This window comes from Antedon mediterranea, chromosome 3 (genome assembly GCF_964355755.1).
Source record: "Antedon mediterranea chromosome 3, ecAntMedi1.1, whole genome shotgun sequence".
NCBI classification, from domain to species: domain Eukaryota; kingdom Metazoa; phylum Echinodermata; class Crinoidea; order Comatulida; family Antedonidae; genus Antedon; species Antedon mediterranea.
Genome location: NC_092672.1, coordinates 27,131,492 through 27,232,989, shown reverse-complemented (window position 1 = coordinate 27,232,989; position 101,498 = coordinate 27,131,492). Strand labels below are relative to the sequence as shown.

The following is a 101,498-nucleotide window of genomic DNA, read 5'->3' as shown; positions in this document are numbered from 1 at the left end:
CATTACATCACCTGATAGATTACAATCATGCACGTCAAGTGTAAGCTGCACATCATCAGAATAACCTTGATCAATCATCATACCCAATAAAGAACCCAGTAAAGCACCATCAAGGTCACTAAGATTATTACCACTTATATTGAAGTGATCTAAATCCAACTGAACTCCTTTATTATAAACCTCTCTGCTCATAGTATTCATTACAACACCTGATAGATTACAATTATGCATGTCAAGTGTACCCCAAGTTATATTTCTCAATAAAGAACCCAGTAAAGTACCATCTATATCACTTAGATTATTACCACTGACGTTGAAGTGATTTAATTTCAACTGATGTCCTCTATTAGAAAACTCTCTACTCATATTATTTATTACAGCACCTGATAGATTACAATTATGCATATCAAGTGTGTGCCACTCCCAAGTCTTCGTACTTACAAAAGAGCCCAGTAAAGTACCATCAATGTCACTAAGGTTATTACCACTGATATTAAAGGAAGTTAATTTCAACTTATCACCTTTATTAGAAATCTCAATCATCATAGTATTTATTGCAGCACCTGATAGATTACAATCATGCATGTCAAATGTACCTTGCCTATCCATTATACTCAATAAAGAACCCAGTAAAGCACCATCAATGTCACTAAGATTATTACCACTGACATCGAATCGGATTAAGTTTAACATAACTCCATTATTAGAACACTCTCTACTCATAGCATTCATTACAGCACCTGATAGATTACAATCATGCACGTCAATGCTACGCAGTCTGGTCATCATACACAATAAAGAACCCAGTAAAGTACCATCAATGTCATTAAGATTATTGCCACTGATATTGAAGTAATTAAATATCAACTGAACTCCATTATTAGAACACTCTCTACTCATAGCATTCATTGCAGCACCTGATAGATTACAATCATGCATGTCAAGTTCAACGTCACCTTGATGAAACGTTGAAATACATAATATGTGTGTAAGAGCCATTCTTTTAAAATCAGGTGATATTGCATTTAAATAACTCCGTAAATCTACAGTAAAACGGTAGGAACAATTATTTTTATGAAATTTTCTCAAAATATCTATAAAATGTTCATCAACTTTGTCATCTTTGCTTATATGTTTAATAAACATTCCTAATGAATTTGAAATTTCTTTCAGATGTTCTTTTATTTCTAAGGTTGTATTAGCTATGTGATTAATCAATGTTTTTTCAACATTATCCAGATGATGTTGTTTCACCAATCCCAAGTAATTATCAAGAGATCGATATGCTGCCAAATCATTTGTAATCCAATGATTTAAGAATTTACCAGCATCAGCTCCAAGGAACCCAATTGCAAACTCTCTTGTATTTTTTAAATACTCACTTTCTCGAATTTCTTTCCATTCTTTTTCATCCAATTGCGCAAGTAATGGATTTACGTGGCTGCATTTTTTTTCCATACCTTCACTCTCACACAGTTTGTATAAATAAAATCCCACCAATGACTCAACTATTAACTTGTGTGGAGACATATAATTCTCCTCAAAGCTAGACATTGAAATTGGTGCATCTTCATAAACAAAACCAAGTTTCAAGGCCATATCAATCATACTTTTGTCACCTGGAATATTTATTTTGTTTATTGAAAGTTGATTTTGTTTTAAGCTATGGTACATGCATTTCCCTAAACAAATCATAGCATTTACATACTCCATTGGAGCGTCATTCAATTTAGAAATAAAATTGTGTTGTTGTTGTTTTTTAATGAACTGATTTAAAATACCACGAAACATTTCTTTAAAAAGATCAGATTTATCCAGAGGAAGATTTTGGTTGTCTTGCCACATAACACAAATTGTGAGAAGTAACATTGGATTTTTGCACATTGAACGCAATTCTTTATGTTTATGAAACCAATTAGGCATAATATACGTAGGCCGTACCGCCATGTTATCATATATTATACCAAGCTCTTTTCTAAGCGATTTTCCCAGGTCAGGTTTTTCAAAATGCACAAAGTGATTGTCAATATACTTTCCAATGTTACATTCTTGGAATCCATTTACTCTTACATGTACATCACAAGCATTTATGAATTCATCTATGTTTTCTGTTCGCGAGGTCAGTATCACTACACTATTTTTTAATTTTTCCCTTTTGAAAAGACGAATAAAATCTTTATTCTCAAATCTTAATTCATCTAATCCATCTAACAACAACACAATTTTGTTAGTATGTTTTAATATGAATTTTTTTATTACTTTTGAATCTTCTCCAAGATCTGTTTCTAAGTCAAATTCTTCCATATTGAGTTGATCTACCATAAGATCTAAGATTCCCTTCCCTTTCTCTAAATCTCTTAGTTTTAACAAAAAGACAATTTTACCTTCAAACACATCAAATAATTTATCTGTAGCCGCATTGTATGCTATGTACCTTAATAGTGTCGTTTTACCTATACCACCTTCACCATCTATAATGACTTTGCACGCAGGTGTGGATTTGATGGTTGTTAACACATCTTTTAATGTCATTGTATCACTCTCCTTCGTTTTTGTATTTCCTTTGAGTAGGTCCAACTCTGTGAATAGTTCAGAAATATCGATTTGGTATGATTTATGCCATGTTGCTGGTGTAAAAGTTTTTGCATTCTGCAGAAATGTTTCTTGTTTACTTAGCAGATATACCTCTATTTTTTCTGTAAGATAAAAGAAAAAGTAAATGAAATACAGGACACAACAAATTACATAAATAATAATTTAAAAAACATTATTATGCAATATTATGAAAAATGCAATTACGTATGTTTTTCTTAAATTAACATAGGTTTTTGCAGTCCATGATAACGCAAAAAATAGACAAAATGAAACTAAGGGTGTTATTGTTAAAACTAAATTGATTGCAGTGGGAAGTTTGTTGTTTCTTGATTTTAAATTTACATGAAGAAGCAAAAACAATACCAATTGAAAACAAATTATCAGTCTTTGACAAGTTACTGTACATTAAAATGACTTATGTGTCAAAATGCGAGATCTAATATCTCTAAAACTATTACAGAATCCAAATGTAACCGAGACAAGAGGTTGCTGTGTTTCGGCATTTGACAACAAGCATCAAAATTTAAGTCAAAGGGGTCATAAGAAGTATACATACTATGGTTTTCATCTCGAAGTGTTACAGGAAAATGTGTACAGAAACCAAATAAGTGAACAATATATAGGAATGTAATAGATTGAATACGTTTTAATAGTTATACAGAATTATTTTAGGTTAAGCTGCTAAAATGTTCTACATAATAGGTTAAGATTCTATAAGATCCTATAAAAATAATATAAATATTTTAATGTTTAATACGTTTTAATAATTATACAGCCATACAAAAATATTCTACTGTAGGTTAAACCTAGTAAAAATGTTTTTTTTAGGATTGTTTGGATTCTATAGTCAGTCAATTGGTTTCTATGAGATCCTATAGGATCCCATAGATCCTATATAATACTGTGCTAATATATAGGTTAATATTTGACTTCTTGGATTACTGTCAATTAAAATTAGTATTCAGATTATTAAATGGTTAGTAGTGTTTCTTTTTTTACCTTCTCTTAGACGTTTGGAACTATCATCACGCTTGCTATTTCCTAACAAAACAAAACCGTAATATTATTAATTGCGATGGTCTGAAGATTAAAATTTAATAATATGACTAGTTTTATATGCATACACTGCAGGTTGGTTTATTTTTATCAATGTAAAACTGGCTGTAAAAGCCGGGTGGTAAAATACATCTTTTTTTTTGCTTCAGTATTCTGATAAACTTTGAAAATTAATTATTGATAAATGAACAATTTTAAAAAGATTCGTTAACATCAATTCATATTTACCTCCTGGTCGTCGATTACAGCATGATTCTTTACCATCGTTAAGTTCATACCCACCTCGTTCTATAAACATTAAAAAAATATTAATATCCCAAGAAAAATAATAATATGATTAAAATATAAAATAAAAACAATCTTGTGTAATAATAAATTTAGTTGAAGGGTTTTAAATAATTTTATGAAAAAGACAAGTTTTAATAGTTGAAATAACTTTACCACTATGATGTACAATTTGTCGAAGAAGATCATGAAATACATCTTTCTTGTCTGGTTCTTTCGACAAACGTTGGCCAGTTTCCAATCTGAATGTTACATCCCAAATGTTGGTGTAATCGTACATTGCCAGATTATAATAAGAGATAACCCGCTTTAACGCATCCGGTCCAACATTTCGCAAATCTTTAAACATTTGTTTTCTCTCTGAGGATATTTTGTCTTTATCGGTATTTTCAGTATTATTGTCTCTAATATACTGGACTACACAATCTTCAGCTTTCTTTAATTTACATAATTTGGAAATCTCTAATAAAAGGTTAACATTATTAGGTGCGATAACACCAATGTCTTCGAGATGATTAAATAGATCATTTCCAATGGCATTTGGTTCTGTAAGGTCTCCGATAGGTATGTGGTCGAATAAGATAAACTTCAACCAAAGCAACCTGTTACCGCCAAAGTATCTGCTGACATCAGACTTCAATTTGGTGAACTCTGGATTAGTTTCAGACGCTGCCATTTAAGCACTTTCTGTTTCCTGCAAACATAAGAAGAGTGAGTTTTTAAAATAACATTACATAAGTAATTGTCATCCTCATTATTTAGTTTGAATTTAATTAAAAATAAAACAAAATTATCAACAATTTGTAGCTATTTTAATTTAATATGCCAATTCAATATTAAAATATTGAATCGGCATAATAATTTCCAAACATCTTATTTTCCCAATCATTGATTGAAAAATCAAACTGCTAATGTATCTGTATGTCCTGCCATTGATACTTAAAAGTAAGAAATTATATCTGTTAGAAGAATTAACCAAAAACTAATATTGCATGAAAAAAAATTCACTGTTACAAAGAGGGCAAAATGAATAATAATGAATCGGGGGAAGAAAATAGAAAATGGAGATGGCACCCTTCTGTAGTAGGGGCATTAAAAGCTTGTCAAGAACGTATTCATTGTTACTGTAAAACATGTTTAATAGTGGAAATTGTAAATTGTGAAGGCAATAAAAATATTACAGATGTTGAATCGGTAAATTTAGTTGCACTGAATTACGAATCTTTACTACACAACAATGATAGTAATACAATAAAAGAAATATAAAATAAAGATGTGGACTGAAATAATTTCTTAGCCTATGTTGGTAACAATAGTTCAGTAATACGTTTACCAAAGTTATTTGTTGTTCCAATTAATGTTAACCAGTGGAAGAAGATTGACGAACGATCGTTTAAAAGTACTTTTTAAACATGTTTGTCTACTGATGTGGGGTTAGGCTCTTAGAGTTCCATGGCGTTTCTCTCTATCTGCTCCCCCAAACATTCCAACAATTTTCTGTTTTTGAAAAAGAAAACAAATCATTCGTTTACCAATCTAACAAAATAATATGTGGCCTAGGCCTAGCCTATTCCGAATTTATAGCAATTACAAACGAATTACAGTAACTGTACTTAATTTAGGATTTTTGGGATTTTGTACCCTGGATAGACCATTCAGTATACCAGCACTTTTGAACTTTCGTTCATACGTTATTATAAGAAATTTATAGAGATTATATTTGCTAAGAAAATGGCAGATTTTATGAATACGACATACGTTTTTGTTTCATACCCTGCTGCTATACATTAAATTTAGAGCAATTGTCGAAATTATTATTTAAAGAAATTGCATTATTTTGGTACAAAATAATTCGATTTTGAATGCTCTTATATTCTCATTACGTCATCAAATTCAGAATCTATTTTGTGAAGCAGACATATCCAAGACAATCTACAAGTTGCTTTGATAATCTATGCAGTCATGAATATACAAAAATAAATCGGGAAAATTAACCACTGTGATAAAGTAAAAGATTACACAGTTTATGTTTTTAGTATACATATAAGTCTACTTCTAATTTTTGCACAACTTTTCCATTACATTTATAAACATTTTTTTCCAGGATTTCCAAAGTTCAATTTTAGTCATCGCAATACACAATATTTTTTACATTGACATTTATAGGCCATTTGAGTTTCATACCATGTTAGAGCCGAGTTGATCGATTAGTTTGTGACCGAGTTGACGCATGGCTGAGCTAACTTGGGCGTAATTACAAAAATTGGGTATTAATTTCAAAAATAAGCAAAAAAGGAACAAGAAAACATGTAAAATGAAAAAAAGATCAAATCTGCCATTCCATTACGCGCACATAGAAATAGACAGATAGAAAAAAACAAAAATGCCATCACAGTTCAATTATTTTAGAGATCAGGACCCCAACCCCTTCCCTGTACCCTCGAGACATTAGTGGCTTGAGCTATCCGTCATTGAAGGAAAGGAGAGTTACTAGCCATCGTTTCGCCATCGTCGTCCTGATGAACTTTGGTGGTACAAAATTGTTCTGCTTTTAGCACAGATATGAACATTTTAGCGGGGAATAATTAGTATAGTTCGTTATCATATTTACATTCGACCCGCGCCTATGTAACAGAATAAGATTATTGACTACGTAAACTTAACGCAATATAAATTATACATACCTGGTGAAATTGTCAGACTTGTTGATTGTGTTGAAAAGATAGAAAGCAATCAAACATTTTAAAAGCAGAGGTCAGGTTAACCTATGTGGCAAAGTCCAGTGATTTTCTATAAATTTGCTTATCTGTAGATTTGTAAAATATATGCCTAGGACCCAAATGGCTGTTGTTTTTGTCTTATTAAAATTAGCATCTGTATTATTACACAATATATATACACGTAATTGTCATACGTTTCGTTATATTATTACAGCACACCGGCATAGACTCTTGTCATTTGATTGCAGGATTGTGGGTTGATATCCAATAGTCATACTATTGAACTATTACGTCAGAGTTTTACTATTATTTGTATATTATTGTATACGTTGTGTATTAATTATTATGTCAAAACGGAGAGAATGGTACGAGTAAACAAATATGACACATTGGGCGCAACCACCGATAAAATCCATGTAGGGATAGGGGAGGGGCGGAGGGAGTGGGAGGTTTCTCAAACAGTGATCGAGAATATGCCTTTAAAAGGATTAGCTTATTCCAATCAATCGGCGCGCACATATGACAATGATAATGCATAAAAAACTGCCATGAACGCTTGGTTTGAATTTGTTTTCTCAATATTTCAGATTTCCCTAATATTATTGGCTTGAGCTATCAGTCATTGACGAAGGTGAGTAACTTTCGTCGTCTTCGACAGTCCTGTAGTACAAATTTTAGGGCAGTGTGCATCAAAGTCAGTGCTGTTGCTTGCTATTTCACCCACAACAAACTATGCTATCGAGAGTTCACTGGGTCTCTTCACCAACTTATGTTATCACGAGTTCACTGTGTACTCACAACAAAGATTTCACAGATAACAATACGATTATTCACTCAATAAACACACTGATTGACTCTAATTGACAAATAGCGTGACAACTAAATATACAATAGCAAAACAAATCAAAACATAAATGTCACTTCGATAGGCACAAATTAATATCTAATTCATAATAATAAGTTATAAATTAACCTATAACATTAACATCGGTTCTGATGAAATGCTTTGAACATATAGTCCTTAATTACCTAAAGGCCAAGTGTCCTCGAGATCTTGACCAATATCAGTTCGCCTATAGACCAAACCGGTCTACCGAAGATGCTGTATCGATCACTTTGCATAGGATCTTAGAGCATCTCGAACGTGATAAAAGATATGCAAGGATTTTATATATAGATTTTAGTTCAGCATTTAATACGATTGTACCGTATAAGTTACACACTAAGATGGTTGAAATCGGTTTCGATATTTCTATATGTAACTGGGTGTTAAACTTTTTAACTGATCGACCCCAACGTACTAAAGTGGGTACCATTATATCAGATAAGCGTATTATAAATACAGGTGTACCACAGGGCTGTGTACTGTCGCCCTTTCTTTTTACTTTATTTACCTATGACTGTGCTACCTACTACAGTAACTGTCATATCGCTAAATTTGCAGATGATACTACCATTGTAGGTCTAATCAATGATGACAGTGATGAGTATATTTATCGCAACCAAGTTAAACGAGTTGTAGACTGGTGTAACGAAAACAATCTGTTCTTGAATGTATCTAAGACTAAAGAAATGGTTGTAGACTTCCGTAAATCACTTAATGTCAAATATCCAATATTTATTAATGGTATATCAGTTGAGTTTGTAGAAGAATTTAAATTCTTGGGTATTTATATTTCAAATGATCTGAAGTGGCATATTAACACACGTAACATTATTAGAAAGGCCCAAAGAAGAATCTACTTCCTACGTAGACTTAAATCATTTGGTATAAACTCTGAAATAATGTCGTCCTTCTATAGGTCAGTTATAGAGAGTGTAATAACGTATTCTTTAACGGTATGGTTCGGTAGCGCTACCGAAAATGAAAAGCGTGACCTAAATAGAATAGTCAAGACCGCATCGCGTATAATTGGATCTGCACAACTGCCTTTGGAGAACATATTTTCGGATCGTCTTCTGAAAAAGGCAGTGGCTATCAAAGATGATCAATTTCATCCGGCCTCTAGTATGTTCCAGTTGATGCGCAGCGGTCGGCGATTTCGTTCTATTAAGGCCAATAAGGCACGATTTACAAATAGTTTCTTTCCAGGATCTATTAGAGCCTTAAATATGATGTAGACACTTTTTTTTTTTGTAATGTTTTTGTTTTTGAGTTCGTGTTGTGTCCGTTGGATATTGTGCTCCGCCAACAGAGCAAACAGAATTTCTATGTTTTTCTTAAAACAAATGATAATAAATGATACTTGATACTTGATAAACATGGAAGTCACCTTTAATTTTGAAGAGCTGTAAGATATTTAATATTATGTAGGTGAAATTACCCGACCACGTTATTTAAATTTGCAGACGTGGTAACCCATAAAAGATAATATTTTGAGCAAGAACATCTATAAATAAATTTACGTAAGGGCAAAATTCGGTAAATCGCGCGTTATTTCTAGAATGTTTACTCGATGGTATATAAAGTTGGTTAGAATCTCGGTACTGATTTTAACCACCTGATTATTAACTTTAGTTAGATAATTAGTTATTGACAATTAAAACGAATTCAACGATTTGCCACAAATAGGGGTGTTTTCCGATCGTGATATACACCGTCTAATGGATGTCCTCTTGAAAAATACCTGCACACAATAATACGACGATGCTTCGCATTTTCCTATCTCCTCCAACGATAATTGTTTTTAATAGCTGAAAACCGGTTGAACAGCTCGAGTACAGTATCATAATGTTGAAGACCGATTTTCTTTAAAAAATTCTATTTTGATAGATTTAATATTCGTTTATACACATGTATTGATTTGCGGTGAATGAAACATTCCAACCTCTCAAACTCCCATTTTTTTATAGGTAAATTTATGAGCCCTTGGTTTAACACAAGTAGGTAAATGTATGGGCCCTTGAAGAATAAACTAAACTAAGATAAAGTGTGCAATACTTTGATAATATTGTAAATACTGTACGTATTAACCATTTTTGGTCGCCATTTGAATCAAAATTGTCTTACTGTGAATGTGGTTACTGTTTATATAAACACATATACAAAGAACATTTATTAATGTGACTGTGGGTAGGCTCTACTGCTGGATATATAAACACATAATATACAAATAAAAACTGTATTACTGACAGTTGCTGCGCTTCTCAACGTTTGTATTAATTAATAATTAATCGTACTTTACTATTTCAATCGACTATAACAGGGACAGTTTTAAAAAGGTATTAAATGGTAAATATTTTACTGTGTTTAGTGGTATATTATAGATAGGCATATAAAACATTTAAAACAATATTTCGTTACGGAGTGGATACAGAATATATTTAAAAATTGTTCTTCCCATCCCCCTTCCCCATCCCTCAACTCTTATGTTATATACAAAACACAAATTGGGTTTGTTTAAATGAGTTCAAATAAAAAAATTGGACTCATTTTTAAGACAAGTTTCTACTTCGGAAGTAGGCCTTTACATTAATCATCTTGTCTATTTATTCGTTTCTGAAAACGACAATGTATTTATTGTCCTGCGGTATGTACATTTGAAATCGCCAGTTTTTTGACGTTGAAATTACTGTGTATTCGAGAACCATCTGTGTACACGACCTAGATGGTACGCGAGCGAAGCGAGCGTACCATCTAGTATTACAAATTGAGAGAAAATCGGGCACAAAACAAGGGACAAGCGCTCTGATGATGACCTTTGACGGAATGGAAAAATGATATTTTGTTTAATTCATGTGGCCAAATGATGACGTCATTCTGTACGTTAAACATTGCATGGATTCATATATAGAACTCATTGACTTCCATAATAACTTCAAAAAATTGGAGGTCACTGTTCATTCTGATGAGCTATATGTTTTTTATACAAATTTGCATTAAATTGCCTATTGGAGAGCTCACGATGTGCACGTGTTGACATTTATAGTTCATAGAAATGAAGGCAATTTATCACATACCGGTTATGTATAAACAGACTTTTTGCATTACTTGCGTGTTGTGCGCAATACAAAATTATTATTTTTTTATTTGCAATCATTCCACACACGTGACACTGATAAACGCATTTAGGCCTATCAAAATGCCATACACGTTTAATTAATTTTTTTTACAAACATTTTAAGATGTGGGGTAAAAACTTTCCCTTGCGTTCGTCGTGGACATTAGTTGCTTGATTAAGTATTAAGGGGTAGTAAGGGGTTATAGCCGTCGTCGTCGAGAGGGCAGTAGGAGGTAAGTTGGCATGGTTATCGAGTCACTGTCACCAACAACAAGTCATGTTATCGGGAGTCACTGTGTACAGTTTACATAATGAACGATTTGCATTAAACAATGATTGGCTCTAATCGACATAGGCCAGCGTTTGGGTGATAATAAATAAATGATAGCAAAAATAACAAAACGTCATATAAAGATAGATAAATAATATATTGCTCAAGGTACAGTAACCTATCTGTACCAGTATGTTCCACATCATAACATAGACAGCGCTAATTGGTTAAACGTAAGCGGCCCAGAGCATGAGCAGCCCCAATGCAACTACTAAGGAGTAATAAACAACCAAGCCACCCCACGCCCCCCACAACCCGCATTAACGCCACTGTTAGTTCATCTTGGTTCCCACAGGACGCAACGCAAAGACGAACCGTATTGACGGAAAGTGCATAATGCTTTAGTTCTCACCAGAGACGCAATGCAATGACGTATACGCCAACGTTGATCAATGACAATAAACACGTTGCTTGTGTGATTGGTGAAATCATTACGTTGCGGTTACGTTCTTGCGTTGCTTCTCTATACTAGTGGGAACCAAACACACCAACATAACATAGAATATCATATCTGACCCAATCCTTCAATCAGCTATGGATATATACAATAACACGAATGGCAGTGATACCATAACATAATAACAATAAGCCTACAATCATGTTTTATTTATTTGATTTTGTAAACAAGTGTATACAGACTATAATATGATATACAGATAAAAAAACAAGTTGAGCCGAGTACTTGGACAACATTATTTATTAGTTTTCTTTCGTTTAAAACTATAATAAACTGTTACTTTAAGTACAATTTTAATTAGAATTCACAGAGTTGACCAATGACAAACAAATGTCCCGATAATCCATCGATTGTGATTAGTGAAAAGCCTATTTTCCATTTGCGAATCGGTCATTCCTGAGTTCTGATTGGTTCTTCACGTCACAAGTTGATGAAAATATTAATACGCATGCGCATTCGTTAACACTTTAGATTTGCGCCAATAAATTCGATTAGTGGAAAACCAGCCTTACTTGTATTGCGCTTACGTTCTAACGTTGATTCCTAGTGGGAACCAAGCTTTACACCAACCGTTGTAGAATATTGTTAGACTTACTTTAGTGTTTAACATATAAAACTATTATTTAGTAAGCCTGTTCTGTTTCACTGAATCTGCGTTGTGAAACTACGCCAGATTAGGCCACCGAACATAGACACGCGCGCACATCCACAGTCAATTACTTAGTATATACAAATTATTCGTTATTAATAAAAATAAACAGCGTCCCTATGTAATGCAGGACTTTTCTGTTTCATTGTGAAACTACGCCAAATTCGCCCACCGAACATAGACATCCACAGTAGGCCTAACAGTCAATTACTTCGTGGTATATCCAAACTATTCGCTATTAATATAACAACAAAACAGCGTCCCTATGTAAATAAGCATGTGCATAAACCAACTCATCGATTCACGTGAATTTTTCCTTGTAGTAAACAGGCCTTTAATGACATTATTAAAAAAAATATAATATAGGCTAATATAAGTTATCATTAATTATCTAAGAATAATAATTATTACAGTACAAGGTCTTGTATTGCCACTTTACAACTGTTTCAATATTAAAACTCATATGAAAATATAAAGTAAAACATCATATAAAATCGTGATCTGCTATTATCTACTAATTGCTGATTATTTTTAATTGCAATAAATTAACAACTGCAGTTTATGGTTATGTTAACAATAATATTAACAATTTCTAGACGGTGATTCGAAAAAAGAAAACAGAATTTTTGCAAACATGACGTGTCATACCTTTGAGCTAAAAATAAAAAAAATTAAAACGCCCGCTGGTGGCGCTTGTAATGTAAACTACTGTAGTAGAAACTTGGTGGCAGTATCATCGAATAATAACATTACAATAACTTTATCTATTTTAAAGATACTAATTTATTTTTGTATACGATTAAATTTAAGATAAATAATTTTGATGTTTAACATTAGTTAAATAATTTTGATGTTCAACATTAGTTTTGTAAGCTTCATTTTTAAAAACAGTAATGTTTATTACAGGCCCTACACTAATTTTGAAGGAATGTCATTTATAAAATAAATTAAGAAATAATATAATAATAATTTTTAAGATATAAAACTGACATTAGTTTTGTAGCATTGATTTTAAACACAGTAATTGTTTACACTACTTTTGAAGGATATTAATGGTGAATACAGTAATTAATTCAATTGTCATACAATAACTCTTGAAGGAATGCTGTTTAAAATGTAATACCTCAGCTTATACATTCAAAATTTCAATTATAAAATGTATTCAAATGTACTGTACAGATATTAATATCATACACATATCAAAAGCACCATTATACTTATTAAGATTTTTAAAAGGTTCAAATCAACCAAGCGTTACTTGTTTATTTAACACTTAAAACACTATTTTCTGTATTTAAATTTTCAGTACATAATTTATGGACCTATCATTTCATAATTGTCACTTTTATTTTACATTTTTAACATGATTTAATAGCAATAATAGTACTTTTATATAGAAAACAATATAAACTAAATTTAATCAACTAACTTATATATGTATTATTTAATATAATTATAAAGCCTGCTTTCCACTAAGCAAATTTGTTCGCAGAGGAGAAAAAAAAGAGTGAATAGTCTGTGAATTTCTTGTCTGTTGAGCTTGCGTTTGCATAAGTGCTCATAAACCAGCTCAGCTACACTGATTAAGTTCAGTTAGGTTGACCCTGGTCTCCCCAATTTCAGTTTTTTTTGTTATGTATATACTGAAATAGACCGAATAAATAATGAAATGAAAAATGAAATTTCATTGTTTGCGATGTTTTGCTTTGCAAAAGTAGAAACAATTTGAACTAGGCTCTACTAAATTTATTAAAGCGAAAAACTCAAGGAACTATAATTTTTCGCAGACATAGGGGTTTGAAAGATACAAACATGAATATGCAAGCATATAACTTCATTATTTGATTCTTTTGATTTGCATGAACAAATATTGCCTAGTGGAAAACAGGCTTTAAGCTACTGTGACTATGTTACAGCAACAGCAACCAAATTATTTATTTGTAATTTTGTTGCTCTTGCTGTAACATTGGTGGGAACACACTCTAATGAAAACTCAATATATTTTGAGACCATCCCAATACATGGACATTCTATTATTAAAACTCTACAGAACAACTATATAATAAGATCACTCTATTCATGGACCACTCTAATATGAACAACACTTTGAAGTCAATCATGAACAACTCTATTATGGGAGCACATAACGCTATACAGCTCTACAGTACCTTAGGACCAGTCAAACACGGATACAGTACTCCATCAAGAACAACTCTATCACGGAACAAGCCAATTAAAAACAAGTTATCATGGGACTCTTCCATTATGGAACAACTCTATCATGGAACAAGCCAATTAAAAACAAGTTATCATGGGACTCTTCCATTATGGACCAACTCTATCATGGAACAAGCCAATTACAAACAATTTATCATGGGAATTTCCATTATGGAACAACTCTATAATGGAACAAGCCAATTACAAACAATTTATCATGGGACTCTTCCATTATGGAACAACTCTATCATGGAACAAGCCAATTACAAACAATTTATCATGGAACTCTTCCATTATGAACCACTCTATCATGAATTATCCTATATGGGGCAATTTTAATTTAAACAATGATAATATTTATCATGAGACTTTGTATTAATATAGACAATTCTTGTTATACTAACCTTGCTGGTTTAATATTATTGATTGTATATTTGTTTTATAGCAAGCCCACCACTACAGTCAAACGCACTCAAAAGTCATAAAATCAACAATAAGGGTCGCTATGTGTTGACTTGTAACACTAGATTTTCTAGAGCGAATTCCACTAATTTGACCCTTTTTGGTCAAACTAACAAGTGACTTTATTGGTCTTATTAAGTATAAAATTATTTGTGTTCTTCAATTCTATTAACCCATTTTTTCAATAAAATAATGTATGATTTACTTAGAGATAAATTCTTACAATGAATTGTACTGTAAATTGTTGTGGAAATTAAAAATAAGAAACAAAGATATATAAATATTAAATCAAATTTCCAATCAAATGTCCAAAAATAAAATGTCCAAATTGTAACAATGGAATGTGTTTTGTTTACAAGATAAATGCTCTAGTTCATATAATTTGTAATCAACTGACTCAACTAGCAGATCAAACAGTTTAATTAAATGCCCAATTTGTAATCATGGAATGAGTTTTGTTTACCAGATAAAATATGCCTAAGTACCAGCTGTAAGCAACTGACAGATCAATCAACCAAGAAACATAGAAAAGAATAAAAAAAGTCATTAAAATCTTCAATTTCAGAATTTTATAAAAAGCACTTTACACACTGCACTAAAACAATCACAAGAATTACAATTAACAACAATAACGGGTGATTAATAAAACTATGTTTAAATCATTGCACTTAAACTATATACACAATATTGAGTAGATTTGGGGAATTACTTTGGTGAGGTCACGATGAATACTTTGGCGATTTTCTGGAGGAATTCTGGGAAGAGCTGGGACGAAGAATATGAATACATCTTCAATGTTCTTGCTTAGCTTCTTGGTATGGTGCAAATACATCAATCTACAAAGTAATTTATATAAGTAAAACTAAAGAAAATCTACAAAGGGCGTGTGGATGTTGGAATACTGATCGAATTTAACGCTCATCGCATTGCTTGTATCCTTAGGCAAGTAACCTTACTTATGTTGCCTCTCTTCACCCAGGTGTATAAATGGGTACCTGGTAAGGTCAAAACAAAACTTTGTGCTGATTACTAGCTGCAATATGGGAGTATGTTTCCATATGTGTTTGATTTAAAATTACTGGGGTAATAATGTGCAGTGCTTAGAGGTTTCACAACATCAGGCGCTATATAAATCCATGATATTATTATTATTAAGTCTTCCGATAATTGTCAAAATTTCCAGATATTAGTGATCTCCCTTCTCTCGCTAAATATGTAATTTCCCCTGATTGTACTACAGTATATTGGATAGAGAAAAAAAAATCAGTTTATTTGAACATTGTTTAATACAGTATATATGCTGATGCGCAAGATTTTTTTAATAGCACCATTTTTGCCTGGATGTATTTAAAAAATATATACAGTACAGTGCCCTCTGTGGTTTGGCTAGTTTTACCAAAATTTAACTGTAAGAAAAACTATGATAGAACCACATGGCAAAGGTCATGAACTCCTACAGTCACACATTCGAATTGGACTCTTTAGCCAAATTGGTTAGTTTTACAGAGACTATGAAAAGTTCTACTGGGAAGTCAGTGGTCGGAAATTTAATAAGTGATCAAACTGACAAATTTAGCCAGCAACTCAATAAATTTGACCAAACTAAATCAAGTGTGATCAAGGCTTAAGTAGTTGAATCAGTCAGAGGTTTCAGATTCAGTAGGTCAGCAGACCAATAAATAGGTCACTGACTCAATAAACTTCATACCTTATTCTTAAGTTCTTGGCATGTTTGCAGGGCAACTGTGAAATACATCAACGTCTCACTTAGCCATGGAACGACACTCTCTACCAAGTATTGAGAAGTCACTTCAAATCGACTTGAACCAACTTCACTAGAAAAAGAAGCAATTGAATAAAGAAAAAACTTTATAAAATATTTACATTTCTTCTATTATATTGCACACAGTTACGAACATTTTCTTAAATATTGACACGAAGGAAATAAAAATTAATACTTGTAATAAACAATCAGGGTAAAGATTTGAACCAGGACTTCATGGTTTAGAAGGTAAGTACCTAACAATCAAGAATTGTGTGTGTGTTGTGATAAACAATCAGGGTAAAGATTTGAACCAGGACTTCATGGTTTAGAGGGTAAATACATAACAACCAAGAGTTGTGTGTGTGTTGTGATAAACAATCAGGGTAAAGATTTGAACCAGGACTTCATGGTTTAGAGGGTAAGTACATAACAACCAAGAGTTGTGTGTGTGTGTTGTGATAAACAATCAGGGTAAAGATTTGAACCAGGACTTCATGGTTTAGAAGGTAAGTACATAACAACAAAGAGTTGTGTGTGTGTTGTGATAAACAATCAGGGTAAAGATTTGAACCAGGACTTCATGGTTTAGAAGGTAAGTACCTAACAATCAAGAATTGTGTGTGTGTTGTGATAAACAATCAGGGTAAAGATTTGAACCAGGACTTCATGGTTTAGAGGGTAAGTACATAACAACCAAGAGTTGTGTGTGTGTTGTGATAAACAATCAGGGTAAAGATTTGAACCAGGACTTCATGGTTTAGAGGGTAAGTACATAACAACCAAGAGTTGTGTGTGTGTTGTGATAAACAATCAGGGTAAAGATTTGAACCAGGACTTCATGGTTTAGAAGGTAAGTACATAACAACCAAGAGTTGTGTGTGTGTTGTGATAAACAATCAGGGTAAAGATTTGAACCAGGACTTCATGGTTTAGAGGGTAAGTACATAACAACCAAGAGTTGTGTGTGTTGTGATAAACAATCAGGGTAAAGATTTGAACCAGGTCTTCATGGTTTAGAAGGTAAGTACATAACAACCAAGAATTGTGTGTGTGTGATAAACAATCAGGGTAAAGATTTGAACCAGGACTTCATGGTTTAGAAGGTAAGTACATAACAACCAAGAATTGTGTGTGTTGTGATAAACAATCAGGGTAAAGATTTGAACCAGGTCTTCATGGTTTAGAAGAATCATCTAAGCACCAAGAGTTGTATATGCTGTGATTGGGGTACAGATTTGAAAGACTTGACATGGTTTAGAAGGTAAGCACAACCAGCCAGAGTTGTGTGTTTTGATAAACAATCGGGGTCAAGATTTGAACTAGTATGCCTACTCCATGGTTAGAATGTAAACACCTAACCACTTAGACTTGTGTTTAAAAAACACCTAACCACTTAGAACTTATTTATCTAAATTCAAATTATTTAGTTTTTTCAAGATATAAAATTTACAATAATCAATACTGTTACTGATACCCATTAAGGAAACATAAACGGACTTAATTACAAATTCTTGCTGTTAATAGCAGTTAAGTGATTTTTGTTTAGTTATGAAGCGTTTTAATATTGTATGTGTAAACACTGCCAATTGGTCAATGATTGGTATACAGGTTGGAGATCTTAATTGCAGCACTTATTTTATACAGAAATGTCACTTACAATGTACTGACTTGCTTGTGATGTGTGCCTAAAGGCTGAGGTCTCTATAAGATATAAGCATTAAAAAAATCATTAGTTTTTTTATGTATTATTATATAATTTATTGTATTATTTATGTATCATATGAGATATTTGAATGGGTTTCTCAAATATAATATAATACAGTCACCTCTTCGAATACTGGACTCTCAAAAAACAGACTTTTCGTCAGATCCAAAAGGTCCAAAATTCATTTTTACCATTAAAAACACCCGAATTTTTGGAAAACCAGACATATTAAGCCAGCCCAAAGGTGTTCAGTATTTGGGAGAGTAGACTGTGAGTAAAGCTAGCTCGGTAACAGAGAAACCTACTAACCGGAATGGTACAGAAAAATAAAACTGTTGAACACTACATAACATACATAGCTTCGTGAATTGCATATTTTTCTCTGTATATTTTTGTTTTTTAAATGTAAAGCGCATTAGGTCTTTTTGCATAATGCGCTCTATCAAGCCTCATTTATTGATTTATTAATCACATTTTTACATTACTATGTTGCCCCTTTCAAAAGCTTGAATATTATAAACACTGAAGACACAGAAACAACAAAAAAATGGTCTGGGAACAATGGAGTAGAGGTAAGCAATTATCCAGACATTAGTGGTACCGTTTATTCTATATGGTCAAAACACTATTTAAGCTACCATGTGTAAGTGTTTCCAATGATTATTTATGAAAATAAAGGCGCTAAAACTCTTTTCAATTTCTAATTAAAAATAGATGCATGCCTATGAGAGTTATTAGTGTTATACTACCCAGGCCCAAATTAATTAAATAAAAAGAAAAGAGGAAAGAACATGCATCTAAAGCTCTGAGCAGCAGTAACCTGCACCATCACCACTATTAGTATGATTATTAAGTCTAAAGGCAAATTACTGAAAAATTACAATGCTGGACCTCAATGGAGATACAAAATAAAATAAGCTTGAAATCAACGATAAAGTAAAACAGCCAGAACAATTAGCAGAGTTTTCGGGCAATACTAGCCCTTCATCAGTGCAAGTAATTATAAAATCTAATATTTTTTGGTGATAAGCATAGTTATTCAGTTAGTTAATGTCAAGTACTGATTTAATCAAGAAATATTCAATTTAGAAAATTAATCTATTTTGTTAAAACATTAAAATTTTCTCTATAGTGATGCTAATACAAATAATGAATAAAAAACAGAAAAATGTCTTATTGTTAAATGACAATTTTGCTTATCTTTAGTATAGCATGAGAATAAAGAAATCAAAGTGCAACATAGTGTAGTAGGACTTTCTTTTTTAGCAACATTAGTATTTCAGAAAAAAAGTGCTGTTTTGTAGTTTGTGAATAAAAAGAATTTGATATTTAGGTAAAATAATTATTTTTTCATTATGGATGAGTACACCTAAAGCAAAAAGTTAATATATCTAAAATCTAGAGGGTACAAAAAAATAGTGTCATCTTGTTTTTTGTTGGTTTCCTGCATGCAGACCATATACTGGAGTGAACACCTTTTTATTACGTCACATATTCAAGTTGCTTTGTCACAATGCATACTTTGTCGCAACTTAACACATTCCACAAAATTTGTCCGCTTTTGTCAATGCATCTTATGCAAATTTGCCAATGTGTAGCGCTGATGCAGCTTGTGTCTACAATGTATAGCCCCCAACAAAATTGATTAAATGCATAGCTCTTGTTGAAATTTGTCAATGATAGAACCAATTGTGGATGCATAAAGCTTTTACACAAATTGGTTAAAACTTGCAAACTTTTATCGTTTTGGTATGCTTAATACCTATTAGTACTTGTTGGCACAATTAAAAACTTAAAGCAAGCTCTGAAATTGACGTTTTTGCTCACTCTAGATTTTATATACTGAACTCTATGATCCAAGTATTACCCATACCTGTATACTGGAATGCCAATATGCATCCTGACCAATGGTTGATGCCATTAAAGGCATCATCCTTAAAGACGATTGCTGATTCTCTATATTCACTCTTCTCTGGGTAATGGAATGAAAAGAATGACAAATAATGAACAAAGGAAGGACACAGTACAAAACTGAATCATGGATAAAAAACATTAAACATATAAAACAAGCAATTCAATTGTGATACATGAAAATAAAATAAATGTAAAAAACAATGAAAGGGAAAAAAAATGTTGGGTAGACCTATTTCCTTAGAAAAATAAAATTGGATCAGATTTGGAGTTAGGCTAACATAAAAGGAATCACATTTTGGTAATAGGCTTATATCTGAGGATGTGCTTATACCCAATGGTGGGTTTTTAACTGAGGGTGGGCTTATACCCAACGGTGGGCTTATATCTGATTCAGCATGGTAGAACAGGTTATGAGTATATTCAATTGTATTATCCAGACATAAAATTTATATTGAATGATGCTGTTGACAATGACAATGACAACACCTGTGATGACCATTACTACTCCTAGAATCTTGAATAATTCTATTATTATGTTTAGTGTTAAAAAGGAGAAACACATTGATGCTTTAGGTAGTAAACACTGTGATGATGTTCATGTGTCCTAACAGATTAGATTTGAATCCAGATCCACAAATGTACATTCAGATCAGATTAAAGGAGACTAAAGAAGATTAAAGGAAAACTTGACCGAGGACAATATTTTAACAACATATTAGGGATGTATATGATTTCAGAACAATCGCGAGATAAAGGATATCGCTGCACGCAATTGACGGCAAGGGCTGTACAGCGATCGTGTGGAGATATCCTTAATCTCGCGATTGTTCTGAAATCATATGTACATCCTAATACGTTGTTAAAATATGTTCCTCGGTCAAGTTGTCCTTTAAATGATAGCTCAGCCTCTGATAATTACATAAGCAAATTTTTAGCTTGAATCTGGGGTATATATGTAGGAAACAATTATGATTAAGAAACAATGATAATAATGTGGATGTAAATGATTTTTAGGATTAAAGAAGTTTAACATGATCCAAACTTAACTTGGATTAGAAGGGATCAGAAGGGATTCAGAATGATTAACAGCTCAGAAACTTACACAAGCAAATGGTGTAGCTTCAATTTGATGTAACTTTATATTAGGCAACAGTTATAATTAAGTATACTAAAGATGATAATTTTCTGGGATTAAAACATTATACAATTGGATTAGAAGGGATTAAGGGAGATTAATGACAGATACTTACATGATGAGCTGACTTCGAAGCTGGAATCTGGTGTATATAGTAAGCAATCATTACTAATTTATTACAATGAATAAAAAAGTTTAACATTGCTTCAGGTGGAAGAGGAGGATTTAACAAATGCTGCAATGAGAACAAACAAGTTTAGATGGTTCTGGAGCTTGGTAGTTTACTGGCCTTGTAATTATGGAGTTCTTGGTTCGATACTACTTCTGTCGAACTCCAAACCTTTTTATAACGTAAACGTACCTCCAACCTACCTATCTCAAGTTTCAGCAGTACATCTGCTGAAATTGAAGTGCTTTCAGTTCTAGGTAGATTTAAGCTCAGAATTTATTTAGGTATAACATGTTAAATAGCAAACAAAATGTACTTTACTGCAGTAACTGCAGTAAAGCCTTTTCACATGGTTTCTTATATAGTAATTGTTTAATGGCTTTGTAACTGCCAATTAATATGGAATGCCTCGCATGGTTTTCCTAATATGAAATTATACACATAGTGTTTCTAAAGACAATTCCACAAAATAAAAAACATAAAAATAAAGAACACATTCATTGCACTAAAAAAAAATCATAATTATTACTTAGGAAAAATATCAGTCTCATTTTCTGCAATTCAAAAAATAAAACTATATAACACCAAATTTCCTTAATGACAAACCATCAAAATTCAATCAATCAGTTACAGAGAGACAGAGATATTGCACACAGGAATCGTAAACTGCTAGCTACGTAGGTATCAGAGATAACTTGATATAGAGTAAAAGGACCATGTCAACATTATTCTCTTGCTGTTAATGCATATTTATTTTTTGCTAAATCCAGAGAAATTGTCTGCGAAGCATTAGCCTGTCAAAGTGCTTACGAAACATAAAATGTATTTGATAATTGCAATCCAAGAATATACAAAAATGTAACAGATGTATTTATAGTGTGTCATCTGTGTTAGATGGGAAATTTGCCAAGAAGATCTTTTCCCAACAATAAGCAGAGAAATAAGCTGCTTTGCTTCAATCACACTAACCATTTCAAAATGCTTACTTACGGTAGATTTATTGCGATAGATATCTGGAAGTGATTCTTTGGATGGGTTTAGTAGACACTGTCGACCATGATGTAAACTACACATAACCTCATCCATTAGCTGAAAAGAAAAGCGAAAAACATTCTTTAAAGATGTATTGTCCCCCAAAAACATGAAAAATTAAGATTAATTAAATTCAGACTTTGAATATGTTATTTTTCACATATAAAATGACAAAATTAATGGTTAAATTCAACCAAAAATCCATTGGCTGGCAGCCATTTTTTGCTTTAAATTACATTTTTTTCAGGTAAATACATTTTTTTTAACCCAATTTTTGGTCAAAGTGGATAACTATCATGTTACACTAAAATGGAATACTCAAAAAAAAATATGTTAAGAATTATTTTTTCAGGGGGAGGAGGAGGGAAGTGAGTCCCGTGTTCTCTGAACGTAGGGGAATGAGCTGTTAGGAGCTCATTGTACTAAGCCTCGGCATTATGTGGTAGGGTGGCCAGTTCCTTTCCACGCCGCCTTTTTTCTCCCTAGTATTTTCAACCAGGTACTCATTTTACAGCTGAGTGAACTGGGAGTTGTCGGGCATTGAACCCGGGTCTATCTGTACGACAGTCAAGTGTCCTAACCACTCGGCTATCCAACCCCTTTCAGGGGGAACAATACATTTTTAAAGGAAAATTCTATTGAAGATTTGAATCAAAAATATATATATTATAATACTGTACTTGTATGAAAAACTTTTAAAATAAATACTTTTAACAAAATAAATACCAGAAATTTGCAAAAGTAAAAAAAGCCAACAAGATTAGAACTTTTCTTCCAACTCTTTATACTGTAAACCTCAACATGGTTCTGTGGAAACACCAGTTTACCACAGCATTTAAGTAACAGTTTCAGTAGTAATGCTATGAAGGTAAATAAATCAGCCATAATCATATGGCATTGATAAAAGCAACGTAAACCTATAATATCCTAATATATAGGTTGTTGCGAATCAAAATTTTCCTCATAATAGGGACTTTACGAAACATGACGGTTAGAGGGAGGACGCTAGAGCGTACTAGGGTGTCTCTTCGGGATCCAGTCAAGTCGCCCCATCGCAAAGTCGCCCCATACAAAGTCGCCCAATACAAAGTCGCCCCATCGCAAAGTCGCCCCAAAACAAAGTCGCCCCGGCACAGTCGCCCCATTACAAAGTCGCCCCATCGCAAAGTCGCCCCAACGCAAAGTCGCCCCATCGCAAAGTCGCCCCAACGCAAAGTCGCCCCATCGCAAAGTCGCCCACGGTTTTATTTCGGAAGTACCGCCGCTAGTAGTAGTACGCTGTTTTAATCATATAGCGGTTGCGTTTGATATCGATTGCGTTGTTACTTTGGTCGCGCTAAATGTCGTATACATTATAATGTTTACCCTATTATATACATAATTTGTGTTTTAATTTTTATTTTACAGGTTATAATGGAGTGATGTGCTTTTTAAAAATCATTAAAAAATAGTCCCTTGTTTGAAAGTTCTAAAAAGATTTCGAAAAGATTATCCCTGATTTATAGTTTCGAAAATGTTAATTTAATATGATTTTAAAATTAGTTACCAGAGCCACAATTACGAATCTTTCTTCAACCTACGCGTGGATACCAGCTCATTTTTTAGGATAATATAATAAGTGTATAAATAGTAGGCCTTCGTATATTTACAGTAGTTAAAACAATAACAGCGTTGTAAGACAATAAATGTTATATAGGCTACTTATTGATCATTTTGCATTTATTGACAAGTTATGTGTCTATAGTTATTTAATTTTAATTATGACTTTTCAAAATGAAGAAATAAAAAAAAGGGGATTTCTACGCCGATATGATCGTTTTACACATGCAGGTATTTTAGTAAAATTAAAACGCTACATTTTGACCATGGAAAAACCATCGTACAGTATGATTATCGTGTGCGTGTTTTTTAAAAAGGGGAATCCCCGACGGGCAGCAGAAAGACGTAGCAGCTGTGAGAAGGAAACAGATACCAGAAAGAGCAGCTCCGATTGGTTTCAGAGAATGTTTCAGATTGCGAGTCGCTTTTTATTCAACAGCAGAATGATCATTTTACTGAAGAAATTCTTTTCAACCCTTTTGGTTATAGAACATTCTAATTATCATGCCTAATAAATATCCTCATATCGAGTGTTTATTTAATTTTAATAAACAAGACAGTGAAGAGGCACGGAATAATACGTACACGGACGTACGACGAATACACACATGCACGTCATCATTTACGACATAATATAGTGGCGATATGATGCAATTTTATAATGGATATAATGATGGGATTGCATTTCCAGGCTTATAATCAATGTTCATTGTAATACTATGTATATAATAGTAAACTGAATGTTTATAAATAAATTGTTTTACCTAATTTGTTGCATATAAAAAATAAAAGACACAGACGTAGCCTACGTTCCCTATAAAATATTTCACATTTAAATTTATGTACTGTTAAATGACATTATGCTGAATAATAGGCTTAGTATAATCTTAAACTATGTTTACAAATTGTCATTTTTAAGGCACACATCTTTCTCTCATCAGAGACCTCAGTGTAAAATAAAAACAAAAATCAATTATTAATATAGGCCTAATAATAATAAATATTCATCGACCAAAGTAAAAATAATCTAGATCGTATAACATCATTTTATCGCGACCAAAATTAAACGCCACCGATTTCGAACGCGACTGATATCATCGTAAAACTCCGACGGGGTTTCCCCATCTTCAGATGGTGCGTTGTAGTGCGACAACGGCGGAGTAATTACGGGGGTTTCCCTCTGGTGAAAGCTAGCACGTTAGAGCGACCGCGGAGTGATTAGTTGGGGGCTTCCTCTCTGATGATTGGGGAGCGTGCCGATCGAGTGACGTACCTGAGACTAAATGGAGGGGCTTCCCCTTTTATGCCTACACGTTCCGTGTTATTTTGTGTATCATTGCGACATTTTACGCACTTTTAAACTATTTTTTAACGTTTGGGGCGACTTTGCGATGGGGCGACTTTGTGTTGGGGCGACTTTGCGATGGGGCGACTTTGCGTTGGGGCGACTTTGCGATGGGGCGACTTTGCAATGGGGCGACTGTGTCAGGGCGACTTTGTTTTGGGGCGACTTTGCGATGGGGCGACTGTGTATGGGGCGACTTGTATGGGGCGACTTTGCGATGGGGCGACTTGACTAGCATCCGTCTCTTCATGCGTTAGGGCGAAATTTCTATTAATCAACAACATTTACACGGAGGGAAATTGTAAAGGATAAAAAAAATGATCTCAATCAGCTGAAAAGTTAAACCCATGAAATCAAATAAATCATATACAGTCAACATAGCCCTTTTGAATTGCTAGGCTCTGGTGATACAGCATAGGTCAAGCCTTCCTAGCTAGGGCCTCGCATTTAAACGCCGCTTTTAACACAGCCAATACAAATGTTATTTCATTAAACAATTAAAATAGGATGTCAAATATGATTTAGAGATTTGAAAATTCCACATTTAAGTGTAATTTGAACTGTATATTTAAGGTTATATATACATTACTTCTTATCGTTCTCAAAAAGTTAAGACGACAGAATTTCACGCTAATCTCCGCCCACTGTTAAATCTCATGCATAAATTATTCATGAGCACCGTCCTATGGCTTCCCGTCGTGTTTCGTAAAGTCCCTATTACCACCGTCTATGAAAACATGAATATACCTTTTGGGGGATATGTGCATCTTTTATTGAAAGAATAATGTAGATTTAAATGAAGCCTTTTGTATTGTTAACATTGATCTTTTTGTACCTGTGAGACTTCTTCACCTGATTGAAATTCATAATCTATATCTTTTATGGAAACTTGCTCTACTGCTGTTTGTAAATGGTTACCGGCGTCTTGCACCTGCACAAATAAAAACAAAATCTACTAAATCAGTCTTAATCAATAATTTAAAAATAATACATACACAAATAAGGTAAACAGATGCTGCAATAACATTTCATTTGAGCAGCGGCTGGTGACTTGTTTTCATTTTGTTTCATAACATTACAGACTAAATAATGATATACTGTAAGGTCAGAGGTCAGGAAAGATGAAGAAAAACATCTTGTGTTGGGCAAGCCTTAAACAAGCACGAATGTGCGATACTCAGGATACAGCAAAAGAAGCTGTAATTACGTCATAAGACGGGATGTAACGTCACATACACATCAATGAGTCGCTACCAAATACTGCAGCTATACGGTACCATCTTCGAGACGTCATATGGCTGTATCCGGTTTGAAATTAAAATAGCTTTGAAGACATGTCCCTGTAGTATATTCATGCCAAATCTCAGCTCAATACTACAACGAATAAGGGAGGAGTAGTACTTTATAAATCGCACTTTTTACTCAATTGTGTCCAAATGAAGGAGAAGAAAATGAGTAAACTATATAAGTTTCCTTCAACACATACAATGTTTTTTATTAGTTATTATCACAAGTGTTTATATAATTACTGTATTATTTTATGTATTTTTAATATATGTGTGGAGAACATTTATTGAATATGAATATTGAATAAACAAATCAAATCACTTATGATTTTAATTTGTTTCAATGCAGAAGTTAATGAGGCAGTCAGTCAATGCAGTAAACAGTGTGTCCATAATAATTGCATACAGATTTAGAAATAGTAAATCAAATATAGTTTTAGTAATTACAGTATTATGATTTTAATATGGCCCATAAATGATGTGTACATTAGTGTGTAATAAAATGTAAATCTTATATTGCCGTTAATTTTACCTGTTGTAACCTCCATGGTATATCTTCTCGTATAGATGTTTTTAAAACTGAACCAGCGTTCCTATGTAATCTTAATGTTAAATCCTACAAGAAATATTTTTTTAAACAAAAGTTATGAATAAATTGTAATGGATGGATGATGATAATATTTACTTTTTTTTATTCACTCATCTCACTAAAAATTACACTCAAGTTTACCAAATTAATTTTGTATTTATTTTTTATTTTATGTTTTTAAGCACATGGCCAAGTATTAATTATCAATAGCTAATTCTGTCTATCAGATAGGTGGTAAACCCTCTGACTGGGGTAAGCTTTACTTGTCTAGAATGATGAACTGGGTTCTTTAAACTATGTATGAACAAAGGCAAACTAAGTACACTGGACCTACGGTTCATAGTTTGTATCCTAGAAGACTTGTTCCACCACCAGAACTAGGAGCAAGCAGGGCTCGAACCCATGCCAATATTGTTGGCTCACTCTTTAGGTACAGTAAACTGTGCCCTGCCTTAACCCCTTGGCCATTTTCACTCAGTAACAATTTCAGATGAAGACAATGATGTAAGTATGATGATTAACGTGACAGAGTCTAATTCTACTGTAGAACAATGACAATTATGATGTAGGCCAAGATTACGACAATAGGGAGCTTTGATTTGCACGGAATGACTTAGATCAGGTCGATCGGTGTTGTTTTACGTCGGTTGACGCCCATACATAGTTACCATCAAACTTGTGTCAAGGTGACGATTGAGGATACACGACTATCCCAGCATGTGCACAATGAATTAACATTACTTAGTTTGGTCGTCTTAAATCAAAAGCTCTCTACAGATCACAAGGTTGATAGTATTATCAGTATACTGATTTGATACTTACTGCCTTACTTATTCTATCCCCCTGTAATGTGATAATGCCTCTAACTTGATCAGACCCACTACAAACAAAATCATTCAATTATTCTCTTTATAAAAGTGAAAATCAACACTAATACAATTGCAAGGGTACACAATTCTCATCGGTGTATCTCCACATACTACAGTACAGTATTTTCCCAGTATCATGGGAATATTTACCAAATATTCCCATGATACCGGAGGAATCTAGATACAGTACTGAGAAAATGATGGGAGGGACCATTGTCAACATTATTTGTATACTGTAGACAGATTTTGTTTTATGGTATCCTTGTATCTGCTGTGAGAATAGAATTTGGTTTGGGATTCAAGTATGTTTAACTATCATCATGTTCAGCCAATCTAAAAACACATGTAAAAAAATCAGGGTACTAACCCAAGGGTGTTCAATTTTAGGTGTGAATGCACTGTTTATCAAATTGAATAGACCATGACTTATTTTTATACAGAAATGTATACTTACTTTGCACTTTGTAAAACAAATTTCTCTGCTTTTATTGCATCAATATTATTTTCTGTGAAAACCAAAAAAAATTAAATAAAATGAGCATTATTTTTCTCATAAATAAAATATATCATGAGAAAGTTTTTAGTATATTCTGACTCAACTTGCATATGAAAGGTTTGGTGGATGGAAATGCCATAGAAACAAATTGTATCACTTGGCCAAATAATACTACATTTGAGTTCCCCCAGAGAAGGGTTGGAGGGAATGGGGTACAGTATATTAACATAACTGCTGTGCATATTGAAAACCACCTCCGAGTGGGAGAGGGGTATTCACTCTGATGCAGATATCTTTGCTAAATAATTCATATTTTAATTTAATTTAATATGTACAGTAGTAAAGTAATCAATCTAAAATAATGTTAATCAGAATGGTATTTATAAATGCTCTGTATCAATCATCACAGTACTATAATATTTTAGCTGTGTTCATGTTTATTACTATATCAATAACTTAGATTGCTGGTGTATACTATAATTATATCATGCTTAATTAAAAAATGATGACATTATTCTAAATACTGTTAATGAAATATATAAAATAATATAACATTACTACAAGAAAAATAGTGAAGATAAATTTAATTAGCATTGAATAAATTGAATTAAAGTACATTTTTTTAAATACGCAATCAAGATTGAGTAACTCGTTGGAGTTGGAATTTAAAGAGTCGTGAGTTATTGTTATTACAGTATTATATATTTATATATCAATATAAAATAAATTTTAAAATATTTAAATAAAATAATTTAATGAAACCATTATGATAATAATGTATGAAAATAAGTATGTTGCCTCAAAGATACAATGAGAAAGAAAATAAACAACCGAAAACAGTGCAAAACCAAATTTTAAAAATTATTTATAAGAAATGAAATTATGTATGAAAATTAGAAGAAATAACAGTAAAGCTATATTACTTTTGTGATAACATGGACAGCAATATACTGTAGTTAAATCAGCAAACCTTTTAGCAAGTCAATTGAGACCAAAAACGTAAATAATTAAACACACAAATTATTGATAATCATAGCTATATGTTGATAGTGTATTCCAAATGAGTCACTTGGTATCATTCTCTGTGTATAGTATATTAACAAGTGGTTTAGTTAGAGCATCTCTTATTCACATCTTTGAAACGGGTAGGTTTTCCTTTCCATCCTATTGATTTGCATTAAGATATTTGTATTGCTGAGATAGACTAGAAGTGTAATCAAATATTAGTAATCTATAACCAACATATTCAATGTGTGTAGAGTGCATTGGAGTAATAATTGATATGTGTGCATTTGCAGTGTTTTATTTTTTAAAAAGGTCAATACATAATAGACATTTTATGAAAAAAAAAATTGAAAATAGAGACATTAAAAAAAAATTAATTGTATGGCTGTTCGTTACTTAGAAAAGTACACTTAAAAAGTAACATCGTTTCAACTCCATCATGGCGTATTTCTCAAGCTTAATTAACTTTAAAGGATGAGCTTTGACCATTGAAACACTGTCATTCCTTTTTTTAATCCTTTATCTTTTATTTCAACGTACTCAGACAGTTAATAAATATTTTATCATTAAAATAATAAAACACAGGTACAGTACCTGTAATGTATGTAATTTTAGTAATTTTTATTTAGAATAAGGTTAAACTACTTTATAATTTATCATGGTCTCAGGTAGGCTTAGGGAGTGGGGTAGAGTAGATTAGAATTGTAATTGTCCAGTTTAGAGGTTTTCACATTACAACTGACCAAAATCAACCAAAAGCCTTGTCGACACTATCAAACTTTATGCGACAAAAACATGTGATGTGCCCATATGGACACGATGATGTTATATCACTACCATATTTGGCATATCACTACACCATATGTGCACATCACACAAACTAGTTTAATAGTGTAGACAGGGTTTAAAAAATGAATGAATCCTAATTAATAATGTTAGTTTCAGACTATAATGCAATTCAGCATTCATCAGGCCATTAAACCTGAACAATCAATTTTCCAGTAAACTCGGACAGCCACAGCAGCAGTCTGATTTTGGAAATAATGACATCGATATCTATTACATCATCAAATTTACATCCTGATGATATTTGATAAGATAAGTATCTGATGCTGGCATATAAATTTGATTAATGGAAATTGGTTTTCGGTAATAAAATACTTTGAACCAAACCAAGAAAAACATTATACAATACAAATCTGTACATATTCTGGAAAAGGTCTTTCAAGAGGTTCAGATTTAAAATAGAAATAGACAATAAAAGTTTAAAAAAAACTCTCCATGTTGTAATGGAGTATTAGGAATCAGAATTTAAAAAGAAATGGAAGCGAAATATTTTGACTTTATGAATTGTAATTCAAAGTAATGTATGCAAGTATTAATCTGGACAATTACAGTAATTAGCCTTTTTTTTTTTAACAGCATACACTTTCACAATATATTGCGTCATTTTTAGTTTATTTATTAATTAATTTGCATTGTTATTGCTTGCTTAACCATTTTTATTATTTAAGTTGTTTTGAGATTCTTTTTTGTTTGCCTTTGGAAATGAAAAAAAAAAATAAAATAAAATTTACAGGAGATTTGAAGAAGTAATAAAATAGTTAATTCAACTAGAATATTTGTTTCATAATTTGTGCGTATGTATAAGAAGATTATTCCACTAATAATAATCGATTCATAACCCTGTGAATAAATTAACCTTATTTTCTAGGCAGCAGAAACAAACAGGACACAGTTTATAAAGAACCGGTTAAATGGCAGCATAAAAATAGCGGTTAAAAACACACTCATATGAGGCTTAGTGCCATTCAACTGGTTATCGCTACGTTTTTATTATTATTATGCAACTTATAGCTACAACGCAAAAATAACACATTGTGACTGAAAGGAGACAACCATAACCACTGCTTAAGGACACAAACAAGACAGCATAGATATTTCTCAATCTCACATGATTTTGTCTATTTTATTACAGTGTTTCTAAATCAAAGGACAATGAATAATAAAATTAAATGTTCAGTTTGTTAAGTTTAATGGCAGGGCATATTTTCAATAAACTCTTTTTACGATCCTTTGTTTTCACTTAGATCTCAAGTTAAGAATTTAAAATATTGATTTGTGACGTCGTTCACAAATGGGTTAGTGATAATGTCAAATCAATAACGTGTCTCTTTACACGTCGGCCAATCCAATCAAGCAGATTGTAACATAACATTGTTAATCAATTACACCCTCTATGAGTACTTATAATTTTGTTGTTCTAAATAATATGGACTATTTTAAAACTATTCAACTGCAGTTACTGCAGTAAACTAAAGAACATTTTGGTTACTATCTATTACCAGTTTATGATATTAAAATATTAAGCAAGCTTTTCTGGGGGTTATTACAAACATTTTGTTGAAATCTACACATCGAAACAAAAATTTTTTTTTTAAATGTAGTAACTTCAGAACATGAAAAATAAAAAGAAAAAAAAATATTGCTATTCGATTTAGTTTCTTTAATGTAGCATTTAATACAGTAAAATATAAATGATACTTAAAAATTGCTAAAATTATATCATATTGAACAGCTTTATATAATAATAATATTGTTTTTGGCTATGAAAATATATCCAAAGTTAGTTCAATGGAAAAATAATTACGGCAATCAATAAAATACCATATGCATGCATAAAAAATAAAACTATTCTAAATATTAAATTGCAGTAACATTTGGTTGTAAAAAGTAGTATGATTTTGATATGAAACGAAAATGTTTCTGCAATATATTGCTGATATAAAATTGCCTATATGATACTATAGCATTAAATAAAGAAAATAATAGTGTTTATTTCTGTATCAGAGGTTTACTCTCATAAGCCTACAAGCATTTTAAGGTTGGATTTTTTAAATTACATTAGTTTACTCTTTGGTACTGTACTGTGTTCTGTATTCTGTATCAAATATTAACTTAAAATAAGAAAATGGAATTTTAGTCAGTGTTATTTTTATATAATGCTGCAACACTTATAAAATACAGTCGCGTAACACAGGGGGCAAAGGCCCCTGTTTAGCACCCAAATGGAACCAACATTGGATACAGTTAGTTGTATTGGGGCTGCTTATGCCCTGGGGCTGCTTATGCCCTGGGGCTGCTCATAGTCTGGGACCTTGGGTTTATCCAGTGAGCGCTCAGCCGTTATACCACTGGTTAAACATATTAATATTACATAGAGATTGGATTAGATATGAAATTTTTATATTATTACCATTTAGATAATCTCTCACTGATAAATACTTTGTTATTGTATATACTGTATATGTAAGAATTTTTATAGTCCAACAGTCTGAAATTAAATCAAAACTATAATTTTAATTTCATAAGATTACAAAAACAATCCTTTTTTAAATTAATGAATGAATAAAAGAATGGTCCTGGCAGTTAGGCTACAGTATGCATGGCTGTAGAGAGAGGTTAAAAACAGACGAGGTAAATAAGATGCTTTAAATATAATTATTAATATAAAATATGACAATCTCTGCTGCGAAATTGAGGTGGGTAGTGAAAATTGAAGATTTCAGAAAGTGCCTCATGCCAGCTACGGTCATGCATGGTGTTCAATAGTAGGCCTATTGGTCTGTGACCATTTTACCAATCACACTTAGGCCTAGGCTAAGGGAAACATCATCTATTATTAATTTAAAAACCAAATCTCCTATCAAAGTGAATACCATTATCATTTTTATTTTTTTGGTCTTAAATTAAAATTGAAACCCTCATATTTAGATTAATACAGACAATAAAAAAATAAGAGAATAGTCCAGAAGTCTACGCTTACCCTTAAAAGGGAGAGAATGCCTGTATTTTTCTGAAATCATGTATTACAATTTAAACCGTAACTTAACATTTAAATTGGCAATCCACAAGCAACTATAAACTATAATAACACCAATTTTCAGTCAAAATAACAGAAAGAGAAATATCTATTTTATCATAATAATATATTGTTGTCAACTTTGACCTCTTAGCATTTATATGGTAAATAAAAATGGACAATAGCATTGTAAATGTTTATAATAGATGGATTTGTAAAATTCAGAATCACATGATAAATTGTGACTCAACCAATGTGTGCATGGTGTTCACATGCAATATTTGCCTTTATTAAAATGTGGTACCTTTTAGTACTCAAGACTTTAGTTTGTGTTATATTATTATTAAAGAAGATTTCACTGTTTTTAAATTTATTTTAAATTGAAATGAAAATGAACAACCAAACTGGTTGGGGAGGGAGAAAGCCCATACTATATTATAATTTTCATTTAATATTCATTTTAAAATATAGATTAATAAAAATAATAAATATATAATAATATAATAATAATAATAATATAATATATATTCTTTTAATGTTAATACATAAATTAAACAGTTACAGTAGTTTTTACTGGACACGTACTCAAATGTCTGGTGTTTTCAACATTTTCAAAATGCATTTTGGATAGAGATTCTGGCTTCAGTTGTGTTTCTCGTTATCTAAAAGTGATATTGCAGCATATAGTATTCACATGGGACCAATAAGCATTGATTTGGATCTACTCTGTATTCAGCACTGCTGTATGTAATGATGATTGTAATGTATGGAAGCCAGTACCTTTTATTGAACTGCGTAATGTATGAATGGTTTGACTACCTTTCACACAGCGTATTATGAATGAATTTCAAACTAGGCCTACTGTATGCATGTACAGTATGTCTCCAGTGCCTTTTATAACTAATGTAATAAGTGTACAGCCAGTCTTTAGTAGGCCTACATTTATTATTTGTATTTCTAACAACTTTAATAAATCACCCCAACATTTGGAGTAAATTTATACTATGAATGATTTGACTATTAGAGCCTTAAAGATGTATTGTCCCCTGAAAAAATAATTTAAAAAACAATTTTTTTTTAATATTCCATTTTAATGTAACATAATAGTTAAACACTTTGACAAAAAATTGGATCGAAAAAAAATGTATTTACCTGAAAAAAATGTAATTTAAAGCAAAAATGGTCAAATTGGCTGCTTGGTTGAATTTTACCATTTATTTTGTCATTTTATAAGTGAAACAATGATTTTTTTCATTTTTTTTTTCTATTGAAGTGATTAACTTGATTAAAAATACAAAATAACATATTCAAAGTCCGATTTAATTAATCATCATTTTTCATGTTTTTGAGGGACAATACATCATGTAGACACTTTTTGTAATGTTTTTGTTCTGAGTATGTGTGTGTTGTGTCCGTTGGATATTGTGCTCCGCCAACAGAATTTCTATGTTTTTTTCTTCAAATAAATGACAATAAATGATACTTCACTTGACTTGACTACTTTTTACATTGTGCAACATTTGTTTAGACTACCTTTCACACTGTGTAATTTTATAAAGGGCTTGATGATCAGTCTATAGTACCTTTCACACTGCTAAATTAAATTTGTCTTAGTTTACAGTACTTCACACTGTCTTAGCTACCTTTCAGACAGTGTAAAGGTATCAGGGCTTGTCCTGACTATCACATTGTGTATATGAATTGCTTGACTTGACTACCTTTCACACTGAAATGCATATGGTAGATCGTTTGCATTGACTACCTTTCACAGTGTGATACCATAGAGTTGAGCTCTTAGCAGACATAATGTCTTATATAATCATAAACATTTTTTAAATTAAACCAAACAATATTTATAAAAAGGATGCAATTTCTACTTTGCATTTAAAATTAATGATGAATTAAAATGGAAGAGTCCATGCAATGGATAATATAGAAAGCGAAAAAGACACACCAACAAAAGGTAAATGAAATGAACAAATGAAGTGAAATGTCACCAGTGCAGGGCTGCAAATTAAGGGGTATTTGGTCGCATTTGCGACCTAATTTTTCTGTTTGCGACTAAAGCAACAGAATAGGTCGCGCATAGCGCGACAAGATCGTCTGCTTGTGCGAGTTGTTTCAAATTGAAGTCAGGTGTGTTTTCCCTATTTAACTGTGTTGTAATTTAATCTCTCTCTACTCTACGGAAGGCTCAGGAGTTTCCACTAGTCACCGCCGCCGCAAAGGAGTCAGGTTCATTCAAGCGTACAAAGCCCCTAAACATTTTACACTCGTTATGATTGGAAGTTCGTCCATTTATTGTATGCTGCCTTACCCAATCACACAAAAGGACACCAAATACACAGCACAGTGTGACGCGCGGACGACACAAACCTCGTGGAAAATCACCTACGTTTTAAAGAAGGAATATAAAAAAACAATTGTACCGCCGTACACAGAAGTTAGCCAGGGCGGGCGCGGCAGATACTAAGGATTGTCGCCGCGCAGCCATCAGCATTTTTTAGGCAGTATAATGGTTATATCATGATTACTAAATAATGTAATTAATGATATATATAATAATATCTATTCATTATAATATAGATTAAACAGCAGTATTGTTTATCAGTAGATTTAATACTTTATTCCAGATTCTGATTATCGAAAATTATATATCAGAGAAAATACCGCAGCTTTTCCTACGAAGTAGCTTCGTAGATAAAACAGGCTACGTTGTTGGCTTTGTAGGTTACATTGTTTGGCTTCGTTAGTAACCTAACCTCACGATGTTCTATAGTAAGTAACAAGGTGTGAAAATTATTATTTAATGTGTTAATTTTGACTGGCGGAGGAGGACCAATTTGTACATTACTAAGAAATATATAATATAATATTTTTTATTCGAAAATCTTTCATTCGTGTGTGTTTTTTTACTCTCAACAACGGTGAATATAAATTTCCTACAATGTAAACGTATACGAGACACGATCCAACACAATGAACTATGCCAACTAATAAAAATAATATAGCGAACGTCCAGTCGATCCAAAAACATGCAAACAAAAAGATCGTAAACAATTCATTCTAAATATAGTATCAAAACGTTCAATCGGTCGCTCAAAAAGACTGCCGACAGAAGACCGTAATTAATACAGACCTAGTTTTTTGGTCACATGTCATGAAATGAAACGCGATAGTCTGTTTTACCACGTGGCTACAAAACAGAGTACTTGTACCTGAATTTTGCGTCACATGAAACGTAATACAGCTCTATAAACTGTTCCCACGATTCGCACGTTTTTTCCCTCCAAATTCTGGTCGGGCCTTTTATCGTAATAATAATTTACAAAGGCCTGTTAAATCTTAACATGGAATATATATTTATTTTGCATATATTTTGTTTGCGTCCTAGCCAAGGTGTTGTTGTTTTTATAATTCGCTAAACCAAGGTAGGATTGAATGGCCGGATTGAATCATGTAGGCCGCCGAAACTCTCTCTGCGTGAGTTGAGGGCCTCGGGCCCGATGTCGTCTCGTCGGCGGATGTCCTGCCAAATTAGGACAACCGATGTGTAGGGCGGCTACAAAAATTAACGTCTTCTACTAGGATTTTAATTAGCCAACAAATACATGTTTGTTTCCATTGTTCATGCTCCTAAAGGCGATGACATTGGTGTATCGACGCGTAGATATTATCATAAACAATACATCGTAGGCAACGAACAATACTTTGTAAATTGCAGGATACGTTTAGAGAACAATGACCTACGGTCTATTTACGCGTAGGCTACGAAAGGTTACGCGTATATACAAAGCAGTAATTTCTTTCCGTACCGTAAAAAGAATAAATCTTGCGCGAATATAAGTGGCGCATCAGGACCAGTGCCTAAAATGTGCATAACCCAATTTATGTGCTCAGAAATCGATTGAAACAACCTATAATTACTTAAAAATCCCGCGCTGGGGGGGGGGGGGGATTTTATTTTTATACCCCCCCCCCCCCCAACTAAACTAAAAACGGATCTGCGCGGATGGGGTTTGAGGGAAGGGGGTTGTTGTCGATGAAAAGGTGCTACAAAAAAAATTGGTGGTGCTACCAAAAATTATTATGAGCCATCATACAAATTTGATAGTGCTACCAAGTAAAAAAGTTAATTTGCAGCCCTGCAGTGAGAGACTATTTTGTGCCAACTAATACTTGGATAAACAGACATTGGCCATTAGTTCCTCCCATGGCAAGCCAACTACTCATTGATTCACCTGAGGTTAGAAGTATAGCCCATGATGTTGGTTTATCATTGTAAAGTGGACACTCAATAGATTTGACCTAAAAGAAAGTATTGTTGCCCGACTAACTTAAATTATTTTGTGAAAAATTATTTTTATTTTTTTGAGCCAATCAATTCAAAATTTGACGAAAATTTCTATAAATTTGTTTAAATATTAAAATTGCTTTTAATGCCAAAATTATAATGAACCAGTTCTGAAGAAAAAAAACATGGCCAACCAATCCCTGTTTGTCCCTCTGTTTGGGCAACAACTTTTGTTTAGGCCCGATCATACAGTGTTGATGCAAAAAGCAGGGAGTACTATACCATAACTAACAAAATCTGGACGAGCAGGTTGGCCTAAAGAATAAGACACAGTAAAAACAAAAAACAATGATAACAATGGTATTATTCAAAATAATGATAATGTGTAAAAACAAAAAAAACAAAATCATAAATGTGCGCAACACCACACACTGACAAGTAAATGTACTGTACACTTTATCCATACTCAAACAATAATATTAATTTGAGAATTAATTTGCGATGACCGACACTTCAATTCATTTTGTGTAGGCAGGGCAGTTGACGACGCATCGATTGACCAGACCTGGATTGTTTCTAAGTTTTCGCAAATCGAAAGCTCCTTATTAAAAAGTGGTGACGCTTTAAATTTATTGGGTCAAAGAATGCAATCTATACATAGAATTCCGTGGGACCTGTATTTTAGGGAATACTTTTTGTGAAATGATCAAGGGACAATACATTTGTAATACTAAAGGGTCCCAAAGGTGTGTACTAAATAGAAGTTCTAATATATATAGTTTAAGTAGTAAGAAAAAATGTTATTAAATTTAGTTTTGGTAAAAATTTCAGTTTATGGAATCTGGTTTCAGGTTGGATGTACTTCAACTAAATCAATAACACAATGGTGATAATAAAGGTTGCATAAGGTACAAAGTGCATACAGTAACTTATTTACTAACAATTTATTCAAACAATACAATAGGCTAAATACTATATGCAACACTAAAAAGTCACCAGATTAAGTTTATATAGGATGTTCTATCCTATTGGGCATAATATAATGCTTTCACAGAGCACTTAATAGTAGACACCATCTGCTAGATAATACATTAATAACATGGAATTTTTGTTAGTATCTTACAATGTTCATGGGTAATTTAAAAATGGAACAAGTAGTTAATTACTAACTATCTTGTCCAGTAGAGAGATGTGGTTTGATGCCCACCCATTTTAAATAATTTGTTCATGTTGATTTATAGACTAAGATATACCACTTTCAAAAATATTATTTGCTTATTATAACACAAATTACTTGAATCATATCTCATAGCAAATAGCTAGATATTTTCACCAAAAAAAAGCCAATTATTGTATTCATAGGTTTGTTTTTCAGTGTACACTGTATGCCATGTACAGAATCTTTTCAAAGAAAATAAATTGATTCTAAATTTTACCTGTTGCTTGTGTCCTAAATCTTTTTCCACATTCCTATATAAATAAATAATAATTTGAATAATGCTATTATAATCAATAATAATCATTATAATTATTTAAATTAAGTATATACAAAACACTTGTGTTCACTTTAAAGAACGTAGTCTTCCAAGATGAGTATCACACACATGCTGCTGCACTTACACATGTCGTGACCCTTTTAGGTTGCAACACGCTAGGACGATGACGATCGACAATAACACTAGACAGACATACATTTTTCTTAGAAAAACAAAAATAAATTAGAAAAGTTTTCATTCTAGAACTACAGTAACTATAAGATACCCATTTTAAGCTGTCTAATATTTTTTTTAATCCAATCAAATGACATGATCAAGAATGGTAATGAATAGAATAAAAATATTGACAGACTTTAATGTTCTACTCTAATCTGCATAATTTTATTATTTCTTTAAAAAACAAAGGTGATTCTTTTTTTTTCCAGGGCCGAATTTTGCACGCAGGTTAGCAACAACAAACAATATCTACTTCTGGAGGACAATCAACTTACATGAAGCATTTCTTTGAGTTCCTTTAACACATTGTGAACTTCTTCTTGTAATAGCCACTGGTATTCACTTTCCTACAAATATATAAACTTGTATTAAAATTAGAGCCCGTTTTCCAGTCGACAATGAGTTACATTGAGTTGTGTTGAGCTTTCAAATCGTGAAACTTAAGAATAAATAAAACGGGAATGAGAATGCTACTGAAACGCAGACATGAAGTGTTTCACAACCAAGGTCAGCCACATGCAGTCGAGCTAAAATATAAATTGAAAAAAGGCCCAGCTCAGCGTTCTTGAAGATGTTAATGCTGATGTTAATCAAAATGAATTACAGTAGTTTGACCTAGGCCTATTGTCATTCCGCACATTGATGATTTAGCTAGCATATTTTCAAACTGTCACTTTCTTTGCAAATTCTAATTATTACATATTTATAAAGCATTGTAATGAGTTGGCAAAAATAGACACAGAATCATTTTCCAACTTGAAGGTTTTGTATTTGCTTTTTTAGTGTGTCATGAAAACGATCTGAGCTGATCAGACCATCTGTTTAATTTACGACACGTACTGTACATTAAACTATGTAACAGACCTAGCCCTAGAGTAGTCTGGGCAAGTCAGGTCTGCAAAAGTCCGCCCCCCCCTCCCCCTATCTCCTAGCTAGCTAATGAATGGTCAGGCCTACTAGGCCCTAGTACTACCCTCTCTTGCTCATGCCAAGAAGTGGCATCTGGCATGCCATAGCCTACTAGGCCTACTAGCCTAATAATAAGGTAAGCTAGGGCCTACTGTAGGCCTACTAGCTAGCCTTTATTATAGCTAGGCTCAAGCCCTACTACTAGGCCTAGCCACCTACCTAGCTAGGCCTACTTAGGCTAGGAGGCTAGCTAGGCCCTTCTCTAGCCTACCTAGCTAGGCTAGAGGGCTAGGGCTACAATACAAAGGAATATAATATGTCATGTGATTTTCATCAAATATAAATACATACCATACTGGAAATTTCTTCAATCTCATCATTACTAGTCATTTTTCAGGGTGAAAAGTAAGAAAACTCGCTGGGTATATTCTGCTTCTTGCTGCTGCTAGACTGTGGTAGCGGCCGCCGGTGGTGAGTGGTGTGTGGTATGATGTTTACGTACGTAACGTCGTGTTATTGGGCTTCGGGAAAATGATGGCGCTATCATGTCTTCGTCTAGCAAAGAATAATGGTCTAGCTGACTTTCACCAAGCGCATCAGGACATCATCTTTTTAGGAAAGACGTTTGCGTGATGACCCTATCTGACTTTTTTTTTCGTATTGGTAGTGAACAATTGAAATATAGCAATTATTGTCAATAGATTAAATCTTTAAACAAAAATCAGATATCTAAACGAAATATCTCACTTAAGTAAATGCTTAATACACTAATTATAATTTATTGTAAAAAAAAATTATTATTATGAGTTTATTAAGCCACAAATGAAAATCGTAGAATATTACGAATAGTGGAGGGTCACCAGACAGGCATTACTTTACTACTACCAGACATGTTCCGAAGTCCAATGTCTCGCTCTTATTGTATACAATTTATTTTCATAGGCTTTTATTGTGTGTATCTGTGTGAATCTAAAGTAAACTTCGATATAAAATGCCGCCTAACTAACGGGAGCTGATAATAATAATGTAGGCCTTCTATAGGTACACCATGCGCATTAGTCGATCGCAAAAACAAATAAAATCCAACAAAAGTAAAACTAAATAAAACAGAAAAGGTAAAAAAAACCTTTGTGTTGTGGCGAAAATCACAAATCATATAAGTTAAATGTTTCACTTAAACGGTCAATGGATATCCTTTTATATTCACTTTTTAGAAATAAGATCGAATTATTGTCCAATTCATAATAGAGGGTTCCTTTCGATTTTTCACAAACACAAATGTTTTTTTGTCGTCTACGGCGCGCGATAGGAGATAACATCCATGGTCTGCAAAGAAGTTCTTTAATTATTTATCATGATATTTTATGATAAAACAAATATTTTCTTCTGTTTTTTTTTACAACTAGAGCTTTTCTAAATCCATACAGATTGCACAATACTGGAACCAACAGCTTCACGTCACATCCGAAAACAATAACATAAATATACCCTATCCTCCATAAACCACAAATGTCGATGCATAGGCTATATTGATCTTCTGTGTTACTCGAATAAACAGTAGATTAAATTATCTAGAATCAGAGGCGGACGCCTTCAACCACACGTTCCCACTTTATCCTGACATTGTTTTTAACTAACTTCGATGAACTTTACATATAATTTATTAAAATCTGAATGTTGAATGTTCCTAATGGTATTCTATTATATATATTTATAGTATTAGTGTATTAAATTTATTCCGCCTTATATTGACATTTTTGATCGACCACTGATCTAAAAGTAAACTTGAACTACGGTATTTGATCAGTTTGTCATGGAATTATTGTTCTTTTATTATATACAAATACATTTTTTTTCTTTTCGATTATGGGTCTTTGAAGATCCTCTATTAATAGTATTGTTTCATTATTATAATTATTATATTACCATTTTCTTTATTGTATTGTTTACCATTGATAGAAATTAATAAATGTTGACATTATACCGGTAGTTATAATATGTTCAGTTTTACAACAAAATAAACGATGTCATTTGACTCGACAATACCTCTTAAATTAATCGGAAATCGACTATTACTTCCTATTTTGTGGTCACAGAAAATTCTCTATTAATAAAAACATCAACTGCCAAGGACCACTCCGCATGTGTGCTTTCCTATGTACGATTCACTTACAGGTCTATTGACAAAATAATGGAACATTTTTTTTGAAGATAGATCTACAAAAGCACGATTAAATTAACAACGTAAGTTTGCAATGTATTACTCTATGTTTTAAATGTAAAAACTTCAAAGCTAAGCCAGTGACATTTTCCAATTTTGTTGTGGGAAGCTTAATATAGTCCTAACTCATCACCGGCTAGATGCTTTTTGTCACCTTGGCCTAAACAGCAACGTTTAGCTTATTTCCATTCTGACGTTATGAGTTGTGAGTCGATATCAATTCATTTTATTTTCACTTTTGAATTGTTACATTGTAATTTTAGTGTTGATGTGGCACGCCATTAATGGTAATCGTTTCCTTGTTGTAAATGCTGCCAAAATAAATGAAATAATAAAAACAAAAGTTCTTTATCATCAATTTTATTGTTTTCACAATTGTTTTGTTACCAGTCTTATTTATGTGTCGGTCTGTCAGTGGGTCGGATCCTGTTATCGCATGTTAGGATCATAAAAGAATGATGTTTTTTACATGAGTTGACGTAATAGTTTTGAGCAAAAAAAGTCAACAAAGTCGATGCGTTTCAGTTTACAGGTAGTTTATCTCTTACAGAACAACATTTAGAATAACAAAATGTAAGATAAAAGAAACAGTTTAGTAGGCCTACACGTTTTCTTTTAAAATGTAATATAGGGGCTTACATCGTTAAACTATAAATGATATGTAAATATTTTTGCACAATTTTCTGAATCTGATATCAATTATTATATTATGAATTATATACTGATAAAGGGATTGTGTTGTCCGAGAGCTTTGCTGATATTTCTAGCTATTTTACTTTATCGTTTTGATTTAGCTTTCTGCTTATTTTAATTTGTATCTCTATTGAGATCCAGTCACTCACAGCATTGTCATTTGCCTTTAGGTTTATATTATTAACTACTGTACGAAACAAACACACGCGCACCCACCACCCACCCAAACCATGTCCTGTGTGTGTGCGCGTAAACTTTATGCAGTCTTGTGACATCGCTGTTTTATGTTGTTTAAAAAGGATATTGCGTTATCAAAATGTTTACATTATGATATCATAATATGCTATTGTTAATGTGTAGACTGAATGTGTCGTCATGCATGACAAGAAGTATTCGTAAATATCCGAACTAATCGATTCTTTATGCCTATCTAATTCAAATCGGTAATAACCCACCCGATTCTGCAGCTGTCACTAAGTAGATCTTAACTGACTATCGAAAGTCATCTGGATACAAGTCTATGTACATTATTAGCACTTTCAATACAAGTTACCCCTGTCACTAGGTTCGTATGTCGAGGCAGTGTAAATAATGTGAATAGTGATACCAAATGCACCAACGGTAACCAGCAGATGTTGGTAATCCGACTTTTGGACAATTCGAATAATTTAATACTAACATAGATCAATTGACCTAAAAGTTCGTATGTTTTAAGACTTTAGGCCTATACCGGCCATCATTTCAGTGTTCGTTATAATTTGTGTTTCGTTTTCCATTTTGTCGTTCTTTAATTCATCCTGTAGGTTTGAACTTTCTGATGACGTCAGTGATGAAGTTTTATTCCGCTTGCCTTTTCGCACTTTGTAGCCCTTTCCTAATTTCTTAACATGTTGTTTAGAAAGACTCATCGCTAGACGGACCTGGTGGAGCCACGGTTTTTCCGTGAACGTCGACGCGATCGTCAATGATTCAATCGCTCGTTCCCATGTCGTTGTTCCCGTCGTATCTTCGTACAAGTCAACGGTAAGACGGGGAATATTATCGTCTTGTGAGCGACAGAAATAGAACGGTCTTTCTGGGGCGGCATCCGTACTTGAAACCGGTAAAGGAATAGCGCTTTCTATGTTTGCGTCCTTCTTCCTCGTTCTTCTCTGCTTTTCCCGTTCGTGAAAGGATTTTGAAAACGTCGGGGGATTAAACGATCGCTGTAATTTCAAATTATCATCAATTTGTGGTCGTTTTTTATCCGACGGTGTACGTATATATGCCCGTGATGATGTACCACCTTTTGTTGTTAGGAGATTTTGTGTCGACCTTCTTTCAATAATCTTAGGTAATGCAATGTTTTTGTCAAATCTATTTAGGTTCACGGTATGTTTACGTGTTGTCTTATTCTCCTGAACTTTCCGTCGATATATTGCAACCAAAGATGGAGTTTTAACTGTCTCTATTCTAGGAAGTTTTGCTTCTGAAACAGCCTCTGTCTGAGGTTCGTAAGGAGTTATATATTTTCGTACAAGAGCAAGACTTTTGGATTTAACTTGTTCGTTGTTTCGTCCTTTTGAATTTGAATTCAGTGCGCTTTCTGTAAAACCGTCAACGTGGACTCCTTGTCCACACAGAGCACCAGTTTGTTTGGCTCTTCTGTAGCGCATGCTCGATCTACCCGGGCCGTGTATAAGTTGGACACGATCTTTTGCCCGGTCGCACCACTTTCTAATCTGTGAATAAATGGTTAATGGAAGAGTCATTGCACTAAACTGGACATTCGACCATTGCTTGGTTAGGAGGTACAAAGCGACTTCGCGTTTTTGTCGTCTGAGAGCAACATTTAATGGCGTTAACCCATTCCCATCCTTACAAGTCACACAGCATATATTGTGATAAACAAAAATACGCAGAATACTAATTTGTCCGGTAATTACAGCTTCGTGAACGGGCGTGCGGTAGGTGTCCACGTGACTGCTAGGACACCATTCTCTTGACGGATGATCGCCGACTGGTTCATCGGATCGCACGCCATTCCGTAACATCGCAGTCGCTAGATCCATGTGCCCGTAATGCGCGGCGATGAATAACGCCACTCGACTCTGAAACCTAGCGATAGTTTCTTCTTGTGACATGTGATGGATAACCTGTGCTGTATGTCCAATCATGGATGCTTTAAGGAACTCATTCCATCCATCCCACGTTTCTAGCGTCACTCGACTTGCCAATTCAATGCCATAATTATCGAGTTTTATAGGGTCAAACATCTCCTTTCCACCAATAGTTATTAGTCTAAATGTTGTAACTGGTAAACCTGTTTTAAAGGCGATAATCGAGCGCAGATCACCTACAGTATCCGTGTGGAACTTAATATGGTCCGCAATTTCTACGGTCTCGTCATTATACGACGTGTTAACATACAGCTTTGGAGTGACTTCCTCTTTGAGGCTGCATCGCAATGTTGCACCTGCCATGATGCCGATGTCACCGAATTCCCAATCATCTTGAAGCTCTGAACCATGGTACGTCAAAACAATAAACTTTTTCTCGCCGCTGCTTCGTGTGTCGATCTCAAACACATCCTGCACTTTGGCTTTCACTTTACCAACATTGTCAGTGGTTGCAACGTCAAGGGAACAGCGGTTACCTTCGTTAGCAACAAAAATACGAAGCATTTTGATTTAGTAAAACAAGTCTACCTCTGATACATAGAAACATGTTTGTCAGCTTAATTTATTCATAATGATGTCAGCATAAGAACATCTTATGAACTTGGCTTATTTAAGCGTTCTATCTCCATGGTTACGGGTAGCAGGTGGCAGCTATGTGGTTGTTAATGGCAAAATAATGCGCTCAAGTATTTCCAATTAAATTTCAATCTGCAAAATAAAGAATAAGAAGGTCAATTATTAGAAAGATATTTTTTTAATGGTTGCCAATAATTCAAGTGAAATTATTGAAAGTCAATTAGATAAAGAAAATGGATTATGTTATAAGCCTAAGATTTTATTTTAACTATTCGTGTATTCTGGAACTTCTCCCAAAATACATTTTACTGTTAGCCTATTTAAACAATAACCATATAATTGAGACGTCCCATATGAACTGCTTGGGTATTATCGCTTTTATTGGGGTTGTTCGATTTCGAATGCTAATATTGACTTAATATTTGATTTCAGTAGGCCTATAGTGAGTGGAATCAAGTAGTTTAGTGAAATTATCATGTGAAAACGTATATACGTTGTCCATTTCCCGTAGAATTAATTTTATAGAACAGGTGTTTAGTAGCAAAGCTTAAGAAATAAACTTGTCATCTTTTGGTTAGTTTTGAATGAGTTTTTTTTACATTTTTTTAATATTCCATTTTAAACACAAATTTATTAACCCAAAAAAATGTAATTTGATAATGCAGTTCGTAAAATTGTCTCTCAGACAATTGTTGTTTGACCAAATTTGACCCTTTATTTAGTCATTTTTGAAAATGAAATAATAATTTTTTTTTCTACTGAAGTGATTTTGTTCATGTTTTAATTCCTTTACAGCGGGCATACTTTCGTCTACCAAGTGTATGTATCTATGTCTTGATGATTGATTTTTTTTTCTCAATTTGTACCCTGATATTTATAGCCGAGTATAATGAATTTTTGGTTTTTTTTTCTCGGATACTACATTTTATTGTATTATTCTTAAAAAACTAAATTCAGCATTCCATGTTTGAATGTAAAAGAAATAAATTAAATAAATTTCCAAAAAAATATTGGTGAAATTGCTAATGAAATTTGAGGTGTTCAAACAAAATTGGTTATTATACAAGCACAAGCATACATTACATTACATTAAAAGACTGAACTGTACTAATTATGTCATTTATTATCTCCTTACTTCATATAATCTACATCAACAAAAAGAAAAGATTAATTGCGTCTTTTGAATTCAGTATTCATTCTGCTACTACTTGCATCGGTTTGCTGACATTCGGATCTATTCATCAATACTTTAGATTATTAATGGTGGGATCTTCAAGATTTGTCAAACACATATAACAATATATATAAATCATATAATTATAATATGAGCAATTTTAGTGGAACTGTTTTTTTTTAAATTAATTTATTAACCCAGGGTCAATGGTTCAAATCTTGTCTTGGTTCAAGAATTTGAATGTGCATACAAATTCTTGTGATGTAAATTGCGTAGGCCTATTGCATTTTAGCCAATCAATGACTACCATTTTCATTTGTTTTTATAAGAGGTTGTTTAGCCGCATCGACTGAGAATCACCGACGCAGATTTCCTATCAATTTCCTGACATTTTTTTTAAATTTCCTCCGTTTTTTTTAGCATATTGCTGTTCTAACGTGGTATTTAGATACAGAATAAAGTCGATAATACAGTATGTGTTCTATTCAACAGGTTTATTAATAGAAGAATACCACGCTACGGAAATGCCATTATCTGTTTTAATATTATGATTTTGTTTTCTAAATTTAAATTTAATCAGAGCATGCAAGGTATATTTACAGACAATTTTGACAAATTGAAAGACCTTTTTTTTTGTCTAGGCTGACATCTTTATTTATGAAGACATTCTGAATACTGTATGGCATAACTTAACTTTTTTTCCACAGCAATGAGTAATAGCCGTATTTATTACATTTAACAAAGTAAACAACTTGGACAATAATATAAAAGGGGTAAAGTAAAACAAAGATAAAGATAAGAAAACGGATTTGGATATAAACAACCTTGTTGGTAAACCCTGGTTCAAAACACATCAATGTCATTTTTAGCGAGTAAAATACAAGACAAAGAATATAAAATGGGTTGGTTTGTTTGCATGGTTAAGCTACAGAATACTCAACTTTGCTGTTGGTGGGCTACATCCTGGTCCCAGACACATAAATGCCGATTAAAGTAAACAAAATTGAGTAAAATACAAGATAAAGATAAGAAAACGGATTGGTTTGTTTGAATGTTTAGGCATAGAATGCTCAACTTGTTATTTTTTTGTTGGCAGATAGAGATGTATTATGGAGGTATAGGCTAGGTTGTATCCATTAGAAAGTAATAAGGTAAAGTACCTCGCGATTCTTCTTTACACATAAAATCAAAATTATTTAATGGTAATGTGGAAATCGAAGAAAGTTGAGCGGTCTACAGTATAAACATGACCATTAGCAGCACGGCCAACTGTACATTTTAATTTGTTGACAATGATCAACAATATTCAATACAGATAATGCAGCAGAGGAAAATAAGTCACTCAGTAGATGAATATATTTGACAATTAATGTCTTAAATATTGTTACTTTTATTAAATTCCCAAAACATTACAGTTATGTTAGAATTTAGTATTTTTGTTTACACAGCCTTAGAAGAAAACTATTCTAACGGAAATTAGTTTTGCCCTATAAGTTTGTAATTGTGTCGTTAACTGAATCTGCCAAAACTTTATCTACCGTTTTCAAGTTTCCAATGATTGGTAGGACTCGTGTAAATCCAAAATAAACCCCAACAAAAACTTACCGATTCGATCGTCTGTAGCCCTTACACAATTAGTTATCCTGGGTCATATAGTAGGCCTATCTATCCTATAATCCAATATTTCCTATTATTAAAAATGGGCTGTGTCGTCGCTTTTATTTACGTCCTACACTGTATTAGGCCTCTTTAAAGTATCAAAAACATCATAATTATTTAACTTAGCCTTCTTACCAATGTTGTGTTACATGCTCTTGACTTTTCTAGAATACCGATCTTGAAGTATTTGCGGTAAATAAATCATTGGCTGGGTCTTTTCAACGCATTCAAAGGAATAGATCGATCGGCCTAGAACACACTTGGTTTATGACATTGTTTCTAGCGTAGCAACCGGTTACGGTAAACACAATGGATACGGTTAATAATACATACATTCTACCATCAAGTTTACTCACGGTTCTATTATCTACTGTATATATAATAATAGTATGATCCAAAGGTTATGGAAATTTGTAATGGGAGATACCATTTTTTAGGATGTTCCATTAATTTTGTTTGACGGTGATTGACATAAATTGTCATTGTAAATTATCTTTCAAATAAAGTAAAATCCAATAGAATTATCACAGTTAGGCCTACTATTACATTTATAGCCGCCGGGTATGAAATAGGGCTATTAATATAAACAAAAATAAACGCAAAAATAGTATCTTTTATAGCGCAGCTGAACGAACATGTTCTTTTTTTTGAGCGGTTGAACAACGAGCGAGTATATTTTGAAGATTTCTGTTATAAGTGGTGGATTTTGACCGGCTCTTCTGACGAACGAAGGACTCCTGTGATCAAATTCAACTATAATTGTTGTGGTCATTTTTATATTGATTAGACTTTGTAAACTGAACATTTTTATAAGATACAAGCTAATTTTGTTATAGTAAATCTGCAAATATCTGTGGAATGGGTATTGACAGGCACACTATTCTCTGTCTACATTAAAATATTCCAAAAGTCTAAAAATCATTATATCCTCCATTAGAATAATACAAACACTTTAGGCCTAAAGGCATGGATCACACCAAACCCGAGTTGTCGGTTTGGAAAGATTTGTCGACCTTACGAATGATAATACTATGCTTAGCAAAATTTATTTACAATATAAAAATTCCCCTGCAAGAATGTTTCATCTGGTTCGCATAAACATAATAGGTCGATTGTGACGATTAACACGATGACTATCATTGCTATTGTGTCTTTAATTATAAAGCTGTAAAGGATTTAAATCTTTATAATTCGTTTGATATGTAAACGTATTTTTATTGAAGCATGAAACCTCCACCGGGTGATTAGTTAGCTACAAAAGAAGGAAGTACTGAAGAGATTTTATGAATCTGTTGATCACACACGGTGATTGTCGGGCAGCTGGTACTGTCTGTGCTTCTCATTGACAATGACAATACATTTAGTATCCGTAGGATAAATTTCTTCTAATATTTCACCTGGATTTAGTTAATGTTTAAGATATTGTATTTGATACCAATTATGTAGTTATAAGTTAGGAGGCGGAGCCAAGGTTTATGTACACAAAGGTAAGACCATTTCGAAGTTTATTGCACCAAGAGCGATCCACTATTACCTTATTGCAAACACAACAGGCAATTTGTTTATTTTTTTTTTTCGGTAACTTATGCACAAGTTAAATCCACGGATACTTGAGTGAAAACTTGTGCTGAAATGATCACGTTATTTTATAATTGTATGTCGAATTTCATTACAAATGTACTAGTTTGCGTTTGAAAGAAGAAGAAAGCAAAGAATATTTTTAATGACTCCTTTTCGATGATTTACTTTAAATAAGGAAAAACTCGTTCTTGAATGAATTTTTGTCATGATTACGGGAAGTGCTTAATGTAAAAAAAAAAACACATTCGAATGAAGTTCGAGTCCTAAAATGTAGGCCTACATGTGGTAGGCCTATATAGTCAAGACTATGTAAACATGTTTTTATTGGCAGTACCCGTACTTTCGTTTCGACAATGATAATAATAGATTGCATTGTAATGTATACTGGCAGTGCTTGAATAACCTGTAGAAAAAATTGAATAACTTACATTCTTTCTATTATATTATATTTCTATTTACAGGTTTTGTAAAACCCACAGTGTGTTTAAGTTGGTGTGAAAGAATGTAAAGAGACAGGGATCGCTGTAACTACACCACCTTTTGCCATTATTGGGAGTTTATGATGTCACATTCCTGTACCTCAACTCAAGATAGTGTACTGTAGAGAACGGCTCATTATATAACTTTATCCGGACTGAGGAAGTTGTATTGTAGTGGAGCTGTTGCAAGTTTTCTGAAGAAAACATGGAGGTATATAAATATGCAGGTTCATATATATGCATAGGGTCGTGTCGAAGCCTGTTTTGGTTTTTGGTGTGCCTTACCCCACAGGTATGCCTAATGAATACGGTAAGACAATATTATTGTTGTACCCACCACAGTTTTGGTCCTTATTCAAACATTAGGACCTTACCTATACCTGACGTAGTGGCAATTTCAATACTTTATTGTACTAGCTTGTATATCTAGGCAACGTCATAATCTTATCATAAACAGATTCCATGTCATAGGCCTATGTGTTTTTAACATAACCTAAACTTAAAAATAAGTTCTATGCAGTTGTTATAATCTGGCAAATATCTGTATGGCAGAGCTTTTCTAATATAATATACAAAAGACACAGTAATAAACATAATCTGTTATCATAGATAAATAAATTATGTGTTTTAACAGAACCTAACCTTTAAAATAATTCCCATACAGTTATTATAATGTAGCAAACATCTTTATCACAGAGCTTTTGTAACAAAAGACGCAGTAAACGCATAAATCTCATATCTTAAACCATTGGAATGTTCAATGGATTATAGGCCTTACTCTAAACCAAATGAATGATCACAAGGGTTTGAGCACTCACGTTTCACTAATTTCAAGTAGATAGGAGGTACTGCACGCGTAATTCAGGCCAGATGAAGATTAGTGTCTGTAGGCTTGTTATGATAGGTCTGAACAGTGTCTAGGAAGACGGAAACTTAAACCTGAACAGTGGACAGCTTGAACAACGACGGAAACTATAAACATGACCAAACATTATAGACATGACATAAATAATCTGTAATGGGACATAACACTTTACGACTACTCGTTACAATCGAATTAAAAGATCCATCAATATCCATACAGAAAAACACAAATAAATGAAATTTACAGTTACAATATCAAAAGGTTAAAAAAATAATGAATATCATTGTTGCTTAAAACTATAGAATTGATATATTGTTTAACAAATTATTGAACTTTAATTATAGCTATTTCATTGTAATCATCTTCTATTTTTCTACACTATTTTTACTTAATATAATGCATCTTCTCTATCAACAGGTATCAGCTGCTGATGACTCGGTTGCATCTTTAGGTTAGTACTTTCGAATTTCTTCGAATTCGACTGTTTAAAGAATTAAGTACCCTAAAATTAGAAACGATTACTTGATATAAAAACACAGAAAAAAGATTGTGAACATTGCCTAATATTTCATTAATTCAAATCAATATGGAAAGTTGTCTCAAACTTAATTAATGAGCAAATATAGTTCAATCCTGTTTCTTAATTGTAGGGGATCTGTAGCGTTGTGTTTAACGTTCTCGTCTCCAATCTTCGGGTCTAGGATCCATGGTTTAATCCTGACCTACTCACGGCTCTTTAAACACCACTCCCTCAGCTTAAAATGAGACTTAGTTGATAAGAACAATGAATTCTAATACTAGTTTTTCCATCCTGTAATTGGCGAGTTGCTCGCTGTTAAATGCATATGAAAAAAATGTACCATATATCGTCCATCAACCATTGTGTGTATTAGTTTCCTAATGGTAAAGGTAGAGGTAAGGTATAAACTTGTGATGGCAACATTTGAAACAAATACCGAAGTTATCGTATTTATTTCAGAAACATCATCAGATATTGAGCGCGAGTGGTTCTTATACGGCAGTCTGATATCACTGGCAGCAGCCTTCATTTTCCTGATTTGTTTTTTGTGTGTTTGCTTTCCTCCCTGTCAATCATCGTCAGAAGAGGTGAACCAATCCAGGTAGGCCTAATGTTATAATAAATTTAAAAATGTGTCTCAGGTCTAGTCTTAATTAATAATTAAGATCAGTATTTGGTTTTTTTTAAAATAATTATTAATCTGACAATAAGACACTGAGCTCGCCTTTTCCGGATAAGAACTCCTTGATCTTATGTCTGGCTGCCAACAAATACCAACAGAGTACGGTACTGTACTATAATGTACGTAATATTCTCCGCAGCACGCCTTGTCTTAAATGGCGTGGAACTGATCGTGTCGCAGCCACAGATAAACCCTTTGATCTCCGGAGCTCAGCACCATAATTTTCAATTACCTTGATATTACACAGACATTGTTGTTATTATTGTATACAGAGTTGATACAGAAAATGATCTATATCGGGGAAGCGTGTATAACATGTATCCCGGAGTAGAAGAGCCAGAGAAAGACAAATCAACATATGAACTTGCAAAAATAGAATCACAGAATGCAAGGTAATATTATGAATATGATTTCATCTTCATTATAATAACGTCATCATTCTCCTCCTCCTTCTCATCACCATCGTCTTCGTCATCACCATCGTCTTCGTCATCATCATCATCATCGCCATCATTATCATCCTCATCAGTTTCATCATGATAACATTTATAATCATCATCGTCTTCATTATAGTCTTCATAAACATCGCGTTCGTTTCGTTGACGTCATCATCGTTATTTATTTTATATCATCTTAGTTGTTAACATTGGGATCACAATATATCATATAAGGATCTTCATTATCATCTCATTATCTAATTTATATCATCATCATCGTCGTCGTTATTATTGTCCCAGTTGTCAACAATTTCATTGCAGACGTCATGGAATTATTATTATTTTACTTACTTTTAATAAACTGAATGTTAATTCCGTTGAAGACATGTATTACGTCACCTACGCCAAGGAGGTTATGTTTTCACCCCTGTATGTTTGTGTATACTGTGCCAGGCTGAAAACATAACCATTACACCAAATTCACATTAACAAGGTTTTAGTGAATTAGCCTAATCAGCCCGTACCGTACTACGGGACACACAATTAAAAAAGGAATATTTCTTACTTTCTTTCAAAAAACGCCGCTCGCTTGTTGACGTAACAGTTTTAAAGATATATTGAACATTTGGTTTTATTATTTTAATGTCACATAATAGTTATTCGCTTTAACCAAAAAAAATAGATCGAAAACAATTATTTACCTGGAGAAATGCCGTTTCTATTTTAACATTTTATAATATTATTTGCAGCAATGGCGTCAACGGCAACAACATTAAAAGCGGATCAACTTTCTTGATGGGAGTAAAGTATGTTCATCTTTACGTTATGAATTTTTGTCTTTCGTGGGCTCACTCCACTTTAATTGTAAACATTTATACCATCTTCCTATATTCACTGAATATTCTTTTTTTATCAAAGGAAATTGTCCAATCCATCTGACCAAATTACAACAAGTGAAGACAAAACAGTGATTGAATCTGAAATACATGGCACAATACGTCATTTAAGTAGTTCTAATGAGGCTAATGGTGACACGTGTGACGTAAAGGAATAAGCTGAAACGTGACGAAAGATTTCACAAAAGAACTACACATTTGAAATTGTACACAGAACATAGACAAAGCAATGGAAACATTGTTCATGTTCAAGGAGAGAAAAAAAATCCAGATGATATATTGCGGATAACGTAGAAAATGAATGGCTTGAAAAATGATGGAACTGAATTCATATGACGGTTATGGAAACACAATTTACGTAATTACAGAAAATGATTATCGACCATTTAACATAGAACACTGGCGTAGGGTCTGCCGATCAAGAATTCTCTTGTGTGTCTACTCGTCCGATGATAATGAACAAAACGCATACAGGTCCGTCAAGTCGTGGCAGATACTTGTTATGCATATACACCAAGCGTTTGTATAAGTTTTCTATTGTAGTGCAATATAGTTATACATTTTTTTCAATGACAATAAGTTGGTACGCTTCAATAATATGGAGGTCTTGTCGTTGAGGTTCATAATATTGTGTTGCTGGACATACACACCAACATATCTTCTGCAGTCAAATGATACCTGAATAAACTTGTTATTAAATAAAAAGATGTTTAAACCTGACACTTGGCGGTCTGCTCTGTTTCTAACAATTGTCATGATGATGTTCGTCTGTTTTTAATTCTCTAATCAAGCATTCGGCCATCGTGTAATGATGACGATAATAAGTGATGTTTTAAAAGTATCGGACCCAAAAACATTTATATTGTTTTAAAACTTGTAAAATCAAATTAATGATAATTTATCTTTTTTAATTAAATGTTCATCTTTATATTTTAACATGAATAAATAGAATCGGATAATAAAAGTGTTTGAGATCATTTAGAGTGGGGTTTTGGTAAACTTTGGATACGAACATGTTCATTTGGACCATATCAACCAGACAAAACAAAAAGAAATTCTGGTACAATTTGTTCTAGGTTCAATCATACTTTTACTGGAGTCTAAAACAGCAATGGCAAGTTAACCCTTTTCGAAAACCTCATCAATTGAATTTAACTGAAGAAATGCGGTAGATTTTATATGTACTGTATTATAATTTTTCGAATGAAAGCCAAATTTTGTTCGCGAAGCGAGGTAGTAGTTCGATCATGGCGTTCAAGTAGGCATACTTCAGAAAAGAATCTGTAGTACTGAAATAGGACGGTAATTGCTGGAATCAGATTTGTTACCAGTTTTGAAAACATAGCAAATGAAATAGGCCTAATGCATCGGGCAAGATCTCAAAATCAACGGAGAAAACTCTGCAGACAGTGCAGATCAGCCCGTGATTTACTAAATCTGAAAGGAACGAATAATACAGTACGCAAAAATATACTTGTCTCCAGCCTTTTAAAGATAAAGTTAATCATTTAAGTGAAATATGACTATCATCTATTATAGCCATTTAGTCTCTTTAATAACGTTTGCGTTCCATAACGCTGGTCCCCTATTAAAGCTTGGTTCCCACTAGAACGTAACGAAGGACGTAAACGCAACGCAAGCATTTTAACCAATGACAAGCGAAGTTATAGACAGTTAGCAATCACAAGCGAATAAGCCATCACTTGTGATTGGTCAATTCACTTGCGTTGCGTTACGTCCTTGTGGTGCGTCGCTAGTGGGAACCACGCCTAAGTAACGTTTGCATTCCAAATCGTTCCCTGTTAAGTTTGGTAGTCAATTGAATTCAATAACAGCAATATTAATTCATTTCTAAAAATGGAATATATTACAATCAATGGTCCAATGCGAATAAAATAGCCATTCAGCTATTTTCTGTCAAATTTCAGAAATTTGATTAATCGGGTGCACTTCCGTAAAAAAATATGCGCATGAGCATTAATTGGAGAATTGATTTAAATGGAGTTATTCGACCTATCAGGTAGCGCCAATGCCTACTGTAATGCGTGGTTCCACTAGAGACATAGCACAAGGGCGTAACGCAACGTAAGCGATGAATTATTCGAACTGTCGCTTGCCATTGGTCAACTCGCTTACGTTGCGTCCTTGTGTTGAGTCGTAGTGGGATCCAACTTAAGGGTTGAAACGTCAACGGAACGTCAAGACAGACAGCGGCGCCGTTTGTTAATGAAACAAAATTAATTGAAAGACGCCGTCTTCTTCACAAGTGTGAATGCAGGCTTAATGTGCACAATACACAATTGAACGAGAAATGAATCATAATAATCTATTTTTACATACAATCAAAACGTCCACAAATAAGACAATATTATTTAAAACATAGAATTTATTTAAATACAATTTTATGTTACTTTAAAAAATCGTCAGACAGACGGCGGCGCCGTTTGTTAATGAAAAAAATAAATAAATTGAAAGGCGCCGTCTTCCGTTTTATGAAACGGAACAAGTGTGAATGTAGGCTTAATGTGCACAATGCACAATTGAATGAGAAATAAATCATAATAATCTATTTATACATACAATCAAAACGTCCACAAATAAGGCAATATTATTTAAAACATAGAATTTATTTAAATACAATATTATGTTACTTTAAAAAATCTGTTTTGTTTATTACGAAATTTACCCATACAAAAATATATTCATACAATATGTATGAACTGAAGGTAACTTTTATATATAATACTGTAAATTAGTACATAACTACATTAGCCACTCCCTCCACCACCACCCTCCCCAAATAATCACATTTTTATTTGAAATAAAGCTTTAAAAATATTTATAAATTTATAATAGTTACTATTACTATATAATACATTTACTATTGAATACTAGTGTATACAATTTTTACACTAATCTTTTATTTTTGTAATAAAATTATCAAACATAGTATTTAAATAAATATTTTAAATCATCAAATGTTAAAAGTATAGACTATTAATAAAACTATTCAAAATTATAGATTTGTATTGCCTGTGAGTTATACTAATATAATAATTATTAAATCAACCTTTAGAACATTTTGGAATAAAAATAACTTTAAACTATGATTTTAGATGACCTTTGTTTGACCTACGCATATACATTGTAGTAACAAAACTATTATCATATGAATATTAATAGTACATCCTTATTCCCTGAGAGTTATAGTTACAATACTATTAATAAGTACAACTTTCTTAACGTATATTGACCTTTGAACTATGACATAAACATTTTCACAAAAAAAAACATAAGTTAAAATTAGAAAAAAAAAACCTACAAATAAACAGACACTATGAAATCTATTACAATCTAAAGCAGACAGTAATGGGTTTCTTAAAATTGACTTTTGAACTATGACATGACCATGCCAACACAAAAAGTCATAGGTTAAAAACAGGAAAATAAACAAATAAACAGAGTCTATCAAATCTCTTTTACTCTAGAATCTTCTTCACTCTCAAAAAAGGTTGCTTGGTCTTCTGTTACCATGGCAGCATGTTTTCTCTTGGATACGAAATAGTAAACATAAAGTGGTTGAGAAAGAGTACACAGATTTAAGATGAGTAGAAACAGATCTACCTACAACAAAAAGAAAACAATAGATTTATGAATATATATCAATAATTTAAATATTTTGTAAAAATGAGGACATTGATTTGCTTTAATACTGATTAAGCCTGGTTACAAATGCATCTGATGTTAATTACATTTGCAGTACCGTTTAGAAAAGGGAAAAAACCAATTATTTGTTTGTAAAATAGAAAATAACTTACAAATAATGCATTATTATCAAAATATTTTTGAACTAATTTAAAAAGTGGAAATTGCAGAAGAGCTACACAGGCTGCAACAATAGAGTTCACTCCATATACAGAACCAAAATATCGGCCAGGAAACCTGGTGGGGACAAAAACAAATTGATTTTAGTACAAATAAAATAGTTTGAGATACAAGTTTGTTTTTAAGACTTTAAAATAACCGTTGACCTTGACCATATTGTTGGTACCTTTAAAGGTTTTCTAATGTTTATGAGTAAAATGGCTTTCAGAAAGTGCAATAGTCTTTTCATTCTTAAGCAAATAAAATAGTCTTTTCATTCTTCAACAAATAAATAGGTCTTTCCATTCAACAAATAAAATAGTCTTTCCATTCAACAAATAAAATAGTCTTTCCACTCAACAAATAAAATAGTGATTCCACTCAACAAATAAAATAGCCTTCCCATTAAAGAAACAAAATAGTCTTTCAAATTCAACAAATAAAATAGTCTTTCCATTCAACAAATAAAATAGTCTTTCCATTCAACAAATACAATACATTTATTACTTGTTTTATAACACACCTACTGTTCTAGTATTCAATATATTCCGCTCTTTCTGTTTTGAATCAAAAACTAGGTGGAAGACTAGACCATAAAAAAAAGCAGTACCTGGATTTTTAGAACAATATACACTAAAGTCTGATTGCAGACCAAAAAGGATAGACAAAACAACACTGTATTGAAAAGGTTTACACAAAAGGAAGTCAACACATTTCTGTAATTTCCCAGGCTCCTATTTAAAAACTCCTTTTTGTGAATATAATTAAGACACATCTATATATTTCCTAGCTTACGTTGTTGCAACAAATGCAGCCAATATTCCGTAAAGAAATGCACGTCCCATAACTTGAAGGAAGAAAGTGACGAACTGAACTTGTAATATAGGTATCATCATGCCGATGCTGAATGCAGCTGTAATGAGGTTCGTCACTACAATCGCTAAAATACAGTCTTGTAGATCATCGAGAGAAGTTCGATTCTCTGATCCTAAAATTTAAATTGAAAAATTGTAATTTACAGGATCTTGCATGTGTGATTTGTAGTTGCAAAGCTACAGCTTGATTCACACTAGGATGCAACACAAGGATCGCATCGTGATTAAACATTAGTTGCGATGAGCTTGCATTGTGTTCAAGTGGGAACAGAGCTTAATATTGAGCTTGCGTTGCATTCAAGTGGGAACAGAGGTTAAAGAACAACTGCAAAGAGATGGAAATAAAAGAAATGAGCTGAATATATGTGTGAAGTTGATAATGCGTGGATGTATTAGCGGCAAGATTATGAATGGCTAATTTGCAGCTAACAAAGAGCAATCAATAAATGAAAATTAAGTAATGGCTGCATTAAGCTCTGTCTACACTATCTAATCAAACTAGTTTAACAAACAAAATGTGATGTACCCAAATATGGAAGTGATATGCCCAACTGTGGTAGTGATTTGACATCATCATGATATATCATATTACTACCATATTTGGGTACAACACACTTTTTTCAAACTAGTTTGATAGTGTAGACAGAGAGCTAATATTAAAAGTCTACTTTACATTTGATATTTCAAAATTAACCAACCTCTTCTCTCCTTTGTCAATTTCTTTTTGTTTCTATCAATCACAAGTCCACAAAGTGGAGCAAACAAAACACCAGTTGCCTGAATGGTAGTGAAACTTGTTGTATACATACTGACTGAAACAATAGTTATTGATAACACAATGTAGTGTTTGTTAAAAAGAAACCTAAATGTATGACCCCTAAACTTAATATTCAGGATTTATCAATATTAATTGCTTATTCAGAACCCTGAAAGTATAATTGATGACTTTGTAATATAAATATTTAGGACTCCCTATGCCTTTTTTTTCAAGACCCTTGATTTCTTATTCATGACCCTGGAATGTTTATTTAACCACGTATATTTCTTATTTAGGACTCTAGAATTTTCAAAATCTTGGAATGTTTATTTAGGTAACTATTCAAAACCTTGGAATGCTTATTTACTGTAGATACCTATCTTATCCAGAACCTTGGAATCTTTATTTAGGTACCTACAGTAGATTTCTTATCCAGAACCTTGGAATCTTTATTTAGGTACCTACAGTAGATTTCTTATCCAGAACCTTGGAATCTTTATTTAGGTACCTACAGTACATTTCTTATCCAAAACCTTGGAATCTTTATTTAGGTAGCTTGATTTCTTATTCGAAACCTTGGGATGTTTATTTGTGTACAGTACCTGTATTTGTAAGCACTTACTTGAATCTTGATCATCACCAGTTAGTAGTTGAAAACGGGGATTGAACGTTCCAATGTAAAATAGATGCACAAGTTGCAGTATTGCAAACCAGGATAAAAATAATACAAACATAACCGACTTAAAGCAGCTAATAAGTGTTGGGTACTCAATATCTTGCCAGGATATAGTGTTTACTGTATTACAACTTGTTAAAGGATCTAACAAGACAGAAACAATACAAAAAATACTTTAGCTTATTTATAATGTGTATATAAAGGGTGTGTGGCACAGTGTGTAGGCCGTTGGATTACTGATAATGAGATCATGCAGTTTGAATCCTCTCATCGGGTTGCTTGTATCTTTTAAGACACTTACGTTTGCCTCTCTCTACCCAGGTGTATAAATGGGTACCTGGTTGGATCAACACACACCTTTGCTCTGATTACTAGCTGCATTATGGGAGTATGTTTCTACTGTATATATATATGTAGATGCTTGATCCAAAAAATTATTAGAGTAATAATGTGAAGCGCTTAGAAATATTGAGCAACGAGCACTGTATATGAACAAATAATGAAATCCTTTTGTAAATTCTTTATAAACTTTATTGCAAATGTAAATTGTTCTCATTGTGCAATTCGTTGTAATTCTTTTCTTTCGTTGTAATTTTCTTATACTTATGTATATTTAGCTCTAAATTGTAATAGAAATGCGATTACTTACCAATGTTTATTGGTTCTAAGACTGGCTGTTCTTCCATTTGAATATGTCCAGATGCCTTAACTGGCGTTCCCCAATTATCAGGTAACGGCCAAGGAATCTTATATTTCGGTAGAAGCAGAAACGTGTTCAAACTAAAAATAAGTGCTACTCCCCCTAAGAACAAAAAACATGACATCATAGAAACTCCTGCACTGTAAACAATCTAGAAAATGTAAGAAAATTAACCGTTTTACTTATTTACGTTGATGACCATTTCATTTTATAATTTTCAATATTATGAGTATGATGGAATGAAATATATTTTAATTGTTAGTAATAATAAGTTATTACCTTAATAAAAAGCATTATGATGGCAGATGATCCAAAAGCACCACTATGAAGTGTTACGACTGTTGATCGATAGTTTCCAAATAAATTACCAACCTTTGAATAATTATAACAGTGATAAAATAGAAAATAAAAAATAATTTATAAATTGCAAAAAAAGTGAACCAGCTTTATACGTACTTAAAATAACAATTAACAACATTATTCAACATAGTTAAAACACAGAGTTAAATACATAAACCATAAAGCATGTTGGAATGTTGTTATTCAAAATAATATATAAAAAAAATGATTTTTATTCTTAGCCTATTTCGTGCCTAGCTTACCTGAATAAACCAACACTTGCCCTTCTCCACAAATTATGAGACAAGTATGAAAAAAGTGCACTGTAGCAGTCTCATTGGTGGAAATGTATTTCTCTAAATAGGTTGGCTTTTTTTTAGTATCCCATCCCCAAACTGGACATTGAGGGTGGACTTATACCTGGTCAGTATGGTAATATGGTGCTGACCAATTGGGGGGGGGGGGGAGATGTTACCTGAAAACTTGTGATGAGTATGAGAATACCGCCACTTGCTAGAAGATGCAACGCTGGAAAAATTAGATATGCTGTTGATTGACTACTAAAAGCAAACAACAGACAAGCTGACAAGATGAATAAACTGAAAAAAATTAATTCAACATAGTTTGAAGTGGAAAATTACTGTACAAAACAACAAATTTGTTTTTTTTTTTAAATATTGGCAGCCAAAATTCCATTTATTTGTCAAAATTCAATGAATTTGTTCATTTTATAAGTTTAATTTGTTCATTTTAATTTATAAGTTTAATATTTAATTTGTTCATTTTATAAGTTTAATTATGTTATTTTATTAGTTTAATTTGTTCATTTTAATTTATAAGTTTAATGTTTACTTTGTTCATTTTATAAGTTTAATGTTTAATCTGTTCACTTTATAATTATATAATTATTTTATCTTATATACTGTAAGGTTAGTTTGATAATCTTAATATGTTCATTTTAAGTTTATTTTGTTAAAATTCACATTTAACGTAACAGGTCAGATCATTAGATCACCATAATAGGGGCCTACCTGCCTATAAGTCTTGTTAGTCGCGACCCATATTTATCATATACAGGACCAAAAAAGAGCGACGATGAATTAACGCCAAACGCTCCAATGATAAAAACAAGTTGTAGAAGCGCATCTTGTTCTGCGCACGTTGGATAGTATTCATCATCCTGATTAAAATCAGTTAAATTTACTGTTTCGTTGGCACACAATTCACTAAAATACCCCCTGTCTCGGAGAACATAAACCAGGGATGCCCAGCCAAATGTTGGTCCTCCAAAGACGAGACATTCACCCAGACTACAGAACAGTGTTACTTTCTTCCGGACTCTTGCACTGAGGTTCAGCATTGTGGGCTGTAAGAAATTAGAAAATACATGATTATTCATAATAAGATTCCATGTCAAAACAGAGAATTATTTTATATAGGCAACGGGAAATGTTATTGTGATTTTCAAATACGCGCAGACTATTCAAGGCCTACTTTCTACTTTTAATTTTATATTTGAATTTTTAACATAGCGATATCAAAATTAGATGTGGAACAATAATTTAATAGCTGTTATGAACGAAACTGTTACAGGATAGTATACTGCTAGTGTAGTCAGTACTAGGCCTACGGGTACGTGTTAATATCCGGTATAAAGAAAGTGACATTCCAGACAAGTTAGGTAGTAAGTACACATACCAGCAGCAGTAGGCCAAAGTCCACTATCTACTACTAATGTACTAGCTACTGGCCCGTTTACCCTACAACCAGTCTAGCTAGCTAAATAATAAGTCTGTCAATCACATCGAGAGAAGAATAATAGATAAATATTAGGCTATGAGAACTATATAACTGTATTTTATACTTTTATTTTACCTATAAAACGTGCCTTATTGTATTATTGCATTCCCGTGCTGAGTTTTATTTTTAGAGAGGCCAAAGTTAAGTAAGAGGAGCTTATATTAATTCTGGGCGCATGAGGGCGCTAGACCATTTTTTTTCACACCGGAAATAGCATTCCATTGCTAAGCGATGCGACGCTGTATATATGCTACTTTTTAGGTTGTAAAGACTCATTGAAATTGAAGGCATAGGCCTAGGCCTAACTGATTCCATTTTTGGTAAATATGATTATGAATATGTGAGGTAGATAAGAATCTGATAATTACGTTTAGGTGTAGACCCTAGGCCTAGACCTAGGCTACTTTATTATACTACCTAGGCCTAGGCCTAGGCTAGGCCTTAGGCTAGCCTACTAACTAGGCCTTCTAGGCCTAGCATACTAGCTAGGCCTGGCCCTAGGCTAGTTAAGTTAGGCCTCTCTAGCTAGGCTAGACCACTAGCCTTGGCCTAACCTAGTAGGTCTAGGCCTACCTAGGCTAGATAGCTACTACTGTAGGCTACCTGGTAGCCTCCTGCCTAGGCGGCGCGGTGCTAGTAGGGAGCCTAGGCCTAGGCTAGTTCCCTTTCGCACCTGATTTGTATTTATTAATATTAAACTCTAAAAATCTTTATCCTGAATACGCTACCACCATACCTTAGAATTAGGCTAGGCCAAGGCTTTATTTATGAAGAAAAATCACATATAATAATTTTAAAAAAATAATTCTTTTAAAGATGTATTGTCCCCCTGAAAAAATTATTCTTAACAACATTTTTGTTGAATAGCCTAGGCCTAGGCCTATGCCATTTTAATGTAAACATAATAGTTGTCCACTTTGACCAAACATTGGATCGAAAAAAAATGTATTTACCTGAAAAAAACTGTAATTTAAAGCAAAAAATTGCAATAGGTGTGGTGAATTTTGTCCAAGATGGGGAAATTTCTGTCCAGAATGGGGAAATATTTTGTCCAGAATAAGGACAAAAGCGATAGGTGGCGCTATAATCGTGTCCAAGATGGGGAAGCTGTCCAATATAGAGAAATCCGATTTGTCCAAAATGGGGAAATTTCTGTCCAAGATGGGGAAGTGGTGGCGCTATATCGTGTCCAAAATGGGGAAATTTCTGTCCAGGATGGTGAAGTGGTGGCGCTATATCGTGTCCAAAATGGGGAAATTTCTGTCCAGGATGGGGAAATGCTGTGTCAAAAATAGGGAAGCTGTCCAATATAGAGAAATCCGATTTGTCTAGAATGGGGAAATTTCTGTCCAGAATGGGGAAGTGCTGTGTCCAAGATGGGGAAGTTGTCCAATATAGAGAAAGACGATTTGTCCAAAATGGAGAAATTTCTGTCCAGAATGGGGAAGTGCTGTGTCCAAAATAGGGAAGCTGCACAATATAGAGAAAGCAAAACATTAAAACAACATAAGACACTTTTTTTTGTTTTAAAACTTTAATTAAGTTCACACTTCTAATCTGAAAACACAACAAAATGTACATAATAATAACAGTACTATGTTACACTTTACAAGTACATTTGAAGTGGAAAGGTGTTCTATTAATTAAATAATTACCACCGTTATCAGCTAATTTTAAGTATAATAAACATAGTGAGGGATGTGGTTCCAATTTACTTCTGAAGTAAATTTTCACTGAATCTATACATTTATCTGACGTTAAAAACTACAGTATATTATATTAAATTCCAAGCATAAAAACCACAAAAAAATTAGTACCGGCACCGCCATTATTATACCACATCAGTAAGAGTACAGAATATTTATTAATATATTTAATACATGTTGTCACTTCTTTTTCTTCTTTCTATCCTTTTTATTTTTTCTTTATTTGTTTTTGTTTTTGTTTTTTTTTTCGACCACAGGCCGCGGGTATTAATCTATCGTCACATGCAGTAATTCCACATGGAATTTCGACCACATGATGGAATCCTTGAGTTATTATAGTAACTCAATGGTTTAAAATCAAACGTACACGCCGAATCATTTATTTCCAGCTATAAACTAAGTGATATCATTGACAAATCGTGCAATATTTGGCCTAATTTTAACTAATTAACTAATTCTCACTTTACAATAGTATACGAGTGTTTGCATATTTGTAACATAGTATTAATTAGTGCTTTAAATACGTTATTTCCTACTCCAAATAGGCATAGTTTAGGGCTAATAATTATGTTGATATTAAAATATGATTAACAGCCAGTGCTTTGCATTTTCTGTAAGGTTTATGCTCAATTAGATTTTTTTTGGGGGTTAAATTTCTCTCAAAATCTTTGTGTCTATACAAATGTTATTAGTGAGCAACTATTCTGTCAATGTGTATTCCTTTAAATTTACCAGGGAGTGAATTGCTGTGCTGATTTATTATGGCTACTGATGTTCTTCCCATTTTCTTGAAAACTTTCCCATTCTGCCGATCATCTCTAATTCCATCAAGAAAAATTTTCATAGTATTAAGTAATTCACTCGTCGAATCTGCAGCATTTTTACTATTAATATTTATTATTGATGAGGAACCAATTTTATTCTTATGCAATAATTGAAGTGTTTCTCCGTAAACATTACCTAAAGGTACAAGAAACACATGATCCTCGGCCTAAGGTAACTTTCCTAAGTATACAATAGTGTTTATGTAGTTGTAGAGCGAATGTATGTCCTTAACCATCTGTTGATCTTGCTTGTGGGTCTCTCTTCTTGCTTCGGTTCGTAACCGCTCTTGTTGATCATATATTTTCTTTTTATGAGTACATCTTTCGCACATGACATGTGTTATGCATTCCTTATGATAAGGCTTGTGGCATGTAAAGCAGTTGATGACTTGTGGAGTGATGGGTGTGTTGCAGCAGTTTGTCAGAGGTATTGCGGACATCCTTGATGCAGGGGCATTGTGGCAGTTATCAATTTCTAAATATCCACGCAAAATCTCCCTTCTCAAATGCTTCAACAAGCTTCCGCCTAACAACCCTCTCGTCTTCTTCAAATCGTAGTGTTGATGGATCTTTTCCTGCACATAGTGCAGCAGCAAATGCAAATGCTATACAAAAATGGCCACAAGTGTTACTTGCATAAGGTTGTTGCTGTACACCATGTAGGCCTACGTGAAAATTCATGTTGGGAATGCTGGGTTCCATCAACTTGCATGCCACCTGAGTCAATTCTAACGGGTAATTTCTTGGATTCAATGTCTGTAAACTATCGTACACATCGACGTTACTATTGGTAAGTTGTTGGTACCAATGCTTGTCTGATATTGTAATCCAGTTCGAACATATTGTGTAGTCTTGACAAAATTGTGCATTTGCTGTTGATAGATGGTGTCTTGCAATCCACGTGTTTCTGGATAGTTTCTCTTTAGAATTATGTTGGCGGCATTTATAATCCTATTATCTACCTCATTATGTCTCTCTTCTACAAGCTTTTTATGGTGTAATCATAGTTGGTATTCCTTCAGCCACCAGTCATTGGGTTCATCAGTCGTTTGTGCTACAACACTTGACTTAAGCGTTGAAATAATCAGTCTTCCAAGACTATCTTTGGTTGTTTTAAGACCGAACGACTTGTTAATGTACTTAATGTGGTTTCCATTTAATTTATTATTTCGACGGTGTACTAAGGATTTTACCATAAATAAATGATTCGCTATTGACATTTCATTTAAAAAATGCTTGAACTTATTTAATTAGGAATACAATTGTTCTGCAACTTGTGTATTTGTTTTAGACTTCGATTGTGGTACAAAATTAATTTAAAAAAAAAATTCAGTTTCGCTATTTGTGTTAGCCTCATGAAATCGGTCGAAAAGCGCGTACGTGCTGCTTTGTCCAGCTAGTTACAGGATGCCCGGTTTGCGACGTCGCACGAAGCCCATTAAAAGTATTAACTTTTGCACACCAAATATTCTCCTCTGTAGAATCAGCTTCTCTTCCTTCGAACGGAAAGAACATTGGCTCTGTTTGACCATCATAATGCAAATTGTTACCAAATTTTGCAACAACGTGTGTCATGTGCACAATTATTATATTTGGCTTATGTTTCATTGACATGATTATGTCTGTGTAATCTCGAGGCGATTCTGCTCGTAGGACAAACTTAATTCCGTAGACTACTCCATGGGGACAATGTGATGTTAATATTCCCCCGGAACACCCCCAGATTTTCTTCATTATTCTATTGAAATTATTATGGTTCTTGGCTAAAGCCTCCCTTATACTACAAATAATGTCCAACTTACTTCCTTTTGATGCAAGATTGATAGTTTTAGCTATTTTCTTGACTTCTTTAACAGTAGATTGGTGGAGCATTTCAAAAAGTCTCTCCTCACTCATATGTCTGCAGTCAGCAGTCAAGTTACCGTCTTCTGAAACTTTCCTGAATCCTGTGTTGTAAATTAAATTGTCTTTTCTTGTATGCTCACCGATAAACGGAGACCATTCGTTCAGACCAGCCGTTATTGGAAAATGATTTACGAGGCCTCTAGATAGTATATGCAAACTAACTCGTTCATAAAATTCTATGAAATCTACTTTTTCTTTACATTCACGAGGCTTGCCAAGTTCAGAAAAAGCTGTCCTAAAATGAACCTTTCTGTTCACATCCATGATCATTATTGTGGGATGGTAAACACATATATTGCAATGCATATCTTCATTGATATTTGATTGAGCTTCAAATGCTAAATAAGCATTCAACACCAATGTTTGATCAATTTCTATGCCCGATGTTTCGCTTAACAATGCTACCAGTAGCTATGTGATGATCCACGCCTGACCTAAGCCATAGACAAACATCAAAATCCAATACAAAATGAATCATTATAGTTATAAATACCAAGTTCATAATCTTTGTAATGGTAAGTCATTGAACATTTTGGGCACATATTTGACAGTTTCTCTTTTATACAATTCGGAAAAATCGAATTTATTAGGCCTTGGATACTGTAGTTTCTCTAATTTGGACACAGCACTTCTCTATTCTGGAGAAATTTGTCAAAATTATATTTTTCTGCTAAAAATTTCTCTATTTTAGACAACATTTCCCCACTTTGGACAAATCGGATTTCTATATATTGGACAGTTTCTCTATTTTGGACACAGCCCTTCTCTCGGGGCAAAATGTCCCCATTTTGGACAAATCGGATTTCTCTATATTGGACAGCTCTATTTTGGACACAGCACTTCTCCATCCTGGACAGAAATTTCCCCATTTTGGACAAATCGGATTTATCTATATTGGACAGCTTCCTTATTTTGGACACAGCAATTCCCCATCCTAGACAGAAATTTCCCCATTTTGGACAAATCGGATTTCTCTATATTGGACAGCTTCTATTTCAGACACAGCATTTCCCCATTCTGGACAGAAATTTCTTCATTTTGGACAAATCGGATTTCTCTATATTGGACAGCTTCTCTATTTTTGACACAGCATTTCCCCATCCTGGACAGAAATTTCCCCATTTTGGACACGATATAGCGCCACCACTTCCCCATCTTGGACAGAAATTTCCCCATTTTGGACACGATATAGCACCACCACTTCCCCATCTTGGACAGAAATTTCCCCATTTTGGACACGATATAGCGCCACCACTTCCCCATCTTGGACAGAAATTTCCCCATTTTGGACAAATCGGATTTCTCTATATTGGACAGCTTCCCCATCTTGGACACGATTATAGCGCCACCTATCGCTATTGTTCTTATTCTGGACAAAATATTTCCCCATTCTGGACAGAAATTTCCCCATTTTGGACACGATATAGCGCCACCACTTCCCCATCTTGGACAGAAATTTCCCCATTTTGGACACGATATAGCACCACCACTTCCCCATCTTGGACAGAAATTTCCCCATTTTGGACACGATATAGCGCCACCACTTCCCCATCTTGGACAGAAATTTCCCCATTTTGGACAAATCGGATTTCTCTATATTGGACAGCTTCCCCATCTTGGACACGATTATAGCGCCACCTATCGCTATTGTTCTTATTCTGGACAAAATATTTCCCCATTCTGGACAGAAATTTCCCCATCTTGGACAAAATTCACCAACCCGTCTCAAAAATTGTCAAATTGGCTGCCAACCAATGGGTTTTTGGTTAAATTTTTTTGTCATTTTATAAGTGAAAACATTATTATGTTTCGGTTGTTTTTCTACTGAACTTTATTAAAAACTACAAAATAAATAAATATTAAAAAGTCTGATTTAATTAATCTTTATTTTTAATGTTTTTTGGGGACAATACATCTTTAAATTGATGATTTTACAGACGTTTTTTCGCACACTCTAGGCTAGGCCTAGCTAGGCCTATGTTTTTTAATACTCAATCAATGTTCAATTTGTTTGTTTCTAATCTATGGAATGCCAAAAGAGCAACTTTTTTAGAGGGCTAAGAACTATGTAATGTAATCCATATTCTTTAGATATATTTAACCAATAACGCATATTTTGGTGAAAATCATGTTCAATACAAATAAAATGTTATTGATACTGTTGTGATGGTTTCGTTAACTTTAATTAAGAACAGATGATTTTCGTGCTACAGAAGCCATCTTCATCAGAAGAAGTACTTCCTGAACAGAGGGTCATATTATGAGAACAAAATTACTGTAATGATTAGCCTACATAACTGTATGGCTGAAAAAAATTAGAAAGATTTTGTGACTGCGCAAAATCAATAGAAAAAACAACATAGTGTATAAAGGCAGAAAAATGGTGGTGACAAAATTAATTTCTGTGTGTAGGCGTAACCTATTACCCCTTTTTAAAAACAGATATGCATATATTTATTACAAGAAATCTTAGAAATTGATTTGATGATTAAGTATTTTTGTGTTTAGGTAAAAGAGAATGGCACATCTTCTAGGTTCCAAGTATTGTTTAGATAGTTTAGGAAATGATACTCAAGATTTACAAAGTGCCATCAATGATGTGTTCTCAAGAGTTGGCCCTGTACGTTACCCTTCATGGAAATTCCCAGACAAGGTATGTAAGTTCCAGAATGGTCAAACCTGTACTATACAGAAATTTTTTATGCTTGCTCACAGTTATCAATTTGTATCATTTTTTAATACATGCAGCACGTTACCATATGATCATAATAGAACATTTACTAGAGTTGGTTCGAGACAGCGATTCAGCTTAATATTCATAAAAAAATAAGAATTTTGTCGAACATAGCATCTCATACCTATTGAACTGAAACCACTAATGATTGAGTGAAGAATGTTAACCACTAAACTGGCGTGTGGCGCAGTGTGTTGGACGTTGGACTACCGATTGTCAGACCTAGGTTCGAATCCAACTCTTGCCGCATTGCTTGTTTCCGTAGGCAAGATACTTTACTTACGTTGCCTCTCTCCACCCAGGTGTATAAATGGGTACCCAGTTAGATCTAGACACAACTTTGTGCTGGTTACCGGCTGCATTATGGGAGTATGTTTCCATACGTGTTTGATCCCAAAAAATACTGGGGTAATAATCCTTTGAGCATGATTACTCATGAAAAGGGCGCTATATAAATGTGGTATTATTATTATTATTATTATTAAGCGACTAATGTGACTATTGACAATTCCATTTTTATATTATACTATTTTATATACAATTATATATATTTATTTTCAGATCTCCTGTGATCTTGATATTTCGGAGTTATTAGATGAGTTTAAATACACCAGTGATGATGAAGAACACAGCCAAGTGTCACACATTGTTTCATTTGAGCTTGTCATTGATAGGTAAAGTAAAAAATCATATATTAACCTCTCTGATTAAAGACCTCCAATTAAAGACCATTTACTGTACCGCAAGGCCATAACCAGGTATTCGTTGGATTGGAAAGAACCACCCTTTTTCCTGAAAAGTGCCTTTTCCAAATATTCTACTAGTAAATAGGCCTATTGCTCATGACAATAATTGTTTGTCCAATCCTATACCTACTGTAGCCACAGACAAAGAATCCTGAAAAACATGGTAGTTACTCACACTCACGTCATATTGCGAATTTTGGACAAAAAGTGTTTTGAGAGCGCTTTTGATTTAAACATTAGCGCGAGCCTATCTTTACCGCTGAGAATTGTATTGAGAAACCCGAAGACTTCACGCGAGCGAGACGAACTGACTAAGAACATTATTACTATAGATTTTCACTTCATACACGCTTATTATTGAACAATAGTTAGTATAAATAACTGCTAGTTAATTAGAGACATTCGATGTTACTAAGAATACTAAAGAAATTACTTATAATACAAATTTAAAAGATTTATAACGATTCTAGTTTAGGTAACATTCGCCCATTAACAATGAAAACAAACAAATCCTGCGTAGAAAATCGCTGAACTCTAAAAAGTTTGTTTTAATATCACGCTAAAATTGTTTCCGAATTTTTAAATACATATTTGTAAATATTATGTTAAATTTCAATATCTTTACTTTTAATCCTCAAAAAATCAAAATGTTGATATTTTTTAAAAGAATTTTATGATCATTTGAAATCGGGTATATTTACTATCGATCGCGCTCCGCCGGTGCCCGAGTAGGTGTGTACGCATCGCTTTTGCAGGCTCTATTCCCAGTAGCGAGTTTCGGTCGCGCTAACATAAGCAATGTTTTCTACATTTACATGCATTAGGGGTAAATTATGTTTAATTGTTTTTACCGCATAACAAAATTCCCAAATTTATTTCTTTTCTTGCCTAACCGTTTCTGTCACCCTAAAATCAATACTTTAACTGCATAATTTTAAGCGAAAATAACATAAAAATAGGCCTACTATAATTTGATCACTTCTGCGCAATACTTTAAAGTTGTTGTATACAATACAATTATTTTAAGAATATAAATAAAAAAACACAGAAACTAATAAAATGGCAACTAATTGAAAAGTCAAACTCATTTATTTCATCAATTAAATATTTGAAAAAAATCAAATCAAGTAAGGTACTGCTGTGTAGGCCTTAAATATGATTACTGTATTTTTTAGTTTTAATTTGTATAATGGCCTAGGCCTAATAATATAGTACTAACAACAAGTTTATTTCTAAAGGCAAGAATAACAAACAGCTTTATTTATTTACCTTCAATATTAAATCTATGAGAAACCTTAATTATGAGAATCATTTAACGCTGTGGCTAAAGATACGGTACCGTATTCTAACTTCTGTTTACTAAAGGTACGGTAAAATTGCATTACGTCATAATCAGCCAATGGGGTGCTGGTACGTGTGTGACGTCATCGTATAAGAACTATTCTTTTTCATATCGCGTCTGTTGTATGTAGAGAATTCCTGTCGGCGGCGCCAGGCTGCATGGATGTGTGCGCTGATGATGGTTTTACTTTTATTCCAAATGGCCTTTATGCCTATATTTTTTATTAAACTTTGTTTACAATGGTGACCATAAACAACAAGCAAATGCGGACAATAAAGGGGTCCTCAAATACTATGATTTTTAGACAGTAGCCCCAGGTCTGAGTCACAGAAATCAGCGCACACACACGGCTGGCCCCAGCCTGGCATCGCTTTCCCTACACAAACAAACTCATAATGAGGTTATGGTACGTAGGCCTAGGCCTCTTTTGAAACGGTTTTTTGTATTCTAGAATTAAAATCAACATGTTTTGGCTTTTCAATAATAATAATAACAGACGTAGGCTACATTTAATTTTTGTCACACACGACGGCGATAAATGAAGCATAAAGAAAATGCGGTTGATCACTGTTTTCGCGATATGAAAAAAATCCTAAGTCTTTATACGATGACGTCACACATGTACCAGCACCCCATTGGCTGGTTATGACGTAATGCAATTTTACCGTACCTTTAGTAAACAGAAGTTAGAATACGGTACCGTATCTTTAGCCACGGCGATCATTTAAATTTCTGTCACCGTACATTTCATTATAATGAAAACCTTTAATTTAAAAGACATTTAATTAATAAGAGCTGGTCAAATTTTTTTGAATGTCAACATGCTGTCCATAAATAGCCGCTTTCAAGTGATGCAAATGTTTTCTGGAGTCAGATCCTATAAAAAATATAGAAATATAAAAAGTATGTTAATTTAAATATGTATTTGAAAGATGGGCTAGAGGTATACTGCATGATAAATTAGGCTGAAAAACCTAGCATGTGGTCCTAGGCCTACTACAAGGCCTAGCTTAATGTTTTAAATCCCATAAAACGTTTGAATTTAATACAAGTACAAAATCTAATTTATATAGAGTTGTAAAGTGTGGTACATTCAGTACATTAATTAAAATAAATGAGAATGGGGCCTAATATTAATAAATAAACATGTAAAAAAATTGGCCTAAACGACTACGTGTGTATCTTATACGCATTGATTAACACGCAGTACGCGTTGGACCATCAAGGCTAGGCCCAGCTTCGCACAAACCACCGTTATACATGTGATTTGTTTACCTATTTCAATCGCCATTTAAAAAATATTTGAAAATATCAACATGCCCATTTTTGGTCAAACGAATATTTACATTACATAGTAACTTTTTATTTAGTCACTCGTTTACTCAAAAATTGAGGAATTTTTTTATGGTCTCGAAAAAATGTACAATATTATTATTGATAAAAACCGTATAAAATCTAACAAAAAGAAGGGCAAATTCAATGATTACCTGACACGATCATAACTGCTATCCTGTTCCAAAAACCAAGTCACGTGCTTCTTCAACCCTTGCTTTAATTATTCTCATGAATTATTCATAAGGAACTATAATTTAAGGCTTTCAATTGGTTAAAAGAGTTTAACCCTATTAAAATTTTAAATTCACATCATTTCCGGGTGATGTTGTCGCGCTTCGATGAATCTCAGAAATCACAAATGACCGCTAGAGGGCTCACTACTTTTTGTCTAGTCTAAATGAATGTGTACTATTTTCCATTTCAGGATGGTGCTTCTGCTGCAGAGTTTCACACGCTATGTAGAGCAGCTACAGCAACTACTGTCTGGCAGACCTGTTACCCGTGGTGATGGACTGGGAAACCAGATGTCCATTGGCCTAGTTGTTAAAAAGTTCTGGAACAAAATGGTGCAACTCTATTCAGCAGTACAGCAATGTCAATCAGAGGTTAGTTTGGTTGTTCAGTGCAGACAATGTGAGGTGCTTTCCCGAATAATCGTATGATCAGAACCGTACTGGATATGATCAACTAGCGTTCATAGAAGTACTGATACTATAAAATACTCTACTTGCCACAGATTGACTTCTTCATCAGTAGGCCTACTTCTATAAATGGATGATTAGTTAGGAACATAAACATTAGTCGATCAACACACAGTACCATTTTTTTTGTACGATCATTCGGGAAAACACCATCGACATTTGCTTGTTTCAAAATAATAATACCCGATTTGTTTTTGGACCTCTCCCATTGGAAATAACTTATTTTGTTATGTTAATACATTTTTGTCACCATGCCTATCATGCTTTTGCATATTGTATACCTTTTTTTGTTCTAAATAAATGTTTCTCATTCATTTTTTCATTCAATTTACAGAACAGAAGTAAGAGTCGTACAATACAGAAATTGGAATCAATAAACAGAGACTTACAGTGTAAGCCTGGCAATGGGCCAAGAAATCTTTCTGCTTCAATGGTTTTTAATGCTCAACACTCAGGAAAAGAACAAGATCTTTTGGTTGGTTCATTAGGATTAGTAAAAGATGAAATATCTAAAGACACGCGTACAGTCTCATCCCAAACGCTTGAGACTGCATTTGTACCATGTGAAGCCTGTGCCAAAGTGCAATTGAGTCTGAAAGAGGTTAGTAAAATGATTGCCGGAGTTTGTGTTTCTCAAGGAATCACCAGTGCCATTCATAAGCATATGAACAGTGAGATCGATGCCACACTAACAGCTGCAGATCTCGCCAGATGGTCAAATGAACAGACTAAAGACTTGGAAAGGATCAATCAACATCTGGATAACCTGATGAATCAAATTGATCCTCTGACATCAGATCTTGGAAAATCAAAAGATGAATGTCTGCATTTAAAAGAAAGTCTGGCAAAGAATGAAAAAGAGCTAAAGAAAGAAAAGACGCAAAGGGAACAGCAGTTGAAGACACATGCCGCAAAGTTGAAAGAAATTGACCAAAAACATTCATCAATATTATCAGTAATAGAAAGAAATAATGAAGAACTTAATGATAAAAAGAAACTTCTTGAAGCACAAATCACAATCTTGAGAAAGGAAGTGCAAAACCATGTTGATTCTGTGAAAGACCTAGGTAAGTGAAATGATTACATTACAGGCACTATTACTGTCAGTAGCATAGATGTTGTGCTGGATCAAGGTGGGTGGCCTTAAAATTCTTCCACCCAGCCTAAAGCTTTTTTTTATGGCTATCCATGTAGCCTACACTATTTCAACATTCAATTTTTCATATTATAAAGAGTAGAAAATAGAACCAAGGCTATCCAACATAGCATTGGTTGAACATTTGGTTATTTTTACATTTTTATCATTGACAAACTCTTTCTTTCAATACTTACTTACAGAACAACGGAATGCAAAATTAACAAATGATTTGGATGACAATCAAATTGCCAGAGGACAAATAGATGAACTTGAAACCAGTTTGAAAGACATCAACAATGAGCTTAAAACAACCCTGACTGAATTAGATGAAAAGGCCAGGATTCTAACAAAAGAACAGGCCAAGAATAGAAGTATACAAAAACATAGTCAGGTACATTACCAGCAGTTTTTCTAAGCCGATTGTAAAAGAAGCTCATTAACAAAATAAATGTCAGCTTTAAATGCATGTACAATTGCAGTCATGGTTCTGGATCTGACCTACCTGCAGAACTCATTAATTTTAAAATGTATATTATACTCTCCATCAAAGATTGTATATTTAGGGAACTTGTTCATCATAATGATTAATTCTGTAAAACATGCAAACACACACATACTCTTAAAAAGATGAGTACTTTTGGAACAATGAAGCATTGTTTATTAAATTAATCGGTTAATTACACTCATTATTCTGAAAGCATGATGTATCCAAGAGCCATACTATGTTGTACGTTTTAATTAACCTTTTGGTTTATGTAAGGGTTTACAAGTGAAACATGACGCCCTGTTACAACGAGTTGATGAACTTAATGAAGAATGTGAAGAGTTGAAAGAAAAGGTGGATGAAATGGAAGAAGAAAATGAAAAGGCCTTTGATACGTTGACATCAACACAGAAAGAACTGAAAGCATTGAAAGAAGAGTTAAAGCAAGAGAAGGTAGAACATATTCATTCATCAGTCTGAATAGAGAGTAGGAGAGAGGTGACACAATGATAGGGAATCAATTTAGACTCATCATAAGCATCTAGTTGTGCTTTCATCCTGATATATGCCTTTAGATCACATTGGTACCATGGGTATCTGTCTATGTGCATTAAAATGAACCCATTAAAGACAGGGTAGGTGGTTGTTTGAACCTCAACCACTGAAGTATTTAGTACATTTATATATCCTAATTACTATTCTGGTTAGAACTGCTAGAACAAATAACGAGCAATGAAAAGACAAATGCTTAGTATCACACTAAGCAATAAAATTGAAAGCACAATTATAAGGGAATTTTCTTAAGTCAAAAACATCCTGGATAAAATAAAAAAAAAGGAGGAATACGAAAATGTTGGTGGAGAGACGATCTCAAACCAAAAACACATTGGCTAGGACAGCACAGAACAAAAAGTAGGAAATACTCTTTATTGTACTCAGAACAAACATACCTATTGTTTTTTCTTTATTTTTCAAGGATTCAGGTACTGCATTGAAAACTGAAAAGGATTTTCTGATGAACTCAATTCAGGATCTTCAGAAGATGATCATTGCACTAGAAGATCAGCTCAATGAAACTGAAGACAAGATGAGGATAATCTGCCAATACCCAGACCAGCCAACGGGCCTGAAAATGACCAGGCCTAGAGGTATGTACAAAGTTGAAAAGCCTGGGATGTAGTAAGGTACTAGAAGAATATGTCTCTCAGATCAGTCCTGGCTTGACAGTGACCTGGCTGTGTTGTGATGGTTGATGTTGTGGCTGCTATTGTTGTAGCTGCTATTGTTGTGGTTGTTATTGTGGTTGTTGTTATCCAAGTAAATGTCACTGTAGTAATGTTACTAGCAATATTTCAAAGCTTTATTATATAACAATCAACTCACTACTTGTATTGTCTGTAGAAGTCTTGTGAAAAGAAATTCTTTCACTTTTTGATTTAACTTATTTTTATTTAAATTTGTTATTGAAGATTCTGATACAATGTCAAGACAGATGCAAGCAAACAATGTTCGGATTGAGGTGTTGGAGGAAACAAACAACATGCTGAGAGATGGCATCAACAAGCTGTTTGAAGAAGGCCAGCAAACAACTGCCAAGGTAAGTGTAGGGCATGGTCATAGAGTTATGTCAATGAATGTGGCATGTCCAGGTCTCAATTCTTATACTAATAAAATTTATATATTTCTTTCCAGAGAACACCGGTTGGACCAGCTGTACCACTCTGGCAACAGTCTACTGGAAATCAGCAAATGTCCAATCAGAATGCTCCGAACAATCGGCTAACAGATAACAGGGATTTGTATACATATAAGTAAGTTAAGGCTATTATTTACATTATGACCTTAAATGACCCTTTTGTGAGGTCAAATTTGTTAAGACTTTTTTCTGTGATTATTAGGACTTAGTAGAAGTGTAAAATGTAATCAATTATTTGTATTCATGATTGTAAATCCCATACTGTATTTGATTGATCATTTGATTTTGCTTAAATTACTCAAAGCAACAGTAGCTATGGTAACACTATAAGTAAACATTTAGATATTCAGGGGAATTATCACAGGCTGTATTACAGAAACCAAAGATTTCTAAAAATGTTGTTGGCAGTTAAATTGGGGTTCTGACCTTATCTTAAATTGACCTAATGTGACCTCAAATGACATCTTTGCAAGATCAGATTTTTCAGGACTTTTTTCTGTAGCTCTTTACACCAAGTAGAAGTCTCCCCAACCAGCCTACGCCTCTGTCAACTATCTATTGCATTTACAAGCACAGAAATTGTTAATTAATTTCTTGTTCTGCATTTTTTTAGAAGTCCTCCAGTAGACAGACATGATAAAAATAGTGGCTCTAGTCTTCCAAGACCACCATCACGTGGCGGAACAAGAAAAACGGGTAAATAGATACTTATAGATACTTATGCTTATTAAACAAAAGTGTTTTTCTTTTTCTAAATGATTAGTATAATAACTTTAAGGAATTCGTACAACTTATTGTTAGAGTAAAACAAACCATAAAGACAGACCTTGTTAGCTGAATAATAAAGACAAACATGACATTTATAATCGTAATAATCGAGAGCTTCCAATTTGCGACTCTTTTGCAATTGGTTGTGCGCATGCAGAGATTTTAGATGCGCTTCCTCGCTTGATTATTCTCTACAGTGTTTTCAGGTTCTACAGTGATACAATATACATAGGGTGTAATTAATTATTTTTCCTACAGCTGAAAAGAAAAGAATACCAGTAAACAATGTGCAGTCTGAAAGGTTAATAGGGTCTGGTAATGGAAGTCTAGGAGCTTACAGGAAACTGAAAGCATCTGGTAGCATCAAATCAGCTGGAGATTCTTATGGTAAGTAACTGTATAGTAGTAGAGGTATTCTTTATTTTAAAGGTCAAAGGTTACAGGTCAAATTATATGGGTGGTTATGTTGTCTAGAAAAGTCGTATCTCAGATATACAGTACCTGAATTTTCTAGATCTGGAAAACTCATCTTAGGTAGTCAAATACTGTAGATCTAAGAGTGGTCAAATTGTATCACATGACTCAACAACCATCAACTTTAAAAAAATCAACCCATGCAAATTTTTCATGATATTAACTTTTAATTTAAATAATATTACCATAGGCCACGGACAGTATTGACATCTTTGTATTACAGTGTACTGTAATATATTTATGTTCTTTATTATTTGTTAACCCAAAAATAATTTTTTTTAGTATTCTACTAATTTATTTTTAAAGGAATTATATACTTTCTAATATAGTGATATTATATTAATTTGGTTATTTTTTTACTTATTTTTAAAAATATGTATTTATTTATTCTTTCTTTTTGTTTTCATAGATAATCCACCAGGTAACCCCAAAATTGGCTGGAAGACACCAGCACCTTCTTCAGACTCTGATTACATTTCATCACCCACATATATTTGCAATACTTGTGATAAGATGTACACAACAGAACAAGATCTTGAGATACATAAGTCATATTGTTATGAATAGTGGTGCACTGCTTCATGAAGTTTGACCGTCTTGCTTCTTGGTTTATTCTTTTTGGCTCAAAATGCATACCGTAAAGAAGCCAATGGGCTTCTTTTTAGGACAATGACATCTCATGAAATTTTCTCATCAGTAAATTCATAAACATTCACTAATATACAAATAATGAATGTTTGAGTTGGATAGTGAGAATATTTCATAGGTTGTTTATTTTTTCATCGAATGTATTATTCTCTCCATTCAACAAACTTATCTGTCATAAATTATTGACAAATGCTAGGCCGGGATGCTAGGTCAAAAGAGCGCTCAAACTTTAGATGCGAAGTATAGTAGTTATAGAAGTCACGCACTTCTACAGCTTGTTTTTCGAAATATCAGTCAAACGAAGTGTAGCAAAATGTTAAAAAAATGTTTACAAAAAGCTGAACGTGCATTAATTATCACCATTAGATATCACTTTTCGTTAGGTAGAGCTAATGTCGAAAAGAAAAAATAACTAACACAAAGAAAGTTATGTTTTATATTATTTCGATATATTTATTGCATCAAACCACCACCATAATTAGGCATCCATTTAAATACACTTGGTATAACGATTATAAAACATAAATCATCCAATAAAACAGTAATAAGAAAATTTGTATTTAAAAATGTATGCGCAACAATAGAAACAATACGAAATTGCATCAAAAGACTTAGGCTAATCCAGTATTGTATCAAAACACTATAAAATACAAACAAGTCTTAAATGCACTTAACATAAGAATTACAAATAATAAAACATCCGATAAAAACAGTATAATAACATACAAACTATTTGAAATATATGTTACAACAATTAAAACAGAAAGAAATTGCATCATGAGAGGCCCTATAGGTAGGCTCTTAAGCTAGTCCAGTATTGTATCAAAACACTATAAAATATAAATCTATTAAAATATAATTGATCACATAAACAATATAAGAATATTAAAATCCATATTTAAATGTATATAAAATAGAAACTACGAAATTATAAAAACAGGCTTTTCTATAAATTTCCTCAAGACACTATAAAATACAAAAGACGTCAGCAGATAATAGCTGAATTGACGCATTAGTTTATAGGCTAGGCATACAAGATTTACATACGCACATTAAAGATTATAAAAATAGACGCATGAATAATTATTTTAATAAATTATATAAAACAGCAGTAAATTACAGTATCATCGTCGTCGTAGGTTAATTGGGTAAAATGGCAACATTTCTTCCCAAAGTATACAAAAATACCAGATAAAAGAAACCATCTTCTTTATATTCAAATTCCGGAAATAAGTTAAATCGTGCATCACTGGGAGTTGACGATTTTGACTAATTAATGAATAAGTTCATCCTTCATGGCGACAGTTATATTGGACTGCATACATTTTTTATTCGCTTTGTGTGGCCAACAGCTAGTATCTTCGTTATTCCAGTGAAGATTGAAATTACTACTATTAATTTCACTCTGTCCTGGTTATTCAAGTGTTTTGATTTCAAATTATTTACGCCGGAGCTTCAGAAATTAATTGGCGTGTCATGTTAAAAAGGGTCAAGTTAAAACCTGACGAATCAGGTATAAATCCTTAGGGTAGGACTATTAGATGTGCGCTGCCCATATTATTATTATCTCAATGAATGAAAATGACACTGTTTTATATAACTTTATTTCTGATAATGTATATAATTTTAGATAAAAATACCAATAAAACATTTATATAGTGCCAATTCCAAAAAAAGATGATCAAATGCGCCTTGTATCATGAAATTTGCTAAATAAATGAATTTTTAAATTAATCTTAAATGAGTGGGGGAAAGATTAACAAAAGGAGGTAGTTCGTTACAAGAAGAGGATGCAACAAAGGAAAATGAGTCCACGTAGGCCTAAGTCTATTAGTCCGGAAACAGGGAACAGATAGCAATGATATATAGTTTTTATTTGTCCAACCAGAAACATAATACATGTATCGCTTTTCTTTAGATCAAGCCTGTCGGGTTAGCTTTGTTTCTATCACATTAGTTCAATAAATGTCTTGGGAGTACTACTGTTGGAGGTGGCATTTGCTCATATCAAGACGTTGTAGTTGTGGAGAACATTATAAATCAAGCTAACGTCGATAAAAAAAACAAAACTATATTTTACCCATGGTTAAGCCAATTTATTTATTTATATAAGTAGATTGAGATAACTGAAGTTCAAATGCCTCAATTTTACAGTAGTCCCGTCATTCTAGTGATGGAACTAGAACAAATTGCAACATGTTTGTTCTACAGGGATTCCACCTATACAATGTCTAGTACTCCAAAATATCAATTGCAATCTAAGTCAAGGAACATGTTTAAATAGTAATTTCAAAATAGCTAGTGGACGTATAGAGTCATTGCGGTGTCATAATTCTTCACAATGTATATTTATATTAACTCTAATGCAACTTTTTCTTCTAAAAGTGACTAGAAAACCCTTTCTGCAATTTTGACCTTTGAGCCGTGTTTGCCTATCGAAATATTGTATCGTCGTACAGTTATAGACAAGTTCTATTTCCTCTGAAATATGATGTAAGAAGCATTTTTGGGTAGAAGCTGGGATCCACTTGATTTAGGATATTTCGACCTCGCTGATTACGAATATGGCGGATCCCAAGCGAAATTCGGCCATCTAAGCCCTTAATTTGCATAATTAAAAATGGCGGCCATTTTTTATAATTACCCTATATCTCGAGAACCACTAGTCACAGATAATTAATTTTGGTGTCAAAATGTTTTAAATATATGTTTTTATATTCACTTTAATGACACATTTTCTCAAAAAATTGATGCAAGTCGTATTTCTGACATTTTGACCTTTGACCTTGATTTATCGTATCTCAGTAACCAATAATCGGAGAGACACGAAATAGGGCTCAAATTGTTCAGAAACTATACATTCTTATTTATTATAATGAAATGTTTTTACAAAAAATGGCCGATTCTACAACTATTGACCTTTGAACTATTAGTCAAATATAATGATATAATAATAATATAACTTTGAAAATTGTGGTCTTATGAATTTTTTTTTCTTTTTAAATTGTTTAAAACATGTGTGTTTCTATACAGTCTAATGGCACATTTTGTACAAGAATGGCCGATAGTATGGTTATTGACCTTTAAACTACAGCATAGGCCTACTGTATACTGAATATAATATAATATAATTGCATAACTATGAAATTATTTATACTCAATAATAATTAGTAAAATTATAAAATTCACGGCCATCAAATATGATGTGTTATGATTTATATAGATTTAAAAAAAAATTGAACACGCAAGTTACATTTGTTGAAATTTAAAATTACCTGCCATCAATATGATGGAGTATGATTATAGATTTTTTTAAATGTGAACATGTCAGCTACATTTGGAAATTACCTGCCATCAATATGATGGATTATGATTATAGATTTAAAAAAGAATTTGAACACATAAGCTACATTAGAAAATTACCTGCCATCAATATGATGGATTATGATTATAGATTTAAAAAAGGATTTGAACACGTCAGCTACATTTGGAAATTACCTGCCATCAATATGATGGATTATGATTGTATAGTACCAGCCATCAATATGATGGATTATGATTATAGAATTAAAAAAGAATTTGAACACGTCAGCCACATTTGGAAATTTGGAAATTACCTGCCATCAATATGATGGATTATAATTGTATAGGTTTGAAAGAATAGTGAACACGTAAGCTACATTGGGAATGAACATGTTAAGGGCATCAGTTTTGATCATTCATGCAAAGGTTTCCGTCATCTTTAGCGTTGTTACAGTAGCATATTAAAGCTGTACATGGTAGTTTTGACTTTTTGCACCTACATCTATATGGTTATGCATCGTGTCTTGCATCCACAATAAATCATCTCTAACGAAGCAGTAGGAATAGCTTCATTTTTCAGAAGCACTGGTTGAAGTTTACCATTAGATAGCTCCCAACCAAAATATGTTGGTGATGGCAAATGCTGGATTGGCGATACAGCTTTTTTCAATACGAGTGCTTGGAAGTGTGCTCTTTTTATATGATGCTGGTGCACTGCATCGCTTGTTGGAGGTAATTTTTTTTTTTTTAAACATGGCATGCCTAACTTAAAACTGTCGATAAAGGACACCACCAGACAAAGATGAACCAAAACACAGAGACCAATTCGTCGAATTATAGAAAGTGGTGAAATACCGCTGCCAAATTGCTGGTCAAACTTGTTGGCATTACAAGATAATAATGCAGATCTGACACGATTTCTATCAGAGGAGTTGATTCGTCAAGCTCCTATAGACAAAGAAATTGTCACAGCTGGTGGATTTATGAAAGAATCAGTTGTTAAATCATCAAAATTGTACACGAATACGTTGTCTCTGGTCAGACCATGAAGAATCGGACACGAGACTTGTCATGCTGCCAATGTCCGATACGACACAGTTGTAGTTGCTTCTAGGGATACAGACGTACTAGTGATTCTAGTGTCTCACTACCAAAGCATGGTATCCAAATGGATGATGACAGGGACATCCAAAAAAAGAAAGTATCTATAAAAGACATTTTTCAAGCCTTGCCCGAGGGTTCTGCAAAAGCACTGATTCCATTCCACACTATTAGTGGATGCGATACTACCTCATATCCAGGGAAGAGTTAAATTATATTAATACATACATACAGTAATTTAACTCTTCACTGCTCATATCTAAGTGGTCACTCAAAGGCATCGGCATGGGAAGTATTAAAAAAAGGTATGAACTAATTAAAGACCTGGGAGAAAACCTATCAGTGACCAAGTTATTATGAAATCGGAAAGATTCATTTGCTACGTTTACGGTGTTGGTCAAGTTAAAAGTACCAATAAAGTTAGGCTTTAAAAAAAAAAGGCATTACCTCCAACAAGCGATGCAGTGCACCAACATATAAAAAGAGCACACTTCCAAGCACTCGTATGGAAAAAAGCTGTATCGCCAATCCAGCATTTGCCATCACCAACATATTTTGGTTGGGAGCTATCTAATGGTAAACTTCAACCAGTGCTTCTGAAAAATGAAGCTATTCCTACTGCTTCGTTAGAGATGATTTATTGTGGATGCAAGACACGATACATAACCTGCCAATAGATGTAGGTGCAAGAAGTCAAAACTACCATGTACAGCTTTATGCCGCTGTAACAACGCTAAAGATGACGGAAACCTTTGCATGAATGATCTTAACTGATGCCCTTAACATGTTCATTCCAAATGTAGCTTACGTACGTGTTCAAATTTTCTTTTAAATCTATACAATCATAATTCATCATATTGATGGCAAGTAATTTTCAAATGTAGCTTACGTGTTCAAATTCTTTTTTAAATCTATAATCATAATCCATCATATTGATGGCAGGTACTATACAATCATAATCCATCATATTGATGGCAGGTAATTTCCAAATTTCCAAATGTAGCTTACGTGTTCAAATTCTTTTTAAAATCTATAATCATAATCCATCATATTGATGGCAGGTAATTTCCCAATTTCCAAATGTAGCTGACGTGTTCAAATTCTTTTTTAATTCTATAATCATAATCCATCATATTGATGGCAGGTACTATACAATCATAATCCATCATATTGATGGCAGGTAATTTCCAAATTTCCAAATGTAGCTGACGTGTTCAAATTCTTTTTTAAATCTATAATCATAATCCATCATATTGATAGCAGGTAATTTTCTAATGTAGGTTACGTGTTCAAATTTTTATTTAAATCTATAATCATAATCCATCATATTGATGGCAGGTAATTTCCAAATGTAGCTGACATGTTCACATTTTAGAAAATCTATAAGCACACTCCATCATATTGATGGCAGGTAATTTCAAATTTCAAATTTCAAAAAATGTAACTTGCGTATTCAAATTCCTTTTTAAATCTATATAAATCATAACACATCATATTTGATGGCAGTGAATTTTATAATGTTACTAATTATTATTGTGTATAAATAATTTCATAGTTATGCAATTATATTATATTTAGTATACAGTAGGCCTATGCTGTAGTTAAAAGGTCAATAACCATACTATCGGCCATTCTTGTACAAAATATGCCATTAGACTGGATAGAAACACACATGTTTTAAACAATTTAAAAAGAAAAAAAAATTCATAAGACCACAATTTTCAAAGTTATATTATTATTATATTATTATATTTGACTAATAGTTCAAAGGTCAATAGTTGTAGAATCGGCCATTTTTTGTAAAAACATTTCATTATAATAAATATGAATGTATAGTTTCTGAACAATTTGAGCCCTATTTTGTGTCTCTCCGATTATTGGTTACTGAGATACGATAAATCAAGGTCAAAGGTCAAAATGTCAGAAATACGACTTGCATCAATTTTTTGAGAAAATGTGTCATTAAAGTGAATATAAAACCATATATTTAAAACATTTTGACACCAAAATTAATTATCTGTGACTAGTGGTTCTCGAGATATAGGGTAATTATAAAAAATGGCCGCCATTTTTAATTATGCAAATTAAGGGCTTAGATGGCCGAATTTCGCTTGGGATCCGCCATATTCGTAATCAGCGAGGTCGAAATATCCTAAACCAAGTGGATCCCAGCTTCTACCCAAAAATGCTTCTTGATTCGTTTTCTAGGCCGTTTTTTGAGAAATGGAACCTGTCTATTAGAGAGAGAACTAAGCGAAAATTGTTCATAATATATGCCTATAGTTATATTTACTCGAATGGAATATTTTGTTTTTACTGGAACCGTAATATTGACCATTAACCTTTAAAAATTGCAGCCGCGGAATGGTACTTGTGATTTCAAATTCTTCAAAACACACATTGTAATCTTTTGATATATAAATACAAGTGTTCTCATTAACTTTTTTTTCTACCGTAAGCTATTTAAGTAATCTGATTTAATTCTAACTTTAAGCCAATCACAATTCAGCTATTTGTTAAATGTACTTATTTAATTATTACCTTGTTTGACAAAAGATGAAGGAGACAGAATTGTGTATATTGACTTCAATGTATAAATAATTAATTATATATTTATGATACAATACGGTACACTATTTACACTGTAGTTAAAATACATTAGTTTCAACAAAAACTTCAGTTAAGTTTAAGTTTATATTTATTCATTTATAGGCTAATAAATATTTCTGCTAAAGTTAGTTAAGGTTATACTATTCATTATATGCCAGATGGATCGTCTTTATCAGCACTTCCATGGCTTCTATGAATGAATATGACTTGATTTGAAGTAAGGACGCCAGCGAAAGTTGACAATATCTAGTTTTTCCCCAATCATTAACACAAGAATGATGTGATAGCCTACGTAACTGCTGTGACCGGATGGTTTGGCAAAGGGGATAATGCCAAAACAAAGTCCTACTGAAAGATAACATCATTGCTCTGACAGTATATATATAAACTTTATTTAGACACGAGACTGATGTGCAGTACAACTCGTTCAATCAATATTGATTGTTTTTACACAAGTTCGTGATACTGTATAACAAAAAAAAACCAACACCATATAAATACGACAGAAACGAAAAAATTGAAATTGAAAAGAAACAAAATTACAGCAGAATCCCCTTCATCTGACACCTCTATTTAGGGTACACCATACCGGTACTTCCCGTGTAAACGGGAACCCTTATTGAAGTGTATAATTTATGGGGATTCTACTGTAATACATAATAAATCTTTTTGATTTCATTTACCTTAAAATAATAGTGATAAAACACACATTTTACATGGTATTTAGCCATTTTAAAAGTTGGATGTAGACCACCGTAGATTACCATACCATTATGTTTTACAATGCATTTTTCAGATACGTTTTAAACAACTTAACTGAATTTAGAAGGGTATCAACATTGAGACTATTCCATATAATTGCTCCACGATAAGACAGACATTTGTTTTTTAAAATCGGTTTTTGGCTTCGGGATGAATAGATGTGTATCACTGTGCCTTAGATTATAATTATATCATTGTAGATGAAATATGGTGAATATTGGTCCGATGGTGATTATGCAATGCAATGTTGACACTATATCTGAAGCAGATAGATAGACATGTCGCTGTCGAAAGTAAGAGGTGGAAGTTTGGACTATAATACTACTAATCACCTTATCACCTAATATCGGGAGATACGGGTCTTGCTGCTGACCCACGGTAACCGCAGTGCTGTGTCTACCCGAAACTTGGGAAATGGATTTGTAATCCATCATGAAATAAAAGCATGAGACACTGGATTTTAACTCAGAGTACCCGTGGATTGGAAGGCAAGCATCAAACCCACCACCAACAATTCTTTATTTCCAAATGATATTCAAATTGTTCATGTGCGCCTATTATAGTGATTCTTGCAATCTTTGGATCCAAAAATGAGCTTGTACAATATTGTATTTTTACTGACAACGCTTCAATATTCCAATGATCCAATTTTTTTATTGTTTAGAAACTTTTTTGCGAGTCTCATGGTTTTGGCTTTGTTCTATGAAGCCCTTGCTTTTAAGGAGACATTCACTTAAATGTCGTTGATAGAAATATTTTGCATTATATTAGACAAGCAACAAATCTATTTAAAATTTAATTTAATAGCTGAATTATTATGATTGGCTTAAAGTTTAAATTGACATAGTCACTTACAGTACTAACATTCAATTGCAAACTGAAATATTTGGCACAAGTAGCATTCTACAGCAAATATTTTAACATTTTAAAGAAATACATTTAATAAATAGCTGAATTTAAATTGGCTTAAAGTTAGCTACGACCATTCGTTATTTAGATATTTCAAACACAAGTCAAATATCAAAATCCCATGGGTTGTTCTAGTCACCCCATGCACAGAGCAAATATAAACATATACATTGTGAACAATATGACACTGAAACGACTCTATATATGTCCACTAGTTACAAAGATATATACATGCCTATTAAAATAGCGTCCATTTTGAAATGAAGATTTAAAAATGTTCCCCAAATCGGATTTGTTTAGATTTTTTGGAGTACTAGACATGATATAGATGACGTCTCTGAAGAAAAAAAAATATATTGCAATTTGTTCCAGGTTCACCCTATTTTTACGCTAGAATGACTGGACCCCTATCATGTTTTAGAACCAATTACAGATCTGCAAGATATTATTATGATGTGATTAACTGACAGGATCAGTTCTAGTTAATGATTTCCTCATTAACCAGAAGATTCACCTGTTTAGAAAATAAAACCACATCAATAATATCTGACATTTTTACAATGTAGACTAAGTTTTAGATCGATTGGTAAGATATTAAACAAAAACTTAAGTGTAATAATACTCATATAACTAATAATATGTGATCATTGGGTATTTGTGTGTTTAAATCGTCGTCCGTGCTCCGGTACTCATACCAGATAATGCTGTATTTTAGTATGCTATACTTCATTTATTTCTAAAGCTGTTTTTCTCAAATTTTCTAAAGCTTAAAATTAAAATATTCACTGTCCTTTTTCATTTTTTTGTAAATTACTTGTCCCGCCGGAATTTTTTCCTATTAGGTTAAGACAGAAACTATAGAGGGCGTGCATATATCATGAATATTCATGATTCATGTCTGAGCTCCTCACGTCATACTTGCAAAACACACTTAACTGTCTGATGCACGTTCGCAGTGCAGATCGGAGTCAGTGTACTCTTTTTCTCTCGATGTTGTTGTTAAAGACACTAGACCTGCAAATTTTGACGTTTAAAAAAATAATGCATTAAATAACTTTAAAAACATTAAACCAGGTCATTTCTTGTCTTAATTGTGCGTTATATTAAGGTTGATTATGATAAAAAGAGAAAAACAATGCACTACCTATAAGTAGCTCGCGTCGAAAGTTCTCTTGTAGACGTTTAGGCCCAGCTTAGTTGGGCTTAGTTTTGTAAGCTGGCTGGACGAACATCGTACGCTAGTTATATAGGCCTACAGTAGCCTGACGTTGTCGCGTTGCTGAATACATTTTACTTTCTTTTTTAGGAAGAATCCGTTAATATGTAGGCCTGATATAATTAAACCTGTATCACAATTGATTCTAAGGCTATGTGTGAGTTTTAATTACTTCATTTAATATGTACATTATTGGATCGGATGTCAAAAAAATTAATATTTCAGAAACATAAGCAACATATATATCTTATAACGATTTTATTTTTATTTATTTTGTTTTTGCATTAGCAGTTCCATGGATTTTCCCATGTATATATAGAAAATGTCATTTTAAGTGTCAAATTCTTATTCAATTTCATTTAGACTCAATTTTTAATACTATACGTACGTGCGGCTAAATGGTTGGTGATTTTTTGCAGCAGCTACCCTAGCAGCGCGACGAGAGATCTTTTCGATTACCACGTGAAAACTATTTCCATGGTTTTCCGTCACATCATGAATATTTATGTAGGGATTCAGGCCCTCAATAGTTTCTGCCTTAACCTAACAGAAAAAACGGTATAATTAATTAATCCCATTTCTATACCATTTTGTGAGCTTTAAACTCGCTTTATGAGTGTCTACCAATAGACAAGGTACTTGTATACAAGCTACATTGAAACATAAATTCGATGTAAAATTTAATTTGATTGATGAGTTTTAAAAAAGGCCGTCATTGTTTCATTACCATATGAAAGACTTTTTGTTTGCCTTCAGTTCAGAAGAATTTTCCATTGAGGTTAGGCCTATATACACAACATAAGATCGATATGTTTCACGTTCATGTGTAACTTCTAGAAAGTCCAGGTTAGAAGAAAATTTCAAAAAATGATTCTAGAATTTGGGAGTCACTGATTTTGCAACTGTAACATTATGAAAGCTGTAGTGAAATTGAAAATTTTCCATTACAGCTGAAAGGGTATCAAGTGCACTGTCGTCTACCAATGAATGCAATTCAAATATTCGTTTTTCATTGCCATATCTGCAAAGCATGTGTCTATCACGCATTAGTCCATGTACGATTATATAGATATGAACTAGCATAGCACAAAAATCTGCTGTCGATTTAGTTGCTCTTGTTGTCATAATCATTGATAGCGTATTTTCAATTCTGTCATAACAATTGCTTTGATCATCTACATATTTTAGATATTTGCTCATAAGTTGCACTAAATGTTCATCTGTCTTTTTAAGTGTTGCTTTTAGCTTACCCACAGAGCCAATTCTTAGAACACTTCTAAATGACTCTGTCATTTCTGAGCATGTTTCTCTCAGTATTTTGTCCCTCGATATCTCTTTATCTAATTCTTTTAATACTGAATTTCTGTGTTCTGCCTTTACATATCTAAAGTACTTTGCTAGTGAGTAATAGTTTGAAGCTTTTACTTTCAACCAATGTTTCATAAATCTACCAGCATCAGCACCTAAGAATCCTATAGTGAATACGATTGTCGTATGCAAATAGTCATTAAACATTATCATTTCACACTCTTCCTCATTCAAATCACCTGACTGGCACTTATCAGCAAGGTAAAACCCTGCTAATGCATCTGAAAGTAGCTTGTGTGGAGGAGCAAAAATCTCCTTTCTATCTCTTTTAGAAACAGGTTGCTTTTTGTAAACAAATCCAATTCTAAGTGCCAAGTCTACTATTGGTCTTTTCTCAACCATACATGTGAATTTATACTTGTCAATTATCAGTTTATTTGTCTTTAGTCCTTCATATATACATTGGCCTAATGCCAATATTGCTTTTTTATATTCAACTGGAATTCTCTCAACATTTTCAATTCTAGGTTTGTCTACCGCCCTATTTTCTTTCAATATAAACTGATTTAAAGTGCAACAAATTAATTCTTTGAAAAGATCTGACAAGTGTTTAGAAAGCTTGCCGAACTCTTCCCATATACTACAAATCATGAGCAGTAAAAGTGGCGAGGAACACAGTTCAACTATTGAATTCTCTTTGTGTGAATTATGTGTTAATTCACTACATAACATTTTCCCTTTATTGGGATCCTCATTATTGACAAAGTATTTCCCAATGTATTGCCTCTGACTTTCTTTACTAAATCCATTTACTTCAATGTGCACATCACACGCTTCAACAAATTTAGTAATATTCTCCGGTCGTGATGTTATTAATGTTGTAGTTTTAAAATTCCTACTTATAAATAAGCTTATTGGAACTTCAACACCTTGCTTTATCTCATCTAATCCATCTAATAGTACAACTAATTTATCCCCCTGTTTGATCAAAAATTGTTGAATTAATTCTTTTGGAGATTTTGTATTCATAAACGAACTGAAAACCTGAAGGTTTACTTGATCAACAATCGTGTCTATGATTGTCTTTCCAGCCTGTAAATCTCTGATATTTATTAGAAACAATATTTTATCAGAAAAGGTATCATCTTTATTGCTAGCCCAGTTATAAGCAATATATCTGAGAAGGGTTGTCTTTCCCATCCCCCCTTTACCTGTTATAAGAACTTTACATGAACGTTTAGATTTGATAACCTTCAAAACATCTTTCAAATGTGTACGTTTAGATTCTTGCATCCTTGTTGCATGGTCGACATGTCTTTGTTTTGTAGATTGAAGTAACTCTAGATCTGTGAATACATCTGCAATATCAACTTTGTATTGTTCACCAAAAACTGCTGCTTCCATTAGGTTTATATATCTATACGAATCTTCTTGTTGTTCTTTCAGAAATATCATAACGTCTGAAAAAAAACATGTTATTATAATAACAAACCTTAATACAGGTGCCTTTTCAATTGGAATTCAATAGAGAGACTATTTTTTGAGTAGTTTCACATATAATAAGAAAAGTCCATTACAGTACAGAAAAAAATCAATGGTTACATTTACCCTTTTCTGTTGGTGACAGTGTGTTTTTTTCAGAGATAGAAGAGAAATGCTGTATTGTTTTTTCACTCAATTCCATACCTATTAAAAAGAAAGTACTATTAGGCCCTGTTCAGACCCATGGCGTTAGACCGTTTTAGCGTACAACGTTACTATCAAGGTCACGTTACAAACCGCAGAGAAAAAAACGAGGTGTTCAGACCCATAGCGTACGATTATCGTTACAACGGAAGTACGTCATCCAGGTTGGTTCCAGTTGCATATTCATGTGCTTTTACCCACGTGTTTTCATCATTATTTCCACTGTATATAGGCCTAGATCTCAGCCCTATTATTATGACAAAATTTGCCGTAAATAAAACATACCTCAGCATTTATTTAAGAAAAATATAGTAAAGCCAAATTTCTGTTTCTATTGTTTTTATTTTGTAGTTAAAAACATTCTCCCCAGGCTCTTGCGTTACGAAAATAAAGCAGGCCTCGTATCGTAATGATGAAGAAAAATATGATTGTGATTAGTCTATCCAGTCCAGTCAAAGATATATATATTCTTTGGTCCAGTCGGTTGAAAATAACCCTTAACTTGCTAATAAAAGGGACACAGCTCCCCTTGTTTGTTTACTGATTTTTTTAGGAGTTAGGGGGTTTTCAGCATTAAACTTGTCCAGTCTAGTCTGCCTTGTATGAATGAGTGACTTGATGTCCCACGCTAGTTTTTAGCTTGAATGAAATGCGTAAATGGCTCTAGGCCTAGCTAGGCCTAAAAGCGGATGGGATCGTAGTCCCTATGTTTAAATACAAGGTGCATGTATTTATGTCATTTGTTAGAAAATATAATGGTAATCAAATGATAATAGTTTGTAGCCTTTGTAACAGTTGTATTTGTAGTGTAGTTAGGCCTTATTTATTCTGGCCTTTTTGTTATTGAAATCCATCTCACACATTGACGATACAAGATGTCAGCCTAGGTCAAACCTTGTTTCGCGTCATAACAGGAAACGTTCTGATTGGATACAACGTTGACTTACAGTAGCGTCGTACGCTAAAACGGTACTATCAACCGTTTTCCACTACAACGCTACAACCGTTGTACGACGCGTTGTACGCTAATCCCCAACTGTTCAGACACACATTCTTTTAGCGTCGTACGCTAAAACGGTCTAACGCCATGGGTCTGAACAGGGCCTTTGACACACAAATACAGGTCATTGTGTTCTAACCTCCTGTCTTCAAGTTCGACCTCGTATTATAATAACACTCTTGCAATATGCATCGTGCGTAGAATTATCAGAACTTGAAACATTCTTTTTCTTTAAAAATATACTAAAACTTGTTGTAAGTCAAATTGGTTTTAAAATATTAGGCCGTGGACACGGGTTATGAACATAACAATAGTTATGAACTGAAAGGGTAGAATGAGATTACTTTTCACTGGTGATAGAATGAATTTCTTTTATTTACACCAATATGGTCCTAATTATTTTTCTATCAGTATACTTTCATGGTCATTGTTATATGCGACGATATGCATTTTGAAATAAAGGTTTTTGAGAACTTGTAATTTAACTCTTTATATAGATAGATTGATAAATGACACCATGTTTACTAATTCGAAAACCTGACACTCATATTATAAAGTCGAAACTGGCAGACGTGATGCTTGCGGCCTATCTTTATTTCATTTTGCGTTTCGGCCCCCGCTGTATTGTGTATGTTTGTGGATTTTACTAGCGCTTCACACTATTATATACTTTATTAAAACGTTGATGACTAACCTGCTTGTGAGCTATGTTCTTCTTTAAATGCACATTTCTTGTCTGATTTTTCTGTTTAAAAAATCATGTATGAATTGAAAACCATTGTCTAGATAGACATTTATATACGAGTCAATCTTTCAACTAAACACATTTTCTTACCAAATTTTTTTAGTTTTTCCAATGCTTTGCTGTAATCCCGTTCACGAATTGCAATGTCCATCTCTACATTCTGATATTCATCTGTTACTAATATTTTCACTAAATCGTGTTTCAGCTCGTTATTTGAATACATTTCCCACAGATTTTCCAATGCTTCTGAGTCGTGTGCCACTAGATATAACACTATACTTCCACTTTCTACTTTCTCAAAATATAGATGCTTTTCTTCGAAATAATCGGCAAGCTTTTTCATAGTTTTGTTAACTTCATTGACAGCTTTTATCTTCCACTCTTTCTGTTCTGCCAATAAATTGAAAAGGAGTTCTAGTGCATGTGGTTTCCCACTTCCACTTTTGTTCCTAATGAGAGTTAATGCAATTTCCACACCTTAAATGAAAAAGAGAAAAGTTATTTTTAATTTGGTCATCATGTCTATTAAATCTGTTATAAGTAATTTAAGTAAAACACAGCATAATTAGAGTACACCCTGTATTGGACAGAACTATATGACAGGATAACTAGTAAAACAATAACCTTACAAGTTAGAAAAATTTACTGGTTTTAACTTACTCGTCATGTAAAGTTAGATTAAAATACAAAGGTGAGAAAATTAAAAAAATGTTTCTTACCGACTATAAATGAAATAAAAAAAATGGCATTTTCAGAAATTTGCAACGTTATCTACTTCACTTCTGCATATTTCAGCTTAAATGTTATGCCAACATAATTAACACAATTTAGGTAATCCAGTGGAATAATTCAGTTAATAACTTGAAATTATTTGTCAACAGAAATGAACATGAAAAGTAGAAAATAATAATTACCTTCATAGCTTTCCTGCGCAGTGTTTGATGAAACTGTAAGATATTTATTAGTTAAATTATGTACTTGTTAAATGTATTTGAAATATACAACAAATCAAAAAGAAAAATCGAATTGCTTATCTAAGGTGTATTTTATGGTACATTAATTCAACAGTATGCCTATATAGCAGGCTACAAATGATTAACGTAAGAAAGAGCGTTACGTTTTACATCTGAAGTGCCAACGCAAGCAGAAAGGACTACATTAACGAACGCTACAGTCAATTATCAGTTATAAGTTGAAGCTGTATTGAACAGACACGATCGCGATTAGTGACAATAAACTTTAAATGCAACAATATGTTAAAATAATTAATTCACAATGATGTCTGAACTATTTTTCCTTCAAGAAGTGAGTACCTCTTAAATGATAAAAGAAAGTATGAGAGAAACAATAATATAGGCCTAATGCTAACATCGCAGTATTGACACATGATTGACCAACACTAACTGTTGATTTAACACAATAGAATAACTCTTCATAATTCTATTATACTGATCCTTTTTGGTTTCTAACTGTTAAAATTTACCTTCAGTTTTTAATTTCTTTAAAGCATCTTTGGCTTTATCTGAGTCAATCTTTACTTCCCAGTCTTCTAGAAATTTCTGTCGATTTTCTGTGTCACTTAAAACGTTTGCTAAAGCGTAAATTAGCTCGTCCTCGTAATGCATGTCAATTAATTCTTTCAAAGCTGGTCGATTTTTTGTACAAAAACAAAAATATATCGATGCTTCTGGGTTGTTGATTCCTAACTTTTTCCATTCCATTTTATTTAAAACACCACGTGGCTCAATAGATTTCAAACCTTCATTAAACATGCTGCCCATATAAGACTTATTTACAGTGACACAAACCGTTTCACCTTTCAAAGAAATAAACATGTTAAAATAAATACATAATAAATTACATAATTATAAAATTATCAATGATTTCCATAAAATAACCATACCATAATAAGCACAAAACGCCAATAACTTAAAAGTGGTTTAATTTAATTTTTATTTTATTTAATTTTTGAACTGATAGACGCAATGTACTGATTCAAAAATGATTTGTATTACTTTGCTGATATACACCATTATAGATGCAATACATTCGCAAACAACAATTGATGTAATCATCATCATCATCATCATGTTGCTACAATGTTACAGAAAATTAAGACTTCCAAATAAACTAAACATTTTCCACGTACCTCTACCTAGTAATATGTTTTTTGCACGTTCGCTAAGGCATTCAGCAAACTCAATTATTGTATGTTGTTGTTCAGTAGATAATCGACCAGTAAGCCCCAACTTATGTACTGCTTCCCAGATATTTTTGAATCCGAATGTGGTTAGTTCATAAACAGACATAACATGCTTGAATGCATCTGGATCTACTTGTCTTAACGCAATAAAAAGCCTTTTCCTATATTGTGACAACTGGTGATTTATATCGTCTTCAGACGTACTTTGATTGCTCGATATATACTGCCTTACAAGTTCTATAACTTTCTTCAAATTTGATACCGTAGCAATATCTAAGAGAAGTGCAACATTAGTATGCGAAATGATACCTTTCTCTTCCAGTCCATTGAATAAATCCAGTGCTGTTTTGCTTGGTTGAGTGACGTCCTCCAAATCCAGATGTTCAAACAGAAAAAATCTGAGCCAAGGGTATTTGTCACCTTCATATAGTTTACTGAGATTATTTTTAAATTTAGAGAACCTTTTTTTAGCATCATCATCTGCCATTTAAAAAAAGTATAGTAGCCCCTCGTCTGTAAAATAAATAAATACTAGATAATAAATTACATATTGTGCATATTTTTCATTATTTATTGTAGTGTATCTGAGAAAAAATGATGAGGTTTGCACCTACACATTGTGTGTTCTTTTCTTTGCAGTTGTAGACTAATACATTTCAAGAGGACAATGTACACAGTATAACTTCCCATGGGGTATGATAACGTCCCACTGTGAATAACGTATCTTACATAATGCATATCAAGCTTCTCACGCAAAGAATACACTTTTGTGCTAATTTGATTGGTAGCTTTAATATCAAGCGTCAATACATCCAGGGACCAATGACCATATGTTTATTTTTCAGGTGAAAATATGCAATTCATTCGCAACTCTTTATTTACAGACACGTATCGCTCGACGTTGATCGTTGTAACAGTAGGCCTAACAGTATGTCTTTTCTTTCAGCGAAAACTAAAATAACAATACAAAGGTGAAAAAGTACGATGAACAGTTTGATACTAGTCTTTGTTAAGCAAAAGATATTCTATGACTATTGTTCAATTTTTATTAGGAGTTTGCTTTAGCAGAACAATGAGTGAAAGCAACAGAAATACCAATACATACTGTACAATCGAGAAAAAGAATTATATTTTATTTGCACTTTGACGTGTTGGTTTATCAGACTATTAAATTGTTTAAGCTTTTTTCTAGTATCCCTATATAAGTTTTAATCTGTGAAAACATTTAAAAGAAGCTAATTTCACTTTATTCTGCAAGGTATGGGTGTAAAATCTGATGACCATTGGACCCATCTGCTAATTTATACATGATTGTAACTTTACTAGAACTTTGGTTAAATTACAGGGGCTGATCCAGAATTTTTTTTAAAGTGGTGGACGCGGGAAGGGGGTGGCGGGAAGAGGCAACTGTATAGAGTCCACTCCAACTCATCCCCACCATGGTGGGGGCTGAGTTGCGGAGATTGTGAAAATATAACACCTCTAGATGGTCGAAAATAGCACTCTCAGATTATTATAAATGTATTAAAAATTGATATTGATTTTAAATATGAAAACTACTAGCCTATGAAAAGGTGGCATTTTTCCTCCACATGCCTATTTTGAGTAAAAGCGTCACAGCAGGGTACTCGCGCAAGTCTTGCTTGGCCTAAAAAAAGGTGCTTGTCCAGGGCCGTCGACATGACCTATGGCGAAGCGAACGTTGTTAAATGACGCCCCAGATGGCTGGAAATGGTACTCTAGCACATAAAATTCATGATAAATGGCACCTATAATTTACAGGAAAAGGCACTCTCATGTAGCATGCTACCAGTACCAATGAGCAAAACGATTATACTTTTCCCTCCAATAAACACACTTAACTAATTAAAGGACGATAACATGTTGTTGCCGATTTCATTCACTCAGTATTTTGTTTGCGTTGCATTCAAGTTCAATGCGAACGTACAGTACATCGTCTAGGGGAAGTCCCGAAAAAATCGCAAAATGCAATGCTTATTATAGCTCAATATTTATTTACATCAATTTGTTGAGGAAATTAAATATATCAATATAAATAGGTATTGATACAGTTGAGTAGATGTCCGTGGGTTGCCTAGAAAAGAGTACAATAGAGAAATTTAGTACCATAGAAAGACTATGAACTGGTGTTGTAGACTTTTATTGCTGTGGTTAGAAGAACATATACTCGGTTCATTGAACCAAAATGCATTTAGAGAGTCTGAACAATATATTTCAAGAGGACAATATACACAATATAACTTTCCATGGGGTATGTTGACGTCACAATGTGAATAACGTATCTTACATAATGCATATCATATTAACAGTATGTCTTTTCTTTTGTTTAATCTCTGCGATAATTACAAAACTGAATAGAAAAAAACAGGAAATTTCGGGCGACGGCAAAGTTATAACATTACATGCAGTACGCGCATTCCAGGGGCTGGGTGGTTCACCCAGACCTTGGTTAGTCTGCACAGACTGATTTTTAAGTTAATATAATTTATTGCGTAATGTAATACGAAATATATACTGTTAGTCCGTGACTGTATTTTACTCCTTTTTTTAAATTCCTTTCTTTTCCTTTCGTTTTTCTTTTTTTTTACAAATATAAAGGGTGCCTGTCGTCCCTGAATTACACTATATGTTTTATTCATTGTACAAGCAGCAGAGGACAATATAGATAGTCTACCTACCTTGTCTACCTTGTTATCTGCCAATTGGCAGGTCTATGACAGATAGATAGAACGACAAGAACGCTAGGGAAGCTAGAGCAGAATTGAGTAATGTCATTGGCGAGATAGAAATCGCATATCCTGATGCTCATCGTCGTGAGCGGGGACTTTAACCACTGTACATTATATAGGAGCAGTATTTATTTTTACCAACACGTAAAGTGCAGTACACGCTTGGTCTCTGTTATTCAAACGTAAAGGATGCCTTCACATCACGGAAATTACCTAACCTGGGTTTATCAGATCATAACCTGGTGCATCTACAACAAAGTACCGCCCAAAAGCCGAAGATGGTTACGGTAAAGAAGTGGTCTAATGAAGCAATTGAACAACTTCAATTTGTGTTCAAAATGACAGTCTGGAATGTTTTCAAGGACAATTCTGAGAATGTGGTTGAATTGGCGGAAACTGTTACTGCCTCTATCAACTTTTGTACAGATAATGTGATCCAATTAGGAAAGTAAAAGTGTATGGTAATTTTAAACCATGGATCAATGAAAACTTAATTGAGATAGTTATTAAGAAATAAATACGAGCTTTTAATATTGGTGACGTTGCCCAAGCTAAAGGTATTCAGAAGGAGTTGAAACGAGTAATACGTAAGAACAAATTAGAGTACACATAAAGTCGAAAGCAAATTACTCTAGTAGCTAGATCAACTTTCGTATGCACTTTGAGGTCCAGAGAATTTGACTTCAGAAATTGGTTTAGGGTGGTCAAACAATCATATTTGGCTTGGTTACACATTTTGAAAATGTGGCGAAAGGTCAAAAGGTCAAGGTGAAAGGTCATAAGACCAAACATAAATATGTCCTTAAATCTCAACAACCACTGGTCACAACGAGGTAATTTTGGTCTTAAATTAATCGGAAGGTATACATTTATATTCAGTCTAATGGGACATTTTAGTAAAAAAATGACCGGAAATGCTATTTCTGACCTTTGACCCACAACCCAGGGCATGTATGTATCTCCGTAACTACTGGTCGTAGACACTTGAATTTGGTTTTAAATTCTTCGAAATATATATTTTGTTATTTGTTACACATTTTGAAAAATGTTACAAAAGGTCAAAGGGTCAAGGTCAAGGGTTATTTGAATAAAAAAAGGTACTTGTATCTCGGCAACCACTGGTCGCAGCAAGTCAATTTTGGTCTCAAAATATTCAGAAGGCATGCATTTATATTCCATCTAATGGGGCATTTTAGTCAAAAATGATCAGAAATGCCATTTCTGACCTTTGACCCACATACCAGGGCATCTTCATATCTCTGTAAGTACAGGTCGTAGAAACTTAAATTTGGTATCAAATTGTTCGAAATATACATATTTACATTCATTGTAATAGAAAATGTGGTTAAAAGATGAACAGAAATACTATTACTAATGTTTCAAACAAAAAACATATCTACACAACTTATCCTTAGACAGTAATGTTATGCAATAACTGATACTTTAAATTGTTTTAATTTCAAGTACTAGTTATTGCTTTCCCCGAGGACATTTTGATAGAAACTTTAAGCTCAACAGTTCTTTTCAGAATGCTAGAAGTAACTTGCCATATGTATCCGATTAAACGCCCCAGGCATTTATTGTTCAAAAGGGTTTTTAGGGGGAAAGGAGGCATCTTTATTTGGGGTATAATATGGTAACATGTATAATCAAATAAATACCACCTAGATGTAAAAAAATACTGCACAATTAATATAAAAAAGTGATAAAATTATGTCAAAATGCTTGGTAAATTGTAGATTATGGTAGTTAATGAAATGTGTTGACGTGATACAATTATTGTGTAAATGCAAGTGGCGGGGCGTTTATTCCACATGGTGTTCTATTGGAGGGAATGGTGGCGTTTATTTGAAGGAATACACAATTTTAATAATTGTATTTCGTTTCTCAACTGATAAAAGGTACTTAATACATGATTCGTTTTCCTCTTTATGCTTTTTAACGAAATGTTTCTGTCTTTTAAAATAAAAGTGATAGATTCCATTAAATGAA

General features: G+C 33.2%; 6 protein-coding genes across 11 annotated transcripts; 2 read left to right on the top strand and 4 right to left on the bottom strand.

The window, feature by feature from the left end:
• Window positions 1-15,411: 15,411 nt before the first annotated feature.
• On the bottom strand, window positions 15,412-40,914 carry LOC140043784 (protein rogdi homolog). Of its 2 annotated transcripts, XM_072088259.1 has the most exons (13): window positions 40,811-40,914; window positions 39,826-39,897; window positions 39,275-39,308; window positions 28,636-28,687; window positions 28,135-28,192; window positions 27,256-27,339; window positions 26,273-26,368; window positions 22,452-22,550; window positions 21,408-21,527; window positions 20,117-20,215; window positions 18,196-18,239; window positions 16,482-16,608; window positions 15,412-15,609 (listed from the first exon to the last, which is right to left on the bottom strand). In XM_072088259.1, the coding sequence occupies exons 1-13, from the start codon at window positions 40,847-40,849 to the stop codon at window positions 15,565-15,567; spliced, it is 969 nt and encodes a 322-aa protein (XP_071944360.1). In that variant the 5' UTR covers window positions 40,850-40,914; the 3' UTR covers window positions 15,412-15,564. The 2 variants fall into 2 exon arrangements, with proteins under 2 accessions (XP_071944360.1, XP_071944361.1); XM_072088260.1 differs by lacking the exon at window positions 20,117-20,215.
• Window positions 40,915-42,579: 1,665 nt separating this feature from the next.
• LOC140043782 (uncharacterized) lies at window positions 42,580-55,353 on the top strand. Of its 5 annotated transcripts, none has more exons than XM_072088255.1 (7): window positions 42,580-42,703; window positions 50,984-51,311; window positions 52,284-52,317; window positions 52,846-52,987; window positions 53,341-53,460; window positions 54,255-54,311; window positions 54,424-55,353. In XM_072088255.1, the coding sequence occupies exons 2-7, from the start codon at window positions 51,207-51,209 to the stop codon at window positions 54,557-54,559; spliced, it is 594 nt and encodes a 197-aa protein (XP_071944356.1). In that variant the 5' UTR covers window positions 42,580-42,703; window positions 50,984-51,206; the 3' UTR covers window positions 54,560-55,353. The 5 variants fall into 5 exon arrangements, with proteins under 5 accessions (XP_071944356.1, XP_071944359.1, XP_071944357.1 ...); XM_072088258.1 differs by lacking the exon at window positions 42,580-42,703 and adding an exon at window positions 50,195-50,428 and having other exon boundaries at window positions 50,984-51,212; XM_072088256.1 differs by lacking the exon at window positions 42,580-42,703 and adding an exon at window positions 50,195-50,428 and having other exon boundaries at window positions 50,984-51,293.
• LOC140043781 (protein ANKUB1-like) lies at window positions 42,906-49,343 on the bottom strand. The gene is made up of 2 exons (XM_072088253.1): window positions 49,077-49,343; window positions 42,906-46,240 (listed from the first exon to the last, which is right to left on the bottom strand). Exon 2 carries the CDS (start codon window positions 46,034-46,036, stop codon window positions 44,084-44,086), a length of 1,953 nt encoding a protein of 650 aa, XP_071944354.1. The 5' UTR covers window positions 46,037-46,240; window positions 49,077-49,343; the 3' UTR covers window positions 42,906-44,083.
• Window positions 55,354-56,769: 1,416 nt separating the features above from the next.
• Window positions 56,770-63,547, bottom strand: LOC140043780 (equilibrative nucleobase transporter 1-like). The gene is made up of 10 exons (XM_072088252.1): window positions 63,488-63,547; window positions 62,644-62,978; window positions 62,088-62,211; window positions 61,553-61,645; window positions 61,223-61,424; window positions 60,520-60,717; window positions 59,839-59,952; window positions 59,061-59,253; window positions 58,220-58,343; window positions 56,770-58,025 (listed from the first exon to the last, which is right to left on the bottom strand). Exons 2-10 carry the CDS (start codon window positions 62,970-62,972, stop codon window positions 57,870-57,872), a joined length of 1,533 nt encoding a protein of 510 aa, XP_071944353.1. The 5' UTR covers window positions 62,973-62,978; window positions 63,488-63,547; the 3' UTR covers window positions 56,770-57,869.
• Window positions 63,548-63,703: 156 nt separating this feature from the next.
• On the top strand, window positions 63,704-80,679 carry LOC140045119 (coiled-coil domain-containing protein 157-like). The gene is made up of 13 exons (XM_072089873.1): window positions 63,704-63,732; window positions 70,356-70,500; window positions 71,143-71,255; window positions 74,429-74,609; window positions 75,040-75,772; window positions 76,044-76,234; window positions 76,604-76,780; window positions 77,304-77,475; window positions 77,797-77,924; window positions 78,020-78,138; window positions 78,637-78,719; window positions 79,050-79,178; window positions 79,675-80,679. The coding sequence occupies exons 2-13, from the start codon at window positions 70,366-70,368 to the stop codon at window positions 79,830-79,832; spliced, it is 2,319 nt and encodes a 772-aa protein (XP_071945974.1). The 5' UTR covers window positions 63,704-63,732; window positions 70,356-70,365; the 3' UTR covers window positions 79,833-80,679.
• A 9,814-nt stretch (window positions 80,680-90,493) lies between these two features.
• Window positions 90,494-92,826, bottom strand: LOC140043779 (uncharacterized). The gene is made up of 2 exons (XM_072088251.1): window positions 92,731-92,826; window positions 90,494-92,582 (listed from the first exon to the last, which is right to left on the bottom strand). The coding sequence occupies exons 1-2, from the start codon at window positions 92,804-92,806 to the stop codon at window positions 90,688-90,690; spliced, it is 1,971 nt and encodes a 656-aa protein (XP_071944352.1). The 5' UTR covers window positions 92,807-92,826; the 3' UTR covers window positions 90,494-90,687.
• Window positions 92,827-101,498: the final 8,672 nt, after the last annotated feature.

Excerpts from the sequence above, each read along its gene's own strand:
- LOC140043784 (XM_072088259.1), bottom strand. The coding sequence starts at position 40,849 with ATGACTAGTAATGATGAGATTGAAGAAATTTCCAGTATG. Across the intron at positions 22,551-26,272 it reads CAGGTGAAGAAGTCTCACAG|CTAATGGATGAGGTTATGTG; the intron begins GTACAAAAAGAT and ends TTTTCTTTTCAG. Across the intron at positions 15,610-16,481 it reads GCCAAGAACTTAAGAATAAG|ATTGATGTATTTGCACCATA; the intron begins GTATGAAGTTTA and ends ATTACTTTGTAG.
- LOC140043781 (XM_072088253.1), bottom strand. The coding sequence starts at position 46,036 with ATGCTTCGTATTTTTGTTGCTAACGAAGGTAACCGCTGTTCCCTTGAC.
- LOC140043782 (XM_072088255.1), top strand. The coding sequence starts at position 51,207 with ATGGAGGTATATAAATATGCAGGTTCATATATATGCATAGGGTCGTGT. Across the intron at positions 51,312-52,283 it reads AGGTATGCCTAATGAATACG|GTATCAGCTGCTGATGACTC; the intron begins GTAAGACAATAT and ends CTCTATCAACAG. Across the intron at positions 53,461-54,254 it reads ATAGAATCACAGAATGCAAG|CAATGGCGTCAACGGCAACA; the intron begins GTAATATTATGA and ends TATTATTTGCAG.
- LOC140043780 (XM_072088252.1), bottom strand. The coding sequence starts at position 62,972 with ATGCTGAACCTCAGTGCAAGAGTCCGGAAGAAAGTAACACTGTTCTGT. Across the intron at positions 59,254-59,838 it reads ATTGACAAAGGAGAGAAGAG|GATCAGAGAATCGAACTTCT; the intron begins GTTGGTTAATTT and ends TTTAAATTTTAG. Across the intron at positions 58,344-59,060 it reads GCTGCATTTGTTGCAACAAC|GTTTCCTGGCCGATATTTTG; the intron begins GTAAGCTAGGAA and ends TGTCCCCACCAG.
- LOC140045119 (XM_072089873.1), top strand. The coding sequence starts at position 70,366 with ATGGCACATCTTCTAGGTTCCAAGTATTGTTTAGATAGTTTAGGAAAT. Across the intron at positions 70,501-71,142 it reads CATGGAAATTCCCAGACAAG|ATCTCCTGTGATCTTGATAT; the intron begins GTATGTAAGTTC and ends ATTTATTTTCAG. Across the intron at positions 77,925-78,019 it reads GCCAGCAAACAACTGCCAAG|AGAACACCGGTTGGACCAGC; the intron begins GTAAGTGTAGGG and ends ATTTCTTTCCAG.
- LOC140043779 (XM_072088251.1), bottom strand. The coding sequence starts at position 92,806 with ATGGAATTGAGTGAAAAAACAATACAGCATTTCTCTTCTATCTCTGAA. Across the intron at positions 92,583-92,730 it reads ACTGTCACCAACAGAAAAGG|ACGTTATGATATTTCTGAAA; the intron begins GTAAATGTAACC and ends GTTTTTTTTCAG.